Source organism: Chelon labrosus, assembly GCF_963514085.1.
Source record: "Chelon labrosus genome assembly, chromosome: 22".
In the NCBI taxonomy this organism is placed as follows: Eukaryota; Metazoa; Chordata; class Actinopteri; order Mugiliformes; family Mugilidae; genus Chelon; species Chelon labrosus.
In genome coordinates, this window is record NC_140355.1 from 12,693,515 (window position 1) to 12,830,009 (window position 136,495).

At 42.1% G+C, this 136,495-nt stretch overlaps 11 protein-coding genes and 1 long non-coding RNA gene across 15 annotated transcripts; 7 read left to right on the forward strand and 5 right to left on the reverse strand.

Moving 5' to 3' along the window:
• Nucleotides 1-1,164: 1,164 nt before the first annotated feature.
• LOC311507304 lies at nucleotides 1,165-2,103 on the reverse strand. The gene is made up of 3 exons (XR_014699722.1): nucleotides 1,877-2,103; nucleotides 1,538-1,633; nucleotides 1,165-1,442 (listed from the first exon to the last, which is right to left on the reverse strand). It is a non-coding gene; the product is annotated as an uncharacterized lncRNA (long non-coding RNA).
• A 1,669-nt stretch (nucleotides 2,104-3,772) lies between these two features.
• On the forward strand, nucleotides 3,773-14,320 carry fbxw5 (F-box and WD repeat domain containing 5). Its single transcript, XM_084572039.1, has 10 exons — nucleotides 3,773-3,833; nucleotides 5,682-5,877; nucleotides 5,970-6,127; nucleotides 7,846-8,029; nucleotides 8,330-8,478; nucleotides 8,602-8,940; nucleotides 9,020-9,203; nucleotides 9,317-9,464; nucleotides 9,812-10,024; nucleotides 11,711-14,320. Exons 2-10 carry the CDS (start codon nucleotides 5,691-5,693, stop codon nucleotides 11,994-11,996), a joined length of 1,848 nt encoding a protein of 615 aa, XP_084428165.1. The 5' UTR covers nucleotides 3,773-3,833; nucleotides 5,682-5,690; the 3' UTR covers nucleotides 11,997-14,320.
• Nucleotides 14,321-20,376: 6,056 nt separating this feature from the next.
• On the reverse strand, nucleotides 20,377-31,966 carry traf2b (Tnf receptor-associated factor 2b). 2 transcript variants are annotated; one of them, XM_084572308.1, is made up of 11 exons: nucleotides 31,850-31,966; nucleotides 27,015-27,217; nucleotides 26,079-26,157; nucleotides 25,820-25,918; nucleotides 23,852-24,013; nucleotides 23,685-23,759; nucleotides 23,419-23,493; nucleotides 22,337-22,561; nucleotides 21,934-22,237; nucleotides 21,530-21,678; nucleotides 20,377-21,416 (listed from the first exon to the last, which is right to left on the reverse strand). In XM_084572308.1, the coding sequence occupies exons 2-11, from the start codon at nucleotides 27,188-27,190 to the stop codon at nucleotides 21,198-21,200; spliced, it is 1,563 nt and encodes a 520-aa protein (XP_084428434.1). In that variant the 5' UTR covers nucleotides 27,191-27,217; nucleotides 31,850-31,966; the 3' UTR covers nucleotides 20,377-21,197. The 2 variants fall into 2 exon arrangements, with proteins under 2 accessions (XP_084428434.1, XP_084428433.1); XM_084572307.1 differs by lacking the exon at nucleotides 31,850-31,966 and adding an exon at nucleotides 31,418-31,801.
• An 18-nt stretch (nucleotides 31,967-31,984) lies between these two features.
• On the forward strand, nucleotides 31,985-38,626 carry coq4 (coenzyme Q4 homolog). Its single transcript, XM_084572309.1, has 7 exons — nucleotides 31,985-32,168; nucleotides 32,992-33,144; nucleotides 34,045-34,141; nucleotides 34,253-34,355; nucleotides 34,438-34,567; nucleotides 34,988-35,081; nucleotides 36,134-38,626. The coding sequence occupies exons 1-7, from the start codon at nucleotides 32,108-32,110 to the stop codon at nucleotides 36,315-36,317; spliced, it is 822 nt and encodes a 273-aa protein (XP_084428435.1). The 5' UTR covers nucleotides 31,985-32,107; the 3' UTR covers nucleotides 36,318-38,626.
• Nucleotides 38,627-40,355: 1,729 nt separating this feature from the next.
• bspry (B-box and SPRY domain containing) lies at nucleotides 40,356-48,425 on the reverse strand. Its single transcript, XM_084572500.1, has 6 exons — nucleotides 47,814-48,425; nucleotides 47,189-47,287; nucleotides 43,937-44,167; nucleotides 43,817-43,842; nucleotides 43,604-43,728; nucleotides 40,356-41,343 (listed from the first exon to the last, which is right to left on the reverse strand). Exons 1-6 carry the CDS (start codon nucleotides 48,324-48,326, stop codon nucleotides 40,808-40,810), a joined length of 1,530 nt encoding a protein of 509 aa, XP_084428626.1. The 5' UTR covers nucleotides 48,327-48,425; the 3' UTR covers nucleotides 40,356-40,807.
• A 5,886-nt stretch (nucleotides 48,426-54,311) lies between these two features.
• On the forward strand, nucleotides 54,312-58,060 carry zmynd19 (zinc finger, MYND-type containing 19). Its single transcript, XM_084572891.1, has 6 exons — nucleotides 54,312-54,535; nucleotides 56,071-56,130; nucleotides 56,247-56,353; nucleotides 56,862-57,002; nucleotides 57,556-57,736; nucleotides 57,853-58,060. The coding sequence occupies exons 1-6, from the start codon at nucleotides 54,485-54,487 to the stop codon at nucleotides 57,994-57,996; spliced, it is 684 nt and encodes a 227-aa protein (XP_084429017.1). The 5' UTR covers nucleotides 54,312-54,484; the 3' UTR covers nucleotides 57,997-58,060.
• A 5,763-nt stretch (nucleotides 58,061-63,823) lies between these two features.
• Nucleotides 63,824-66,619, forward strand: tmem141 (transmembrane protein 141). Its single transcript, XM_084572818.1, has 5 exons — nucleotides 63,824-64,165; nucleotides 64,351-64,417; nucleotides 65,662-65,745; nucleotides 65,842-65,949; nucleotides 66,108-66,619. The coding sequence occupies exons 1-5, from the start codon at nucleotides 64,112-64,114 to the stop codon at nucleotides 66,167-66,169; spliced, it is 375 nt and encodes a 124-aa protein (XP_084428944.1). The 5' UTR covers nucleotides 63,824-64,111; the 3' UTR covers nucleotides 66,170-66,619.
• Nucleotides 66,620-69,698: 3,079 nt separating this feature from the next.
• sapcd2 (suppressor APC domain containing 2) lies at nucleotides 69,699-81,328 on the forward strand. 2 transcript variants are annotated; one of them, XM_084572918.1, is made up of 6 exons: nucleotides 69,699-70,977; nucleotides 73,636-73,769; nucleotides 77,590-77,736; nucleotides 78,790-78,891; nucleotides 79,443-79,553; nucleotides 79,634-81,328. In XM_084572918.1, exons 1-6 carry the CDS (start codon nucleotides 70,191-70,193, stop codon nucleotides 79,760-79,762), a joined length of 1,410 nt encoding a protein of 469 aa, XP_084429044.1. In that variant the 5' UTR covers nucleotides 69,699-70,190; the 3' UTR covers nucleotides 79,763-81,328. The 2 variants fall into 2 exon arrangements, with proteins under 2 accessions (XP_084429044.1, XP_084429045.1); XM_084572919.1 differs by having other exon boundaries at nucleotides 79,446-79,553.
• A 5,092-nt stretch (nucleotides 81,329-86,420) lies between these two features.
• On the forward strand, nucleotides 86,421-88,049 carry hcar2 (hydroxycarboxylic acid receptor 2). Its single transcript, XM_084571698.1, has one exon. It carries the CDS (start codon nucleotides 87,081-87,083, stop codon nucleotides 87,972-87,974), a length of 894 nt encoding a protein of 297 aa, XP_084427824.1. The 5' UTR covers nucleotides 86,421-87,080; the 3' UTR covers nucleotides 87,975-88,049.
• Nucleotides 88,050-89,298: 1,249 nt separating this feature from the next.
• On the reverse strand, nucleotides 89,299-93,563 carry LOC311507461 (uncharacterized protein). The gene is made up of 2 exons (XM_084571800.1): nucleotides 93,302-93,563; nucleotides 89,299-92,452 (listed from the first exon to the last, which is right to left on the reverse strand). Exons 1-2 carry the CDS (start codon nucleotides 93,498-93,500, stop codon nucleotides 90,843-90,845), a joined length of 1,809 nt encoding a protein of 602 aa, XP_084427926.1. The 5' UTR covers nucleotides 93,501-93,563; the 3' UTR covers nucleotides 89,299-90,842.
• A 172-nt stretch (nucleotides 93,564-93,735) lies between these two features.
• Nucleotides 93,736-106,101, forward strand: LOC311507626 (uncharacterized protein). 2 transcript variants are annotated; one of them, XM_084572040.1, is made up of 17 exons: nucleotides 93,736-94,705; nucleotides 94,907-94,969; nucleotides 96,603-97,240; nucleotides 97,571-97,652; nucleotides 97,802-98,300; nucleotides 99,508-100,515; nucleotides 101,740-101,820; nucleotides 101,915-102,027; nucleotides 102,166-102,224; nucleotides 102,337-102,426; nucleotides 102,504-102,547; nucleotides 102,632-102,801; nucleotides 103,341-103,411; nucleotides 103,496-103,641; nucleotides 103,735-103,879; nucleotides 104,868-105,014; nucleotides 105,103-106,101. In XM_084572040.1, the coding sequence occupies exons 3-17, from the start codon at nucleotides 96,731-96,733 to the stop codon at nucleotides 105,388-105,390; spliced, it is 3,453 nt and encodes a 1,150-aa protein (XP_084428166.1). In that variant the 5' UTR covers nucleotides 93,736-94,705; nucleotides 94,907-94,969; nucleotides 96,603-96,730; the 3' UTR covers nucleotides 105,391-106,101. The 2 variants fall into 2 exon arrangements, with proteins under 2 accessions (XP_084428166.1, XP_084428167.1); XM_084572041.1 differs by lacking the exons at nucleotides 93,736-94,705; nucleotides 94,907-94,969 and adding an exon at nucleotides 96,096-96,271.
• A 7,377-nt stretch (nucleotides 106,102-113,478) lies between these two features.
• pax8 (paired box 8) lies at nucleotides 113,479-121,606 on the reverse strand (the record flags this gene model as incomplete). The annotated part of the gene is given in 12 exon segments (XM_084571919.1): nucleotides 113,479-113,549; nucleotides 114,303-114,395; nucleotides 115,605-115,706; nucleotides 116,075-116,314; nucleotides 116,538-116,658; nucleotides 116,783-116,826; nucleotides 116,829-116,957; nucleotides 117,763-117,888; nucleotides 118,077-118,153; nucleotides 118,430-118,627; nucleotides 118,785-118,950; nucleotides 121,388-121,606. Coding segments are annotated over 12 exon segments (1,389 nt in total). The 5' UTR covers nucleotides 121,410-121,606.
• Between the last annotated feature and the right edge of the window lie 14,889 nt (nucleotides 121,607-136,495).

Below are 136,495 nucleotides of genomic sequence, written 5' to 3' on the forward strand. Positions count from 1 at the left end.
AAGTTGCTGCTTCTTTTGTCACAAATTGACAAATCCAGTTGTCCTTGTTTCAGCTTGTTTTTGAGCCAACCACGTCTAGAGACTGTACAAGCCATAACACTCATAAACACTACTTTGACTGAGAAAAACACAGATCAGGCATAATGTTATGACCACCTTCCTAATATTGTGTATGTCTCCCTTGTGCCTCCAAAACAGTTGTGACTCATCAGAGAATGGACATGGGCCTTCTGAGGGTGTCCTGTGGTGTCTGGCAACAGGATGTTGTTAGTGGGGGGCCTTTGAGGGGAGGGGCCTCTGTGGATCATCCCACAGATACTTGATCAGTTTGGGATATAGAGAATTTGGAGGCAAGGTCAACACCTTGTGTTCTTCATGTTTTTTTGAGTTGTTCCTAAACTGTTTGTGTGTGTGTGTGTCTGTGTCAGGCTGCATCCTACTGGGGATGGCTGCTGCCATCAAGGAGTGTCATTGCTATGTGGTGGGGGGTACATGTCTAAGTAACATCCCCATGAATGAATACCAGGTCCAAAGTTTTCCCAGCAGAACATTGTATTGTCACAAGATGTTATTTACTTCTCCTGAAAGTGGTTTTAATGTTGTGGCTGCCTTGTTGAAAGCCCGTTGGTTAAGTGGTCACAGCCTGGAGGTTTGAACCACCTGACTGGCCTGGGTGAAGTCTGAACAGCTGGTGTGCTCGTTCTCTTAGTGTCTGGTATGTAAGTCTTTCTAGTGGTAGTTACACATTATGACCTGGTTACACTGATTTTCTCTGGTTGCTTTTCAAGTTTCATGTTGTTGTTGTTTTAGTCTATATGTGGCTATAACTGGTTGACTATTTCTTCCCCAACGGTTGCTGTTTTTTCTTTATAAATTAAACTGCCTCAATTTAAACACACACACACATAAAACAATGAATCAGATGCCAACCAGCACTTTGAAAGTGTGGATCCTATGCGCATGCTGCAGGTGCTCTAGAATCTGTAATGTGTGTTTTCATTTGATTATTAAAAAGTTATCACAGTACAAAAAAACTAAACCTCTAATCTGATGTTTTAAGGCAATTATTTTCTGCAGTTGCATTTTTGTTCCACATGATGGCGCCAAGCACTAAAAAAAAAAAGAAACAAGAAGCACTCCCCAGAGACAGCCACACTTGTATGACACTCATTTAATGATTTTATTCAATTCAGTATGAAGTGCTGGACACTTTACATTTTTTTTTACCATATGAGTGAATGCAGTTGAGCCACTGCTATACTTGTCAGCTTGTCAGACATTGTCCAACTTCCCAGCGAGGAGTTTTCAGACAGGTCGTCATTAAAACAAGCACAGAGCAGCTCAGAGGCGAGGCGAAGGGTTGGGGTTTTCTACTGGGAGCAGTTATCAAGGATTCTTACTGGGTGCCGCTGCATCATTACAGACCGTCCACACAGGCACACCTGCACAATTAGAAAAACAAAACCAGTCATTCTTAAGAACTCTGAGAAAATTATCAAAAATTCAAAATGGTGTCATTTAACCCAACGAGAAGCACCTTTACACTTTGAAGCTCATGATGATGATGATGACTCCTTGGCCTTCCCCGAGGAGCAACAGCACGATGCTACCCAGTTGGCAAGGTTGCGCACTCCTAACAGAACACAGGGACATCTCTGTTATTTGTTTGTAGCATCAGCAACTCTGCTGCCAAACCTTTTCTGCTGAGACAATGTTGTTGTTGCGGGAAACCTGACTCCAAGTAAAAACAAAGCACTTTCATGTTTCACATCATAAAAATATCAACAGATGCTGCCTGCGAGGTAAACAAGTACAAAGTGTTCCCTTCAAAATGATCAGTTAGAAATGATTTGTCTCATAAATAGTTTAGGCTTACCAGAGATTAACAGTCACAGCATAGCTCCACTTTAACTTCTTCTGTGCCAGTGAGTCCTGACGTTCAGCTCTGTCGTACCTGGATAGTCTGTGTTATATGTGCACTGACACCACAAGGCAATGACACAGCAGTTTCCCACCCGCAGAGGCTCCAGTTATCAAATGACAGATGCTCATTGGGGCATCAGGGAAATGAAAGCCAACGCACACCTATATGGGGAGTGTACTATAACCAATGTCATGTGTTTTTCCATCTATTAAGTGCTCACTTTACAGGTGTTAAAACAGAATGACATTAATGACCACTTAGACAATTTAAGGTCAGCGCAGTCTATGAATTAAGGTAATAACAAACAAAAAAAATGATGGTAAAGATATTTTCATAAGATGTACATAGATAAAAAAAAAAAGCTGCGTGCATACGATTTTGAGAAGAAATGCTTATTTAGAGAAAGAGATATTTTCAAAAATTATTGTGTTTTTTTATGTACACTTTAAGCTGAGAAATGAGGTTGTAACACATGAAGGGAACAATAATGTTATGAATATCATTTAATAAATGAGTATAAGCTATGCTGTTTTTATTTGTTTGTTTTTGTATGTTTGTTTCGACATTACTTTTGCAGTCGTCATTGTTATGTTGTGTGTGTGCTGTTATGTCCACATTTAAACATTACATTGATTTAGAGGTTTAAACTAACCCAAACTACCCGTCGTTCTTAAGTTACCTAACTTGTACCCTAACATTAAACTAAGCTTTACTTTAAACCTAATCTATTTTCTACAATTTATCATTTACACTGTGAAGACTTACTTTTTGTCGCCCAAACAGAATGTGGCTGAACACATTTGGGCTCTCACCTCATGAGCAATACAAATAAATGACTGTGTGTGTTTTCATTAACCAGTAAACGTACTTCTCTTCAGGTCATATAGTGCAGCTTAAACGTTTTTGCAAACTTCCAACCCAACAAATGAAAGAGATATATTATGCTTTGGTATTTGATTATTCAGGAAAATGAGCCAATATTACATATCTGTCAGCTGCAAAAGTAAATAAACCTCTATGATTACAAATTAATGTCAACTCAGAGTCCATCTGTTCAGAAGTGCTTTCAGTCAGCGTAATGAGACACAGGCGTCCTTCTGTGGGAAAATTTTATGTAGGCGGATGAGTGAGTTTGAGTGAGAGGCTCGTGTCTGAAGACAAAAGGACATTGTATTCCTGCATCATGAGTTTCTGATGCTGCGACACATGGGCCAGGACGGTTTGTCACCACTGGAGCACGGATTCTAAAAGAAAATCCTCACCTCTCTGTGAGCTGGATCTTAAGAGAAACTGGGCCATGCAGCAAGACGACTCCAAGTCATTCTACAAAAGAGCGGTTAAAGAAGAACAAAATTAATGTTTTTGGATGGCTTAGTCATAGTCCTGACCTTAATCCTTAAAGAAAACAGTCCATGTGAGGAAACCAACCACCATCTCAGAAATTTCGTGCTTCTGTACAGAGGAATGGACTAAAATTTCTCCAAGCTGCTGTTGACGACTGGCCAGAAGATAGATTCTGTAATTGTTGCACACCAGCTCACCAGAAAACAAGGGTTCACATAATTTTGCAACTCAGATATGTACTAAGCATACGTTTTCTTCAATGAATAAATGCACTAGTATTCCATGTTCCACTTTTGTTCCATGTGTATGCATGTATGCATGTATAAAAATACCTACTAACCTTGCTATTATGTGCATGAATAATAAATAGCCCGAAATATATCCTGAATAGATTAGTTTGGGCTTGATGCGGCTTGCATAGGCTCTGTCATCTGTTGGTTGAGTCTTGCCGTCACCGCTGTTGGAGGATTGTTGTCCTTTTTTTTTTTTTTTCTGCAGTTAGCCTTTAGCGCTGGCTAGCCGCTTGGTGTTTTTTTTTTCTCTCCCACATACTGTGACAAAGCAGGTAAGCCACAGTTTGAGTCAGCGACTTTGTTAGGAAGCCCTGGTGATTAACTCCTGACACGAAAGCAGTGATTCATAAAAGTGTCGGCAAGCTGTCAAAACTTAAATCTCGCCAGACGCGTCTGAAAGTTGAAAACAAACACCAGCTAGCTGCTAGCTGTTTTTAACTAGTTAGCTAGCTTAACGCTAGCTTGATAGACAGTTTAGCATAGCGATGAGCTCGTCATTGATTTTTATTAATAAAAACATACAGACGTGTCATTATTATTACATATTTAGCTAGTTAATAGCTTGTATGCCTTTAGCTACGAGGTTATAGTGTATTGCTTTCAGTGTAAACACAGTAAGTTGTTATGATTTACACGGACACAGACAAAACCGTCCATGTTAGGTCATCTTCAGACGACGACATGCTTCATGAAATAAGAGTAAATGTATTCATGAATTAGATAAAATAAAAGGTGATTGTTTTAAAATAAAATTTCAGTTCATAACAACTCGTACACCCTTTTAGCTGCATAGTAAACACCACGCTAGCATGGCTCTGCCCTGGCAGCACTGCGGCTATTATTCATTCCTCTTTCACATTTTCTTTCACACCTCCACAAGTAATGCAGGTTTTTTTTTTTTATGTCGAGGATTAGTGGAGGATTCACCGACATGCCTGACAAAATGATGATGTATTTAAAGTGCTGCACCGTGCTGTCTGTGCATTTAACAGCTGTCAGGCTCAAGTTAGTGCCAGGAGAGGAAGAGGAGGAGGAGGAGGAGGAGGAGCCTCGAGTTATTTAGGGGCTCACAGGGTGAAGGAAATATTACACACAGGACAGGTTTCAGGAGCTTTAACTTTGAATATGTACACTCGTGTATTAGTGAAAACGATTACACTATAATAAAACATTTGTGCACAAAAATAAACAGTTTAAGAAAGGTGGTAATTCAATTGTGTGAATTAAACAGAAAAGTGTTATTTAGCCTAGAAAACTGACTGTGTCTGTACAACACAACGTGATCCAACCCTTCAAAATGAAAACACACTTGAATCAAGAGCTTTCTTAGTCATTTTGCAGAAATGCTTAAACCGTAACCTTCATGAAGCTAAGATTTAGTGCAGCACTGTTATATTATTATTATATTGTTGGGGATTTTTATTTTTCAGAATTAGTAAACCCTTAGTTAATAGTGAAATGTGAGGATTTGTGTTCTTTGCCATCTACTGTATGATCTGTCGTTGGACAAAACAGAAAATTTAAAGACGTAATGTCGGACTTTAGTTGAAGCCTGTGTGACTGAAACCGTTTCTCGTGTGATCAAAGTCAGATTAGGAAGTAAGGGCACGCAGCAAACAACTTCCACGTTTAACATGTTTTCTCTTTGCCTCAATGAACCCTGAAGTTTGAACCCAAAAACCTAAAGCTTTCCAAGATACAAAATATTTAAGACAGAATTTTGTGGAAGTGTGTTTTAAACGACGCACAAGATTTTCTGGACATTTTACTTTAAAGGAACCATATAAACATGAAGTGTTGGGTTGAAACGTTATTGTTTAAATTAAGTATTTAGCTTATTTATTTAGTTTTTTAGTTTTGTTTTGACAGTTTGTGCTTTTATTAGATAGTTATTGGGCAGGAAGTAATGGGGTGAGAGAGGGAGAGGTGCCACAAAGGGTAGAGGGTTAGATAAGGGTTAGGGCTGGTATCTAACTTACTTCACCACAGTGATATTGATTGTTGTTTAGTTTTAGCGCTGTACCATGAGTGAAGCGTCTGTTTGGATCCTCTTTTGTTCAGTATTATGAGGCAATAACCCCAAACATTTACTTAAATTATGGTCTGTATGTGTTGCTCAGGATGTTAGGATGACGTATGGTCTAGATCTGCCGGACAGCCTGGTGTTGGAGATCTTCCTGCACCTGCCCCATGATGCCGTGCTGAGAGCCGGTCTGACCTGCAGACAGTGGCTGGCTGTGTCCAGAGATGAGTTCCTGTGGAGGGAGCTGTTCTACAGCTACTACCGCATACCACGCTCCGTACCCCGACACCCTGGTAATAATTTCCAGTCATTTCATAGGTCGATTCAGAGTTTGCGTCAGTGAGCTGCTTACAGAAACACTCTTTGTCGGTTTTCTCGTGTGCAGCGGCGGTGTCGTGGTACAGGGAGTTCAAGCGTCTCTTTGACTGTATCCCCTGTGTGGAGGTTCAGACGCTGAGAGAACACAGTGACCAAGTCCTGCACTTGGCTTTCTCCCACAGAGGTCACCGTTTCTCCTCCTGCTCCAAGGACTGCACTGTTAAGGTGAGGATTAAGAGATTATAGAGGTTACTGTCATCCCGTGTCTTATTTTCTTATATTCTGCCGGCGTGGCAAGTGACGGTGTTCGCTATTTAACTACTCACATGATACTAGAGCTGTTATTTTCTCTGCTTTACTCATAAACCCACTTTAAACCACGTATTTCAGGACTAAACCATTAAATGTCCTTTTTACAATTTTTTGTAAATTTTATTTGTAAGAATGGGAGATGTATTTTCGTCTCTCGATTTGGCAGGAACATTTAACCAGTGTTGGGCACGTTACTTTTAAAAAGTAATTAATTATAGTTATTAGTTACTTCTCCCAAAAAGTAACTGAGTTAGTAACTGAATTACTACACTATAAAAGTAACTAGTTACCTGGGAAAGTAATTATTGCGTTAGTAGTTTAAATATGTCTAAGAATTAGATTTCTGAGCGTAATGTACACTTCACGTGTACGTTCTTGCCTTCTACCTCGGCTACCCCCCCGCACACCCCCCAGCCCACTCAGAGGGGAAAAAAAACACCTTCGCAGGTCTTGTGGCTGGCTGACAGCGCAAGTAACGCACCACACTTCAGTGTCGGGAACGGCGTTGTAACAGAGAAAATTGTAATTAATTAGATTACTCATTACTGGAAAAAACAACACCGTCAGTAACGCCGTTTATTTTAACGCCGTTATTCCCATCACTGCATTTAACTGACCTCAAGATTGAGGTGTTGATGATCACATGTGAACATGATCTCACAAAATATTGTTTTTGGCCATTACTCATGAACTCATCCGCTACCAACAACAAACTTTCACACAAATGTCCCATAGGACTCCACCTACCTCACTTCCTGTCCGTGGTTGACAACCAGGACCACAAGGTTATTGTTTTGCTCGCACTGAGCTTCAGATAACTATCGTTTTATCTTGTGACAAAGTCATCTATACTCTTCTGTAAAAAAAAAAATTAAAATATGTCAATAAAGTACACATGCTTTGTGACAGTCTTTGCCAGCAAATGACAATATATTACAACCCTTATTAGTTCAAATAGGGGACTGTGTATAAAATGGTTGTTGTTACTAAGCCATTCCTAAAATCTGAGTGGGCATATCTTCAAATTAAAACTGCATATCAGACTCAGATTCAGGTTTATTTTTCATGTCCAGGATTATCGCAGGTTTATATTATTTTATAGGCGTTAACATGTAACAAGACAAGATAAGATAATCCTTTGTTCATCCCACAATGTAAAAAAACATGTGACCAAACGTTCCCTGTGAGGAATTCCCCCTCCTGTGTAGCTCAACAGGAATAGTCCGCTATATATGCTCCATGGAAAAGTTGACGTACGAAAGGGGAAAAATACAGGAGGAAGTAGAAAATGGACACTGATTGATCGAAGTTTTCCTCTTTCACTCTTTCCCCCTCTCTCTCATGCTTCAGTCGAAGGTGTGAAATCCCTGTGTAATGAACTGTATTCTTTATTTGTCACTGATGTTTTTCTGATACCGGCAAGACCTCATCTTCTCAGCTCCATACGTTTAGATTTTAATATAATAAATAAATCCTGGAGAGTTTTTACCTCCTTTATACAGTTTATATATTATATTTTTCTTTGCTTTTACTGCCACTGATAGTTAACCATTTGGTCATGATCCTGTCTGCCGATGTCATCCTCCTTATCGTTATTTTCCAACTTGTTTTCTCGCTCCTCATGTCGTCAGCTGTGGGACACGGAGCGGCCAGATGGGAATATCTCGTTGGTACACAGCTCCAGCATGCGGGAGCTTAAGTGGGGCTACACCCAGTTCTCCCAGTTCAACGCCGACGACAGCCTGCTGCTCGTGTCTGGCGTCTACCTGGGCCCGCACCACTCGTCGTCTGGGGAAATTGTAGTCATCAGTATGGGTAGGAACTACAATAATGTGTCATTTCCTGTTGATGTCCTTTTAAGTTGAGTTATTTTTAGGCTTCACATTAAGTCTTTTTTCCCCCGATGGAGTCTCTTTACGGTTGATGATACAGATGATGAATAAACTGATGTATGGATTATTTTCTAGAATAATCACCTGCGCTAAATGACTATTTTTGTCTCTTTTAATGAGGAAAGTTTTATGGATTATGCTGTATTTATTCACTGCAAACACAACTGACACGTCAAAGTCTTTTTATTACTCTTTATTGACCCCATTTGATGCATCCCTGCAGAAAATTACACGTTGCTGTCGCGGGTTAGGAATAAGCCGTATGATGTGTTTGGCTGCTGGCTGAACGAGACCCACCTGATCTCTGGGAACCTACACTGGATTGGCAACATGACGTCCTGCTCTGTGCTTTGGCTCAATAAAGCCTTCCAGGTGGGACATCGCTGCAGCTACACATATTGTTATTATTATTAGTAGTAGTATTATTATTGAGTCTTTGTATTTCTCTGGTTTTCTCTCGTCTGCATCTTTTTTTTTTTCCTTTTCCTGCAACAGGACATTGAGTCGGAGAACGTCAATGTGGTCAAGCGCCTTTTCAAGATCCAGAACATCAACGCCAGCACCATTCGCACAGTGATGGTGGCCCACTGCCGCCGCCACGACAACCCGGACCTGCTGCTGGACTACGAGGCTCAGTCTCAGGCCCAAAGGCTGAAAGGGCAGCAGCAGCAGTACCAGCCTTTCCTCTTTGACCTGGGAACTTCCAGCAGTGAGGAAGAAGACGAGGAAGGGGAGGATGAGGAGGAGGAGAGTCAGAGGGAAGCAAGAGGTTGTGGCCTCCCCACTCACCGCATCCCTCAACCCACCATTTCAGGCCTGGACCATGTTAAACATGTACGCTAGATGGCATTTATGATTCATTTTTAAAGCACTCCTATTCTTCACTTAACCATTTTTTTTTCTTTTCTCTTAGAGTCGTAAAAATGTGGGGCCAAGGGAGCGAGCGATTGAGACCCATGTGGCTCAGGTGATGGGCAGAGCCCACACGAAAGCCCCTGACTCCAGCCTCATCGAGAACTCTGAGTCCGGAGAGGGAGAGGATAAAACGTATTTACTCTTTACTACTGGCAGCCTTACATACTCTCCTCATCAGATCGGTAAGGCTGTTTCCAAACTGCTGCAAGAAAAGAAAAAGCTTGAAACAGCGATTCAGATACACTAAAAATTGTTTCTAGACTTCTCTCATGCGGCGGCTGCTCTTCTTTTCTAGGCATTAAGCTAATCAAGCCCGATCAGATGACCACTTTAGGACCTGTGCTTGGGAAAGAGCGGAGCTCGGAGGAATTTTTTGACTCTCTGGACCATGTTATTGATATCCATGGCCACATCATTGGTATGGGCCTGTCTCCCGACCACAGGTAGACAATGTTTTTTTTGATTACGTTTGATACAGCATAAACCACAGATTTTTAGACAGAATGTTTAGTATTTCCAGGTATGTGGTTGAACTTTTTTGGGAGGTCACCTGCCTGTCTACAGTTTCTTAATGAGAGCAAATTGTTTCAGACTGGCTGCAAAGTCATGTCCGATACACTTCCTTGAAACTTTTATCTTTACATAAACCTTTGGCAGTGTAGTATTGCATCAGACCATGACACTGCTAAATAAAAAAAACATTTCTGTGCCTTTGTGCCTCTGCAGGGTCATGTATTTGCATGCTATTTCTGTTTCGTAGTTGAAATCTTCCTCTGTTGCCACCGTTCAGATACCTGTACGTAAACAGCCGGGCTTGGCCGGCCGGCTGCGTGATCTCTGACCCCACGTCTCCGCCTCCCATCGCCGAGGAGATAGACCTGCACGTCATCGACTTGAAGAGTTTGAGGGAGGAGAGGAGAAGTCTGCGCGCCCATCGAGCCTTCACGCCCAACGACGAGTGCTTCTTCATCTTCCTCGACGTCAGCAGAGACTTTGTCGCCAGGTTTGTGGAAAACTTTTTCTGAAATATTCCATCTCTCACATGCGGCCTTCATCTGTAATTTTCCTGCTTTTATTTATAGACGCGTGGTACTTTTCATGTTGTAATAACATGTCTGCTTCCATACTAGCACATATCACATTAAAATCGAGCTTGAAGTTTAATTTAGAGATTGTGAGTGTTTACTTTGTCAGTCATCAGTGGGAGCAAAACAAACAAATAGAAGTGAGGACTGATTAGTACGTTAAGAATAGCAGACATCATCATGAAGCGTCACAGGATACATTCCAGACGTTTTCCCACCACAATCGGTTTCAGTTTAAAATAGATGATGACGTTTATTTATTTATTTACTGAGGTTTGAATCTTAAGGGACTTTCTGCTGCACAAGTAAAGAGATCAAAATGTCCAAATGACTGAAAACAGGCGAGAGATAAGACATGTTTATTAACGTATGGGAAACTACCTTGTCACAGTAGCACGGAACTTGGCAAAAAAGAAATACAAAAACAAAAACGACTTCGACAGGGGAATTTAGCAAAAAACACAATAAAAATTTGAAAAATATGTACAAAAAAATAACAACACTCTGAAAAACATCGAGAGAAGAATAGAAATATAAAGACATTCTGTGTATACAGCATGGCGGTGGAAAAAACTTTGCTTAAACTTTAAAAACTATAAGATGGTGATAGTAGTGGTTCGTGCAAAATAAGGCAGTGCAAAAAAAGCAGGTTTATTCGTGCAAAATGACAGTTATTGTTGACTCGGGCTGGTGTTGTACAGCCTGATGGCAGCTGGAATGAAGGACCTGCGGTAGCGTTTCTTTCTTGCGGCGTGGGTGCAGCAGTCTGCTGCTGAAGGAGCTGCTCAGGTCCCCTACAGTCTGATGCAGTGGGTAAGAGGGGTTGTCCATGATTGATGTCAGCTTGGCTAACATCCTCCTTGCTGGAGTCCAGAGAGCAGTCCAGGACAGAGCCAGCTTGTTGAGTCTCTTCCTGTCCCTCTCTGAGCTCCCACTGCTCCAGCAGACCACTGCATACAAGACGGCGGAAGCCACCACAGAGACATAGAAAGGTCCTGAGCAGTGTCCTGCACACCCCAAAGGACCTCAGTCGTCTCAGCGGGTGGAGACGACTTTGGCCCTTCTTGTACAGGGCGTTTGTGTTGTGTGTCCAGTCCAGTTTATTGTTGAGGTGATCTAACTGATCTTGTTTGTGGGCGTATACTTAATAAACACTGCTTCTTGGGACGGTTTACATGTTTAAGTTTTACACAAGGCGTTTGTTCTCACTGTCAACATGTTGGACGTTGATAAAAATGGATGTAAGTGTAAAGATCTGAGTGACATTTATTATGGCCAGATATCCAGATAGCATTATTATTTTGCTATCATTCATGTGCTAATTTAGAACATTACGCACTCGTGGAGTTAATAAAATATAGTTAATTCTACATTTTCTAGAGATTTTCTTGCGCCGTCTTTAGAAATGTTTACTGCCTATTTAATAGCAAAGGAAATATGTTGAGATTTGGGACTGTCAATCGCAAACTAGCGATTTTAAGACATCAGTTTAAGCTCTGGGAACCTCAACAAACAAACCACGGTCAAACAGGTATTCGTTCATGTAAAAATAATTTTCTTGTGATGACTTCACTAACCTATGTCACCAAATCTCCAACCTCTAGTGGGGCAGAGGACAAGCATGGCTACATCTGGGACCGCCACTACAACATCTGCCTGGCGCGCCTGGCGCACGACGACGTGGTGAACTCTGTGGCGTTCAGCACCGCCGACCAGGAGCTGCTGCTGTCCGCCAGCGACGACTCCACCATTAAGGTGTGGCGCTCGCCGCGCATGGTCCGCCTTGCGCAAACGCCCCCCCGTCCCCCGAAGCCCCGCAGCCTCCTTCCGTCCTGGCTGAGCCGCAACAGGAACTCCACGTCCGCCGGCACCGTCAATGGAAAACCGTGAGTCAGGTTGGACAGCACTACAAATGGGAGGGCAACGGTGTGAGAAGAGTTTGACCTTTCACTAATGGTGTGAATATATATACACTCCGTGTGTATGTAGTGTGGTTACAGTCACTGGTTTTGCCTGACTCTCGTTGTTGTGACCTGAAACATTCGCTAGGAGGTGTCATCAGCTGGCAGGAGGGGGGTCACAAGGGGGCGCTGTTGCTCCAACCTAAGGACGGAAATCACTGTGTTGCTGTTGGCTGGAATGATATGCAATGTTATCACAGATATAGTGTTTAGCTGTCACCTAAATGCACAAGACAGATGTCCAAAACTGATCCCCAAGAGAGGCTCGTTGTGGTTTTTTTTTTTTATCTGTAAACGTTGCGTCCGAACAGGTCCGAGCCAGGGCCTGCACCTGAGATGTAAATGTATGTAAATGTGCTGCAGAGATGGCACCTTGTGATCGCCGCCGTCATGTCCTCCTCATCGGAGCGAACCTGAAGTGCAAGTTTATTATTTCAAACCTATTTGTTTGTTTTTTTTGTTTATTTCTATACTTGTTAATGGATACGTCCAGTTGATGTCTTGACACTGTTTCCTGAGAGTAATTGTAAAGCGGTTTAAAAACCAAAAGGGAAAAAAAAAAAATAGAAAACGACTGAGCTGCGTTTGTCATCCCAGTGTTTTTCTGCCCCAGAACCGATCAATCACTATGACGTGTAGAGTTATTGAGCCATTTATGATAGAAGATTTGTGGAGAAACAGTTGGCGTGAAGCATGACTGTGAACATAAGAAAAAAGAAAAAAAAAGTTGTCTGTGTAGCTAATTGTTATTGGACCTTTATAATGTAGAAATGTATTTAAACCCTGTTTGTTGATTAGGAGCATATGGTTTTATTTCATCAACTCATTCTCTCTTTTCTCATTAAACACATTAGTTGAAGAACGTAACTTCCCCAATTAAAATATATAATTCAGAATTCACCCAATCACCAACCTGCCATCGCCATATAATATTTGTTATAATGTGCATATTGAACACGTCGCATTACTGATTGTTAAACTTTATAATCCGTAATCATTATTGTAACGCGGCACAAACGCAGGGCTCAGACTAGAGGAGTTTTGAGCTGATGTGTCCTCAAACTGATCCCACGTGACAATCGGAAGACAACTCTAGTCCAGACCTCGGCTCGATACTGAGGTTCTTCCCAGATCCTACAAAGACGTCCAGATTAACATCACAAGAAACATTTCCACCCACACTCGTTTGGCCTTTTTGATTTTCTCACTGCAGTACAAAGTTTGATTGAAGTTTGATTGGTGGTTGACAAAATCAGATCACCGCCACCCAGTGGACCGGAGTGTAGATCGCTAGACGTACGCCACAGACTGTATGAATACACCAAATTGATGCACCACTGTTTAGTTTACGTCCGCTTTTCCCCATCAGACCACATGAGGTGACGTATTCAGTGCTTGCTGCTCCGGCACAGTAATCTAAAATCCTGCTACAGATCTTGTAGTGTGTGCACACTTGAGACTAGAGGGGAGAATATCTGTGAAGTGTCTGATGTTTAAAACTCCTGTAGTCTGAGCTCATACTGGTGACTCATTTAAAAGAATATATTAAAACGTTCTTGTTGACCTTTATAGGACGTCCTCTAAAGCTCCTGTGACCTCTATTTACCTTGAAATCCGAGCCGACTTATCTGCGTTGTAATGTGCGCGTACATTTACATCATACTTGTAGTTCCACTCAAGGTTGTCATACTAATAACGTTCAAAGGTCTCTAAGAAAAAAACCAAAACAAAAAGTAACGCATAACAAGTGAACCATGACTTTGTTTCTGTTTTCATGCACAAGGTCCAGGTACTTTTCTAACATTTACATACAGACAGTACCGTACAGTTTCCCTTCTGCAGGGGGGAAGGTGGTGACTGATCATAAAACCCATTAATTATTATTGTGTGATGTTCAGTTTTCAGGTTTTAAGACAAACTTGCATCAGCAGACCTTTCACCAGCTGAACAGTATTTTCCACGTTTTGCAGTGTGTGTAGTAATAAGTCATTTGTCCGTGGCACCCTTTGACATCTTTCACAATGGTACTTCATCCTCTAAGCTCCATCGCTATGATCATGTTTTCCCTGTTCTCTGCTGTTTTCATTTTCATACTCCCTTTGAATAAAAAGCATGCCCGTCAAGGCCCAGAAGTCTGAAAGAGTGTCCGATTGGTGTCCTTTTCTACTAATTTTTTTTAATACACAGTGCTGCTGTTTCAATTCAAAATTTCAGCTGTCCTGACAGTAGATAAAGATAACTCAATTAAACAAATGAAACAGAAATATTATGATTTTGCGTTTGTTTTCTTCCAGAAAATGAATCATTTGTACAGCTCTGTGAGATGTAAGTGAAAGTTTGTTTTCAGTATCTGGGGGGGAGGGGGGGTGACCCTTGTGTGCGACAAGTAACTTGTCACTTACTCATCTAGAGCGTCATCTTAGCTTAATCCTTAATTACAGAATTGACTCAGTTCTTGAGATGTTGGTGGTTTTCTTCATGTGAACTGACGGACTTTGACTTGTCCGTTCCAAAACATTAATTTTGTCCTTCTCTAATCATTCTTTCGCGGGAATGACCATGTGTCCTTGTAGTCGTCGTCTTCCCGCACGTCCCGTTTTCCTCTTAAATTCTTTCTCTAAAATTTTATTTCTGGCATGAAATACGATCGTTTACTCACCCATATAACTTTTGTGTAATTTGTAGTCTTTCGGGAGATAATTAGATCTGTGTATACCCGTATAGTGGGAGTGACTGGGGCACCGACACGTAGCCTCTAAATAATGCATTATCTGCCACGAAACTCGTTCATTTCACCAATATTTCGTTATTGTACGCTAGTGCTATTCCCTGTTGAGTCCGGAGTTACCTGTTATCATCATCCGGGGTCTGAATGAGTTTCGCGGCAGATAATGCGTTATTTAGAGGCTGCGTTTCGGTGCCCCAGTCACTCCCACTATATGGATATACGCTGGTCTAATTATCTCCCGAATGACTACAAATTACACAAAAGTTATATGGGTGAGTAAACGATCGTATTTTATGCCAGAAATAGGGTCCAGGTTGTAATAAAACAGTAGTTCCGCTTCAAGATTCAGCTCAATGTCTTGACATGTACTTTTAGAAGTCGCTGGTATAATTCAGAATTCATTGGTCCAACCATGATGAGAAGCCATCCTAGAACAGATGCAGCGAAACAGGCCCAAACAAGGACATTTCCTCCCCCATGTCTCACAGGCAGGATGAGGTTCTGATGCTGGAATGCAGCCTTGTTTCATCTCCAGACATGACGCAGAGACTTCAGGCTTGTTCACATGATGCTTAGAAAACCACAGACTGGTAGAGACATTTGTCTTGTAGAGCAGCCTCTTTGTCCTTGCCACTGCCATGGTTGTTCAGTGTTCTCCTGATGGTGGATTCATTAACATTAGCCAATGTGAGAGAGGCCTTTAGCTGCTTAGACGTTACCCCGAGTTACCGTTTGTGTCCTCTATGACTATTATGGGTCTTACTTTTGGAGTGATCTTTGTGGGTCAACTTTGTGGTGGGTACCTAAATCAGACAACCTAGTCTCATTACATTAATTGGAAACACTTCTGAGCATATGGACTATTAGCCTTGAAATGACCAGTGCACCATGCAGATATATAATATTGTGTCATTTTTTTTAATAAACAAATACCAAAGCATAATATTTCTGTTTCATTTGTTCGACTGGGATCTTGTCTTCTACTGCCAGGACTTGTGTGAATATCTGCTCATGGTTGGAGCCATTTTTATGCAGGAATGTCAACAATTCTGGGACGTGCACATCCTTTTAAGCGGAACTGTATAGTCATCATGAGCTGTTGTTTGTTTGCCACGTTAAGTTTTCATTCTGTTGACTCTGGAAGTAAAATGCGCGCCAAGAACCCCTCACGACAACGGAAGCCTTTCAACCAATAAACAGGAAACTGCAACAGCTTCTTGCTGTTAACGCAGAGTTAAGAGATGTTAGCGGTCTCGGACTGAGAAGTCTTCTTTGATCTTCTCAGGTCTGGAAATACATTTAACACGTATTACATTTTTAAATTTAGACCAGACAAGAAGACTTGTCAAGAAGCTATAATTATCCCTGATGTCCGTCAGACACGACTCTAGTGCATGACATGAATTGCTGCCTTTTTCTGCACATATATGGACATGGAAACATTTGATTGGCTTTGACATAGCCTCCGCAGACAAAGATGGTACACCTCAGCAAAAACCACATGGAAAATTTTCATTTATTTGTTCAGCAAAAATACAAATAAGTGGTATAAACTGATCAGTGGGTGGGATATGTGGTGCATTTTAGACAACCCACATTTTTCAGTGGGAGTCAAATATAGGCGTCTTTTGAGCCTTTCCTTGGACTTGCTTGTGCGGTTAGATTCACATTTGGTTCACATTTTCTTTAAGCACGCTTTGATTTGTTTGAGACCCTTAGCAAAAAGTAGTGTACTTGAAGTTAATTTTATTAAGTATGCTTGAGTATAAGTATAGCAAGTATACTACAGAGCATGTAGTTGTAGTGTACTAGAAAGTATACTAATTTAATACTTCTTAATACTACTAAATTGGAACATTTTTAAGTTCATACAAATATACTTTAAGTATACTTAAATAAATGAAAAGGTGGACTAGAAGTACATGACTAGTACAATGGCAGTATATAGAAGAGTGTACTTGTGGTAAACTTTAAGTATACGTCAATAAACTAAAATGTGGACTAGAAGTATATACCTAGTACATTAGTAGTATATAGATGAGTGTACTTGTTGTATACTTGAAAGTGTACTTTTGTAAACTTAAAATCACCTTTATATAAACTATACTTAAACTATACTTTTATAAACTTAAAAATGTTCCAATTTAGGCCGAAGAAGTATTAAATTAGTATACTTTCTAGTACACTACACGTACATGGTCTGTAGTATACATGCTATACTTATACTCAAGCATACTTAATGAAATGAACTTCAAGTATACTAGTTTTTGCTAAGGGAAGATATACTAAGTATTAGTACTTTGTGGCAGAAAGAAGTAAAAAAGTATACCAAAGTACAAGTATAAGCTTTAGTCTTAAAGTATAAGTGTGAGTCTTAGTAGTAATGTACTTAGTCTTAGACTTTATACTTTTCAGTATAAGCCAAGTATACTTCACTATACTATTCTTAAAGGAACAGTATGTAAGATTCTGGCCAAAACTGGTACTGCAATCACTTTCAAAATACTGTAGAACGGTGTATCCCCTCCAACCTCCCCCCTGACTCGAGGTTGCCAGGTTACCGAGGTAACGTTAGGCTACTCAATACGTCTCAATTACGTTTCACATCGCCATAATCGACGTGCTAATGTTGTTTTCCTCGGCGTTTCAGCATAATGACAGAGAAACGGGCTCATAATGCATCGCTAACGTTAGCAATGACGACTCGCCGTTTTTATTTCCCAAACAATTCCTTACCTTTTCAATTCGATGACCCACCTCCTCTGTATGCGCTAACGTAACGTTACTTTGCACGAACATGCATAACTTTGTTCGACTGTCGTGAATATTTGAAATGTCCATTTACATTATGTACAAGTAAGTTAGCCAGGAGAAAATTAGCAACGTGTGTCTTCAAATTCTTCTCCGTTTTCAGCCGTCTCCATCTTTCAAAGGCATCTCCTATACAAATCCTTGTTTTATTTCGGACGTAGTTCGGATTCATAACGAGGTCTTAGGTTTAGTAACGTTATACATGTTTTATCCAAACCAAAACACAACATGACAACATCAACATCAGTTCAGGGCTGCAACTCTCACTGGAGGACCACTGTTGTTGTCAGTGATATAAGTATTTGAAATGAACATGATTTCTTCATGTCATAGTGACATATCAGGGCCATTTTATGATTAATTGAAATACATTTCTTACATACTGTTCCTTTAAGTATATAAAATATAGTATGTAAAAAATAAACTTCAAGTACTGCCTCAGTTTTAGTATAAGTATACTTGCTAAGGGCGAATTCAGATTTGAATCAATGACTGGTCGGTCTTTGATGCAGCAATGCAGCCCTAAATTATTTCGACCGACATGTTTCACAGATGAGGTTCTTCTTCTCTTCTCGTGTGTCATTGATTTGTTTGTCCAGAGCACATGAAGGGATTTTTCTTTCCACCCAATCTCACTTTGACACCAGCAGTCACAATAAATATGTAGATCTTGGCCCACATTCATGAACGTTTATGAAAACGTGTGATTAATGTAGGTGTTGTCAGCTTTTTATGTGACTCATCTCTTTCCTTTTCATTTCAATTATACAGGGTTTAGGAAATGAACACAGAATGTCTCATGTTCCCCGTTTCAAGTAGGATCAAGTGTTTGCTTATTCAGATATACTGGAAAACGTAATAGATCCTTTGACTTCTTCCCCTATGACTGTAAATGACTTCTATAACTCAAGAACTTTCCAAAGAGCTGTCACTTATTTAATGTTTCCCTCGGCTCCAAGTAAACAAGTGATGGTTTGGGAAAATTACAAACAGTTACTCCTACCCTCAAACAAATATAGGCTGGAAAAAAAGAAGAGTTTGCAGCTATTAGTCTTTTTTTCTTGATACCCTGTTTGCAATTCATCAGAAAACGAACCGAACAGAGAATAGCAACATATTTCTCATTTATTTACCTATCATTTTATCATTGAATTGGTTTATTTTTGTCCAAATTTTGTCCTGGGTCTGGTTTTATCATTTTTTTCAAACAATGTCATCTTATCATCCTTTGTTTGAATACGTGCCAGCTGTCTACCGGGTTTTTCCACTGGCCCACATCAATCTGACCTCAGTGTGTTCTCAGATAACATACACTGCTGATGGGGTGGTGATGATCTACTGCATCAGCACGAGGCCATGAGTGTTGTGGAGTGAATACAGCGCGGTTTCGCGCTGACTCTTCAGTGAATAGTTGTATGATATCACATTGCTGCAGCTGCTCCATAGATGACTATGTTCAAGAAGGTGAGGTTTCCTTTTTCTTGAAACGCACCCCGCATGATGATAACCCTGTTGTGCTGACTCATATTTAATTTGAACCTGAAACTTCATACAGTCAAAATTGGAACGCAGTGGTTTGTTATGGGCATTCACTTTTAACAAGGCTCATGCTGAGCAGCTAATGAAATTGACTGTGATCAGAAACCTGGTTTAGTGTGTTAGCATGCTAGCATTAATCCACTGACATGAGACAAAAAGTGTCTGTCATCCCAGCTGTCATCGGGCGAGAGGCGGGGGTACAACCTGGTCAGTCTATCACAGGGCTAACACAGAGAGACAGACAACCACTCACACTCACATTCACACTTATGGCCAATTTATAATCACCAATGAACCTAATGAGCATGTCTTTGGACAGTGGGAGGAAGCCGGAGTACCCGGAGAGAACCCACGCAGACACAGGGAGAACATGTAAACTGCACACAGAAAGGCCCAGTCAGCCTGGATTCAAACCCAGAACCTTCTTGGTGTGAGGCATCAAACTAAGCTCATTCTGAATGGGACATGAATATCAGACGCAAATTTCATGTCAATCCATTTCTATTTTCATTTATTGTTTTTGCCAGGACAGCTCATTCGCAACCAGAAATGCATTCCATCAACACGACATGCTGGGTATCGGAAGCTAAGTTCTCGTACTGAATGCAGCTCGCAAGGTCTGAGCGGTAAGAGTTCACGTAAGAGCAACAGTCGTGCACCTGCAAACGAAACAGAACGCTCCAGAAAGGCTGCACCTTAGCAAGACCACATAGAAGACGCTGTTTACAACCACTACTTTAAGCGATCTCCACAGAGCTGTGAAAAAAAGGCAGGGCTGTCAGTTTAGCTGTGAGTCAGGCCCGAGTTGCAATAGTCAAAATTGAATTACCACAGAGGCTGTGATACTTAGCTTTCTGTCTAAATGGACTAGTTCCTACATAGTGCTCATAGTGCAACCAAGAACATCTTTGACCTAGTCCATGTTAGGATGTAAATTCATTTAGCGTTTGAAATGACTCGGGGTTCCCCAACAAGATAAGTAATCAGATTAACAAGTATAACCGTCTTTCCTACCCACTATCACGGTGATGTGGTTAGTACTTTGTATTTCTCACGATACTGTGCAATCCTTCTTAGTTGTTAAACGCACCGACTACTGGTTCAGCAAAAATCCCCTGGAAGTATCACCAGAAACTGATCCACGTCAATCACTCCAGGGGGGGAAGTTGCCACATTCGTATTTGATCGTTTGGGGAAGATTAAACACAGATTCAAGAATAGTGAACTGTAATTAGAGTAGCATGTGTTATTTAATGGCATGTGTTGCTATGCAACAGCTGTTTCACAATAGGTTCACGTGTCTGGATGTCACATACTAGTGAGGTGAAGTGACCTGTAGGATCAAGAAAAACTTAAAAAAAAAATATCACAACATACAGAAGCATACTGTATGAGCTGCTATACAAGTCCAAGTAACTTTACTGCAGTTAAAAGTTATAAAGAATGGTCATCTGATCAGATTTACAAGGTTAATAGGTTTACATGTAGAGGACCACAATGACAATAAATGGGATTATGGAACATTTTCTACATATTTAGAAAGATTATACAATAAACAGATAAGTTTTTTTTTATGATTACATGTAAATGATAATAAGGGTAACTCATAAAGTTTAAGGTGAACTAGAAGATTTATATAGATGACTGGGTTAATAGTAATTCATTATTGTGTGCGAACATGGGTGCTTTGTTGAACTACAAAGATAAAATAATTGATTCCTAGGTTCCCTGTACCGGTGCATATCAGAGATGTAAATGCGCATTATAATGCTGATTATAATTATTAATATTCCATACTAGTATATATGTATATAGATATATGTGTATTTATATAATAAATATATGTTGCATAAGTTTTTCCACTGATGACCTGATTCTCAGAGGGTGGCACTTATAATCATTACAAACCACCACCATGATTATCATTATCAAATGTTATAGTCACATATGCGACAGTATGTATACATTTATTTTTTTACTATATATATAATAATATTAACATTATCTAAACTCAGACTATTCAGCATTGTGTGTACTTCCACAGTACACCCTCTATAAGCCTGTGAGGTCTACAATGGCTTTAATGAAAATGGTATCATCTCTCAGATAAGGGCTCTTGCCGGCCAGTTTAGCCAGCGGACAGAAGAGCGGGCATCCGCTGGCGATGTTCATCTCACTGATCGGCCGCTGGAAGGAGGTGGAGGTGACGTCGGGGCGGAAAGCGTCGATAATGTGCTCCCTGTTGTTCTGATCCAGGAGCATCAGAGTCACCTGAGGAATGAGAGCAAGAGGAGAACGTCAGCTTTTTTATTTTATCTTTTGTGGAACGTATTGTGTTTGTGGATTAATATCAATTTATCTTTTTTTTTTTTTTTCCCCCCTACCTTCTGACTGAATGGCCATTTGAGCAGGGCATCGCACTTGCCCCTCATGACGACGAAAAACAGCGAGAGGTGGGTTCCTCGACCCGTCCCGTCGCCGTTCAGATACAGCCTCAGGCACATTTTGTATCCATATTTGCTGGAATAAAATGCTGCACAAGGGAGAAGTGACAGAAAAATAGAGGATGTAAACAGAGCCTTAAAACTGTGTCGTGGAGGAACTGGAATGACGCGAACAACAGGGGCACAATGACATGGAATTTCCCCCGTCTGCAGGCCAAGAGTTAAGTTTAAACAAACCACATGATCGCTGAGCTCACGTTCAAAAATAACCTTTCATCTGGGCCTAAAGATACACCACAAGTACAGAAGACACCTTTGAAGATGAGTGGCGTCTTTCATCTTACCTGGTGAGAACATTGCAGGTGCTCGACCGGCTACGGCATCCTGTCTGCGGCGGGAGAAGTCGGAGATTTTCCAGACAAATATTCCATCGTAAGTGCAGAACTGGAGTTCTCGCACCAGCTGTTCGGTCTCAGACAGCTGCAAGTCTCTCATAGTCAACGTCCTCTCTAGCTGCCGTACTTTGTTAGACAGATTATCAATCTTTTCTTGGTCTAAACGATGCTGATGTGAGAAAGCCTCCAGGGTAAGCGAACTGCGCTCCACTTCCCGGTTCAGCACGCACACAATATTTTCCAAAGCGCTGACCTGTTGGAAAACAGTAACAAACACATTAAGAGGGTGTTCTCGTTTAAAATCGGTGAACAACGATGATTAAAACAGAGCAATATGTCTGGTGAGACTCACTTTTTTTTCCAAGTCCACCGACTGAGAGGGCGCTGCTGCAGCTCTGGGTCTGGAGTCCTCCTCAGGAGCCCTGTACAGGCCGACACCAGAGTCCTCCTGCCACTCCCCAGAACCAGCAGCAGCATCTGTACGTGTCCGAGTCAAAGACAGCACCATGGACAGGAGCAGACGCAGGTGGTCCATCGTGCTGGCGTGCTCATGGTCGCTCAGCTTCCCGTTGTCTATCTGAGGGGGCGCAGAAGGAGCACAACGAAGATTAATCAGCGACATCTGCGATCAAAACCGAAGTGAACCAGCTGCAGTCGGGTTTAATCAGTGGTGAGTTTGATATTCAAGTACCCAACAGAAACAGAGCCGCAGCTCAGGAAACCACCTAAAACTCTTGTTTATCGTTTATGTTTTTTTTTTTAATCCAGAAAGTCAGAGGACTTTTTGGACATACTGTAAACAGTAAAGGGGCGTACACACAGGAAGAGACCAGCAGCGATATAATAAGAGCAGACCGTGGAAATGAATGAAATTGAGAGGTAATATTCTTTAGAAAAGAATCATCTTAAATACAGGTTTCAAAGCTAAAACAATTCTCTGAGTGACATTAAATTTTCAGGGCTTGAATCTGCTCCAACAGGATGGTGTGGGTGTAGTTTGGCAACATCCTGTTAACAGGGCCTCAAGTGGCTTCAAAGTTTGATTTAAAAGCTCTGCTAAACTCTGATTGGTGCTTGGGTGCATCTTTCAAACTGAGCTCCGCCCACTTCCCACTAGGAAGAAAGCCAAAGAAAATAAAGGTGGCTCTCTCAACTGAAACGAAAACGCTATGAAAGGGTTTTATGTGCACGTCAGCACAGAGGCGAAAATATATGTTCAATGCTTTTAAGTTTGTTTTAGTTTGATACAGTATGTGTAAACACTATCCTAATACTGACATCTGTGATAATACTGACATACTTCTAATTTAAACAACATGCTTGGAAACATACTCCATTATAAAACCATAAAAGGTCATTTAAATCAATGCATATCATTTTTAATAAACAGCATCACAGTTGAAGTCATATATTTGATTATTATGTTGTACATACCACAGATTTACAGCCCACTTCAATGAATGGACATGCGCTCTTTGACTTGGCGCAGGACTTGATGTGGTCACTGAACTGAAGGCAGAATAAAAAAAAAAAAAAAAGGACAGAGTTAGTGAAGAATCACAAACAACTCAAAAATAAAAGTGGAAGTGAATCAGAAAGAAACCAAGTGGTCTTCAGGAAACATTTTCTGAAAGGTCCTCAGACAGACAACTTCTCAATATTACTTTCACTTTTAAAAGCAACAGCGCAATTTCAGTAACCTTTTCTCTTGGGATCTTCTTCTTTCCGCAGTCCTTGCATTGTAAGGGAAATTTTAGACAGATCTCATCGTGGGCCTAAAACACAAAAAAAAAAGTATTATTTTTTTTGCGCATTTCCTCAGACACAACCAGACAGTGCTTCACTGCACATAATCCGTCTTTCTCACCTTTATGTCTTTATAGTTGAATGTCATTTTGCAGTATTTGCAGTTCAGGCTTCTCGCCTCACATTCTCTCTCATTATGTCTTTCTTTCTCCGACTGCAGGATGAAGTTTTGGCAGGCTTCGCATTGTGTACGCTCAAATTCACAGCGGCCTTCGTGCTGAGCCTAAGCGAAAGGACAAAAATGCATTTCGGTTATAAAACTGTCTGCTGCTCTCACGCACAGCAGGTGTGGCTGGTACTGCACCATCTATTAAACATAATACAGACTGACAAGGTGTGTTTTACAGCTCTTTGAGGGAAAGTGTCATTTAGCATCAAATAGCACTTAGAGCAGTAAACGCTTTGTCTGGTCTTATATAAAGATGCTGCACCCAGCTCAATAAAAACAAAGGCTGTTCACAAAAGCTATTAAAATGACATTAACTGACAACAAGCTGTTCCAACAGCAACTGCAGTGTGGGTTTTTATTTTTTTTTCTGCACAACCAGTTCTTCCTTTATCAGATAAAAAGTAGATGGGAGGTAAAACCATGACTGATTATGAAAGATATGTTAAGCTATCATGATTCAGTGGTTGTGTAATTTTTTTTTTTCCGTTGTGTAACCCAAGTGTGGTTCGTATATAATATACAAACAGAGTAGAATAAAAAGAGTGAGCTTAAAGCAAAACTGAATCCTAAAGCAATAATAGGAAGTCGCTGGAACATGTTGAAATAATATTGCAGAAAAACCTAAATAATAAAAAAATAAAAAGTAATTACAACACTGAATTACTGAAACGTGACTTTTTTTTTTTATTTTATTTTAAGTTGTTACGTGTTTGACGGTCCTACAAAAAAAAAAAACGAAAATCAAAACTCGCGGGTTACGCAAAGGCGGATGTTGTGGGGAGGAGCTTAATAACCAGGAAGTCGGTGTCTTTCAGAATGACTGCAAGCAACATGGTGGAACCCGCCGACCGAGATCGGACCGAGGTAGGTTAGCATGTTTTTTGATCGGACTGCTCGCTTTTCAGATGTCGTCTTAACGTCTGCAAATAACCGAACTGCGAAATTAAATGTGAATCATCGTCAGGAGGTTTTTATTCAGCTCCCCGTCTTGACCGCACTACTCAGACGACACATTTTACATAGTTTTGCAGTTTTGCACAGCCTCATTTTGGGTGTGTGCGGTCTGTTTTGCAAGCAACAGTGACGAAGACAGAGTCCCACAGATGCACACCCAAACATGTGGGTGTTGTCACTCGAAGCAGTAATCATTTCTTAAGCACTGCAATTACGCTTCTTCATTTGCAAGTCAACCAGGCAGAACCTGCTTTGCAAAGCAAGCCAAATCGTCTCGAGCATCAGCCTCTTTCAAACTGATTTCCTGCACATTTTACACATGTCTAGAGCCTGATCTAGATACAATACCACAACAGAGAAAAAGCCCAGTAAACATCCTCCACAAAGAATTAGCAGCGGGAAGCCACCTCTTTACAAAACAAACTCGCTTCCGTCCCCTAAACAGAGATATTTACAGTAGAAACAAACCGACGGCAAACCTTTCTGTGAATTTACAAACTCCTATCTGTCTGAAAGACATAGCTCACTGTCTAAACCAGTTCCTGTTTTGAGTCCACAAATTAGTGCTAAGTCGCTAGTTTCCCTAGCAGCTTAATAGGTTTAATGGTCAACTCATACGCCCTGCAATCTCAACTGTCTATTTTATGTCGGTACTTTCCACTGGGTTGTTGTTGATAACTGAGCTGGATAGGAGGGGACTTTCCAGCATGTTAAGTTTCACTTCCTCTCTCGTAGTGCAGCGTGTGTAAATGAAACACATTGTTCAGCCATTATGTGAGCCATGTGCTTTAGGAGAACAGCTTGAACAGCTCGTGTCGGGTTACCTTACCGCATGTGACTCTGTACAGGACAAACCATGAGATACAAAGCAGGTATACCCACATCACAAGAGAAATGAAACCCCACCTCATACTCCTTTATAGATCCAGTCCAGCTGCAGCCCTGGTTCAAACATCTGGCAGGCAGACTTGCTATTTCTCGTCCTGCCGCATTGTCTGGAAATGCCTGGTGGGCAAGAGCATGAACAAAGAAGATGGTGATCGCATAAAGCTGCTAATTATAATACAAAACAAAAATAGGAGTTTGCATTGTGCGGTGCAGGAAACCCCCGCCTGACTATAGTCATGTTTTGTTTGTTTAAATGGGAATGAGGGCTATAACTTACCTCATTACTATTTAGAATGGAGATAGGTTCTTCATAAATTTCCTCTTGTCGGCAGGCTTCACAAGGCTTGGGGCCAGCACTGACAAACAAAACAGGTTTGTGACTTTATGGTGGGGGAAAAAAAAAAACAGCTGCTTGGCACCCACGGTCAGCAACAATTTTCCTGCTGGACTGGAACGCGTGCTGACCAGTAATGGATTACGGCCCAAGTAGATGAATCATTGATGCAACAGAAGTGAAAGAAGCTAGTAGCATAATATCGCAAAAATGAATGACGTGCGCAAAAACAAAAGCATGTGTGTGCAGTTGTCGCATGATGAATTCAAAAGCACAAGCACTACAGGTTTTTGTAGCAGGTCACACGAAATGAATATGAATACCACAAGACACAAGCACTAAGACAATTCACATGCGAAAACTGACATTTCACAACTGCGTTTTGCGCAATGGTATTTACGTATAAGATACAGTTTAATGACTGTGGTTATTTGTATTATTTAAAATAATACATTTTTTCAGTAAAGTTCAAGAATTTCTGTCACATCATGTGTAATGATACTGTCAAAGTATCATGATACTGTCAAAGTATCACGATACTGTCAAAGTATCATTACACATGTATATTCATATTCATGCAATAATGAACATCTGGTGAGTCAGTTTAAAAGGAGTGGGAAAGAAAACAATGGACACCTTTAGAATGAGTCAGCATGGCCACATCCTTGTGATTCACTGACATCAGAATTAGAGATCAGAGTCCAGTCATGTGAGAGATGAGTCTGCATTAATTAACTGATCCTGAGGCCCCAGAGGCGAGCAGAGATAAGAACACAGGATGTGCTGAAGCATGTCCAGTAAGAGTGGGAAGCATTAGGGAGGGGAAGGGGTTTTTGCATTTCACACGCTTGTGGGTGGTCTGAGGACCCTCCAGTGTACCTGGTGAGCTGCTTGAAGCAGTGTACACAGAAGCGGTGTCCGCACTGAGCCTGGACAGGCTTCCTCAGGACCTGGAGACACTGCTGACATTTGTACTTATTCTCCATGGGCACTGACAGCACACTGAGGGGTATCCCTGGTAAAGAGTTCGGAGAGTCCATTGAGATACGGGCCATTCTTCTCCATCAATCTGGTGCAGTATCCTGGAAATAAAATAAAAAAACAGCTGTTAACGGCAACACTTCACAGCATACATGCAACAGAAAGAGAGTTTGTGATTTCCCATGAGCAAACTACCAGTATGTCAGCCAACGTCTAAAAACCCTTGAGCAAATAATTCCACAGTGACATTGCTGGAATGATTCAACGCCGCGAAACTGCATGACACCATCTCTGAGGTAAACCACGTCTGAGCAAGACATTTGATATTTGAACTCGACAACAAAACAAATATGCCCCCTTACAGTACATCCTTAAAAGCTGTGCCCGCAAATGTATGGATACACACTCCAATGGCAATCACACTAACAACTTCCTGCTACTACATTATATCTTCATCTTCTATGAAACACAAAACCAATCAACCCTACCTCTGCAGCGCTGTTGAATTGTCTGGCTAAACTCATTTTTTTGCATTTCCCGATCCGCTTTGGCGGCACTAAAAACAAGATCCATCAACGGAGCCGTCGACACAAAGCAGTGTTGTTAGGGAGGGACTTTTTTTGGGGTGGAACACTTGCACATTGGGAGTGGTTGAGGGGTGAGCTTCGTCATTAAAAAATGAAATGCCCCGTATGCAAGATGGACGCACTGTACTTCCACCAAAAGAACCAAGCGCCATGGCCAACTGCGAGATCCAGATTTTCTTCAAAGCTTGGTAATTCCATTGGGTAGTTCGCCAGCTCAGACGCTGTTCTCGTTGCTTCCCGTTGTAAACTGGATTTCGAGAACAGAGGAGAATTCCCATCCCTAATGGCAGGCTGAGTCTGACTAATCAAGACAACCTCCACATCAGCCTTGTGACTCTCAGAGGTCTCTCGAACATTGGAAAGTCTTGCCAATGTTGACCTTCTCCTCTCATCCATGTCTCCTTTTCGCCAGGTATGTGTGCAAATACCAGTTATGAAGAGATATTTGCTAAGTTTGAAAACAACAAAAAAAAAAGAGTATGGGCATACGCCTTCTAACAGCTAGAGTATCACATACACCATTACTAGTTTACACCACAGGGTGGCGCCTCCTAGTACATCAAGTGTCACTCTTGCATCTGTCTCTCTTTTTTTTTTTTTTTGACTTCCTCACCTGCTGTGTGTTGAATAAATGTATTGTGTGGAAATCCCTACACTTCCTCTCCTGCCTTGCAACATCACCTATGCCGAAGCTATGCTACTAGGCAATCGCGGCTAAGCTTCCCCCTCCAACTCCACGACGCTACAGCCTTCCGTGTTCGGACTCGCTGCTGTAGCACAAAGGATTTGTATTTCCCAACCAAATGATGTAGGCGCGCGTTAAAATTATCCAAATATCACAAATGCAAATGGCATTCAAAGACATGTAAATCTACTGAGGCTACAGTGAAACTTGTGTGCGACGAAAAAGTGAAATATATTTGTTTTGTGATCTGAACACAATTTTTTTTTCTGATGTAGTTTTAGAATACTGGGGGGGGGTATTTCTGTACTGGTCAAACACTTGTCTGATTGGTTTCCTTAGAATATAACTATAGTAGACGGACTGGAGACACAGATAAGTCATAGACAAAATACCCATGCTATTTTACAGAAAGGTAAGACTCATTTCCCACTCTTATCTGGTTTTTGTCGTATGCATGTCTGAAATGGAAACGGGACGGAAAGTTAAAAGCCTAAAAATAGACAACTGAGTGAGAAATACAACATCAAGCAAACCACAAGAGGACACTGTGCCCACCTGTTTTTTTTAGACCTCAGGTATCAAAACATAAAACCTCTGTTTTCAGCACCACCACGTGTTCAAGCTGAATGCTTTTATTTCCTGAGGGGATTTTAAAAACGTCAGTCTTCTAACCACAGATGGACCGGGGCATCGGTGATAAGTCATGAAAGGCTAATGGTTCCAACCATTCATTTGCACAAAACTGCCCCCCGGGGACAAATAAAGTTTTCCGAATCTGAATCTGAATCTGAATTTGCTCACAGCTGGGTTTGAAATAAGTCTGAATTTGTTAATAAGTCACTCAGCTGATATTTGTGCTTGTGCTTCCATCAATGTATCTGTATGATATCTGGGCGTTAGGAACATAGGTTTTAAAGCAACAATTTAAAGTCACTAAGTAAAATATCTGGGTATTAATTTAGTGCCATCTATTGGAAGTATTATGAAGGTTGTCAGCAGGTGCATGCCTGTACACTGGTTAAATGAGGTCCCAGGACTGAACGGGGTTTTCCCCCCAAGATAACTAACGTTTATGGCACAAAAGGAAGTCACATAAAGTTTGACGGAGATTGACGGCAGCTGTAACGATCTGTTCTGTTTTCACAGCAGCCAGTGTGACGAGAACACCGCTAGGTCAAAAGCGACAGCATGACGGGGACTTTCTGTTTTGTTAAGATAAAGAATTCTTAGCAGTGCGTTACAAGGAAAGCCAAAGCTGGAACTGACGAAACCTGAATGTTACACAAGGCTCTAAACTGCAAAATAGTCATTTCTATAGTTGTCCCAAGTCTCATTAAAGAGCATGTCAATAACCAAGCACAAATGAACAGCACATTTTTATTTGTCTTTGCAAAAACAATAAAACAAAATCCCCTTGCTATATGTATGTTATTGCTGTTAGTACATAGTACATCATTTATGATCAAAAAAATCCCTTGTGGGAAATGAGTGGGGTGTGTTTTTTTTTTTTTTTTATAACAACAAATGTCATCATATACTGACATACTCCAACACAACCACAATCTACTGTCTGTCATGAAACCTAAGTGGGCTGCAGATTAGTCGCTGTATTAGTTTCTCCAATTTCCGTGTGCATCCATGTTGTTGTCATTAATTAATTCTGGTTTAAACTCTGCCGAGTCCAAAAGCTAAACAACTCCGAGCAGTGCTGACTTCATCCATTAGCTTTTGTTTGAGTACAAGCATGTCTTAAGTGAACATACAAAGACACCCACAAATTAAATATTGGAGCAAGTTCAAGTTATCAAACACTAACTGAAATGAGAGAAAGGGGAAAAAATGCTGCTTTTGCACAAAAAAAACACACTGTTCCTGTGTGTTCTTGCAGTTAGAGGTCTCCTTAGACATTTTTGCAGACGTGGCCTAAAAGAATATATCCAAATCCTCTTTTATGGTTAACCCCATGTAGGGAAACGAAATTATAAGTAGTTCCCAAATGTAAAAACTAAAAACATAAATGAAAGGGATGCAAATTCAAAGGTCACTGTGGCCCACACAGTCATTTCAGTGGGAGACTAAATAACTCACAAAACACAAGATCAAATGACTAAATGCACTCAACAAATGTCTCATGGCTATCATGAGACTTGTCAGCCTTTAGTAATAACGCTATACAGCACAGTCACCCAAGTATCATAACACTTTCTGCAATACTTAACAAGATGTTAATTGTCTAAAACTTTTAAGTATTTGAACAGTTTTAATTGAGTTTCAAGCATAATCCATTGATTTTGAAGATAACTGGCAACAATACTACATTTTAATTTTGAAGGAACTAAATTCAGACCTGTCATATTAAGACTGAACTATAAATATTGGTTAAGTTACAGTGAATTTTCTAAGAAATATGATAAGCAAGTACTCAGTTCACTAGAATGACAATGTTTCTCAGTAAAATGACACCGTGGCAAGCTGTACAAACCTGTCTAACCTCATTAACTTATACAACACTTTGACAGCTGTTAAGGAGGACTGATACGAGAACGCACGCAAGCTGTTGTTTGGTTAGCAAAGAGTATCCATAGAAACTATGAGAGGGTGCCAATCACAAATGTTCTGAAAACAGCAGACAGCAAGAACCACATTTATCTTGATGAAATACTAAGTCACACACTCTGTGACTGGATGCCAGAAACAAGAAGTGACTGAAAATAAAAACTGCCATTGCACTGCAGTGCACACACACATGAAAAAAAAATACTTCTTTTTCCAGCCCTCAACACCAATAGCTGTCTCCACACTCAAAAACAATAAAAACTCTTCCTTCAGTCTTCACATCACTTGTGTCCCGGACAAAATTAGTCCCAGCTGCTCTTAAACATTTACCCTTAGCCCATAATAGTATGAAAACCTCCCTCTGCTCTGACTTGCTCGTCCTTAGTTTTTGCCATGTTCACTGCTCACTGCTTCTACCTCACTACTGACAGACCCTCTCCTGTCACGAACTGAAACTAAACTGGACTACTCACCGAGTACGTACGGAGTTCAGGTCCTGATGCACTTATACGTCTCTACCCTTAGTATTTCAGTGTGTTGGTAGCTACACCCTCTCCATGACGTGTACGTAACATTTAGTTTCAGTGCTCAGGTCAGCAACTATATAAACTGCCTTTGCATTATTCTGAGAGCTATTATGCCTTTATACAACCAAATTAGTTCAGCAGTTATATTTTTGAGTATGTTTGTATTTGGGCTATTGGATGTAAAACCGTGGTCTAGCTATTCAACACTTAGCTTTTTAATCGTATAACTAGCTACCCAACTTTAAGCAGCTAACGCCAAGTTGGACGGTGTTTGACTATTACTGTTTATATTGTGGATTTGGTGGATTAACTACTCAGTTAGCTAACCAGCTAACTTACTCGTCTGGCAAGGAGAAACGGCCACTACGGCAAACTAACCTTATCGTCTCGGTCGAATCTCTGTCTGAGGACAAACGAAATTATTTCATAGAGAATTGTTGCAACGGCTCGCCCTTCTGTGCCGTTGCAATGTTTACAACGTTGCTTGTTGCGTTTGCTTTCTATGGTGATAAGACTTTTGGGGGACGGAGTTTATCTTTATCTACAGACTAGACCATTTCCTCCGTAGATGAGGGGTACGCCTGTGTCAAAAGCGAGTGTACCTACCTACTCCACGCAGGCGCATAAGTGTTCGCAATGTGGCAGTTACGTTTAACCTTCCGACGGTTAAACCACCGATACTGCGTAATATCTAAAGGTATGAGTTTATACGGATGTGCGTTGATAAGCTGACATTTTAAATATTAAATGTTGGGGTAAATTAGTTGTTTTAATACCGAAAGAAAGTAATGTCAAAGCCTAGTTTTCAGCATGGACCAGATAAGGTACACAAATAGCAGACGATACACTCCGCAGCAGTATAGTAGTTAGCTAGAATCATATCATTTATGACCGCTAGTTTTAAGTTGGATATTCGACAGATATTCGCTCTGGGTAAACCTCTTTTTCGCTACGGGTACAGTGCGACTCCGAGCAAGCCACTCCAACATTTCAAGTGCACCCGTACTGCAGACTATACATTAAACACATGGACATAGAATGCAGCTACAGCGTGTATCGACTTCCGGTTTTCAAAATAAAAGTGTGGGATATTTAAAGCAGAGATACTGTGTGCTAGTTTTGCTAGCTTAATCAGATTGTGTTAAATTCTCCTTTTGATGAACATGCTATAGATAAATTAGATAATTTGAATGAACTTTGATGCGATAGGTGGGCTAAAATACATGCATGAAGCTTACACACTGTAATAATACTTTAAAATACTAACAAGAATTGAGATGTCAGTGAATTACTGTGGTGTGTAATGGTACGTGCAGCTAATATTGGAGTCTAAGCAGTAAAAAAATAAAATGGCAAGAAGCAAATTAGATGCATCCTATGCATAACATCTCAGATACCCTGTTTTATTCTGCAGAGAATTAATTTTTTTGCAAGAAGCTGTTTTTTTTTTTTTTAGGGCAAGAGAATAAATATCTAGTTTTGGTTCAGTTTCTAACGGTGCCCCACCTTTTTCTTTGCAGCATGTGTCCACCAGCTGCACACTAGTAGCACTCAGTTTACATACAGCGGCTATGATGGGCTGTATCCTGGACACATCCCCACCACGCCCATCCAGAAAGCCTTGTTGGCCGTTGGGTCAGGTGTGGCTGCTCTACAGAACCCATACAGACATGGTGAGAGTCTCACATCATCAGTAAAAGGCTCAGTCTCTGTTAAAACTAATCTTTCTGACTTTTTTTTTTTTTTTTTTATCAAGAACATCCTCCCATGAGTGACAAGGACACATCTACACTTTTAAAATAACCGATAACAGCTTTTTGACATCTTCTAGCTTTACAACATTGATCTATCCTGTACCTGTACAGGAAGTATGTTGTTTAAACCTCTTAGTCAGCCAATCTGCAACTGACACGTGCTGTGCTGTCAGATAATCTGTGTTCTTGGAAGCCCCTTGGGTTACTGGAATGTGTCGTCCTCAGTCCAAAAATGATACTAGTCACTGGGTGCTGTCCATGATGATCTTGTTCTCATTATTTGAGAGCAGTTACTCATTGTCTGGCTTTTCTCTTGAGACCATTGTTACATGCTCGAGAAATGAGAGTAAATTCAAAGTAAGGCCATCTGTCGGTTGGCGTGAAACTCTCAAAGAGGAAGAATGTATTGGTGGGCATGACACCTGTCAAATGATATTTGGTCACACGTGTAGGTGTTTTTAAAGGGCTACTTCTAGCGCTTGGTATCGGTCGATCTCCAAAGAAGACAGATTGTACAATTTCAAAAAATTTCTCCTGGTCTTTTCAACTCCATGACCTAATTCTGTAATCCAGACAGATTTGCAGTGTGAAAGCACAAACCAAGATAACTTTTAGACATTTTTTTTAATCTGAAATATTTTGTTTGAGGCAATCAGGTTATTTATTGTATATTTATTGTACAAAAGAAACAACAGGTCCTTTGATTTCATCCGGGAGATGTATAAAGCAAAGTCATCCAAGTTGCTTCTTCAGAGCAGAATTGGCGTCTTGGTTCAGTCGCCTTGTTTTAGAGATTTCATGAAACTCTGGACTTTACAGATATGGTTGCGGTGCTCGGGGAGGCGACAGGACACTTCGCTCTCATAAATCTCAGGGACAGGATGAGAAATGACCCTGAGGGCTACGTCATCTTGACGTAAGTTCCTGTTGAACTATTATATAGCTTTCTGATCTAGGCACTTTTAAAACCCCCTTTGTCTTCTGTGGATGAATTTGGATTTTGCTTTGTTATTAACTGTCGCTGCAGAGAAAGGCCGAGGATCCGTCTGTCTACGCTCGACCTGGCAAAGATGGCCTCACTGCCGGACAACTCTTTTGGAAGAGAGTACCTCCGTTTCTTGGAGGACAATGTGAGTATCCGCTGATTTCACCACTCTTATTTCGTCATCCTTTTCACTTACCTGTCTAATGTTTCTCAATTTCTTTCCACAGAATGTGACTCCTGATTCGAGGGCAGACGTGAAGTTTGTAGACAACGAGGAGTTGGCTTACGTTATGCAAAGATACAGAGAGGTCCATGATTTGCTGCACACCTTACTGGGCATGCCCACCAACATGCTGGGTATGTCAGGCTTTACGTAGAGTAGAATATTGTTCAGACCAGTGCAGTCCTGTAGAAATTGGCCACCTACAAAGTGAAACTGTCTTATTCATATGAGGTATGAATGCTTTTTTTGATCTTATATGATGCCTTATTGACTGGTGACAGAACATTGTGTCTGTGTTCCAGTTGTCTTCAGAAACGTCCTGTATTTCAAAGCCCTTTCTACTGAAATGTTGATGACGTTTTTCTGTTTTGCTCATGACATACTAGTGGATTGATACTGTATCAAAAGGAATTGGCCAAAACCGCTGAGCTGCAAATTACAAAGTAAAGAGAAAATTTTTTTTTGTGACTGTTGGCTGAGTGAAAATGACTCTAGTTTTCTTACCATCTTTAATTTACATGTCTCTTCTACATGTGTCTTCCTGTCGATTTCAGGTGAAGTGGCAGTGAAGTGGTTCGAAGCGGCTCAGACGGGGCTTCCCATGTGCTCTCTTGGGGCTGTATTGGGGCCACTTCGGCTTAATGCAAGGTACAATACCAGTGTCTTTAGCACAGTGTATATTATTGTTGACTTAGCATTGTAGTATTATTTTATATATAACAAGTTTAGTATAAAGGTGGGCAGCAATAAGACTGGAAGTTAAGTAATCTGACTTTTGAGTGACTTTAAGAAAAATATGTAAACTGCTGTGGGTTATAACCAAGTAGAGCTGGTTAGGAGTAGTTCCACGCTTGAGGATAAACTGAATACCTAAAGAATATCTTTACAGTAGCTAAAGCACAACGTGCATATTTTCAGACGAGCTATACCAGAAAGATGTTATAGTCTTGGTTGTTCACATGAAACATGACACAAAGGAGGTGTGTAAAGAACAAAAACGAGATCTAGAGAGAGATTTAAAGTCATGGCCCTTTTTCCACGTAACGTGGGTGTGAATACCAGATTGTCAACGTTTTAACTACCAACGATATCGTCTAACTTTCCTCGAACCGAAACGGCCAAATTCCAGTGTCTGGATTTGTCTGAACAACTGTCAGAAATGCAAAAACCTTTAGTAGCACGCCAAGAGCAACTAAGAAAATCAGCAGATATTGTTGGTAAAGATGTTGTATCCAGTGAAGAAGTTGCATTTTTTGCTCAAAACTGATGAAATCCTTAATGTTTGATTCTCTGGCACCAGGTTACTTACCGTTTAAACTTTACTTACACATCACTGCCTTTGTGTCTCTGATAAATTACATTGTTGTGGACATATAACATAAAATTACTTCAGTACAGCTCTAATGTGGTACCTAACAGGGTAATCCATTGTCATTCAATGTAAAAACCCTAGATATTAATGAATGACTTGAAATGTCAAACTTAACCCTTTAAGGTGACTTATGAGTAAATGCCACAAACTGTATGATGAAATGCCAGACTGCCGTTCTCTTCTAGTAAACCGTTAAACCTTCCTCATAGTTTGACGTTATAAACTTCCTGCATTTTGTGGGGAACTGGGTTCTGGCTCATTTATTTGAAGTAAATGATGCTGACAGGTTTCGTCTTTATTACTGTTCCTGATTCCATTATTCCCACAGCCGTTTACAGTCACTGTTCACATCTTTGGGCCCCTGGGCTCTGAAGAACGGCAGGCGGGCCCGCTGTGTCCTCAGCATCTACTATGAGAGACGGTGGGAGCAGAGCCTCGAGGACCTGCGACGAGAGCTGAACATCGAGCCTCCTCCCGTCATACTCAACAAGAAAAAGAGCCACGGTTCATGAATGTTACTAGACTGAAGACTGAATTGCGGTCAAACCAGAAATATCTGAGTTGTCATTCTGTGGAAATTTTTACGAGAAGGATGTTATTAACTACTGAGGAAATGGGGAAATTTTCCTCTTGGCAAAGATTTAAATAACAGCTGAAATTTACCTCCCTGCATGTTTAGTCATGTTTGAGTCAACTTCTTCCTGGTGTAGCTAGACTACAGGGCTCCTTCAACTGATTGGTTGCCACAACTGAATAATGTACAGTATATTATTAAAGCTTTACACTTATCAGCTGTAACATTATGGTCATAAACTCTGGCAAAGTGAATTCTGCTGCTGATTTTATTATCATGGCAACTGTCAGTGGGTGGAATATATCAGATAGCAGGTAAACACTTTGCCCTCAGTGTGTTAGTAGCAGGAAGAATTGGTCAACGGGCAGGATTTGAACTTTTAAAAGACTCTTGTTGTAATGGCTAGCAGCTAGGTGAGAGCATCCCCTCAACTGAAACTGTTGTGTCTGCACTGTTTAATAGCTGTTAAAAGTGGTCCAACGAAGGACCGCTGGTTCGGATATAGATGCGTCAGAACCACAGCACGTCACAGTTTGTTTCGTATGCCCACAGACACATCTGAGTGGCCGCGCTGACCCACATTCACTGCTTAAAGTATCTACAATGAACATGTGAGCAACAGAAGGATGTCCTGTCCTGGCCTGATGAATAATGTTTACTTTTGCATTGGATGGATGGATGGCTGGCTGCTTGTGCGTCACTCATCTGTGGGAGTGCTCGTTCTGCGTCATTGTTCGGGTGGTAGTCTCATCGTGACCCATGTCTTCCCAGATGAACATCGTATCGTAATGAGATGATCAGTGTATCAACGTCGCTGGTGGGTGGTTTTAATTTTGTGGCTGTAATCAGCTAGTGCCAGTAATCGACTTTGAAACGCAGTACTGTATCAGGTGTAACCTTTGTATCGGTTATGACCATTTAACTTTATTACAGCTGTTAATAGCTGTTGGTATATTGAGATATGTTCCACTAACACTGATCTGTGGCAAAGGAACATCTGATGACTTTTGACCGTCATATCCCCCCGCTTTACAGTAAGACTGACGTTAACAGGAAGCACAGTTAATTCTGTACACAGGTGTATAATCCCCTCGTCTGATTAAAAGCACACATCCTGGTGAGAAACAATGTCAACGTTAGCCCAACTTCCTTTTATAAACATGTCTCGATAATTTCACAACTCAGCTCAGACTCAAAGACTCAGTCTGGGAGTCTCAGACTCAAAGACTATTTCTTTGTAATTATGACTGTTACATGTTTAACATTAACCACTATGATGATTTGCTTCCTTCCACACGAAGGACTGAAAACTCAGGACTTTATTGTTGGCCACACGCCACACAACCTAAAAATATGATTGGATTTTAAAGGAGGAAGGTTTTATGGACGGTTTCATGACGTCACACCAACTGCGACATGGTGGGATATCCGTTCTCTCTGCCTTCTTATGCAACTTGCATTTCCCAAAGTTTCACATCCCGTTACTCATCTCACGATGTTCCTGTATGAAGGAGACCAGCATAATAATGAATGAAGTCCGAAGCAGCACTTGATGGCTCCAAACCTTTTTTGGATATAAATTATTATTGTCACTTCTCACTGTTGGTTGTTTGGTTCCCCTATTTTAACTCATGCCTAAAATTAAATATGTGCTGTCGTTTATTTTAAAAACACAAGAGGAAGTTATTGACATACACAAGAATTTCTATATGTGGTCAGTGTAAAGGTTTGCCGACCTTTATCTGATAGCTCACATCTCCGGTCCTTAAAGACGGAGGTCTTTTAGGTGTTTGAGTAAATTATAGTCCTTTAAAATGTTATGTAGTTTTTTTCCCCCCACATATTCTGTTATAGTGCCATGATGTCTGAGTTCCATCTATTTTTGCTCATCCTGTAGGGGGTGGGGGAAGGATGGAGCCTGTCCCAGCTATAATGGGACAAGAGGCGGGGTACGCCCTGTCCATGTCGCCAGTCCATCGCACCAAAAGATGATACCATACACAACCTATTTACAACTACATGAACTGAATTATAGCATACAGCTAACATATTTTATAGTGCACTAGACATAAAATATCACATCAAATATCTGTCCATTCATTCGTTTTCTATTTCCGTGTCCACAATTAGTTTGAACAATCACACCTCGTCCAAGCTGCAAAAGAGATAAGCATCATCTATGTTTAGTGTAAGTCTTTACAACACTCCTTCCACAGAAGCTAACATTTTGAAGAATAGTTCTTTTACTTATTGTTAGTATTTATTTAGAGTACTAGAGTTTTTTTCCCCCCACTGCAAGTCACAAATGATGAAAGGCTAAAAGAATTTAGCCGTAGGATGTATAACACAGTTCACTGCATTCCTAAGGTGCATACTGCTGCACAGTCATATTCTAAATCTCAGTATTTCCAATATAAATGTCCTTAGAACGTGTAAAGTTGGTACATTTCTGTGAGATTTCAGTTCTAAAAAAGTGGAAGAGATCCATCAAAGCACCAAAGATCCTAGCATATTTACTAAGTGTCACGTCTATGACAGTAACAGTGCATTTTTGCTTGACAATTGACAAATTAGAAAAATGTCATTGTTAACCAATGAGCGATTATTTGTTGGTGCATAAAGTTGCCGCGTGGATTTAACTAAGCAAATAGGTACGAGCCTCCTATTGGATAATTACTGCATGGGTGATTATCTTTCAGATGGCGACAAGTTATTTAACCCCAACTGATGCAATGAGTAGTTTCTCATTTCTTAAACCATGTCAAAACACACATCCTGTGGTCGTGGAAAAGGATGTTAGTTTGTTTGAGAAGGGTCAAATCATCGGCATGCATCAAGCAGAGAAAACATCTAAGGAGACTGAAGAAACTACTAAAACTGGGTTAAGAACTGTCCAACGCATTATTAAAAACTGGAAGGACAGTGGGGAACCATCGTCTTTGAGGAAGAAATGTGGTCGGAAAAAATTCCTGATTGATTGTGATCATCGCAGATTCATCGCATTTCCACACGTGAAGGGAACTCAAGGGATTGGGACTGAACAGCTGTGTAGCCTTTAGAAAACCACTAAGCGCTGATGCCAACAAGAAAAAAAAGCACCCATCATGCCTAGTGCCTACTGTACAAGCCTGTGGGGGGCGGTGCTATGATCTGGGGTTGCTGCAGTTGCTCAGGTCTAGGTTCAGCATCATTACGTGTCCAAAGAATGAGGTCAGCTGACTGTGTGAATATACTGAATCACCAGATTATTCCATCAATGGATTTTTTCTTCCCTGATGTTCACGGGCATATTCCAAGATGACAGTGCCAGGATTCATCGGGCTCAGATTGTGAAAGAGTGGTTCAGGGAGCATGAGACATCATTTTCACACATGGATTAACCACCACAGAGTCAGACTCTCCCATCATCAGTACAAGATCTTGGTGAAAAATGAATGCACTGGATGGAAATAAATCTGGTGACATTGCAGAAGCTTATCGATACAATGCCACGGCGAATGCGTGCTGTAATCAAAGCTAAAGGCGGTCCAATTAAATATTTGAGTGAGTGTCTTTTTTTTTGGTGAGGCAGTGTAAATATGAAAGATATTTTTTACTCAGTATGAAGTAGATCAGCAACACAAAGATCAGGTTTTCAAGGCTGGCTTGACTCTGCTGCCCTCTAGTGTCTGTGGGATATTACGCCAAAACTTCCAGGAAGCAGCAGAGGAGCTTAATCACGTCTCCTTTAAAGTTCATATTTTGACCTACATAAAATGTCTCATTAATTAAGAGGTCATTTTCTTGCTCAATTCATTGAGATTTACATCAGTAATTCCAGTTCCAGTTTGTTTTTTCGGACTAATTTAGTCAAATCGAAACACCCCAAAATCTGACCTCTATGCTTTTTAGAAAAATAGAAACAGCAGACAGTAGCTTTGTTAGAAAGTTTAACCCGCTCTGTTGAGAGATCCTCTTTAAATAGTAAAGTACTACTTACTGTATGACAGTAACCTGCCACATGCACACAAAAGAAAACCACGTCAGCTCTAAATAAAACAGTCGGCGTATAATAATTGGTTTACTCAACAAATAACGTGCAGAATGACATTAATACAAAATTATTTTTGTATGGCAGTCCTGGATCAACCAGGGTAACTCATATTTTCTATCTTGCAGTTTATGAAATCATTATCAAAAACAACCTTTATAAAAAAACAATCAGTCTGTCATAGCTACTGGGTAATATAATCAAAAATGTAAACTATTTAATGATTAAAAACTGTGAAATCAGCAGCTACCACAGCAAACTGAATAAATAGAGAGTGATGCTGTGTGTGGTGTTCTCATTATTGCACAGTCTGATCATATAACTTGAGAGAAAGTCGTCTCTCCCTCTTGTTTCTTCACATTATTTTTTACTTTCTTTGCCAGCGTGGGCGCGTTCTGTCAGTGCAGTATGGTGATACTGCGGTCAGTAACGGCACACGCCGTCAGCAGCGGGGCACTGAAGTGCTGTGTGACTGAGTAAAGTATAGCATTGGAGTCTGGCTCATAAAACAGCAGTGTCTGACTCGGCCAGTCCAGCAGGAGGCCGATCTTCTGGGGCCTCGTCACCACCTGCAGTGGCACCTTCTTGGCTGCGTGGCAGAAGGAGTAGTCTCCGTCGTAGTGAGACAGCACCCAGGACTGAGTGTTGTAGCCCAGCCGGGCCTCGTTCCCGGAGCCTTTGCGCCCCATGGAGGCGTAGCAGACCCCGACCTTGAAGGCGGCGCTCTGGCCGACATCCACCACCCAGCTGTGGGTGCCGGAGGACATGGACAGAGAACCGAGGGCGTTGGGCCAACAGTCGAACCGTGCTGGGTCGTAGAGTAGAGGCTGGCGGACTTTTTTGTTTTGGAAGGTCAGAGTGCAGAAGTCATCAGAGAGGGACAGGAGATGGCTCACTGTGCGCTCATCAAACTTTAAATTGGGTGATCCATAAGCTGCAAGAAAAAGAGAAAATAGTTTGCCTTTATGTACAGCACACAAAAACAAAAATGGTCTGCCACCGCACTCTTCACTTGGAGCTGCTCCGGTTAAGACCATTTAAAGGTGAGCAGACTTTACTAATACAGCCTTATACCACAAAAACTAGCCTCAGGTTCTTAATAAACCCACTAATCCCGGACTTTAAAACACTTCCACAGAACACTTTGAACGGGGAAAAGATCAACGGAGAAGGGATGAATTTTCCAGGATGGGCAGCTTTGCGACAAAGACTACACCAAAATATATGGAAAAAATGAATCACAATATTATAGATGGATTATGATCCTTATAGTTTCTCCCTGCAGCTCTCCAATAGTGAACATTTCTCACAGCTTTCCAGATTTCAATTTAACTTCATCTCCTTAATTTGTCAAAATGTCCCTCGATGTCTGCGCTACAAACAATTATGACTCATTTTTACTTTACCATTATTTAGAGGCATATACTGCGTTGTGGAGAACCTTATGTCATGTAGCATTCAGGTACATGTGATGGAACAACACAGTACACTTTTCAAACAAAAACAAATCATGCACCATGAGCAGATGCTGTGCATATATATTAGATTATATAATATAAAGTGTTGTCATTAATTGAACACGCTCAAACTGGGATTATCTCCTTCAGCTAAAACATTAACATATTACTTGTAGTAATGACTTTTCTTGTAATATTCATATTTATGTTAATATCTTTTCTAAATTTAAAACGAATCTCACATTTTTACGTCGTACTTTTGCTTATTTCACTGCAGCAGATGACTTGAATGCCTCTTCCAAAACTCAGTGGCTGTTTAGAAGAGGGGTTTGCTCATCTGAGGCTAATTTGTGGTGTGACACCGGCCGAAACTACACGATCAGATCAGGGCCAGTGCAAGTGTGAGCTTTCAAAAAGACATTCGCAAATATTTCCTACATTCGCAATGGTACAGCAAATGCAGCCTTTCTGAAACCTGCACAACTACATCGGCATGAGGAATTCCAGTTTGTGTGCGTGTAGAAAATCTTTGAGCACGTAAACAATGATTTGCGCATGTGTAGATAAATGTGAACAGTCGTGTACAGGCACCATGCAAATACTGCAAAAATCAAAGTTCCCTCTCTGTGTGTGATGCTGACATTTAAAGTACAAACGTCACCTGAATCTGACTGGATAAAATTCACTGACTTAACCGCCACCGTATGCTGAAACTTGAGCCGATGAGCCTTAACCCTTTATGGGTCTCTCATTGAAATACATCATAGAGTGTTGAGTGTTATTGTAGAGCATAAGAAGACTTTTTTACTTATTTTATTTCCAATTTTTTTAATTTTTCATGTAGGAAATCAACATTAATGAATTTACCATATATGGTTTCTTGCCCTTAAGTGGTAAACAAGTGTAAACATGAACATAAGTGCTGATTCAGGCACTTGTCAACGTACACATTGTCGCATTAGACAACATTAGGCCACTTCTTCGTGATACCTAATAAAGCAGTCATGCTCAGCGTTCATGCAGAGGCAGACCTTGCCGACCGCATTTGACCCTGATTTGACCTGAGAAAGTTTCCTTGATCTCCTCTGATTGGCTGGGTGAAAACCACATGCTTCTCAATTTGAGAGGCACAGGGACGCAGATTAACGTCTGCCGAAGTTACCAAATATGGCTCCTCGCCCGATAAGGGGTTAACGACAAATATGGCGGATGAGCGGCGTTACATGAACAGCGGCTCGAACTGTCAGCGGCGCTGTCGCTGTGAAAGCTGTGGTGATTCATTTTAGGAACAAAAAAGCAAAACAGCTGAGAGCCTTTTGTGCATGCGAGTGTTTCGAGTGGTGGCAGCAGTAGTGAAAACGTCAACGACAGAAACTTGCTTAACCTCTCGCAGTGGCATTATTAACGGTTTAGTTGTTTAAGAAAATGAAAATGGGATTGGTATCGGTACTGACACATACACAAGGTTGCACGATAAATTGTCATATCTGTCATGAGAAAACAAGAACTGACTCATCCCTACTTCCCTAACCTTGAATGGGGAGTTTCACCTTTCTCTTTCAAACTTTCTCTTGTATATTTTCTCATGATGAGTGTGGCATCTGCTCTGATACAGACTATACATAAGAAGCACACTTCCAGCTTTATACATTTCCCATTTTCTGGATTTTCTATTATATTTATATCTCACATGTCCACAGAGCCCCAGCTGAATGAAAAAAAAAAAAGACCACTGACCGTTTGGGCCCAGCAGCACTGCAGTAGCCCACAGAGCTCGGAGCAGCTTGCTGTCACCGCAGCCTGGGTTCAGATTGAGCTGGTCTGTGTCACAGGGCTCCCCGACCCCCTCGGCTTCCTCCATCCTGACACAAACATAAAGAGAGGGCGTCAAACTCCACCTCTAGCGTGTCCCGACAAAAAAATCACCACATGTCATATGTGACTAATTACCTATCAGCTATCTCCTGGACACTGGTCTGAAAGAAAAGAAAACAGGTGGATTAAAATTATTTATGGTAACCAGGATACTGTTTCTCTATATATGAAATCTTCCCGTCCCCCGTCTCTCACCACTAGCTGTGCGTCCGGAGTGTGCGTCAGCGTGTGCACCAAACTGGAGCGCGTTTGCGACAGGCTCGCCAAAGCCTGGCTCCAGTGGGCTCTCTGGGTGAGGAGACACTGCTCCACCCGCTCCTCCTCTCTCTGCACCTGCTCCAAGAGGCGCTGCTCCTCCTCCTCCAGGGCTTCACGGGCAGCGCTGACCTGGGCCAGGACCTGCTCCCTCGCCCCGCTCGCCGCTGTCTGAAACAGGAGAGAAGAAGAAAGTGTTTTTTCTAAGAGGAGAAATCTTTCTTTCTTCTTTCTTTTTTTTCATCATGTTATTGTGTACATTTTTAAGTTATATTCCCTCTCATTGATTTTCTTTTATCACGAAAGCTTTTCTTTACAGCAGATTTTATTCATTATTTATTATGTTTTATTATTAATTCATAAGCTATTTTATTCAAATAGCCCACATCTGAACTGACTGATTACAAGTTGTAAGACTGAAATGGATTCAATTAATACTCCTGGATGTGGGAAACGTTTCAAATCAGTATAACCTTTTCAGGACTAAAAGTCTGAGACTAACTGTAGAGAAAATTAACTCAAACATCAAAATTCAGTGTATATAGATAAAGTTATAACACTGCATACACATCAGCAATCTGAAACTTAAGGATAAGTATGTAACGTTATACAAAAGAGATGAAGAACAGCAGATTTCTAACTTTTGAGAGACCTGAGCCAGTGGCTGGTTGCCTTTTTATTAGTTGCTGATTAAATAAACAAAATTATAGTTAATTTATTTCTGTCATAAGGATAAATGTTCCTCTTCCTTAGGAAGATTTTCCATTTTTCTACTGTGACAAGTCAACATTTCTTCTGTAAAAAGGTCACAAACGAAAAGAGATAAAAATGCCTGATGAATAGGGAAGTCACAGAACGGCCGCTGCCTGCACATGCATCAGCTCCTGCTCTTCGTTGTCGTTAAAAATGACTCCTTTGTTATAGGGCATAAAACACTCTGTAAGTATGACTTCCTATTTGCAGGTGTATTTTCATGCTGACAAGCAAAAAAATACAGAGTTAACAACAATTCTGACTTCCCACGTCTCACCAAAAACAATTTTAAAGTCGCTTAACGTTTTTCACTAACCAGACTCTTGATCTGAGTCAATTAATTATTATTATTATTATTATTCAGATGTTCGAGAAACACATCTTAGGTTTACAATAGTTAAATAAGGTGAAACAGTGTTTATATTATATTATGTATAACTTCTCTACTGCTTGAACGGGGAACTCAGGCCACCGTAGACACCCAATAAACCTGGATGCAGTTTTTGTTTTTTATCATTGTATTATTACATCTTACTATATTTTACCTTTATTTTAATTGTTCGATAGTTTCTCACACTTTATGTTTGTATTTTCTTAATTAAATGAGGATATTTCCTTCACTGCAGATCTGAAATATTTTAAACCTGGATGAATTATGTAAGACACTGACTCTATAAATAAGTTCTGCATAAAAAAGCTTGTATTATAAGAAATCTTTCACTTATTAAAATGATAAGTTGGCAATTACATCTACTACCAACCTGAAGAATTTAGACTTATACCTGCACAATGCACTGATATTACACAAGTACTGACAGTAAATGTAAGAATTTGGAATTGTAAAACCCATTATTAGAGTGTTTTGTTGACATTTTTGCATAGGTTTAGTTTCTTTATAGTTAGAAAATAATTGTTTCAGATACAACAAATGTGTTGAGAACAATGTTCCCTCTAATTTTTCATGTGTCTGGGCATACACAAAAACTCTGTGAGTACACTGTGGACCACTGTGAGCAACATCACACGTGCACGCTGGGGCCACACACCAGTATCACACCTGTCCAAAACCTGAGATCATAGCAAGTTACATAGTTTATCAAAAGAATCCCATTATAGCAGTAATTTTTTACCTATATATTATATTCATCTATTTATTGCGCATAGTGCTGTCTGTGATGTGTGTGTGTTGCTTGTATGTCTTTATGCCACTGTCAAAGACAATTTTCCATTTTATGTAAGTTTTATGGACATTAAAGAAGTCTAAGTCTAACTGTATAAATGAATATAAAACAATAGAAAGCAGAACATTCCTCTTGTAATAGCGCAATAAGAAAAGTTCAAACAGAAAGTTTGAGGAAAAGTTGTAGCTTTGTTGTCTTCTGGTATCTTCTTCACAAGCAACAGTACCTCGACCAATGAGATGAGCAGGATTCCCGCTGTCAGCTTATTGGTCACAGTTTACCGTAAATGTTCCTATAAAGCGCCTTGTTACTCATTAATTACATTGACATTTTACACGCTACTTTTGATTCTCACGGTAATACGGGACAAAGTGCGTCCTGTTTCAGCTCAATACGGGACGCGTACTTTTGTTTCTAAATACGGAACGATTCTGTTTTTCAAGGGACTGTTGGCAACCCCAAGTTTTGCAGAGCAGACCTTTCTCTCTCGAAAAAGAAAAATCTTACCCAGTGTCACCGCTGGTTCTTTGTTTGCACACACTCCGACAGCCATTCCATCTTAAAAGAACCACATTTAATGTTTACTTTGTCTTGGTGAGTGGATGCGCCACTGCCTTAACTCCGCCGCACTGTTAGCTAACCTGCAAAACACCGGCGCCGCGGTGGATATGGGGGGGCACGTACTGTCATGATTGGCAGCGTAAGTGAACCGCATCATACCATTGGCTGGACAGCTGTCACTCACTGAGTTACATTGCAAAATGGTACATAAACAAATAATTTACTTGTTTAATTTATTTACAGTTCATGTTGGATTTTTTTATGCGCTGCATAGATTTTCTTGTGCGCGGAGAACGTGCGAGCAGTGCGCGATTGCGCAAGCGCGCAGCTTAGAGGGAACATTGGTTGAGAATATTATTCCAATGATCAGTGAAGTGTTTGGACTGGATTTGGTTCTCTTCTTTACATGTTTGTGATTTGTGTGTGTTTTTTAGGTCTGTTTAATACACTAAACAATAAACTCTTTAATCAATACAAACACTTTGCAGGTTGACTGGCAGTTATCTTCATTTGCTGTCCTGATGCAAGGAGACTTATTATATGTGTCTTCATACACATCTACTCAAAGCCCATGTGACTAAAACGAAAGCCAAGACACTTGTGAAACAGGCTCCACTTAAACAATGCACATCGCTGAGTTTTGCACGGCCTGCGTGCTCACTAGGGTGACACTGAGTGATCGCACAGCCTTTCCCACCTGAACAGCTTGCTCTTTGGCCGTCAGCGTCTGCTCGATAAACCTTTCAATTCTGAGCGCCTGCAGCTGTATTTTCTCACAGGCATCCACCAGCTTGTTCTAGTGAGAAGGAAAAAAAAAAAACTTAACATCACTTGAGCTACACACACACACATACACACACACTGGTGTTCTTGAGCAAGCTCACATAGCACAAAACCTGAACATCATCAGACGCAACAAGAAAATCCTGTTTCCTCATATACCATACAGAGGAATCAGCGAGGAAAGCCGCATGGCACGCCCAAGAATGTGTTATTAAGTGCAGAAAATATTCACCTGCTAGACATGTGAAGCCAGTCATCACTCACCCATCCTTAATACAGCGTAAAATATACAGGAAAAATCTATATTTTCTTATCTTAAAGGTGCAAAAGTTTCCATGAAGTACAATGAAAATAAAAGTAGGATGACTTATTTGATATACAAATATTTATAGGAAAACAAAGACAGCTTGAAGAGTAAAAAGTATATTTAGACATGCCTTTTACATATCCAAAGTTTAAAATGTCCAATTATATGTCACAGCTCAGACAATACAATATAAAAGCAAACAGCTGTTGAACATGAATCCCAGCACACTCACCCTGACTGCGGTAACTCTGGTGGCCACAGGGGTCACAATGTGTCCCTGGCAGGAGCCCACGATGGCGCAGTGGCAGCAGATGAGTTTCTGCTCGGTGCCACAGAACCACTGCAGCTCAGTCTCATGCTCCACGCAGAGCTCGCATTCCACAGAAAAGATCCCGGACTCGGTGTCGGAGGGGGTCGCGGTCGGTGAGGTGGCTCCACCGTCGCCGACGCCGCCACCGCCGCTGTCCTCGTCGCAGGTGCTCGACAGCTCGGTGCCCCCCGCCTCCTGCTGCTTCACACCGCAGCCCAACGCGGAGAAAATAGGCTGCTCGCAGTCCATGTTCCTGCTCTTCCCCTTCAGATCAGCCGAGGGAGACGAGCATGTTAAGTCGCAAGTCGTGAACTCCTCGGTCATGGCACGACGACGCAGCAGGTGCACCGGCGGAGCTGGAGACTCACCTATACGCGGTACAGCGCAGTAACACAGGTGTAACAGGTGAGCGGAACACGGAAGTAACACGGACATCAGAGGTCAGAGCTGAAAGGAAAGATTGACCTACAGTTTATTGATGTGGGCGTCAGCTGATAACCGACTTTTAAGTTTTAAACCGTGATGTAATCTACTATAAGCACACTCATTGGCCAGATACTTCATACACCTTGTGGACATTGATATTTACACTTCCATTTCCCTCTCTCTCTCCATGTTTTCCAGATTTTTACCACTTAAAACCCATCTATTCTATTTATCATCTACATATATAAGTAGTTTGAGTTAACTCTATATCGAATAATGTCTGGTTTTAACTGCCTCAATAATGGTCTTTATTGTGTTTGTTCAGTGGAAATTAAAGTGCTCCTTGGGCATGAAGATGAACACATTAGAATATACCCACAATAAAAACCCAACAGACAGGATTTACTCCGGTATATACGGCTTATTTGGTTATGAACAGTTCACATATTATTTTATCTAGGCTACATCTCCCAAATATCTCCTTAGTTCCAAATGTACCTGTGGTTTTTTTTATGGTCAGACTAGTTTAAATCACACTCTGAACGCGAATGATTTTCCAGTTTAGACGTGCGCAAAACAAGATCAACAAGAACTTCCTTTCCGTTTCGTTTTATTATGTGTGTAACGTCTTTATTTAGCAGCCATGTGCTACTTTAGGCAGCAGAATGATTGAAAGACGGTAACATAAAATGATCACTTCTAGTATGAAGGGAATGCCACAAGCCACAAGCCATCAGTCTGTACAACTCCTCATCTGTGTGTGTCAGATGACAATGGATTTATTGTTACTGGCTCATTTTGCATGTGGTTGTTTCATTGTTGTTGTTGGTTGACGTAATGTCATTTAATTTAATGATATTTCATTCTGATATTCAATCATTTTATTATTCTCGTAAATATTGTGTTTATTATAGATTCTTTCTATCGTTATAGATTATGTATGGTATGCTGAATGCCTGTAAATTGCTGCTGCAACAGTGAATTTTCCCAGTTTGGGATTAATAAAGTATCTATCTATCTATCTATCTATCTATCTATCAGTGCTGCTAACCCAGACTTGAGGAAGATTAAAAGTTGTTTTTTGTTTGCCAGGATGCCTAAAACTCACTGTGGGCATCCTAACTTCAGCAGATCCTGTTTTGAGTAGACCATAATTACATTTTTTCCGGGAGGGTGTGATAGTTTCATCGTGTGAGTAGGATCGGTGGTGCAGCCACACCTCAGTTTCAGCACCGTTTAGCAATAGGGAGCAACACCCAGTGTCTGGAAAAGCCTGCGGAATAGGCTCAGGTGAAACCCAATGAAGGCGGGACATCATTCACAGATGTTATGTTTTAATTCCTAACAATGCCAAGCATAAAATATATCCTTACAGTGTCATATGTCATAATGTCAAATCAGAAATATCCCATGTCCCCAGTGTTACTGGTGAGAAAAGGATAATGCTGACATGTTTTAACTTCATCTTCTAACAGTTTCCTGTTAAGGCCATCAAGCTCCCTGATGACGGGTGTATATTCTCTGTTTATCCCTTCTTCTGGATTAAACAAAAGGCTTTTTGTCAGACGTACAGGTAAATACAGGTGATCAGATCTCAGGAAGCTCAAACTGGCACAAAGAACAACACATCTCCTACTCCACCTGCTCCTCTCAAGCCCACGGCTGTAACTGGATATAGGTGTAACTGGAAGGTGGGCTTCCACACATCTCACTTTGCGAGAGAAACAGCCGAGGCACAGGGCAGCCACTGTTACCCCAGCAAAAAAAAGATGTTTTGTGGTGAGTACACACAAGACAAAGATGTTTGCATCCTGAAACGAACAAGGGTCTCTGTGCTCCAAATTTGTTGAGGAAGAAAATAACTGAATACGTGACTAAAGAAGTCTTAAATGATGCAAAAAATGATGATATTCCTTGTTCTTTATTTGTGCATATGAGTGAATTTTACACAAAATTGACCAAAACCACAACAATATAATCTCCCAAATTAAATGTCTTTGAAACCAAAGAGTTCACGCCCATCTCGAAGAATACCTATGAGATGCCAAGTTTCCACCTGACAACAATGCAATTAATTAATGAGGTCAAATCTTAAATTATACATTTGAAGTTCTGAAAGAGAGACAATCTCTATCACATACCTTCTTCTTCTTCTTTCATTAAGGCCTTTTTTGACAGTACTTCAACATTTACAGTTCATAAAAGGCTCTAACTCTATAGCTCCCAGTCAAAATATGTCAGGTTTTGAAGTTTCTGTAATACAGCTCCTAATCTCCAAAGGCTGCTCACTCACTTTACAAACTATACATGAAGTCATCATGCAGGGGACAGATTATGTGCCAAGATAGGGTCTGAAGATGCAAGTGAACACATGACAGGATACATCTGAGGTGGTTCTAGATGAAACTATGGAATTAAAGATTATTTAGAGTAATTACACACTTACTTAATGGTGATCTACTGATACTGATTTATTTTCATCAACATAGATTCTACAATGCCTCCAGATGATGACGGCACAGGCCTCCTAGTAAAACATAAACACAACAAGAGCCCGTCACAGAGTCTCAGAACTTTGGATGCGTCCTCCTGTGTACTGCTTTAGAGCTTGTATGAATATTAAACACACTTAAAAGCCTCCAACACATAACACTTCAAAAGATTTCCATTATGCATATCAGTTCACTTCAGTGTCGTTAAGGTACAGGGTCCTTAGGCTTGGATTTCTTCAGCATCATCATAATCATCCATCCCCATCTGCTGGTACATGGTTCGGGTCATGATGGTCTGAATCCAGCGCTGTATGAGTCCTCTGATGCAAGGGACGCAGCATCGTCCGCAGATTGCCATCGGAGCTTCGGCCACTGCAACATAAACTAGGAGGGAAGATATTATTCCGCTCCACCTACCGAACCTTGACTCTTAAGAGATTCTAAAATGGATCATCCATCCCTGCGTTCTCAGCCACTTCTTCAGACATAGCCGTCAGTCCCTCCGAGGCTCTGGTGATGCTTCCATCCAGAGCTGTGTTGTTAGGAATGAAAGTACAACAGAACGTTCCAAGCATTCGACATACACCTCCTCTTTCAGCAAGCAACATGTCCAAAGCCACTCTATTTTGCCATGCCATAAGAGAAGTTAGCTAATTGTTCAGCTATGCCTCTCATGTCATCTCGTGTGTGATTTATAAATCTCTGTTGGTTATAGTACAAGTAGTTAATCCAGCCTTTTAGTGACTTTTCCAGCCCTCTCAGTGACTTCATGTCTACAACAAAGTGAGGAACTGCTCTCAAACTATCTCTGTTTAACTAACCGACACTAACCTTAAGCATAAAGTTAGTGTCCCTTTTTCCATTTCAGCAACCATTAACATCTGGTACACACTTCCAGAAACCTTCTTCATCTTCCTTCCCCTACATACTTTTTCCATTGATTAACACTTGTTACAAGCCACCATCCAGGTATGAGCAAGGCATCACATCAACCTGAGCAGCTGATGGAGTTACACATCTAGCACATACAGTCTGTTTCTGTTCCAAAACACTCTGTTCTCCTGTCTTCTCCTTCCTTCCTCTTCTGTGTCTCACCTAGCCAGTTTCTAGCCTGTGGGTGACCAACTTCCTGTCTTTTCTTTTTAGACTTTCCATGTTCTTTCTTTATTGCCCCTACTAGTTTAGTATATTCTGGTACACTTAACCTTCCTGCAAATCCATACATCTTTTTCCATTTCTTCAACTGTTTAACATTCTTGTCATCTATAGGTCTCATGTATTGTGCATCTCCATCTAATTCCTCTGTTTTAGCTTTACAACATGAGTTCTCCATCTTCTTATTTTTATCTGCTTTGATCTTATTTTATTTCATCTCGGTTGTAGCCAGACAGTTTGTGTGGAGTTCACCCGAGCAACTGGTCCAACTTTGGTGAGCACCACTTGTTATCACTGTAGGTTTCCATGGTTGGAGAGTTTGTTGTCACCGTTAGGTTGCTCCTCTCCGTGTCCTTCACCAAAAGACACTATAACCAAGCCAACTAATCTCCTCGTTGTATCTATTTCTATTTATTTTATTGTTTTATTTTATTGTTTTTCTATTTTTATTTTATTTTTATTTCTTTTGGAGTTCCGGACAGAGTTCTTTATTCCTGTAGTCTTCTCACACAGACTATGGACTATTCCTAGTTCTCGTTTTACTCAGTTAAATGTGTGCTGGGTTTCTCTGATTATTCTTGTATCAAGTCTGTAATATAGTGACCCACATACTGACGGGTGTTAATTTAAACTAGGACATCATCACCGTTTTGTCTTACACTTAACCTTTTAGACAGAACTAGTTATCTGTCTTTTTCAACAGGATTATCTTTCTCTCGTTTCTCAGTATTTTACATAAATTTACCTACCCAAGAGTCCAGTAAGTCTTCCGTGTTCTCTTTAGGATCCCGTCATCCTTTCTCCTCCCAGTAACCTCTTTACACAACAATTCAGGTGGAGGTCTTTAAGTAGGAGTCCCAGACTCCACCGTGCACGGTGTCAGTCCCTTAAACCTGGACAGAGCAAAGGCTGTTGGGATCTCGATGGACCAAGTTGTTACAGAAATTCTTTTATCAAGAATGACAGAGTCACTGGAGTCTCGTTCAAAAGTTTTACTTGCAGCAAGGACTCGATACATGCAGTATAGCAAGTACAGAATCGACTGCTTATAGTAAGGTTACATTCATGTTTGTACAATAGGTCCTGCCCTAGACACGGTTACAGAGAGACAGCCTTGTTAGAGAGACAGCCTTGTTGGAAATCAAGTCATAACAAAGTAGACTGGGTGTATCAGTGCCTTATCTGTGGGACCTTTCCAATATTATTTAATGCAAGATGAGAGATATTTTTCCCTCCTGTTAAAACTGTTAACACTGAATTCCAGGGAGAAATGCAAAATATTTGAAAATCATAAAACATCAACTTCACTGTGTGCAACTTACCGAGCCATAAGAGAAGTTGGAGCTAACTGTTCAGCTATGCATCTCTGGATCAACTACTTGTACTATAACCAACAGAGATTTATAAATCACACAAGAAATGGCTTCTTGTGTGATTTATAAATCTCTGTTGGTTATAGTACAAGTAATCCAATCAACATTTTTCATGCATTCATTGTAGACCACCTGAAAAGGAATGACTCAAACCCAGCTGTCAATTGATTATGTGCCTTAAACTCATCAGGAACACATCTTGGTACCCCAATAGCATCAACGTACACTCTTTTATCAAACATACCTCCTGGCTGATTCCTCTTTGAACGGTGGTATGCCCCATGTGGTTGCCTGTCATGGAGTATAGCTGAGAGATTCTTAAAATCTCCTACTGCAAAGAGTTGGAGTGGTACGAGTAACTACATTTGTATCACAGAGTGGTGGGGGATGACATTAAACAAGAGGTGTCACAATCACCAAAGGTAAATTTGGAGAAGAAATGCAACATCTTGCTTTGTTTTTGTGTGACACACCTTACACAAATAGAAAGAAGTGTGTTCCACTAACTGCCATGCAGTCAAAGCAATAAACTGACTTAAACACATTATTTTTTTAAGTTTATAATATATTAAGTAGTTACATTTGGGATTCTGTATAATTCTGAGCTGTTTAAATGATAAAGACTCAATTTATCTTCATTTTTTTTAAATCATATTTTTCTTTGTATACTCAGTGAATCCTACGTCAGCACTTAATGACACAATGACGTCGAACACGGCTGACATAATCCCACCCAGCCGTCAAACATTTCGCGCGAAAATGGCTGGACGCGGTCACGAGAGTGTGATGACGTGACAACTGAAACAGACGGCCTTTACAAATCGTCGGCTTCTATTGGTGTGCGTCGGCCAACGTATCGCACTAAAAAGCTTAACGTGCCGTTTGATTGGACGGTCTGATTTGTGGCTCGTTCCGTCCGTCCGCCCCGCCCCCCCATCAGTTCGCTCCGCTTTCCTGCGCCAGCGGCGGTGTGTGTCACCGAGGCTGGGCTGCTGCCGGAGAGATCCGGAGTCAGGGTAAATCCTCAATCAGTTACCCCAAACTGGCATCGCAGCGGGGCTGACGGGCCGCCCCGGCGAGTTTCAGTCCTGAATACGGTTTAGGTTGGACCCTGCTCCTCTCTGTGTCACCACCACCCGTCCTCCTGATGTCGGATTTCAAGCTCGGGATCGTACGGCTCGGCCGTGTGGCCGGGAAGGTGAGCTGGATCCCAGGGCTGCCATGTGCGGCCGGGGGAGGGCCTGCGGGGAATCACAAAAAGCACCGGAAAAAACTCGGTTGGCGGCGATTAGTCGGTGTTAGTCAACCGTTTTGACTACAAAGAAGCCGCCGCCGACGCCGTTGTTGTTTAGCTTCGCTGTTTTAGCCGCGTTTGAGCGGATTAGAGAAACCGGCCGTGTCGAGCCGGACTAACTCCGCCGCTACCTCAGTCTCGCTATGAGCTAACGCTAGCTAGCTTGTAGCAGGTGACACTAGCTAACATTTAACGGTAAAATACTGTCGGAAAAGGCAAACACACGAGACATTTTGACACCACCGTGCTCTATAGTCTAGAAACGACGTGTAATTACAGAGCCACGCAAATGTAACAGTGTTCCGCCGCGTAGTTAGCATTGCCACGCTAGCCGTGTTATTTGGATTACACTGTGAAGTGTCTGCTAATGAGGAAGCCATTGCCACGCTCCATCAACTGATTCTTTTGTGCAACGTGACAAAGCACCGGGAGGACTTCACTCTGCTCTGGAGAAAAAAAAAAAAAAAACAAGTGGCCAAAAAGTAGTTTTTGACTAAAGCAACGTGATTGCCACGCACGTTAAACCGCGACTGTGTGTTTAAACGGTCCCAGGCTGCTCCCGGGTTAAACGGAGCGGACGGTTTGTTTTGTTTTTTTGACCTGGGTCGGACCGGCTGCCCACCTGCTGAGTGACAGAGCTCGTGGGGTCCGGTCAGCAGTCACTCAAACTGCTACACACGATGCCACTCGTGTCGGATCCACTCACAACAAACTGACAGCGCAGACAAAGTGTCACGTTGCATGTTTTGACTTTTAGGTATGTGGACACCGCCGCTCGTGCCGTGCACTGCTCATTGCTCTCTGTAGCGCGAGGCTGTATGTTTGTATCTTGTCACGTGCATGTGTAAGTCTTACCTACAGGCTCAGGTGGCTCTTATACGGTTAAAACTCGAGAGTCAACACAATCTGTATGAAGTTTATCTTTGAGATCGATTGACTGGAAATGAGTTGTCAGTGTTATTTTCCTTGACAAACACATTGTGTTTGTCGTTTATGTTGTTGCTCCCTCAGTTTGGGTTGCGGGGCAAATTCCCAACTGCAGGTTTGAATGCATGCTCTCGGATGCATATCATTTGACTCTGCAAACATGCAACTTCTAGCGAATATCCACACAAACCATTTAAATTGTGCACAAATATAAGCTGGAGGCACTGGGTAAATAATTTACCTTGATGCTCATTGACTAAACTCAAAGTTCTTGATAACTGCTGCTAAATAACAGGATGTGGTTCTACGACAGACGAGGGTTGTATGCTAGAACTGAATTTGTCAAATAATTAAAAAATCATTATTGTTTTTGTTTTTTTTTGTTTTGTTTTGAATCAAAGTAATAATTTCAGTAGATATTCACGCCTCTGTAACAGCTGTTTCTGGATGCATGTAAGAGCATTCAGTTTGACATAAAAATAAACAATCATCTCTCCATTTTCTCGTTTCAGACAAAATATACGCTAATCGATGAACAGGACATACCACTTGTGGAAAACTATGCCTTTGAGGTAACCTATGTGGATTCACTTTATTATTATTATTATTATTTCCACTTTGCTCTTCCGACTTTTCTCACATTCTGTACAATGAGCCGGTGTAAGAAGGCTGCGTTATCCGTTTCCAGGCACGTATGGAGGTAGATGCTGACGGCAACGGGGCTAAGATCTTTGCGTACGCTTTCGACATTGGCAAGGGCCGCTGGGCGGGAAGGCCGCTGCATGAGCTGCTCTGGTAAGTTTGTTTATTGCCTTAAGTGTGGAAATAAAACTGATGACTCTGACGGCAAGACTCTGTTGTCCTTGTTATTAGAGGTTGGTGAAGACGCCTGTGGTTACAGGTGAGCTTCAGCTCAAAGTGGCAAGATGAACGCTGTATCGTTAAAAACATGCGATCCAACATTTGCACCTCTGTAGTCTTTGAGGAACAAGATGTTGTACCTAGTGAAGACTTTTGGTCTGTAGCTGACCCTGCCCTCACCAGAAATATTTGTTATTGATATTTTATTAATGTGCTTTGAACGTCATGTTAACTGAACCTCGCTCCACACATAATTGTTTGCAGAATAATTACCATTTGCCTAAGCTTCAGACAGTGTAAAAGCCTTCTTTTGAAGCCCTTAGAACATGTGTACTTCTTTCATGTCTAACGACGACGTGGCCAACTACCAAGAATGTTCTGTTCTCTGCACCGTAACGTGTTAATTATAACAAGCCGACTTATCTGTCATATATCCGCCCAGGGAGAAGCACAGAGGAGGCATCGCCCCCAGTTTTCAAGTCATCCACATCAATTCTGTGACAGTGGACAACCGGCTAGACAACCTGCGACTGGTGCCAGTGGGCTGGAGCCCTAAGCCCGAGGAGATTTCCAGCAAGCAGAGGTAAGAGCACATCCGGACCATTGCAGGGGTATGACTTTGTAGCTGTAACTTAGTGCTGTGCTCGCCTAAAGGTTTGTCTGCAGACAAAGCTGGTCTGATTCATCCAGTTTGTCCTGGGCCTGAGGACTAAGATTTTTGTTTTCAAGAAGAAAGCAAAACATATGAAAACGTGTTCAAATATGTCCCTCTCTTATACTTAATTATTTTTGTACGGTGGTCACATACTTATATTAATTTTTACTGCATTTGTCCTACATTGTGAAATGATTTTCCTTCATTTGACCCATCCATCCATCCATCCATTCACACAGTAGTGTGTACAGCCAGAGCAGTAAGGCTGCTACTTGTGTCATGCCCTCGGAACAAATTGGGGTTAAGGTGCTTGCTTGAGGCACCAAAGACATGGACATTCTTCTCTAACCACTACACCAAGACTCCCCTGTTAAACCCCACATAAAACCGACACCTTCTCATGTAAAGTCTTTCTCTACAAAGTGTTTTACACTTGGGACACATCCTTAATGTTTCTCCTTGTGTTATCTCACTGGTCCAGAGAGCAGTCTCTGTACTGGCTGGCCATCCAGCAGGTACCAGCCGACCCTGTGGAGGAGCAGTATCTGGAGCTGAGCCGCACACGCTACTATAACGCTAACGGGGAGCTGGTGGAGGAAGAGGAGTGCTCCTGTACCTACTACGAGTGTCATTATCCTCCTTGTTCACTCATTGAGAGGAGGGTACGTACCGTAGCTGGCAATAAGTTAAAATCAATCAACTGTCTTGAAGAATTGTCACCAAAGAAAACTGAAAAAGCACCTGACCCCCTTTTTTTTTTTTTCTCGTCTTTCCACAGCTGCGGGAGTTCAACATCTGTGGTCGCTGCCAGGTGGCGCGCTACTGTGGCTCCCAGTGCCAGCAGAGGGACTGGCCCGCCCACAAGAAGCAGTGCCGCGAGCGCAAACGGGTACTGGCTCTGGAGTCGGAGCCCGAGCGATGATCTGTCCTCATCCTTGACCGGGGGAGGAGGAGGGCAAACGGGGGGACAGGATTAGACTCGTGGGGAGGGGAGCGGGGATGAAGTGCAAAAAAAAAAAAAAAAAAATATGAGGAGGGGTGGGGGATTGCTGACGAGAGACTAACGACAGAGGACGATGTTGAAGGAAGGGAAGGAGAATAAAGCAAAAAGACATCTGCCACTTCCCAGAACTTGTAATTCTCCATAGCTTGCTTTTCATGTGGATGACGGGGAAAGAGTTTTTTTTTTTTGTTTTTTTTTGTCTTTATTTTTCTCGAGGAGAGAGAACCTCGAGCTCTACCTGCTGCTATGGTTTTGTATGTGAGAGTCAGGGTCGGGGGGTGGGTGGGGGGAGGGGAGAGAAGTTGCGCTTGTTGATGAACTGGACAAGCTTCTTCGGACCACAGTCGGATCCAGACTGTTGTCGTCATCCACTTTTGTTCCTCCACCCAGCCGCCGGGTGCGTCGCAATGTCTGTGCAAATGGGGGACCCAGGGGCTGCAGCGGCAGCGCCCGCCGTTCAGCTGGTACAACGGGACACGGACCTTTTCACTGTATCGCTCCCTTTCTGACCTCTCTCACGCATCGCGGCTGCTGAGTTCACGGTCACCGACACCTTAGCCGCCGCCGCCGCCTCCGCCTCCCTGTCTGTCGTATTCCTCATGCAGCCAACACACATCAGATAGATTTCACTGATGGAATCACACTACCAGTATTGAGTGTGTGTATGCTTGCGTACGTATGTTGATGAATGTGCTGCCAATGTGTACTGAAGGACAATGAAATGGTCAATGTGGCTTCTGGGTCTGGTTAATGTATTTCTTCTTAAAGGGGCCATATTACACAATTTTAAATGTCCTATTTAATCATAAATCGGTGGTTTAAAATATTTTCACTGTTCTATAATAAAGTAGCTGCCAAATAAAGGCTTTTTTTTTTTTTTTTTTTTTTTTTTTTTTAATTTAGATGTTCTAGTTTTCTGATCAGGCTTATTTTGGTGTATATCATTCTCCACAAAGTTTTAATCCCCCCCCCCTTAAGAACATTTTTAAGCATTTTTCTCTCTATTTAAAAAGCTGATCCTGCCTCTTTCCATTTCCTCACTGACACAGAAGCACTGACAAAACGTAAGATTTATCTGTACCAAAGTCTGCTCTCATCTTCTGTAGCTTGGGCACTTCTCCCCGCCGGTTCAAATCCCTCCAGTCAGTCTTCACTTTGCTGGTTCTTAACACACCTGTCTTTTATGAATGGTATTTTTACATCTGCAAGCGTTTAAATGTGTGCGTTGGTCGGGGAGTTTTGGGGTTATTTTTCGAAGAGATTCTATCAATGGAGCTATATTTATTTAAAACATTTGATTGTGAAACATGTTTTTCTTTTTTCTTTTTTTTTTGTCCTGGTGATATTTGAAGGCAAACATAAAAAGCGGTCGTTTTGTGGGACCTTTATGTCGTTATCTTTGCAGGGTGGAGGAGGACTGAACATTTCATCCCTGTTATATACATATAGATTTTTTTTTTTCCTGATCCTGAGTGGTTGAGTGTGTCCTTCTCGCTGCTGCCTTTCCAGTTTTTTCCATGAAAACACTGCACACCGTCACTAAAATCTTACACGTGAGAGACGTCTCGGAGCGTAAAACTTGAATCCCCCCCAACCTTTTGGTGAAATCTTATTTTGTTTTTTTCCGTGAACGGAACCATTTCCTGCTTCTGTTCCCTAAGACACGGCACGTCCAAGTAAAACCGTTCTCCTCAATCGCCTGCCTTCCTCGTATCACCCACAGTGCACACCCCCCCGCTCGATGTGTCCTCCTGTGTCTTAGGTGGGGGAGACGTCTGATGGGCATGTACGCCACATGCAACTTGTTGATTGTCTTCTTTAGCGTGTGAACAGGTTTTCAACAGTGCACTAAAAATCTGGCTCCCCGTGTTTGCGTACTTGTCACATATGGGCTGAAGGACGGGCGGGGGGTGTGTGTGATTTCAACAGAGTGTACAGATTGTGTCTGAAATCTTTGTTTTTGTAAGAGTATACGCATTAATCACCTAGAAATAAAGAGCTACAATATGTGAACGGAAGTACAGCTGGGGTTAACGGACAGTTGCTTTTCCAATGTAAAATGATAATAAATAAAATGAACCTCATTTGTTGGAGTTGACTCCGTGTGAATGCAACTGTTACATATAGGAGTGGAGCCTTGTTTAATGCCTTTTTTAATAATTTTAACATATAAGGCCAAAGAAAAGCGACAAACCTGTGCCTTATTTATGAAATTGTAGTTTGCTGGTAGATAATATTACAGTCTAAATCACGACGAAGGAGCCTGAGTTGAACATTATTAAGTATATATTAATTTTTACATCCTGCAACCTTGGACATCACAGCACAAAGGTTCAATAAAAGTGTGAGAATGTCGTTCAAACATCTAGATCAGATAGTTAATTGACAAGCTGGTGTTTAAGGAATTAATTCTAAGTAAAAATAATATTCGGTTCAAGATTCACGTGCGTTAAGGTTCAGTTTATTTGAACGAATCTGTTGGTTTATAAAGTTAAATGAGGTGAGGCCTGGCTACCGTCGCAGAGATCAATGACCTGATCAGTGAATCGAGGCATACACTGATCAGCCACAACATTAAAACCACTGACAGGAGAAGTAAATAACATTGATCATCTTGTGACAATACAATGTTCTGCTGGGAAACTTTTGGACCTGGCATTCATTTATGTGGATATTACTTAGACATGCAGCACCCACCTAGACCAGACCAGACACCCCCACCCCATAGCAATGACCCCCCCTTAATGGCAGCAGCCATCCCCAGCAGGATGCAGGCTGACACAGACACACACACAAAAATGGTTTAGGAACAACTCAAAAAAACATGAAAAACAGCACAAGGTGTTGACCTGGCCTCCAAATTCACTAGATCCCAAACTGATCAAGTATCAGTGGGATGATCCACAGAGGCCGCTCCTTTCAACCCATAAGACCCAAAAGCCCCCACTAACATTTCCGTTGCCAGACACCACAGGTCACAAGAACTACACAATATTAGGAATGTGGTCATAATGTTATGCCTGATCAGTGTCACGTGCACATCCACCAATCCAATCTACTAGTAGTATTGTGGGGCCTTCATAGGTTTAAGGAGGGTTATGGTTGTCATTGCTTCCTTTCTCATTTTTTCCCACAGTGGCTTGATTGTCTGCCCTGACAGCGCATCTCTGATCTGAATACACAGACATTAAAGAAAACATTTACCTCATTCACCCATTGTCTGTGAAGATTCTCTGTCTGAGAACAGGGCGTGTCAAAAAACAAAGCTAAAACAACTGGACTTGTTTTCCACTCACCCAAGCGGCATCTTAAATTCTAAATGGCTTGAGGGGAGTTAAGGTTTTTATTAGGAACATCTGCAGGTGGCGTACATCTGAAACTCACGTGACTTGAGGTCTGTTTACAGCCAGATACTCACCTACAATTACAGGATGTTGTTCAGCTTAAGCTGTTTTTTTTTTCCATTGTTCGTGAAAACTCTCCAGACTCAAGGTGTGAACGGCGGTGAAGTCACTATTACTGTGCTGTTGAGGTGCTTAAGTCCACCTCCCCTGTTAAGAGAAAAGCTCTCTAGTTTTACATAGATGACAGCCTCATGTCTTCCAGTAGTGGATACGGTCTGTGTATTCAGGTCATTCATATCTTTGACACCTCATCTCCTATCAGAGCACCATTTAGGTTTTGTTTTCCGTTAAATGAACACATATCTAAATGATTTCCTCATGATCAGTTTTATGACAGGCAATATAACACTTACAAAAGGCTCAGTATCAGCCTGTGAGTCAAACATGATAAACAGCACAAGGTGTTGACCTGGCCTCCAAATTCCCTCGATCCCTCCTGTTTTTTGTTTTTTTTATTCTTGTCCGTAATTAATACTCACATTTATGTTCCATGCTTGCTTATCCTGATGAGAATATGCAGGATTAAATGATAAAGAACATTATAAGTATTCTGCATTTAATACAGCTTTAAGTTAAAGTACAGAAGTGTTTATCCTGACATAAATAATTATATTTAATAATTAATACTCACGTAGCAGGGTCTGAGCAGCATTTTACAGATGTGTCTTTAATTATTTTATTTAAAGCTACACAGTTTAGCTTAGTGGTTCCCAACATAGGGGTTGGGGACCCAAACTGGGTTGCTTGATGCATTAGAGGATATATACACCAGTCAGGCATAAGATTAAAACCACTGACAGGAGAAGTAAATAACATTGACCATCTTGTGACAATTCAGTGTTCTGCTGGGAAACTTTTGGTCCTGGTATTCATCTGTGTGGATGTTACTTAGACGTGAACCACCCACCTAGACCAGACCAGATGCAGCCTGACACAGACACACACACAAAAACAGTTTAGGAACAACTGAAAAAAAACATGAAAAAGGTGTTGACCTGGCCTCCAAATTCACTAGATCCTAAACTGATCAAGTATCTGTGGGATGATCCGCAGAGGCCCCTCCTCTCAACCCATAGGATCCATAGGCCCCCACAAACAACATTCTGTTGCCAGACACCACAGGACACCCTCAGAAGGCCCATGTCCATTCTCTGATGAGTCACAACTGTTTTGGAGGCACAAGGGAGACCTACACAATATTAGGGATATGATAGAACTGCTTGAGTGAATTATGAGTTCTGCATCACTGCCCTCAATTAAATTTGAATTAATGTATTTAGTCACTTTCCACATTCATCGCACCACATGGATCTGCAGAAAATGTGATTTCAGACTGTAAATGTGTCATCGCTGTCATTCTTAAACTCTGCGGTTTCATTTCTTGAATCGTTGTTCATTCTTTCTGCTTTCTCCTGCGTAACAAGTAACAGATGTCAGCTGCTCCGCTGTAGTAACTCTATCCTCTGTGTTGTTACTTGTGTCTCAGCAGTAGTTGAACTCTCTCCATCTGTCTTTTATTTTTTTTTTCTCTCCTTCCCGCCTATTTCTAGTCTTCAGCAGAACCCCTCGCCACTTTTCAGGTCCCTGTGGGGTCAGAGTTCAACAGAGGGGTCGCAGAGGTCGGCATGTTGTGCTGTCGTAGAAGGCCCTGACAGATGATATCTGTGTTTTGGCTATTAAAGTTTAAGTGAGGACAGCAATGGACAGAATGAGACAGAAGTTTCATTTCTGATGGGTTGTTTTCAATATATCAACAATATCTTTACTAGTGGAGGCCAGTGGTTCCAAACATGTGGTCAGGACTCTCATAGAATAAATATCTGACATGATTTACTATGTATTTTTATATAGTTTAAGTGCAGGGCGGCACAGTGACATGGTGGTTGGCACTGATGCCTGTTCTGGGTTCGAATCCATGGGCCGACTGGGCCTTTCTGCGTGGAGTTTGCATGTTCTCTCCGGGTACTCCGGCTTCCTCCCACCATCCAAAGACATGCTTGTTAGGTTAATTGGTGATTCTAAATTGGCCGTAGGTGTGCATGTGAGTGTGAATGGTTGTCTGTCTCTCTGTGTTAGCCCTGCCATGGACTGACAACCTGTCCAGGGTGTACGCCGCCTCTCGCCTACTATGCAAAACGCTCCAAAAACTTGGATCAGCACAAGGTAAACAAATAGTTTTTTAGATATTGGATATACAGGATTTCTTTGCATCTCTCATTTTATATAGAATTTGAATGTTTTGAATGTTTTTCAGATTTTAGCCTGTATTTTCTTGTTGCTAATGTTTTTTATGATCATTTCCATATTTTTGGCTTAATTTTATTTTTTTTAAAACTATACATATATTACCTAGATAAACTAGCAAAATCTATTTATTTATTCATGCTCAAATAATGTCTAAACCCCCTTCTCCCCTGTACTTTTACAGGCGTGTTGCTGCAGCTTTCTACCACTAGGTGTCGCCAGTGTCCATGCAAACCGTTCTTCTTCTTCTCTTCTTCGTTGGTCTTCAACGCGGAAGTTTCATAACAGCACAGCTGCAGCAGCAGACCTGTGGAAACAGGGTCAGCATGAGCTAATGTTATTTTTCTCACAAGACAGTAACTTCCAGCTTCATAACAGCTGACAACATGGTCAACCTCGGTCTCACCAAAGTGGACGACGCGCTGGTGGCTAAACACCCGGTGGGCTTTTATTTTGTTTTACCTCTTTTCTCTCCTCATCCCTGCAGGGCTTTGACTTTGACATAAACAGCTAATAATTCACATAAAGACTTCTGTTGTGCGCTGAAAGATTGCGTAGAGACGTTTAACAGGCTCAGACGTTTAGTTAAATGTGTTTTTGTTGTTTGTTTTTCATTTTTTTTCAGGGGTTGGAGAGTTACGCAGCCTGTCAGTCTCATGCCTTCATGAAGGGGACTGGAACATTTATACTGGGTGATGTCTCTTTGTCATTTATTATTGAAGCAAAAATACTGTTTTGACATTTGGCCTTTTCGTGTTTCTAAACCAGTCATTGAACAAACTGAAAATAGATTTTTTTTTTTTATCTTAATAAGAAACTACAAACTATTTTAATCCAATGTTTACCACTTGAGGGAGCTGTAATCTAGGAGTGTTTATGTTGTAAACAAACAGGATCACACTTGACACATAGTCTTGATAACTGTAATATCAAAATAGTTTATAATTATTAGATTATTAGATATTATTTCCCTTTGTCTTCTGTTGCAATAAAATTTAATGTGATGGATATCGGACATTGATCTGTGAGTCTACATATCCAGAAAGGTTTTGGTAAAAAAAAAGGTATGGCAGGAGCTATGTCCTTTCTGCAGGAAAATATACTGTATGACTATATTGATTGATTCAATGTTTTGGAAATAGTTTTTATCCGCACGAACTGCTTCTGATTAACTGTTTTTTCCACAAATACAGACCCTCTTCAGATAGAGTATTTACATATATGTCCTACGGCCTAAAGTACAGGTGTGAAGACACCCAAAACATATCCCCGTGTCCAGAGGCACACACAGCAAACAAAACTTTTTGAGGTTCTGATACAACAGTAGCAATCCATTAGAAAAAGACGCTGTTGCAATATTCATATTTATTTGCCAACAGATCAGATCTCAAGTGGCTCCTTGTGACGCATGTGTCGACGCATTTTAATACAGGATCCAAACCGGGTCTCCTTGTCCGGGTAAACAAAAAAGAAAATGCGTCATGAGAAGGTTGATCTAGAAATCATTCATTCCTCTTCTGTAACCGAGGGGCTGGAGCCTATCCCAGCTGTCATCGGGTGAGATGCGGGGTACACCCTGGACAGGTCGCCAGTCTATCACAGGGCTAACACAGAGAGACAGACAACCATTCACACTGACATGCACACCTACGGCCAATTTAGAATCACCAATGAACCTATTGAAGCCGGAGTACCCGGAGAGAGAACCCATGCAGGCACAGGGAGAACATGCAAACTCCACACAGAAAGGCCCAGTCGGCCTGGATTCAAACCCAGAACCTTCTTGCTGTGAGGCATCAGTGCTAACCACCACGCCACTGTGTTGCCCAATCTAGAAATCAGTTTCAAGAGAAATAAAACAGAAGTGTTAGGACAAAGAATGTTTCCTCCTCCTCTTGGATGTCAAACTGAGATGTCTTCTTTGTTGCCTCTTCAGGTACTGCAGGTTTTTTTGCCATTCAGAAGGCTCTACAGAGAAAGCTCCCGTATCCCCTCCAATGGAACCTACTCATTTCAATAGGTGAAAAGTGACACACTGGCTTTGAAATGCTCTTAAAACAAAAGTTTCATCCCTGCCATCTCTTCACTGTTTCCAGTCTCTTTTGTCCTCTCACAGTGGCGTCATCAGTGGGCAGTTATGCAGTGACTCGCTGGGAATCGCAGAAATGCTCAGAGCTTTGGATGCTGCTAGAAGGCAAAGTCCCATACACACCGCCTCCACCAGGTGAGTACGGTGTTAGACCGTGAGCCTGCTCGCTGTTCCTCTCATAGCTCACGCTGAGAAAGGATAAAATGTGAATATCGTGTGGTTTTAGCACACATAGATCAGATGAAGACAATTTATAGAGCTGTTTTTTTACTTTTCTTGTTTTTGTCTTTCAGTACTTCCAGTAGAAGAATCAAAAGGACCCGATAAGACAAAATATGGTGATGTGATGGAATGAACATATACACATGGAGTGGATTCTTTATTTATCTTTTTTTACTTTGATTTCTCCGCATTTGCATCTAAATTTTTGTGGCGCTTTTAAATTTCATAACAGGCTCAGTGTGTGGATAAAAATATGGGTTTTCCTAAATCAGAGGTCAGGAATTATTTGGGGGTTTTAGTAGGAATAATCAGATGTTAAGCTTGTGATCCGATATTATCATTATGTGGACGTGTTGGTTTGTCATGCAACAGAATTAACGCTGCAGTGCTAAAGCCAGCCACTAGCTGTTACTGAACACCTCAGGGGGTATAAAAAGCTTCATACTGAAGTTTCTGATGGGTCAAACCAATACGCAACCAGATTCTGTTTTCAGTTACAATTTTTAAATTACAAACTGACATTAAAACGTGTGTGTCCTGGAACCTTGACCTGAATAAATTGAACTGAGGAGAGTGCAGAGGAGGACATGGCTTATGTCTGATGATTTTTAAAGTGTTTTCCACTGGGGGTTTTAGCTCAGTCTCCATTAACAGCCTCGTAACAATTTTTCTAAGACGTATACAGCTAAATAAAAACTAAAATAACACTATCACTCTGTATAGTTATGTATACTGGATACAAAACAGTTTGCCAGATCAATTTATTGTAAAAGATTTTGTCAATACTGATGCCAAATATACAGTACGATGAAATAACACACTGGTCCGTTCTCCCCTCGTCTCATCCACAGACACAAAGACACCCACATGTTTAGACAAGACAAAGAGGGAAAATAGGGCAACGTACTATTAAAAAGAATGAGTAATGAGGATCAGGTGCTCCAACATAAATGCACAGAATCGGTGTCACCCTGTGTCAGAAATGTGCTGGAGCTGCCCGAGGATTTAGACGAGATTAAATTCGTGAGCGGAAATTTTTACATGCATATGGATAGATTCTGCAGAGCATACTTCCACACGTTATTTATATATTCTTAAAAAATAAGGTTAGTTAAAAAAAAAACATGTCAGAATATGTCAAATAGAGCTGCAACACAATGACATACATCCAGCATTTCCTTTACATTTGTTTCTCAGAAGGCGATAATGAACGATTGAAATTCTGGCGTTAGCCAGATTCAACTGAACAACCACAAAGAATACCAGAGACTGCATGAACACAATTATTGTAATAATCAGATATTCACTCATCTGGGTGTTGACACACATTAGTCATGTTGAGTTTCAGTCAGACACCACCCAAAGATGCTCCAAATAAAAACCTACACTCCCATCAGTCATTTAGAACTGAAGAAGCTACCTCGATGAGTGATCAAACAAGTCTTCAAGAAACCTCAAACAAGCGCAGTTTCCTTTGGTTTAGCTTTGATTTTTGGATACTAAGGACAGATACTATCAATTTAGGGGTTTCCAACCTCTTTAATATTAACATTTTATATTCTGCAGGATTAAGTATTAGTATATTTTATTTAGATTTTATTTTATAGTGTTAAAAATGTCCAACAGAAAATGCAATTGCCAAAATTCAGCTTTTTTTAAACTGCGGTCAAGTTTACTTGCATTGCTGGACTTGTTTGTACAATAAGGTGTGAGTGGCATATATTCTGCACTGTGCAGTGCAGTCTGTACAAACAATAGAACCTTTCAAACATACTTTAACACCTCAAGTGAATGAAACGACCAAAGTCCAAGCCTTTGGTCGATGGAGGGCAACTCGTTGAGCTGAAAACACAAACTCACAGGGTGGAAATCATGTTTGAGGGAGAAAAGAATGAAAAAACGTAAGGATGGGAGCAAAGGAAATGAGACTAAGAAAAGATTTTGGCTTTGGTTGAATATTCCTTTTTCCTCCGTTTCAGCCTGGATCCACCCCCGCTCTTAATTCCTCTCGCTCGTCCTCCCACTGTAACTCAAATCTGATTTAACACTTCCAAGATTCAGAGGTTTTGAAGTCTCTTACTCCGTCTCCCCCTCTCTCTCCCTCTCTCTCTATCTCTGTCATGAACTGAATAAGCTCTCAAATCCTTTGTCACATGCACACTGACGCTGTTGAAGTAGACGACTTGGAGTAACAGAGAGCAAACAGGAGATAATGAGGGAAGAGTGTGCGGGTTACACGAGAGAGAGGGATGACTGGCCAGCGGAGCGGGGGATCAGTACATGTCCAAAACAAACGGTGGCATGGACGAGGCCCCCTTGGCACGCTCTGCAACCGCTGGCATCGTTTACAAAGCCCACAGAGAGCGTGTCTGTTTTGAGCAGCAGATACAGTCGATACAGCAGTGCATGTGCGTGACAACATGGGGTATAGAGACGGGGGAGAGCAGGAGTCAGTGCTCAGCTGTCTCACCCGATGAGCTGAGTGATTACACTGAGCCGAGCTGCAACTGGACACTGTGTGCGTGTCTCTGTATTGTCATTCTTTTGGTTTTATAAGAGTTGAACATGTAGTTCAAAACTATTTCCAAAACAAGTGTAATTTCCAACATTTTCTTTTTTTTTATCCCAGTCCATCAGTGGAAAAATCAAAACCCTTTCATCTATTTGACCCTTCTCTGTAGCCTGCAGCCATAATCAATGCCCAGAAATTAGTATGGTAACAACAACAACTGGTGTGTGATTGTCAGAGGGAGAGTAGCTCATATGTTGAACTGATTATGTGTCCTGTCCTTAAGGCTTTTTTTTTTTTCTCATGAAATGAAGTCTACTGGATATTTGGCAAGCATAACAGAAAAAATGCGTGAATCAATATCTGCTATGAAAGAAATAATAACAGAAGGATATGCGTCAGGAGCAAATTACAAGGAGCCCTTTGTGGCGAAGTGACAGCATCTTCCAAGTTAATCGCTGGTACGTCCTGTGCAGATGACGATGGGACGCTAGTTCAAGTCTGGGCAGGCCGGAGAAGGAACTGTGCAAAGGGTTTTTATGTGTGACTCACAGCGGAAGAAAAGAAAAACAGAAGTAGTGTCCCTGAAGTGTCAGAAGTGATTGTGTTTTGATTCTGTGAAAACTGGATGCAGGTTGTGGTGCAGGGATGTAGCAAAGACTGCCAGCTTTTCAACATGACTAAGGGGAAAATCTTAATTAATATAGTTTTATATAATGTATAAAGTGTGATTAAATGCAAAATTAGCTGGAATTACATGCTTTCTGGACCTCTTTATTCCACGTTTGGTTGTTGTCTCCCATTATATCATTGAATACAGTTATTATCTTCAGAATAATATAGTTTTAAGTGCACCATTGCTTACTACAGTGTCTAATACAACAAATTTGTTTTAGTATATTATCTTAATGGTAAGTTCATTGGGTACACTGCATCTTATCTTCAGGAAGATTATGGTATTTGTTTAAAATAACTAAGACAGATGTTGATTCAACTGTTTGAAGGCTTTTGTTTCCAGAACGATTGAATTGTTGTGCATTGTATTGACACATGTTTTGTGTAAAATAAAAATGATTTATTCCATTTATGTTGCAGCTTTAGAGTTTTAAGTTATTTTATTTTTTATATGTTAAACAAAAGGGGCTCTGTCCTCCCGTGCTGGCTGTTTTCTGGACTGTAAGGTGACACTTTATCCAGCTCTTCCTGATTAACTTGGGGCTCCATAATAATATCCAGGCTTTATATGAATAACGTCTCGGTAATAACAAAAGCACAACTCAAACTGGAGCCTACCTCAGCTCGCAGCCAATCAGCGCCGAGCTCGCGCACGCCGCGGCCAATGGCTGTGTTCCGGGGCGCTCGAGCACAGCCGTTTGAAGGGCGGTCCTGGGACAGAAAAAGGAAAGTATCGATCACAGAGCGGAGAGTGTCGGCGAGGAGGGTACACGGTAAAAAAATAGAGGAAAACAAAGCAGCATTTTAGGCTAAAAATATAGATAAATGAGTGTTTTTGTTATCTAGCGAGTAAAATATAGGCTACCTCATTTTTTTTTGTTTACGCGCTCGACTGTTCATTTGAAGTTAGCCGACTTGTGTTGGTGTGTTTTTGAATGATTAGTTTGTGGAGTTCATCAATACCCCCACTATGGCTTTAATAGCGACTGACCAGGGCTGCAAGATGAACGGGACTTCAGTGATTTACGGCGGAGTTGGGCCACGGAAAGAAGTTTTTCAAACCCCCGCGGACGGCTTTAAAACAACCAAAATGCAGCCCATAGAGACTGAGTATTCAACAGATGGCCTCCCCAAAGCCTTCCTGCACAGCCTGAGGACCCTGTTTGACATTTTGGATGACAACGGACGGGGCTATGTGCACATCTCTGAGATCGAGAGCCGCTGGCAGGGGGCAGACACTCGAGACCTGCCCGGTGGGGTGCTGCCCTGCCTCAGGAGGGTCACCCCGCCTCATGGCTGCCTCACCTTTGAGCGGTTCGTTGCGGGTCTGCGCTACTCCATGCTCAACCCGGAGAACAGCGCTCGCTTCAAGGCCCAGGCCGCCGTGCACCCACAGCAACCCCCAAACCAGAAACCTGCCCCGCTGTCCGCATGCAGCGGCGCCGGAGCCCGGGTCGAGAACAAGGTGCGTCCGCTGGGGCCGAGCAACGTGACGAACACCCAGCAGCACCGGGCGGCCTCCCTCCAGAGCCGGGCCCGGCAGGAGGAGGGGTCCGGGTATCCCGCGTGTGGACCAGCGAGGTACAACGCGGGCTTCGAGAGGTCCGGACGGAGTTTGGAGCTGATTCAAGTCGCTCCGGAGGGCGGGTGTTACCGTCCCGACCCGGTCCATGTTGCCAAACCGACGCAGCCTCAGCAGAGCAGGGTCAGGTCCATTGAGTCGCTTGCGCTGGAGTCACCGCAGCTCCAAGGAGCGAGTAAGTAGGACCAGATTTGGTGGGAAAGTTCATGAAGGAGTCCTTATCTTATCATCATCCCAAGAGATAAACCCCGAGAGTCCAGATATTGCAATATATTACTAATACAAAATGCATATTTGCTCTGGTTATGCAAGATGCTGCTGTCATTCAGTTATGCACTTAAATATATTGACTCTAACAGATTTCTAATTCAGATAGAGATGCTATGAGGTGTTAATGGACTTTGATTAATCCTGTGTAGCCTATAAATGTGGCTTATCACATCTGAACATTAGTCAGGGATTTGCAATGAAAATCAGCCCTCAAGAAGTTGTGGATATGCATCATTTTAATATTTTTTTTTCACGTAAATAATTTATTCTAGCTTGAAAAACAGTTTTTTCTGAGGTTTATTCAATTCGCTACTGTTGTTTAGTTGCTCCCATCCAACCTGAGGTGTATCTGTACACAGATATACTTCAACTACGCATCAAAACACAGAACAAAACTAAAGAAACTAAACTTTCATGAGCCGTCCATTTGACTTGTCCACTCCAGTCTTCTCCGGATTCACTATATACCACTATAGTTTAATTAGATGCACTGAACCAGGATGTGGACACGAGTACATGACATGTGCCGACCTTTTGCATGTAACTATTTGTCATTCAGCTCATGATGTAAACGGTTAAAAATGACAAAGTTGAAGGCAATCTCGGTCAAACTTCTCTAGTATCTTCTTAAACAGGGCCTGTTTAAAGGCCTCCGCTTCAGTCCTGAGTGCCCAGCTGAATAATTGCCGTTGTTAACCCCAGGCCAGGTCAGAGATCTGTGTCATAAACCACAGAGATTTATCCTTCTCGAGGGGTCGCTTTTAAGGAGAGAGCGCAGTCTTCCCTGCCACGACTGAAGGAACGGGTGATGGTCAGTCGCATGCGTCGTCATTTGTTCAGTTAATGCGGTGGATGGAGGATGGAGGATGGAGGAGGTGCCGCCGCCGGAGAAATTCCCAGTTTGCCTACTCATTATCTTGTTCAGACACATAGACTGACTGGTCCTTTTTGTTCTCGTAGTTCTTTCACATTCTTTCTTCATCTCTCTTACGTGCACTCAACTGGAGTCGCTCCGAGTTTGCGTCACCTCTCTCCTGTTAGGCTTGTCTGGAGATATAATAACAGTGACACTCACACTGTCTATGTCGAGCCCTCGAGGCTTTTTAGTGCTTGTATCACTTTCACTAAAGACATTGTTGGTTTTCATGTAGATAGATGGATAGATACATACACTAAATGGTCATATATATACGTACTGTTTGCGTTTTGAGATAGGCCTCTCAAATGAACAGTTTGCAACTATTTATCAGCATCTTGGGAATGAATTGCATCAGTACCGAGTAAAATTCACATTCAAGCAGAAAGTCTTAACAGGAGATTGCGTGTTATGTGGGCGTATCAATCACCAAAGCATCCGAATGAAACGTTCAGTGATCACGTAAGTGTGTAAAGTTTAGGTGTCCGCATATTTTTGGGCACGTTACAGGCAGTCCAGCAGCATCCGTGCTGTAATCGCTCACATGCAGCCAAGCCCCGCTGGATTAGTCCAGATTACAGCAGACAGGCCGGGCCTCACTAAATCACTGCGGCAGTGAAATCCTCCCCAACACCCTGTAGTCCACCACAAATTCCCGACTCTCTCTTTCGCTGTGTTTTGTTTTAGAAAAAGCAGCTGTGGCGTGTACTTAAATCTAAATAGCTGATGATGATGATGATGATAAAATACCACAGAAGAGGTAAGCAGGGCGTTACGTCACATTTTCCACATGGACAGCTTGGAGATGACTTCCACGTTATCATATCAGCATGTCGTTCAGATGAGATAGGATAAAAAACACTCCAAAATAAACAAACTGGAAAAACAGCAGAGATTTAAACAAGATTATCAAAGTTAAAAGATAAAAACACTGCTATCTGGTGTTTTCCCTTGATCAAAACAGACCAAACCTGAAATTTGCATTTACCGTCTATCCTGTTTCAATTTCAAAATGCCACGCTTTATTTACTGTTCATTCATCTCACTTTAAAATGTCGATTATTGTGTGTTGTTCATTTGTCAGAAATATTATCAGAAGCTTGTTTCAGAGCCTTCAGCTCAGATGTTTTATATATTTCTTTCTGCTCCTCTGAACTCATCCTCAGTCAGATAATCTAATGACTGAGTCTTCAAATACGTATTTTTGTTTTCCTGTGTATTTTAAAATCAATATGTTTTTCTACATTAGTATAGTAACCATGTAATGAAAACCACCCAGCTGAGTACAGCTCCCTCCTGTGGTGTAAACCGGCAGCTCCAAATGTGTTCAAAGACCAACTCAGCACATGAAAACATAGCAGGACTTGCATGCGTTACTTTATTTGCACCAAATGCAGTTTGTCTAATTCTACTACTATTGTAGACAGATGTGTGTGTGATTATAATTGCTGTGTTTTGCATCCATGCCTCATTGCAGTCTTATTGTAAAACACAATTTCATACTTTCTTTGCCACTGTGTTGTGTTTTATATTATCTTGAGCTGTACTACAAATATCTGAGAATTTTTTGTTTTTGAAAACGTTCAGATTGAATGACAGAGTGCATTCCAGACTGCGGCTGAAAATGTCTGTGTTACATTTGTCTAGGTGTTGTGAAATCAGGTTTACCAAGATCTCAGAGCGAATCAGCGACAGGATTTACGGGTGGTTCCAGGCGGCACGGGCGGAGTCGGGAAGAGCAGAGGCGGCACACCATTTCCAATGGAGTGGATTATGGAATGGTTAGTTTGAAAAACACTTTCACAGTGTCCCAGGTATACCATGCAACAGTCTCCATCAACTTAATAAATGGACTTGTAAAGCGCAGTAAAGAAAAGCTTAAAGTGTGATATTAAGAAACTATACTTGGACAAACAAGACAAACTTCTTTACAAGCAGTGGCCTGTAAGTGGGTTTGTCATTTCATAAGTATGTTGTGTACCCAAACCTTGTACAAACCCACATAACAAACATGAAATAACAGTTTAAAATATTAGAAGGGAGGTCACATTTTCTAAAGTTAGCTGATAAGTCAGAAAATGAATGCAATGTGTATAAGATCATAATGAAAACTTTATGTTCATTTCTTTACAGAAAAACATCACTGCAGTTTAGAAATGTGCACGCACAAATAACTGTATCAGACTCTTCCAGAAAGATGATCTACAAATGCTATCCATCACCAAAAGAAAGAAATTTTGTAGCACAGACCTCTAATAGGACATAAGTTTTGCCTTTCTTTGTTTTCCAAGATGGTAAATTGGATATAGTTTGCTTTTGAACTCTTGGTTGGATGAAATATGCAATTTAAATAAGCCACTGTTGGCTTATTTAAATTGATCTTTTACCATTTTCTCACATTTGTACACTGGCAGATAGCTTTGAAATGTTAACCGCAGCCTTAAAGAGCTGTGCCATAAACAGCAAGCTGACGGTCGGTCGGTCTATTTTAGGTGTCAGGCCTTTGGTGAGCGTCTGTTCCTAATTTTGACGGTGTGTCTGGGACCTTTCACCTCAGCAGTCGGACCGGCCACCATCTTTTATGCTGATTCGGTGTATTTAATCAGTGGTGAAACTGGCCGGTTAAATTCGAAACTTCGATTGGCTGTTCATATTTATTCTATTTTCCTATCTAATAGTAGCTTTTTTTTTTAATGAAAGAGTTATTTCCTTTCGCACAGGAGAAAATGTATGTCTCAGCCGGCTGAAGTCTGTGTGATGTGTTCAAGTGCAACGCTTTGGCCCTGATACAGGTGACGTGAGGTGACGTTCACAGGTGACGTCATTGCCGGCAGTTATTTTATGTCGGTTTGGTGTGTCCATACCTTAGGATGTGTTGGCACTAGCAGAAAAGAAACGGCCGGCAGAGGATTAGTGACATTGCATAATCGAGCCAGAAAGCTTGTTGAGGCAAGTATTTCTGTTTAAAGCTGAATAGTGGTCTTAATACATTTCAGTTGAGCTGTGATGTGTCATCTTTTTTTATTTTTTTGTGTGTTGCATAAAGAGAGCAGAGGCTCAGTGGTGAAGGATTTTGACAGAGACAGATCATGACTTTTATTTTGAAAATCTAATAGTAAAAACATTAAAATAGAGGCTTTCCTCTGTTTTACTTCCTATTGGCCCACGGATTCCCCTCCCACCCCACTGCCTCCCCTTCACTCTGCCCCTCCCACTCTCTAGTCAGGGGCTCAAGCCTCCTCTCACTCTTCGACTCTCCCCCTGCCTCACCATTTCTCTCTCTTCCCAGCTCACCTCCTCTCCCTCTTTCTTTCCGTGTTTGTGTCGCGTCTCCGTCTCTTTTTCTTTTGGCCTCTGTGTCTGGAGAGGCTGACTGACCGACTCCCCTCCTTCTCCCTCCGTCCCTGCCCCTCTCCTCCTCCCCCTTCCCCCTGTCCCTCCCACCCAGGCCGACTTGGCCCACCGTTGCCCTGATGGTAGTGAGCCGGGTCGGGCCCAGGGGCCTGGTAGAAGTAGAGGATTCGCTCGGCAGGCCCGGCCCAGCCTGGACGGCCGTGTGGGCTGCCTACACTACCGTCTTCATCCCCCTCAGCAGTAGCCTCTACAGCAGCAAGGCCCTGCACTTTTTCCTGTGGGTGAGTAGGAGAGTGAGAGAAGGAGGCAGAAGAAAAGGCAGAGATGACTGTAGATGATAGAGGACTTTAAAGGTTGTTGGTTAAAGGGTTTTGAAGATGTGCATCAGGTTGTTTTGGCATTTAATCATGACAGTTGAGACAATACAGGAGGTACAAAGTTGTCATCACTCTCGTGTGTTTGAAAGTCAGTGTGTGCTAGAACAGGACAGTAGAAACTATTTATGTGAATTTGTTAAAGGGACTTTGGGACATGTTTATTGTAGAGGCTCACAGTTCGTACTTCCTCAGAAATGAGTCATTGTTGATAAATTAGTTGACTGACAGAGCTTAATAAACAACAGTGTTTCAAGTCGTTTATCAAATGGAGTTGCCAAGTGTTGGGTGGTAACAGTTGCGCAAATGTGAAGATGTAATGGATTTATTTTTATATATAGAATTGTTAGTTGAATATCTTTGGGCTAAACAAAAAAAAAAGAGTTGTGAATTGTCATAAACTTAATGTTTAATATATTGATGAAAGTGTCACTGAAAGAATAGTTACTGTAACCTTGTGGCATTAAAGTTAATTAGCAGAACTTAGTTGACAGCAACAACGACAGTGTTATTATTCACCAAACATACATTTTTAAGATGTGTGGATTTGCTGCTTGTGTCTTTGATGTTTGGGTGAATTTAATATCTTTAGGATTTGCTTGTCAAAAAAAAACAGCTGTGTGAAGGCAACATTTTATTGACTTAACACAGAATCAGCTAAACCCCTAAACAGCCTGTGCTTCAGGGACGTTTCAGCTCCAGTATTGCGCCTGTCGTGCTGTTACATTGTAGAGTGTCGGTTCATACTGTTCTTTGTCGACGAAGTTTAAAAGGTTGTTGTGTTGTTCTTTGTGTTTTTAGCTACACGGCGCGTGCACCGGGCGTCATGTTATTGTATGTGCGTTGTCGCGCGTATTCACGGCTGCTCACTCAGCCAGAAGAGAGCACAGAAACACACACACATGTACAGAGTTTTTCATAACCTTTCAGCCGTTTGCTGCTCTGGTTCCTCTCTGTGTATTTTCCCCTTTCTTTTTTTTTTTTTTTCCCCAGTGTGTTTTCCTGCCTGTGGCCCATCACACATTCATGCAGCCTGACACCGGGTCATGCCTCATTCTACACAGAGAGCCCCCCCCCGACCCCCTTCTTCCTCCCAGAAACCCCCCTCTTCCTCTGTGTACACTCTCTCTTCAGGCTCTTTTTGGACGGAGCACAAAAATGTTAAACAGGGCTTGATTTTGGTCTCTCGACACTCTTTGTGCTCTGCCAGTCTACGTTTGCTGCATGTCTCCTGGCGTATTAGCGATGATCAGTGGAATGTAGTGAGCTGCTATGGGTGGACAGAAAGATGACACACCAGGTGGCTGAATGCCAGCGGTGAGGCCTGGATTGTGGCAGTGTGCCGCATGGACAGCCTGGTCAGCACAACTTAATGCAGCCTTGCTGGGCTGCAAACACGCACACACACATGCTTTCTCTTTCACAAAAACACACGCACACTGGGGTGGCCACAGCTGAAGTGGGTCCGCTGTTTACCCCATTCTTAGGTTGCTGCGTGGTTGCCATGACGCCGGACTGATTGCTCCTCTAAACATTGTTCAGGATGGGAGAGAGTCCGGCACAATTGGTGCGGCGCCATTGTCTCGTCAGGCACAAAAGACTGTGCTGCAGATGCCCCTGTGAAAAGATGGGAGCCTGTCCGCCATGCAGACTGCTGGCAGCCCACGATCAATGATTAGATTTAGTCTTGGCAGCGATTTGAAACCTCCCTCAGGGATGGCATGGGAAATATTCTCTGTGGGAAATCTCCACAGAAAGTGACTTCAGGCAAGGCTGTCTCATGTCCCTGACTAAGCTTTTCTCTTTCCTTTCTTTCACCATTTCACCCTTATCCTGTCCCCACATTCCCTTCTTTTCACTTGACCTCACGCAGCTGAAGCAAATGAAAGAGCTGGAGCAAGAGAAGGACTCCCTGCTGGCCGGTCTGGAAGTGGTGGAGCGGGCCCGAGACTGGTACCAAGGCCAAATCCACAATGTCACAGAGAGACAGCGGCAGATCGGCCAGAGCTCGCAATGCACGGTTAGTTAAAACACCGACCTAAAAACAAAGACTTTTGCCACTGGTGGGTGTTGCCAACCTGATACTCGCATAATCACAGTCTGTTAGCAGCTCTTTCGAATCCCTCCAGTTATAGGTGATTATCTGGTGGTTAACAGAACCTAGTCAGATGGGTTTCACACAGATGTTCCTAAAAAAAAAAACAGAACTCCCTACCAGCTATTAAGAACTGAAGAAAATCCAGCCTGTCCAGTTTCCCTACTATTAGCCTCATTTTTTGGACATACCATGACCTGGATGACTGACCTGGGATCAGCTGTGAGTCATGAGAACGCTGCTGTTAGGCAACTTTCGTCAAGTAGAAGACACCAGTTTAACAAACTAAAGAGTAACTTAACTCTCCAGGGAAACAGAAGGGCTCCCTGCTGACGCTATAAGATTAAACTATAATATATAAACCTACCATCCACCTCCTTCTGGAAATATCAACCAACGCATCGCAACTCTTGAACTGGGACCATATTGAAACGCTTCCACTTACTATCACAAGAGGAGATCATTGATGATTTCTCACAGGAGAGATTTTGACACAGTAAGAAAAGCACAGGCGTAAATAAAAGCAGAAATTACTTGGACAAATGATGACCTGTGCATTTTCCCAACACATGTACAGCTGCCAAAAGTTAAATTTAGTCGCGTCACAGCAGCTCGTCAGTGCAGCGGGGTTTCATCCTGTCATGGAAATATTATTCTATCCAAAGCAGGGGATTATTCTGACTGCACCCTTTTTTCCAGTGACTGTACATGTTTCCCGTGCAGGTTCTTTTTCCTAGTAACATATCCTGCTAACTTCGATCAGGCGACGCAGATTATAGGGAAATCACATACACTTGATTAAGTAAAATAGCTGCATGCTTTAAATTATATCCTGGTGTCTTTATCTGTGCAACTTTTTCTGAAACGTTCACCTCTTTTTAACCTCGTCCTTAGTTTATGAAGTAGCTGGATTTTTTTTCTTTCACAACTTTCTTAAAATTTCATTCCACCTGTCGTTTTTTGTTTTTCTCCTCTCAGGATTTCTTCACAGAAGCCAGTCAGAGTCGCATGAACGTTCTCATTCCCAAGCTACAAGAAGTCAACCGCTGCCTTAATGACCTCATTTCCTGTACAGGAATGGTAAGTGTTTGTGTCCGTGGGTGTTTTATTTGATGTTGCAGGATAAATAGATGTCATCTACATATAAACCGTGCTTATGGATTTATGCTTTGCATAATTGCAGAACAACTTTGCTTAGTTATTCAAAGATTTTTTCACAAAACCAATGTTCATTGATTATTTCCACAATATTTTACCACTAATTGACACATCGTACATATGACTTTACTGTTGCCCAGCTCTTCTTTTATTCCAAATTCCAAAATCCGACCTCTCATCAGCTTTCAGGCCTGACAGTTCCCTCAGAGTAGTAGCTTCTGTCATGTTTTGGACTAATCTCGTTGCACGGTCTCATGAGGGTAATCATGTGAAACCAGTCTCTCAAAGCTGCAGCGAGATTTCTAATGAGAGTTGATGAAAATCCCAGTTGAAATCCAAGATAGGCAAAGCAGGTAATAGGATGCTGGGTGGCCATCATTACAATTATAAATTATCATATTTCATAACTTGTGGTAAAGCTGAATATCCAGTGTGTGTTTTACCTTCACCAATGGTTCCTCTTTATTTCCCAGCAGTCATTTCCTTCCAGCGGCGTTCAGACCACAGCTAACTCCCAGCCTCCTGCCCCAGCTCCACCACAAGCCATCCAGAGACTGAAGGGCCAGAACCGACTTCTCACTCAGGTTCAACACAGCCTCCAGTATGTGTCACCCGTACGAAGCGACGTTCGTTTTCTCACATCTTTTCCTTCTGTTCTTAAAAGGAGGTGACGGAGAAGAGCGAGCGGATCGCCCAGCTGGAGCAGGAGAAGTCGGCCTTGATAAAGCAGCTTTTTGAGGCTCGGGCCCGCAGCGCACAAGACACGAGCACCATGGACTCCACCTTCATCTGAAAACGCTACAGCCGACACCATCACCAACACCAAATGTCAGCCAGGAATCACCATGATGTCCTGTCGACGTATCCGCGGAAGATTGAAGCTGACTCTTGTTTACCTTACTGGCCGTTTGTGGCAGTGTCGCACCTTCAGCCATAACACTCTCAATTACAGTGAGCACCCCAAATCCAACCATGCACTACCTAGATGTGAGCACTCCTGGCCTGACCCGAGTGACACGACCCAAGAGTTTACTCGCTGCCTTTCCTAAAACACTCCCACGAAGAAGCAGAAAAGACTGGAAGAAATTAGTCGGGTCCCATGATCTCATCACTCCATTTCTTTGCAGCATCTGCCAGATCTCCACTCCCACTCCCAAAAGACTGTTATTTGTACTTCTGCTGCTCCACTGCACAAGGAACAGAAAAACACAAACCTTCACTGGGAGTCTGCCGATTATATAACGCTCCAAACGGAGCGTTATAACGGAAAAAATCGGACGGTGGGGGGTTTTGTTTCTGTTGGAATAAAATGCCATACACTCACACATGAAAACAAATTAAAATTCTCAGCTGCACCGGCTTGCTGTGACCTATCAGTAACTTTTTTTTTTTTTAAAGTTTGGTACTTTGATTTAATCAGTATTTTCTTCCTTTTAATGTAATTCAATGATCAATAACATGTTTACCTGATATATCTTCTTGGTTTTTATAGTGTTCAATTAACAGAGAAAGAGAGAGGGAGGGATTACGGAAAGAGCAGTTAAATGTTATAGTAGCAAGTTAAATGTTAAGACTGAAATGTTTTTGTTTTTTTAAAGATTGAAAAAATATGGGAGGGCAGTCTACAAGCTAACGATACACAAAAACGGTGAAATTTGGAAGTTTGCACGTAGGAGAAAGCTGTGGAGGACGAACGTGGTAGATGATGAATGTGTTAAGGTTGGGAGATCTTCTGACGTTACGTCAGAAACTAGAAAAACCAGAACAGATATGACCTTGGCCGACTAGCGCTACAGATCCTCCGCTCGTATTTACAGCGGATTCCTGTCATGGGTCGTATTTTCCGATCAAAATATTTATTCTCTAAAGAGATTTCAGTTTGAAACCCGGAGATTAAACGTTAGCACGGATGTGATTTTGTTTTTGTACATCTTCTCTTTTGAGAGGACGATTTTAGACTAAAGTGTAAAAACATTTAGCCACCCGCAAGTTTACAGAAATAAGTAGTTGGTGGGTGGCGGTAGAAAGAAAAAAAAAAGCATCGTAGTTTTATAATAGATGTGTACGGTACTGCTGGGATGTCTGCACATAGCACAGTTGTATGCCGCCTGTTTCCCACTTTGTTTGATCGTATGTTTCTTGCTGCTCAAACTACACTACGTGTGAAACACTTTTCCTTCTGCTTTCTATTGAAATCACTCAAACTTGGGGTGAAATGTCAGAAATAAAAATGACCAAACTCTTTTGACTGTGTTTTTTTTTTTTTTTTTTGCAACTCCATATCTAATATATTGTAATAACAGCATAACAGAAATTGTTAAGAAAATAAGAGATAAGAAAATTAATCTTTGGCAGATCACACTTCAGTTTTGACTCACATTTCTCCGTTTTCTAAAATAAACCTGTCAGTGGTCACTCTTCTCCTATTTTTATTTCCGCATTTTGACATGAGTGGCGGCAGCATGCTACTTTACATTTAGTAAAAGTATAAACTCAACTTTACATGACATGTTATGTTCAGCCCTGTTACCGTTCACCATCATAAATTAGGAAACTGTCCCTTGATGGTGAGCATAATCTGATGTAATTATTGCAGCACGTTTGCACTTCACCCTTCTTTGTTTTAATGAGGTTTATATTTTGGAAACTGGATACCACAAATTTTATTTTTTTTAAATTAATTTTTAATTATTTTGTTTGTTTTTTAAGTCAGTCTGTTGCAGTATCCCAGCGTCACTGTATGCGTTTGTAGGAGTCCCATTACATTAATTAATATACACCGATCAGCCACAACATTAAAACCACTGACAGGAGAAGTAAATAACATTGACCATCTTGTGATAATTCAATGTTCTGCTGGGAAACTTCTGGACCTGACATTCATGTGGATGTAACTTAGACATGTACCACCCACCTAGACCAGACCAGACACCCCCACCCCATAGCAATGACACTCCTTGATGGCAGCAGCCATCCCCAGCAGGATGCAGCCTGACACAGGCACACACACAAAAACGGTTTAGGAGCAACTGAAAAAAACACATGAAAAACAGCACAAGGTGTTGACCTGGCCTCCAAATTCACTAGATCCCAAACTGATCAAGTATCTGTGGGATGATCCACAGAGGCCCCTCCCCTCAACCCATAGGAAAGGTCCTACTCCGTATCTACATAGACGGATCTAGTACGTACATCTTCGTCACCACCGCTTGTTAGATTTGTGACAATTAGCCTCAGCTTTACTCTGTAAGCATGTGCTTGCATGTCAGCATCATTGTCGTGAGAGTGTTAGCAGGCTGGTATTTGCATTCAGCCCAAACAACCACTTTGAAATACAAAACAGCTTGAATACAAAACTTATCAGTTGAAAAACTTATCAGTGTTAACACGGTTGATTTAATACCACAGCTAACAGTTTTTCCTTTTCTTGTGTTTTCATGTGGTTGCAAAGGATGATACTGTGACAAAACGTGCTTACAATATGATATGCATGCTGTGTATTTATTTGTTTAGCACATTTAAAAATCCACAGTTGCAGACAGGTCTGTGATCAGAATGCAGATTCATTATATTCATGTTTATTTATTAATACATCAATTGATGTTAAGTCAAAAGTCAAGATTCTTGTTCAGAGTCTCCTCAGCTGTGCCGGCGTGGGCCCCTGCAGCGTGTGCGTTTCTGCTCCGATGCAGAATTTAGCGAACCTGTGGAAACCTTCTCCCCTGTAAGAAAAGAGAAACGCGTCTCCAGTAAACCTGACACCAGCACAAACAAGTTCATGCACGGTAGGGTAAACAAATCGGGGGTCGAGTTTCAGTAGACGGCCTGTAACGCTGTTCAAACAGCCTGAAACACCCGACTGTACTGTCACATATAAAACACAGCCAAGAGGACGCTAAAGAAGAAGTGGTTAAATAATTAACAGGGCCCTACTTTAACGTGTTCTTAGAAGTGTTAACAGTGTTAAATGGTGTTACACTCACTGTATTTTACACACTATAAAAGACAGCAGTCTATTAAATGTTTGAGGATTAGGAGCAAAGAGGTGAAAGGTCACCCGAGAGGTCAGTCTTTGACCCTCTGAGTCAACACTACATGTGGACACCGCATCAGTTAAACTGTCGCTGTGAACGTGGCGTGACACAAGTCTCCGTTTGGCGCGCCGGGGAATCGACCGACAGACGTCGCACCTTGAAACGTGTCAGCCTCACGTAACATATTACACATCGTTACAGTGAATTAAATCAGAAGTCTCTTGCATCAGTTGTTTACTGATGATTTTCCGTCAGGCACCATTGGTTTGTTGCATCATCGCCAATCGGCGTGAATGGATAACTGCTTGCCCCGACACGTCCTCCACACTGACGTGTTCTACTGGCTCTTTCCGATCAACCGTTGTTCCGTTTCATATTTCAAATTAACTTCCACACAATTCACACAAGTCATTTATTTAACATGTTAGTTTTAAAGGAGTGATGTTTGCACAGGGGCCAAACAAGACATCATGGCATCCAGGGGGACATCCTCAGCTCCCACACCCTCATCCTCCTCTCTGTGATTGGATGATCAGAGTCAGCAGGATCCCTGAAGTGTTAGCTCATGTTCCAAAAGATGTTTTCTATTCATTTTGAGGTGTGGGGTTGGGTGGGGGGGGGGGGCTCAGTATTTGCTCACACTGGAACAGAGGAACACAGGAGTCAACCACAACTGAGATTGGAGATTTGGGACATCCACTCACCTTAGGAAGGTGCTGCAGTGTCTCAGTGAACAGGTGAGTGTCATTTTACATAAACTGGCTGCGGTTTTATCTGAATTTTGTTTTATTCTTCGGTCTTGTGTCAATATTCTGGCGTTGCGGACTTTATTAGTACATGTTCTGTAGGAGGCTCAAAAGACTCTATTCGTAGTCAGGTTGCACATTTACATGTCACCCTAGATACAGAGATAAGACAGATATAGGCCAACTGCTTACAGTGGTATGCAAAAGTTTTGGGCACCCCTCTAAGATTTCATGATAATTTGCTCTAACTTTATAAAAGAAGATCACAGCAACAAGATTTGATTTCCTACAGAGATGTAGACATTTGAGTGTTTTCCAGACCAAAATTCTCAGAGTACCATTACGTAGTTTTATTATGATAAATTAAAATGTAAAATATGGTATGTGCAAAAGTTTGGGCACCCTTTTAATCACATTGATTTCAAGACCTGTAGGGATTTATAGCTGACAGGTTGCAGCACAAAATTGCTTTGACTAGCTTGTGAGACCTTCAATTACAAAGACAGGTGGAACCAATCATGAAAAAGGCTATTTAACAGAGGCAATTGCTGGCTGTGCTTGTCCTAGGTTATTTTTTAGAGTGTGGCAACATGGGGGCATCGAAACAACTCTCCACTGACCAAAAAACTAAGATAATTCATTATCATGAATTAGGAAAAGGGTATAAAAAATTATCAAGAAGGTTCGGACTTGTCTGCCTCCACAGTCAGAAATGTGGTGCAGAAATGGAAGGCCACAAGAACAGTCCTTGTGAAGGAAAGATGTGGTTGGCCAAAAAAAATACTGGAAAGGCGCAGGCGAAGGATGGTTAGAATGGTCACAGACAAGCCACAGACCACCTCCAGAGAACTACAAGAACATCTGGCTACTGATGGTGTAGTTGTTCATCGTTCCACAATCCGGCGTACTTTGCACCAGGAAAAGCTCTTTGGAAGGCTGATGCGCAAAAAGCCTTTCCTGAGTGTTCGTCACAAGAAGAGTCACATGAGGTATGCAAAAGCACACCTGGACAAGCCGGAAGCATTTGGAAAAAAATATTGTGGTCAGATGAGACTAAGAGTTATTTGGTCAGAACAAGAGGAGGTATGCATGGTGAAAAAAACACACTGAATTCCATGAGAAGAACTTAGTGCCTACTGTGAAATTTGGTGGAGGGTCCATCATGTTATGGGGCTGTGTGGCCAGCACAGAGACTGGAAACCTTGTTAAAGTTGAGGGCCACATGAATTCCTCTCAGTATCAGCAGATTCTTGACAAGAATGTTCAAGAATCTGTCACAAAGTTGAAGCTACGCTGGGGTTGGATTTTTCAGCAGGACAATGATCCAAAGCACTGTTCAAAATCCACAAAGGAATTAATGCAGAAGCACAAGTACAATCTCCTGGAATGGCCATCCCAGTCCCCAGACCTTAACATCATTGAAAATGTATGGATTGATTTGAAGCAGGCTGTTTACGCATGGAAGCCATGAAATCTGACTGAACTGGAGGCATTTTGTATGGCGGAATGGGCCAAACTACCACCTGCCAGACTTCAGGGACTTGTCTGTGGCAATAGGCGGCGTCTACAGGCTGTTCGAGCGTGCAAAAGGAGGCTCTACTAAATATTAATGGAATTATTTCTTTTGGGGTACCCAAATTTATGCACATGACTATTTTTGTTTAAATACACATAAAAATGTTTCTGTTGGACCAATGAAAATGACTGTTTCCATAAGGTATAACATATGTTAAAATAAAGTTGCTGCTTCAAAAGCTCAGCAAGTGATTTTGCAGTGATTTTCCTAATGAGTGTCCAAACTTTTGCATACCGCTGTATTTAAATGGTGGAAACAAGGATGCCAACAGCAGACATCACGTGTCATAGTGGGTGTCTGAGGAGGAAATGGGCTGAGGTGTCTGTGAGACAGTGTGACAGTGACACTTGAACAGTTAAGGAGGGGGAAGGTGATCGGTTCATTGGAGGATCAAGAGTCAGTTGAAGGTAAGGGCATCTGTTTACCATTCAAAGCTATATAGAATAAAAAAAAAAATAAATAATTAAATTGAAGGTGAGGTGCGTAGGATAAATTCAGTTTGCTGTTCTCAAATGAATTGACTGAATAGTTTTTGTTCCACTGATAAAAATTTTGTACTGCAAATAAAGCAGCCGATGCACCTTCTGAAATATCCCACTATCACATGTTAGTCTTTTCTATTTCAAAACCACTGTTGTGTATATATGATATGTTTTATATGCCATTACTTTCTGTATTTGTTATATTTAGAGTGTGGGTTCACACCTCGTCATGTCTTGCATAGACATTGAAGATATTTTGTGGGGGAGGATTTTCAGAGGAAGTACATTTATAAAAAATTTGAAGCTTCTAGAGCCCATACTCAAGGCTAAGTGAGTAAAAAAAAAATCAATATTATAGAGTTAATATGACCCTTCTGACTTTTTCATTGGAATTCACCAAGTTATAGGAAATATTACGATGCGATGCATTGCAGCATAAATTGGAAATCGCGCTATTATTAGGAGCTGAATTTCCCAACATTGTTGGCCAACCAGACAGTTCAATGAAAGCACACCAACTTGACGCACCTCCGTTGCAGTATTTTGGATGAAAAAAGAAACAGAAACAGGGGTTGTCAATCATCTTGGCATCCCTTAGATTTATCTTGAGAGCCCCCTTTTGAGGTCACGACCTCCAGGTTGGTCTTTTGATATTAAAACAGACTGATTTACAATGATTTGTATGATGTTTCTTTACCAGTAATAAGGAAAAAGGGCACACTTGTCAATCAGCTAGTTAGATTTCAGGGCACCAGTCCTCATGCAGGAATAAAATTAAAACACAAACTGTCTCTAATAAAAGCAACAAATATCAAGAAGGACTCATGTCCTATTAATAATTTTCTTTTTTTTTTTTTTTAAACCGAAACCTATAAATGTATATTAACCTTTCATGCTTCTTGGAAACATGTAAAATACACTGCTGCCCATAAGGCTGGAATAATTTTGTTTTTAGACACCTCCCTCTTTTTTCCTATTTATAAAAATCACATTGTCGTAATCATTTCATGAGAAGAGGTAAAAATATATCTTGTTCCAACGTCATAGGCAACAGTGTATATTAAAATAAAAGTGCATGCCTGCGCTCTTCACATCATGATATCTTCATGAGCTGTTCTCTATTGACCATGTGAGGGCACATGGGTATGCTCTTTTACTGTTATATCTTGTCTCTAACAACTGATCCTGACATGTATTCGTCTGACTTGTTCTCTGACAGATCTTTCTTCCTCTGGCCTCTTCTGAACACATCTTTCCGATCTAGCCGGCCGTCATGGATGTCTTACACATCAACTCCTCTCTGCTCCTGGTCTCTCACAGACCTCTTAACTCCACTGGTGCTGAGAAGACAGTGTATGAGCAGTGCATAAACATGCCTGCTGCCCTGATCTGGTATCTCGCCCTGCAGTTCACAAACATGCTCCTGGGCATCCCGGCTAACCTCACGGTGCTGTGGCTCATCCACAAAAACAACGGTGACTCCTCCACCTCAGATATCTTCATCTTTCATCTGGCGATTTTAGACGTGCTCTTCTGCCTCATCCCTCCCCTGGAGCTGGCCAACATCGTCTTCCTCACCACCACCACCAGCACCTGGTACGTCCTTCGCTTCTTCTACGGCATGAAAGACTGTTCGCCGCTCTTCCTTTCCTGCATCTGTCTGGACCGCTACATGGCCGTGGTCCACCCCATCACCTTCACGGAGCTCAAGGACCGTAAGCACAGGACAGTCCTGGTCATCATAGTCTGGCTGATCACACTGGCCTATGCCTCTGCTAAATGTGTAGGCAATATTGAGAACTTTGAGAAGGTCTTCACGGCAATGATCCTCGCGGCGTTTGTCTTCATGGTGTTCTGCAACATAACAATCCTGTGGGCGCTTCGACAGTCCGGGCCCGGCAGAGACGAGATGCATCCCGTGAAGAAGAGAGCCTTCAAGATGGTCCTCATAATTCTGGCCATCATAGTGTTCAACTACTTCCCACCTGTTGCACTCTTCCCCTTTCAAGAATACTTTGATCCTGACGTGTTTACCTGCTATATTCATTATTTGGTCTTTGGCTTGATGGACTTCAGCAGCAGCATTCAGCCTATGCTTTATCTGTCCAAGGAAAAGCTGCCATGGAGTCTCAACTGCTGCCAGACTGGCACGACACAAAAGCCGTAGGATTGTACTGCATATGTGGTTAAGGAAACCTTTATTTGTCCCATTATCAAATGGATTAATAACCATCAAATGAATGTACTGTTGCTGTAAACTATATGAGACTAAGTGATGCTGAAAATGCTGGTTCATAAAACATGGGTTTCTTTGGGCTATAAGAAACTTTGGTATGCACATTTTATATGATTATTATAACAATTATATAAATATATATTATTATAACAATTATAGAATGAGAATTTGAATTAATATTTTAAAGGATTGAATAATTATATTTATATACACTGTACATATAGTATGAACACCTTCAAGCATTATGCTACATATTTAAAGGGGAACTATTTTTTTTTTACAACCTGAACCTTTTTTCTGGCATAAAATATGATCGTTTACTCACCCATATAACTTATTTGGTGTCGTTTTTCAGATATTTAGATCCGCGTATATCCATATAGTGGGAGTGACTGGGGCACCGAAACGCAGCCTCTAAACAACGCATTATCTGCCGCGAAACTCGTTCATTTCACCAATATTTTGTGATGATACGCCAGTGCTATTCCCAGTTGAGTCCGGAGTTACCTGTTATCTATGCAGCGGTTTGTTGTTCTTTGGCCAGATGTTCCTCTTCAGAGATGACATCATCCAGGTCAGAGGTTAGTAGGTCACTCTACAGACCCCGGATGATGATAACAGGTAACTCTGGACTCAACAGGGAATAGCACTAGCGCATCATAACAAAATATTGATGAAATGAACGAGTTTCGCAGCAGATAATGTGTTATTTAGAGGCTGTGTTGCGGTGCCCCAGTTACTCCCACTATATGGATATACACGGCGCTCCACTGGAGCTAAATATCTTCCGAAGGACTAAAAATGACACTAAAGTTATATGAGTAAACAACCGTATTTTATGCCAGAAATAAGGTCCAGGTTGTAAAAATCAGTAGTTCCCCTTTAACTGATCATAAGTTCTCACTGATCATAAGTCATTTTCATAATGCCATAAAGACGTGGCTCTTCAACGCATTAAAAGCTTGGCCGATTTTGTTTGGATTCCCGGAACTTAAATCATTATGATGTCATTTTAATGGACAAATTGCAAATTTCAAATCAAACCGCACTCAATAATCCATAAGAACAAAGTGCCTTGGAATCATTTCCCTTGGGCTACCGCACTCTGGAGGCTGTTTTCTTAACTGCTCTCAAAGGACCTCATCAATCCCTCAACTTTGACCAGAGTCCCTGCATCTGCTGCTGAAAATCACCCCCGTTGCATGATGCTACCACCGCTGTGCTTCTCAGTAGGGATGGTATCAGTCGGGTGACGAGCTGTAGATCAGCTGTATGGATATAGAACCCATAAAGCGTCGTTTAGCAGACTCCGAGCAGGCTGATAGATTCCATTCCACCTCTAGACGCGTCTCAAGGACTTTTAAAACAAAGCACCTTTTCATTCCACTGTATATAACGTTATTACTGAATTGCACTGAATAAAAACACATAATGTAAGCATGTATGTGAATGTTCATGTGTTCATATACACCCCTCTGTTGATATACATATAAAGAGTAAATACGACATCAAGACATCGCCTGTTAATTTATTCTCTTTAATTTACTCACAAATCACACAAAAGTCACGATAACATCCTCGTAGCAAAGGCTCAGTACATTGCTACATTTCGAGCCGTCGCTACAGCAAGAAGTTTTACTCTCTTTTGTGTCAGTGATAATCGTTTCCTGGTATTACAGTGAATAAACTAACAACTCTCTAGACACTCCACAGCCGTTGAGATCAGCATGGCTTAAAAAAAACAAAAACAGTCGTTAAATTCACACGTGAAAGCTGGTCGATAATACTGAATATTTGTAGCAACACTACTTTCACTATTCCACAAACTTATTTTCTTTTTTTTGAGTTTGCTAGCTGTATAGTTAAAGCTATTTACAGCAATATATTAATCATTCGTTAATTTACGTCTTTCAAAGATCTTAATCTTTCGAACTATTAAAATGTTCGTTTTTTTTTTTTTTTTTTAATTGACCCTTGTTTTTCAAAAGGGAGGTCCCCCGTCGGGACCGGCTACAGAATATAAGGCTTAACCTGGGATTCAGTGTCCGCAACAAAAACACTTTAGATAATTCATATACATCGGCAGAACTCGCATTCAGTCGTTGGTAATTTCTAAAACACATCACTGGCATTTTGGTAATATACAGCTTTTTTTTTTTCTTACTGTATTGATAAATGTATGGACCTAACAAATCACAGCAAAGACTAGACGACAGTGTATTCAACTGTACCACAAATGTCACAAACAGCTTTGAAAACAAAACTTCTTGTCTTCAGTAACAGTCATTGGCTTTTTAACCAGCAAACTGCGTCAGCTTTCTTTGAGTTGCACTGACAAGTCTTCCCACCGTCTTGTCCTTTCGAGTCATTTTGTTCTTGAGGCTGTGTGCGTCAGCAAATTTAATTCAAAATTAAATAATAGATACTTTGTTAAAGTGACAATTTTCAGCTCGATCAAAAAATCTATGCAAGATAAAGCCTTGCAATTTGAGCACTCTATTTTGTTTTAGGTGCTTGTAAGTGAAAGAGTAAGTGTAAATGAAAATCTATCAAAGAGATATCTGAGATATTCTTTCTTGTCTAGCGTCCTTGCTGTAAAACAAGATGTTGAAAATAACACGGTGACAACTGAACCACCACCTTCTTGACAATGTAATCAAACTTTATCTGCCGATGTTGGTCATGAAATAAATTTAAAAGCGCTGGGAAAAAAAAAAAAACTGAAAGTGGACCTTGCTTTAAGACTATTTAGCACAATCGCAAGCAGCACTCATTCTCGGCTGACTCCCCTCCTGTCGTCTAATTTGTCTCACTGTCTGAAAGTGTCTCCGAGGCTGAGGGTTGGACCGGGTTTGTTTCGGCCTCGCTCGTGCTTCCTTCACCCTGAGCCTTCTGCTCTTTTGCCGCATGCATCTTCAGGTGCTTCTTAAGGGAGGACTGGTCTGTGTACGTCTTCCCGCAGTGGCTGCAGAGGAAGACCTTCTCTTTGGTGTGGACCAGCTCGTGCCTCTTCAGGTGACCGGATCTGCTGAAGCTCTTGCTGCAGTACGAGCAGCTGTACTCCTTCTCTCCCGTGTGAGTCCTCTGGTGCAGTTTAAGGCTGCTGGCCACTGTAAACTTCTTGCCGCACTCGCTGCAGCTGTACGGTCTTTCTCCCGTGTGCATCCGCATGTGTATGGTGAGGTGGCCGGCCTGGCTGAAGGTCTTCTTACACAGCTCGCACATGTATGGCCTCTCTCCGGTGTGAATCCTATAATGTGTTTTGAGGTCACCCAAGCCGTTGAACCTTTTCCCGCACTGAGCGCAACAATATGGCTTCTCGCCGGTGTGGATCCTTTCATGTATACGCAGGTTTCCTGCATTGCTGAATGTTTTGCCACACTCCTTGCAGCTGTAAGGCCTCTCCCCCGTGTGAGTCCGCAAGTGGACTTTGAGCTGGTTGTGCTCATTGAAGCGCTTCCCACAGTGTGTGCAGGGATACGGCTTCTCTCCAGTGTGGACGCGTTTATGTATCCTGAGCTGGCTGGGATGGGCGTACGTTTTGCTGCAGATGTTGCAGCTGTATGGTCTTTCTCCCGTGTGGGTACGCTTGTGGGATTTGAGGAGATCGGCCCGACCAAAGGATTTACCACAGTAGCTGCAGTTGTGAGCCTTCTCCCCACTGTGAGTCTTCATGTGGACGTTGAGCGAGGTGGCTCGACTGAATGTTTTAGGGCAGGAGGGACAACGAAGAAAGTCGTCACGAACTTCTAAAACCTCCTCAGCAGGAACAGCTGGCAAATCATTTTTCTTAGGCGTCGCTACATCTGGCTCCACGACCTGTCCGCTTGCTTCTTCTGCCTCAATCTCTGGTTCTGGGGAATAACTCAATGCATACTTCAGTTCTTGCTCAAAGAAACTGTCACCGTTACCATAATGCATCACCCCATTCTGCTCTTCTTCCCCAGGCTCAATAAACTCTCCATCGTCTCCATCGTGCATGTAGCCGTCAGAAACAATGGTGACTTTAACATCACTATCGCTGCCTGCGGAGTCTTGTTCATGGCCTGAAGATGGCATGTATGCATCACGACTGGTACAGATGCTCTCGTTTTTTTTTGGTTTCATTGTCAGATTGAGAAGCGCTGAAGACTGAGAGAGGTCAATAGCACTACTTTCATCCAGGTCCGGCTCCGGTTTTACAGATGTCGGCACAAAACCCCCTGATGGTTGCTCTACTACTTGATTAATCTGCATAAAAAGGGAGGTAGAGGATAGGCTCTCCTTTGTCTTGCCTTTATGCTTCCTCCTGAAGCTCTTCTTGTCACTGCTGCATATGGACATCTTGAACGTACGCTGCGTGGAGCTGATGGGACGGTTGTTCCATTCTGTTGGTGAAAACTGTTCAGGGGCATCGTCTTCACGTGCATCTGTGAAGATTCAAGGATATTATTAATTAACAAAACGGTGCATGCCATAGTGCAGATGATAAAGTGTTTGATTAGCCGACAGCAGCAATAGAAACTTGACTGACTTCATAATTTAAAGGTGCATTCACTGATTGTTTTTCCCACATGGGGGCAGCAGTAATCACAAGATGAACCTATTACAGTCTCATGAAGTGCACAGCATCTCCGGTATGTTTGAAAGCCTAAGCTGTAAATTAGACATAATACAATAAATTTTGGGGCTACAGTTACATATTATGATTTGCTGTGTAGCGCGGAATTATGTATAGCTTTTAACACCAGTCTTATTTATGTCTGCCGCAATTATCACATGGGTTCCTGATCACAGTTCTCTGCGATTTCTATTAACGTGTATAAAAACAACTAGGGGAAACCAACAGGAACGACATATTTCCATCACAGTTTCAACCGTTTATTTTGACTGGCGGTCTATTGACGACGCCATCTCACTGTTTCATCCTCTTTGAGTGAGGTTTAATGGATAAAGAGACTAAGTGCAACCAGCTGTTTATCTCTAATACGGTCTATTTCCTATTCAACCTATTTCCAACCTAATTTGTCACACTTTAGGGCTGCAACTTACTATTATTTTAATTATTTTTTATAGCTGCTGGCTATTTTCTCAACTGCCCAATTGTGTGTTTTGTCTGTGAAGTGTCAGGCAATTGTGAAAACTAAAATTAGAACTGGTGATGGAGTCAAATCGCTCATTATACTTGACTAGCATCCCTAATCACTACAGACATTCAGTTTAATGCTGTGTACTACTGGATGATGCTTCACCAGACCCATTAAACCATCACATCATACCACTTGGAGCAGACTCTGCGCTCTTCTGCGCTAACAGCAGCCGCTTCAGGCCCTCGTTCTCAGACTCGATCCTCTGTATGGTACCCTTGTACTCGGACAGGGTCCGGTCCACTGAGTCCAAGATGTCGCTCACTGTCGCTTTAAAAATCTCATTCAGAGAAGACTCCAGGAAGGTTTTCAGATCACTCGACTTGGCCATATTAGACCGAGCGGTTGCCACTGTGGACAACTCACCAGACGGTCTGTATACGATTAAAAGTCCCTGCTAAAAAAAAAAAAAAAAAAGGTGGGTGTGTGCGGTTCTGCTGCCGTGTACGGAACAAACAAAGCAGAGACGGTCGTCGCATGAGAGTGACGTCAACGAAAAAAAAAAAAAAGCTGCGGTTGCTTATTTACATCCGGGTACGTAGCGCCCCTGCCGGTGTGGAGTGCAAACCGTTTTCGCCGAGGCCTTTTAGCAAATTGTGACACAGTTGACACAAATAACCGCGATAAATTGTGTTTAAAATACCAACAAGAAAACTGCAAGCTAACGCTACACCACCACCAAGTTGCTAATTAATAATGCAGTTACTAACAATACAACTAAATCAGCTGCTACAACCACTAGCAACTAATTTACCACAACTGCAAGGATGCCCACATAAATGCTAGGTAATGCTAATATTTTGATACCAATTCTAATCTTAGCGCTAATTATGTTAGTGTTAACAGTGCTACTGCTAATGATGCCAAGTCTATAAGATAATAGTATAAAAACGTCAAAACGGCGTATTACGTAATATTACTAATTAGCAACGGGCGCTTATGCCAGGTTTTTAACACTAGCTTGTGTGCTAGTCTGCTAACAATGATGCTCCCTTTAATGCTTGCTCATACTACTGATGATACACGTTAAATGCTATTAAATACTAATTAGAGTCAATGACGAAGAAGAATGTTGCCTTGAACTTATGAATAACAATTTAAAAATGTCTTGTATGCACGAAACAGGCTCTTCTGCCTTTAAACCAGAACAAACACAACTAATGACTTGAGCGCAGACAATCTGGTCACCTTCTGGTTTTACCACATGGTGTCATGTGCAGGAATGAAGCTAGTTGAGCCACTCCTCTCCTCTGTACTGTATGTGTGTGCTTGCATGCCTCCGGGGCCAGTGGGCGTGGGCTGAGGCCTCTCAGGTGTCTTTGAGCTCCTGACTCATTTGCCAATCACAATATACCTTTTCTTCCTCTTTGTTGCCTGTCAGCAGCTTTCCCCTTTTATCCCTCCTCCAATTTGCTGCTAGGAGGAAAACAGGACAGAGGGGAGACGTAAGCCGACGCGTAGAAGTATCCAACATGGACAGACTGCATGAAGACGAAGGAAGAGGACCCAGTCCAGACTAGGGCTTGCATTGTGTATGTAAGTCGCACGGGAGGCAAAAAGACTGCCTGGCTGAAAGAGAGCGGATATTTGTTGTTCGCTGCAGGCTGAAACAACTGAGGGTAGTTTGTATGCTTCTGTGCGTGTGTACGTGGAGTGAATGTGTCTGTGAATGCACAGCTCTTTGACAGCGGTGCGAACCCGGTGTAACACAGTGGTGTGCTTTTTCCCTCCCACCAGACTTGACTTAAAACCTCACACGCTGGCTGATCATATGATGCTGCTTTAAAGAGCCTGGAGGGGGTAAGTCATGCTGCATAGTAAAAAAAAAAAAACACTTCTCCTGATAGGACTCTTGTTTTTAGTTCCTGGCTCAAATTGACGTCTGTGCTGCACTCACTTTGTAGCTTTTATGACGATACATGCTCATATTTATGTTCTTTCACAACTCTCGCTTTACCTATTACAGCTGTGTTCCTCATTCTTACTTTTTCCTCTCTTATTTTTGTACTTCTCCTTTAACGCTGTGTTAACCATCCTCCATAGCATGTTATGGTCTGTGTAAACTTCCCATGCACTGTAAGCAACTTCTCTCTGTATTCTCCATTTAGGCAGACTGCAATTGTGTCTAAGGACAATGATGTCTTGCTGAAAATATCCAGTTTTGTTCTTGTTTTCTCTGTTGGAGACATCATCGCAGTCGCCAAAGATAACATCGCACTCAGGGGATTAATTGTGTTGTTAGGTGAAACACTCAATATTTATCAAGGACTGCAGAGAGATTGAAACTGGAACAGTGATATCTTCCAGTGCTCCGAATAATTATGAAATGATGTCTTGTAATTCCCAGCACCTCACTGGGAAAACAGCAGAGAGACATTAATCGCATTGTTTTTTTTATTTCAGGTTTAGCATTTTATTTACAGAAGGCCTTTGTGTGAGTCTTTGTTAATTTTTGTTACTTTAGCAGTTGCTGCTGCACCCTGACAGGAACTGAGAAGTTAGCACCCACACAGGAAATGTGGTCGAAGTCTGTCCCGGATGTTGGTTGCGTGACGTGAACAGAATAGAAAAGATAGACAGAGAGTTAGAGAAAGATGTGCACTTGAGAGAGGAAGAGACAGATGAAGGTGATATTTTAGCTTTATTTATGTCCTGCAAAACCACAAACTCTTTGTTGCAGATTGTTTGTTGCCTGGCCTTGGCCATTGCTGGGAGACATGTCCTTTTTTTTTTGTTTGTGTTCATAACACACAAGTCCAGGCTCTAGTTCAGCGTGGTTTCATCCATCAGCCAGGGTCACAGTGGTGATATAATGACAAACACACGACATAGACGGTTAAACTGCTCACCAGAGGCAAAGGCTTCAACCCCACCCTCTGCCTCGATTCTCAATCCACGACATACACCTCTACCTCGCTCTCTTTCCTTCTGTCTCTCTTGCTCACTTGCTTGGCTGATTTTTGTGGTCAGGAAGTACAAATGTGCTTTTGTGACATTTCACTTGTATGTTGCTCTGCACATCTGCAACACCAAGAAGTTAGAGAATTGAACAGGATGGGCTAAAAAACAGACAATAACTGGATTATTTTTGCCATGCGGATGGTGAGTTAAATTTAAAATGTAATGAACTCTTGTACAAAGTAATCGACAACGATGGTGTAGAAAGTCCATAACCTTTAATTCTCAGAATTTCATCAATGGCTTTTTTGTCTGTCAGCAAATCGGACGTTCTCCCCGGAGGTTCCCTAAAAGTATTTTTGTAACGTATCAGCATCTAACAGCTGACAAAGATGACTTTCAAGTCTGTTTAGGCTATTGTACAATTCTGACCCAAAACTTGAGGAAGTGATCTCTCATGTTGCTTCAGATGGGGGTGTGGTTGATTTAATTTTTTAACATTAATGGTTTTTTGTCGTTGTTTTTTAATCTTTAGTTGCAGATAAGTGTATGTCAGGAGGTCGTGACAAAATGAAAACCCCTCATCCTGCTGCAGAGAACGTTTTGTAACTACACGACGCTTCACCAAAACGTACAGACAACTGAACTGACTGAGAGACGCTAATGGAGGAGGAAAACTTCTCTTTGCCAGATAATGTGGATTCAGTTCTTCAGGGGCCTCAGCAGGACACCCCTATAGACCTCCTGTACATCAATGGAGAACAGGAGGCCGAAGTGTGGGATAAGACGGAGGTGAAGATAAACAAAGCACACGGGACAGATCAGATCAGTCTGGTCCCAGAGGCTGAATACCCAACTTCTGACGCAGAGCAGTGTGAGCAAATAATATGGCCGGTGCGGCCCATGAGCTTCACCTGTCCTCCGTTGTCGTGTGCTACGGTGCAATGGGACATGCCCGACCCTTCTGCAGAAACGCCCCTACCAGAGACTGACAGCGGCTGGGCCAATGAGCTGGACCCCGGCAGTGTGACGACGCTAGACGCCATTTCCCCGTCTCTGTGCCAGCCTCAAGACGCTCACGCTGAGCATTTCACACAGGAGGCCGAAGAGGAACAAGGATTTGATTCACAGCTTCTGAGTTCAGAACTTGAGCGGACAGGAAATGACTTAGAGGTATGTGAGGACATGATGAGCTCGCTGGTCTTATTTGGAATTTTCTCATTTTCTGTGTGTGTTCATCGATATAAATATAGTCACCTTTAGATTGTTCTTAAGATAAGACAGTTTCCTGTGTCATTAACTCCTCCTTCACCGAGCGTTGGCTTCACCACCTTAGTCATTATGCCTTTCAGAAACACTTGTTTGGGTTTCTGCAGTAGGTTGGGCGAAGGTTGGAGGATTTGAACAGATGACATGTTGGTCAGATGAGACTTCCTACTCTTGAACCCACTGGCAATCACAAGTTTTTCTCTCATGTTCAATGGCCTGTGTTGCAATTTCTAGACATGTGATGCTGCTGATGATCAAGAGCCGGAGACAGAGGAAAAGGAAGATTCAGCACATGAGCTGTTAGACGGTAATAGCGGTACGTATTGCTCAGAGCTCAGACCATTTACCACCTTTAAATAGGTGGTAAATGGATTGTTTCGCCAGCATTCATTATTCTTGGTTTGTTGCAGCAATAATATTGAGTTTATGCTCTGTTCAACCATTTGTAAACAATTTTCCTTCCAGAAATCCCACTGAGGACAGTCTCACAGGAGGAGGAGGAGAACGAGGAAAAGGAGGAGGAGGAGAACGAGGAAAAGGAGGAGGAAGAGAACGAGGAAAAGGAGGAGGAAGAGGAGAAGGAGGAAAAGGAGGAGGAAGAGGAGAAGGAGGAGGAAGAGGAGAACAAGGAGAAGGAGGAGGAGGAGAAAGAGGAGGAGGAGGAGGAGGGACACTTCGTTCCTTCAGATCCTTTTGAAACTGAGGGCGTAATCGATACTGTTGAGGAGATCCAAGGCTCGGAGGATGAGCTGGACAGCTTCGTAGAGTCGAAACCAGAAGAGGAACGGGAGGAGCCCGACGTTTTGCTGACTGGACAGGGAAACTCGGAGGAAGAAGGCACTGTTGAGGCTGAAGAGGAGAACAGCGAACAAGGGGACGAGGTAGAAGACGAGCAAAACGTGACAAATGAGTCCTGCAGCGAAGAAGGCGAAGAGGCAAAAAGTGACGGCTGTCTGATAGACGTGTGAGTATTATGGACTCAAGGAAGGGGAACAGGAAATGTGTATAAACTGTAAACCCAGAGAGAAACTAAGGGATTAATTAATGGTAAAATACTGGAAAAAATATTAAACCCGTGCTGACACTGAATCAATACTGATTCACTTGGTTTTCTAAAAAAAAGTGCCTGTGTGCTTCGTTTTCAACATGTAAATAAGGTTGTCACAGGCGCATGTTTTATTTATTTAGCTGTCTATCAAAACCTAGTCAGGATGTAGTTATGTAATGAACATGTTTTTCAAGTTTGTGCTCTCAGTTTTGTTTTTAGGGCATTCACATACAAATTGGAGAAAACATATACAGGAATTGCAACCATATCTGACCCAACCCTAACCCTCGATTCAGTTCCCACATTCTTTAAACAAGTATTATTATCATTAGTAAAAAGGTTACTGAGCATGGGGCTTAGTCATTCCCATGGTGTACCATTTCCTGCATGTTGTGGTTGGAGACGATAAATTGTGAAAGTATCCTGAGGTGGATTTCAGCACCATATGAAAACGAAAAACTAATTAACTTCTTTAAAGCACGTTAACTCAAATCCTTTTTTTATTGTATATAACTTTACTTTCCTGGTGGCTGCTAATATCAATCAGTTTTGTAGCACCATACCACTACAATAGTTAACTATTTACAATGTTATTAGCTATAAAACAAACTGTAAAGAAAGGCAAGATAAATTTATTTAAAAGGACATATCTATATATATATATATATGTCTAACGTCAGCTAGTAGCATTGCTAAGCTAACATTAGTCTAGTGGATCAATTTGCAAATGCAGGTTTAGGTTAGCCAAGTAGACAGTTGGAAGATATTTCTTCCCTCCACAAAATACTTTCAGCTGTTTCCTTGTTCGGTTGAAAAGTTTTTTCTCAAAAAAAATGAGCTTAATGCATACAGGAAGAGCTTTGACTAAAATAACCACGTCTGTCCTGCCTTAAAATAGTCGTTGAGATAAGAACAATTTCTTGTGCCAGATGAGAAAAGAGCAGAGCAGAAAAAAATAAGACTAAAGCACTAAATCCTAGTAGAATAGTAGTAACAATACGATAAATTTAGTAAGTATTCGCTCGTAACCTACAATAAAAGAGTACAAAGTAATACTGCACAATATTGAAAGTGTTATGTGCTGTTTTAACTTCAACCACCCTGCTTTATCCATACTTTCCAGGGAGGTGCCTGCAGAGCCGCTGCTAACTGATGACGCCGGACCAACTATAAACCCAGATAAGCTAACTGATCTGCAACAGCCGGAGGATTTGGAGGAAGCTCTGCCCTCCGAGTCTGAAGAGGACGAAGGTGTACCGGAGCCGTTGCATGAAGAACTCACAGACCAGACTGAACAGCTGGAGATGTGTGAAGATGTGGATCAGAACGTGGACCCTGATCAGTTAGAGGCCGTGGACAGCAGTGAAGAAGCGTCGGTACAGGAGGCGGAACATGAGGCGAGGATAGAAAATGGACAAGAGATCCCAGAGGTGATTGAAAAACCAGACGAGACAATTTGTTTAGAGCAACAAGACTGCGACGAAGCGGCTTCACCGGCCAGAGAGGCTTCGCCGCTGCCTGAGACGTCAGAGCAACTTGAGACGACAGAAGAGCCAGAGGAGATTCCTGCAGAAGTGTCACATCAGCCGGAGGACCAGTTAGGAGAGCCGCAACATCTGGAACAGTCGCCAGAGATGGAGCTGACAGATCAGTCAAACCAACCAGCAGAGCAGTCAGAGGAGTCTACTCAGACGGAGCAGGCAGTTTGCGTTGAGGCCGGAGCAGCAGAGCAGCAAGAACAGACGGAGCCGTCGGAGCAGAATGAGCAGTCGCTGAAAATGACCGACTCGTCTCAGCCAACGCTCTCGGAGCAGCTTGTGCAATCAGAGGAGACAAATGAGTCAGACGTAACAGAGCAGCCGTCTCCCGAGACTGAGGTCCCGCAGCAGACAGAGGAGGCCGAGTTAGTCCAGGCGGACGACCAAGTTGACACGTCAGAGCGGCCTGACGAGGTGGACGGAGGTGTGCTGACGGTCGTGGCAAACGGAGCGCAGCCCAAACCCCTGGAGACGGCAGTGCCTCACATGAACGGAGGCGGCGTGGACAGAGAGAAGGCTCACCGACTCGCCGAGCAGCTCTTTAATTTGGACGGGATTCAGCGTGCGGACGTGGTGAAGCACTTAGACAAAGAGTAAGCTCATATGTGTATATAAATATATTTTAATCTTCCTTCTTTGTAACTGAAAGCTAGTGGAGTTCTGGACACTGCGGCTTCAGAAGTGGTTTCTGCTGCTTTCAGGAGCTCACACACTAAAAAAACAACAATAGAGCTCAATGTCAGTAATTATAACTGACAGTAAAGTAGCCCAGACCAGAGTAAAAGCTCATTTAAGGTGGAAATAGCCCACCATGCCTTCAGTTCATGGCCCTTTCGAATTTCAGTCACGTAGCCACCAGAATAAATCACGGTTTTATCAGTTTTACTTTACTGAAATTGAACGATCAGTCACCAGAATTTGACAAATCAATAGAAATACTTTCAAAGACCGGGTGAAGCTCTTTTGCCCACGACTTCTCGCACCGCAGGGTGGGCGGCTCAGCCTGTGAAAACGACTGCTCAGAGTCAACTGGTGATGCGAGCGGTGTGATCTCGGCTAGAAACGCGTCGCAAAGTAACAGAAAGTCAGTGTCACTCGCTGCCTTCATATGGAACTGGTGAGCTTGCAGCTATGGGAAGTCTGGTGTATGAGAAGATACGCTCACGCCTTAACATGAACTCGGTAGGCGCGACGACACCATTTGAAGGCGGCGATTAACAGGCGCCGAGATCCAAATGAAAGAGGCTGTTGAGTCGCGTCGTGGGACAAAAGATGGTCATTGTTATTTACTTCTACTGCCGGTGGTTATAATGTTGTGGCTGATCGGCGTGTATGGAGTATTAAATGGGTTGTCTGAGTCACACAACACAAACACTGGCCATGATTCATACTTAAATATCATCACAAATTGACTGATACTAATGGGCAACTAATAAGCTGGCATTGGGATTACTGTTGTTACTTTAATACGTACTTAAAGTAAGAAATATAGTTATTTCTAGTTAAATGTTACAGTTTTCTGGACTTTTTTTGGCAGCTTGAGTTGCATAAATTAGTTCCTCTAAATTGTTAAGTCATTCATTGAGTGACGTTTCCTTTTTGTTCTTCATTTCCTTGTGCCTACAGATTAAACAATTAATCCCGATCACTGGCACTAAACTTGTGTTGTATAATGTAAAAGTTAAATACAAAGATGCTGATTCAATAACAACATCAATCCCAAAATATTGGCTCAATATTGATGTCAAAATATTGGCCTCTAGATGATTGTACAATCTGTTACGCTGACACCGAATGTGTTTTCTCTTCCTGTTCAGTAATGACTTTAGCCATGCTGTTGGAGAGGAATACTTGAAATTCTTTGACTTCACCGGCCAAACTCTGGATCACGCCCTGAGGTGAGAATTACAGAGGAGGAGCTTGGCACCGACGCCTCTTACGAGAAAAAACATTGTGTAATATTTTTATTTCCTTTCTGTTTCCGTTCCTCAGGTCTTTTCTGAAAGTGGTGATACTGATTGGAGAGACCCAGGAGAGGGAGCGCGTGCTGCAGCATTTCTCCTGCCGCTTCCATCAGTGCAACCCGGAGTCCTTTTCCTCTTCAGGTGTTTATTGTTGTGTCGTCCTCTTAAGATGCATCAGCAAGGCCTCACATGTAACATTTGTCATTATCTGTTTCCTTTCTTTTTTTATATATATATATATATATATATATATATATATATATATATATATATCCTTAGGGTCCGTGTTGGCTCTGACATGTGCTGTGATGCTTCTCAACACTGACTTGCATGGGCAGGTAAGAGGCATTCGTGAGAAATGACTGATGACGTCGTAAATTTTGTTTTGGCATAGCACTGCACCGCTACAGTCAGTGCGCCGTTCACCAGGTGTTTTGTGTCTGTTAACAGCATGTAGGAAAATCCATGTCGTCTTCGAAGTTTGTGTCCAACCTGGATGGGATGAATGAAGGAGGAAACTTCAGCAAGGACCTGTTGAAAGTAATCCGATCACAGACTTTAATTTGATGTAGAAGAAAATCCAAAAACTAACCTTTTTCTCTTTATGTGCATTGCAGAGTCTTTACAACTCCATAAAGAGTGAAGCTTTGGAGTGGGCTGTGTAAGTGAAATCAGCTCTTCATTGATCCTCAGTTCACATATGCTGTACCTCATTACCTCACTCTTCTTCCATTTTGTGTTGAAGTGATGACAAGGAGCTGAACACTGTGTTGGGGGATGACGATACAGGCGCAGACGCGCCGCTGCGTTCAAAAGCCAACCCCTTCCAGGATGTTCCTCATGACAAGAAGGCCTCCGTGTTCAAACAGGGTTTTCTCCAGAGAAAGCTTCTCGCTGACATCGACGGCAAACGCAGTGAGTGTGACACAAGTACATAGGAAATACACCGATCAGGCATAACGTGACAGCCATCCCCAGCAGGATGCAGCCTGACACAGGCACACACACACAAATGGTTTAGGAACAACTCAACAAAACGTGAAAAACAGCACAAGGTGTTGACCTGGCCTCCAAATTCACTAGATCCCAAACTGATCAAGTATCTGTGGGATGATCCACAGAGGCCCCTCCCCTCAACCCATAGCACCCAAAGGCCCCCACTAACTGTTACCAGACACCACAGGACACCCTCAGAAGGTCCATGTCCATTCTCTGATGAGACACAACTGTTTTGGAGGCACAAGAGAGACCTATACCAATACAGGAAGGTGGCAAAAGAACATTTATCTATAAAAAAGATCAGCGAGTTGTAGATGTGATAGGCTAAAAAAGCTACTCCAGTAAACCGCCGTACACAACATGTTATAATATAGCTAACTTACAATAAGGATCTTGATTGTCAGTGCTGTAACTAACTGATCTTTGTGCGTCTGTTGAATGTTTCTGTGTGGCAGCACCGTGGGGTAAGAGAGGCTGGAAGACTTTCTATGGCGTGCTGAAAGGAATGGTCCTTTACCTACAGAAGGTCAGCAACACCTGGTTTGAGTATCAGAATATAATGTAGTATCTTCTGTGATTATAACTTCTCATCATTAATTTTGTGTGTCAGGATAATTATCGGCGGGATCAGCAGACCAGCGAGGAGGTGGTGAGCGTGCATCACTCTCTGGCCGAGCCGGCAGCTGATTACACCAAGAAGCCGCACGTCTTCCGATTGCAGACGGCCGATTGGAGGGTTTTCCTCTTTCAAGCCTCGTGAGTCGCAGCTTGATCGAGCAAGTTAACGTGAGTGTGTGTGCATTTAAGAGTCTCAGTGTCAGTGAGAACCTGTTGGTGTTCCTCTCCAAGGTCCAAAGCGGAGATGAACTCGTGGATCAGCCGCATCAACTTGGTTTCGGCTCTTCAGTCGTCTCCTCCGTTCCCCGCCGCTGTCGGTTCTCAGAGGAGGTTCTGCAGGCCGATCCTTCCCGTCTCACAGACGGCTCACAATCTGGTACGCACTCATTTATGTACTACTGAAAGTTATTTTTATTTATACCTTGATCAGATAGGTTTATTTGAATGTTTTTACTTTTGTCATACTTTCTTTTTAGTCATGCTGACTAAAATTAGGCACCACTTACTTTATGGATTTACCATCAGCATCAAAACACGACAGGAAAGATACTAGCTACCGTTAATCACATTCATCTGAGACAATCCAGTTTATCTCTTTAAAGTGAAAATATAACTTCCATCTGAACAGTAGCAGCAGTGCTACCTATGGCAATTGCAGTTAAAGCGCACGTTATTGTTTGCTAATGGAAGCTAACAGAAGCCTCCATTAGCTACAGGTCTGACTGTATATCAAGACAGGCGTCACCCACAGTGATTCAGAAACTTATTGCTCCGGCCATCGCCATCTTGGCAGTGCTTGAATCTATAATGGCTAATTCAAAAACAGGCAAAGAGGTGGCGTGCGAGCGGAGCCGAGGTGGGCGGGTGATTAAAAACAGACACTGAGGCACTCTTAATCATCCGTAACTTTAACCCTTGATATAATTTAAAACCAATGACCTATAAAAACAATTCACCCCTCATACAGTTGTCATGAATGTGGAAATCTATAGAGGCCAACACTGTATTTGTAATAGCCTGTGAATATATTTATTTCTGCTATTAATTTGACCACGTTAACATGGAGGTCTATGAGGATTGAGTTGTTGTTGAAGCCCGCCTCAAGTGGCCATTTGAGGAACTGCAATATTTAATAAGTTTGACCAGTTTAATGTTTTTGTAGATTGTCTAATTTTTATTAAAGTGGAATTAGGTCAAATGTTCCTTTACTTGTGTGTGACCTCTTGTTTATTACAAGGACGATACAGGTATGCATTGTTTCATACAGATAAGCATTGCAAAAGATGTAATATTGTGCCTATGTGAAGCTAAGTTGCGGCTCCTCTTACTATTCTTACTTTTTTTCTGTTTGCATCTGTTTGCAGGAACGTCAGCTCCAGTCTCACACAAGAATGCTGGAGTCCTTCAAGGAAGACCTGACTTACCTGCAGGAAAACCCACCAGAGGGCAAGAAAGCCAAAGCCAAGGATCTGGAGGAGCATCGTGTCAGAGCAGAGTACCTGCACCATGAGGTAATGACAGCGTTGTGACTCAAAGTGTTCGCGAAGCTGTAAAAAGGACCCGTGGTTGACTCTTGTCTGTTGTTCAAAACTCCCGCAGTTGTGTCGATATGAGAGCTACATCCAGGTGCTGGAGGCCTGGATGAGCGTGACGAAGGCGGACAGCAGTGAGCTGGGCACCGCGGACTTGAACCAGTTCGACAAAGCTGTGTGTGGGGACTCTGTCGGGGATGAGGAAGAGGAGGAGGGCGCCCTGAAAAAGTCCCACTCCAGCCCATCTCTGGAGCTGGAGATAGCTCCTCCGACTGTGATCAAAGTCAGGCGCAATATCTCTGAGAGACGGACTTACCGCAAAGCCATCATTCCTCGATTCAATAAAGAGGCCTGAGGTACGGTAGGATGACCGGTTAATGGCCGTTTGAAAATGGAGATTTACTTCATGTATTTCCTGCTGGGAGCTGACGGGACTTTTCAGTTTGTTGAAACACCAAAGTCACAAACTGCCTCTGCAAGTTTCTTTCATTTTAGAGTTTTTTTTTTTTTTATCCTGTGCACTTTTACAAAAATAAACCTCAGGGAATCCATGACGCTTAACCGCTCTCTGGACAGAGTGGAAACCCTGATTCATTCACGGAATGATCTAAAATGTTTGGACCTAATTTATTTAGTTTTGTTAGTATTTTGGTCTTTTTTTTAGCATAAACATTTAAGTATAAGGTTGGGCATAGACAAAAGCCTGTCTTTAACATTTGTACCACAAGAGGGTGCTGTAGTACAGGGCATCTCAGAATGAAACAAGGGGACAGGCGTGCCATGCTGTTAGTTTTTAAAATGTTTTTTTAAGAATCCGAATTGCACTTTTTTTTAATTGAGTTATTGTCTTTATACATTCCTGACATTAATTTCTCTGTTACATATTTTGTCAAAATGAAGGAGTCAAAATAAATGTATCATTCAGTATTGCGGAGACCTTTACCTCTTATTGATCGCCACAATTAAAGAGACACAAACAACCTCATCCCACAGCAATACATGTCCGGCTTTTCTGACCTTTGATATCTCACACAAACATGTGTACAAGAATTACTTGGCTTATTAGTGCGGCAAATCTAATAAATAAGTTGTTTTTGGGACTTTTGGGACTTTATTTTTGTGCCTTTATTTTAGTGGAGAGAGACGGGAAGTAATGTAGCTTATAAAACATCCACTGGACTCTGAAACGGAGATCCTCACGCAAAGAAATTCGGGCTAAATTTCCATTGACCTTTAAAGTCGCTCATTCAGTTTAGTGTGGAAACTATTAATCTGATCAGCGGCGGTATGTGCGATCGCTCTCAGCGGCACGGGGTCCTAGTTTGTGGTCTTTCAGCCTGACATGTCGAGCAGCAGTCGACCTGGGGTGATCAACAATAATAGCAGGATGTCTGGAATTAACCCACCACCCCCTACCCCTGCCCCATCCACCCTCAGCCTCTAAACCCACACCTAACAAACACACACAGACATGCGCACATTCCTCCTCACAGGAATGTGATGTGACAATAGGAAACGCAATGAAGAGCACAGACAATACAGACAGGGACACACCGTCCTGTCTGGGAGTCCGAACTGGATCAAGGCGCGAGGCAAGCAGCCGTTTAGTTCAACCTGTAGCTCCTTGGTGTGGATTTAGATATTTCCCTCTTGGTGAACATGAGGAGAAACTCTGATGGATCATCTGTGGCGCTTACTTAACGTGATAATGCTCATCTTGTTGTCCTCTGAATGGAAGCGGCCTCCATTCATTCAGTGGAATAACAACAGCTCATTAAGATAAAGTCAGATTCTGCAGATGAGGGAGACTGATTGGCCTGCGTGACTGACAGGGGCCCGGGGCCGTCACAGCACCTTGAGAGGGCCCAGCGCGCTGAAAGGCGACGCCGTCTCCGCTAACCTACATGCTCTCGGGCCTGTGACGAAAACGCTACAGGAGCAGGCGGCCGTTAGCGCCGCTTTCTTGTCGGATCAAACCGTAATCTTAACTAATACGTTACAGTCTGGGCCACATTCGGCTCTGAAGGTGCTCGTTTGGCGCCGGCGTCACGGAAGGAGCTCTCCAACCGAAAGCTCTCCTCACTTGGCCTGCGGAGCATGACTTCAGCGGCGGTGGTGGTGGCCTTGTTTTCGGAGTGCCGTCTCTCTCCTCCTCTCCAGCAACAACAATGAGCGGCTGGAGCAGCAGGGGCTGCGTTAGCTGCTGGGTTCAGAGGGCATCCTTCCAGAGGAACTGCCCTGTTTTTGTTCCATCTGCGCCACTCCATTCTCGAGCTTTGTGCGACTCAGTCAGGCCTGGCTGGGTAATTAAAAAGGCAAGAGCTCAAGTAGTGATCATTAGGGCCTTGTCCAGCTCGGCCTCCAAAAAAGATCCCCCCGACTCGTAAGGTCACTTTTTCTCCTTCCTTTTTATTTTAGTGCTTCTCTCCTCCCCCTCACACACTTTGCCGCTTTGAACATTGCTCAACATCCACACTGGCGCTGAAAGGCTCATTGTATATGAGCCACAAACACCTGAAAACAGCGCCAGCAGACATAAACTCTACTGTAAACGGCCGCATTCATCCCCTGGCTTATCTCCGGCCTTCAACGCTCCTCCTGATGCTCGTTCTCCATCTGCTGCTGACGCCTCGCACGCTCTACTTGTTACTTTTTTTTATCTCTAACACTTGATGTCTCCCACTTGGGCTATTGGAAAAAAAACTTTTATTTTTTTTGTTTGTCTCGCCCTCGGTGTCCTCCCTCCTCCTCCTCCTCAGATTCTCAGCCTTCATCCTCTGCTCTTGACTGCTGCTGCTACAGCTGTGATGGCGCGTTCACTGTCCAGGGCCCTTCAAGTCTCTTTGCGGCCCTTTCAGGAGTTTTGTTTTCCCACTCAGACTCCGGTCGCCTCTCTCGCCGAGACATTAACCCCGCTCTTGTCCTCCCCTGCTCTTACCCAGCGTCCACTCACACCAGACGTCCTGCAATCGCAAAGCGCTGAGCGCACTCGATATATTTCGCTAGTGGAATCTCGCACTCATTAGTGTGGCTCTTCTCTCGTGGCTAGACATTTTTCTTTTCATTTTATTTGCCAATCAGACCCAGACCAAACAAGAATGCCTCTCCGCAGCCCTTTTACAAATGCTCCCTTTTTATCCGGTAAAGGAGCCTCTCATTGAAAGAGTCAAAGCAAGTGCCTTGCTTAAGGGCATGTCAACGCATGACCTCTTTCTGCCCTCTTCCACACACACACACACTCCTGCCTCTGACAACACTCCTCGGGCGCAGACTCGGCAGCTTTTCAGATGCAGGACAAACACGCTGGAAGTCAGAAACTGCACGGGTTAATGTGACATTGAGAGCGCAGAGGGAGAGAGGGAATGCTTGTGAGCTTATCTCCTCCATCTTATCTCATTTCACCGTGCGGGAAAAACTATTTTAACTGCAGCGTTTTATTCCAAATCTGTGACTATTTACATCTGTTCTTTGTTTACCGAGGGATCTTTCATCTACCGCGTGCAATTCTGGGGTAAATCAGCACAATCGCTGAGTCTGTGTGATGTTGAATGAGGTGTTTGACTCCCCAGGCCTCCGCAGGTCAGCTCTCTCCCTCGGGGCAGTACCTGATACCTGAAGATTTTATCCACCTCGGTGTGTGTGTGTGTGTGTAGTGTTGGATGTGTGCTTTGAAAGGTGCGTTTTTCTTGATGTCTCCCAGTCAATAGCAGCTTCCTGCCTTCGGGCTCCGTGTGTTGTTTAATAGGCCGCTCCGACACAGGGCACCTGTGTTTCCTGCCGCTGCCTCTTCCCACACAGAAACACCCTCTGTTTGACCACCACGCTCCATTTGACTGGCACATTTGTTCCAGGTGCACCGCGGTTGGAGGCGGAGGGGGGAGATTGGGTTGCCTCGTGGAAATTTGAGGAAGGTTGCTGTTATTTGAAGTCCGCTCGGGTGTTCGGAGGCCTTAATTGCGAAGTGTCTTGTGTCGGCATCTGGATGCTGATGGCGGTTGGTCGGTCGGCCGGAGCCATGTTTTGGTTCAGACTGAAGTATTGCAATTACTATTGAAAAAACCTACAGAACGTTTTTATATATCCCTTAAAATATTTCTCAACTTAAAGATGTAAAGTTGAAATTTGGTGCCAATATTCACGCTCCCCATGGGAAGAACTGTATCAGAGTATCTTTTCTTCTACCTTTTTGTCACAGTTACATCATTGGATCCAATTTCAGATTATGGTTTATGGCTAAATACCTGCAAAATGACTGTGTTTTATTTGTGGTCAAATCAGGAAATGTTAGCATGCTAAGAAATTACAATGAGGCACCATGTCTCGGCCTAGAGTTGATCAGGCATAACATTATGACCACCTTCCTAATATTGGGTCTCTCTTGTGCCTCCAAAACAGTTGTGACTCATCAGAGAATGGACATGGGCCTTCTGAGGGTGTCCTGTGGTGTCTGGTCCTATGGGTTGAGGGGAGGGGCCTCTGTGGATCATCCCACAGATACTTGATCAGTTTGGGATCTAGTGAATTTGGAGGCCAGGTCAACACCTTGTGGTGTTTTTCATATTTTTTTGAGTTGTTCCTAAACCTTTTTTTTGTGTGTGTGCCTGTGTCAGGCTGCATCCTGCTGGGGATGGCTGCTGCCATCAAGGAGTGTCATTGCTATGGGGTGGGGGTGCCTGGTCTGGTCTAGGTGGGTGGTACACGTCTAAGTAACATCCACATTAATGAATGCCAGGTCCAAATGTTTCCCAGCAGAACACTGAGTTGTCACCAGATGTTATTTGCTTCTCCAGTCAGTTTCTGCCGTCGTGGACAGAGGTTAAAAATGAGGGCAATGTTCAGACAAATGTTTACTAGATGTATTTGTGGTTTTATAGGTTTTTCACTTCCTCACACCTGAACAATTACTGTGTAAGGTGAGCGTACTTGTCAGATTTTGTAATGTTACAAAGCTGTTCAGATGCAGAAGTCTCCAAATTTCATCTCTGATACGACGTCAGTGGAGGAGAAGGATTCCGATACTGATTAGGACTTCTTTAGCTGTCTTATAAATGTACAGATGAACTTGGTACTAGTGTAAAAAGAGATCAGCCGGGCCTGATACTAAAGAGTTCATAAACAAGGTGATGGGTTCACTCACACAATCTGGGTCTCCTCGAGGGCCACAAAATGCCTGAACAAGGGCGGGGCCCGAGACAGCAGCGCTGCCATTCACAGTTTAAAACAACAGCATGTCCTGCAGCTCATTTGGACAGACATATTCTGTCAGCCTACATAATACGTATTTGCCAGGCTGAATTGGTTGGCCAGTGTGTCGGGCTCAGAGATAAGTGGAGAACTTTCCAGATGACTGGCGCGGGACAACCCCGACCCGTCATCCCACTGATTGCCACACACTCCTCTGTTGCCTTTTTGGCAGCAATTTCTCCAGGGGCCCCCGTTCTGTCTTTCAGTTTGTCCCCATAATGGTAATGGGACACAAGCCTTCTCCGCAACACAAACACACACACAGTGGTTTATCACACAAACACACACGTATAACCATTCTTACCCTGTCTGTCCATCTCAGTGCTAGCATGGCTCTGTGTTAAATGTAAAGTCCCAGTCCTGCCAGCTTTGTCTGCCCTCAGCTGTTCCGGCCCGATGCCCGTATTGTGCTGCCGGGCTCATTACCAGAAGCACTGTGGCCCGAAACCTCCTCACTAATAGGCCCAGAGAGAGACAGAGAGGACTTCTTTCTGCTGTGGCTGGTGTGTAGCAGTGTAAATGTTTTGTTTTCCTCTCTTTTGGCAGCGGGGACTGTTAATGTTTAACGTTCGCTGCCGTTATTTCTCTGGCTGGGCGTCAGCTGAAAATGGGTTCAGTTAAAAGGTTTTCCGCGTTCCTGCGAGGCACATCGACTTAAAAGCTCCTCCGTACGTATGAATGTATATGGATGTGTGTGTTCTGCATGCCTGAGCAGGGACCTGGAAAGAATGAATGTCCAGTCAGTTGATGGGCTGTCTGGAGCGGTCCAGGCCACTTGGACGACAATGGGATGAAGTGCGGCTATTGTTTAAAGTTTACAGAGCAGTATGTGGAGAGTACAGTAGTGTGGCTGGAGGAGAGGGATACAAAGAGAGGGGTACATGTTGAAATGTGAGGAGACTGTAGGCTTGGAAAGACAGGGAGAAAGAAAAGTGCATACTGTAAACAGACAGACGTCAAAGTTGATTTCCGAAAACAGACGACGCTCAGACTGAACTGATATGAAGGACTTAAAAGTGACTGACAGACAAAAAAAAATCCCAAAGCATTCATTTGACTGATTGAAGAGCTATATAATTAGTTTTGAGGGCTTTCTTTAAACATGAATTAGGCCATGAACTGCACAGAGGAAGTGAAAATGGCTGCAGATGTCAGGGTGGTCTAATGAGGCTTAAGAGCAGACAAGAAATCAAGTTCAAGTTGTTTCTCCACAACCAGACCAGATGTCAGGTTTCTTCAAATAATAACAAAAAAGAAGAAGAAGAAGAAGAAAATAGTAATTAAAAGACCAACAAGAGACAAAACTGTAAGATTTTAACTGGAAAAAAAAATGGACACTTCATAAGGGAACACCAAAAAAAAATAAAAAATAAAAAATCATTATTGTAAACTAAATAAATACAGCAATTATTTGCTCAAAAGAAGAAAGAATAAATCACTGGCATATTTTATCTATATGTTATATTTTAACTATATTATTATTGCATATTTATTATTCATTCATGGTATTAATTTTAACAATTACACCTGCTGAGGAATATCGTGAACAACATGAAGCTCCTGAAGTTACTGAATGCATCATCAGTCACATGATGGAACCATGTTAATTAATATAAATTAATTTAAAAAAAAAAAAAAAAAAAAATTATAATATATGGAATTTGGAAATTGTTGCTAATAAAATAAAATAAAATAAAATATTAGTTTTCACTGTAACTTTTGTGAAATACTTTTTGATTTTGAAATAGCGCGAGCCCGCAAGACTGTGCCCAGCACGCCACGCTCCGAGCGCGCGAGAGCCACCCTCTCTCCGTCGTTCCTCGCGGGCGTCCTCGCGCCGCCGTGGCACCAGGTGGGCCGCGCCACCGTCGAACCGTGGCCTCGTTAACGCGCCGCTATAATGAGGCCGAGAAGAGGGACGAAATAATTGCGAATAAAACTACATGATGCAGAAAATAAAAAAAGAAATTAAACAGATGCGCGTGTTTTCAGGATCATTGATCTCGTCCTTTCAAAAAAAAATGCTGAGTTGCAATAAAAAAAAAATACGCAAAATGTTCCAAGTTATGCAGCAGACTGCACACCATAATAATAGTAATAATAATAATAATAATAATAATAATAAATTATATCGGAATTAATTCTACATTACCTTTTTATTTCGCTTTTTTTTTTTTTTTTTTTTTTTTTTTAATCAGAATGAACTTTTTTGAAAATTAGAGCAAAGAAAAAGACACCGGTGAAAGCAGCAATAAATTTGTCATGCTTTAATTAAAATAATTCTTTAGAAATTCCTTATTTACATCTGCAATAATATTAATAACAGTATAAGAAAAAATAGTCACAGTTTTTACCAAACATCAGGACATCAGCATGACAGCAAACTAAACATATCTGAAGCAAAAAACAAATAAACAAAAAAAAAGTTATTTTCAAGCCTTGTTGGTTTTAGTAGTCAAACCGCACGTCACCCTCCTCATCTCAACAGTCATCCTCTGAGTAAAATTGCATCACTTCCCCCTATAAGTAATTCATCATTTACAATATGTACATGCTGCTGGACAGATACACTGAATGTCTTCGAGGGGCGTACTTTGTTGTAACTGTGATTTAAAGGTGGCAACGTTTTAGTCTAAATGTTCTCTACAGGAAAGTTCTTCATCTCTGAATTTACAGTGGAAACATAATCATAATTTGCAAGCAGACATACAGCAGATCAAGAATAGGAATTAATTAGTTGTACGTGATAGGACAGGATTCACTTTTTCTTTCTTTCTTCTTATTTTTTTTTTTTTAAAAACGCATTGTAAACAAAGCAGGCATAGTTCAGTATAAAGAAGTTGCATATCCCTATTCACTGGATCAGTGGAGTCAAGTTGCAGATGTGCCAGAAAAAAAAAAAAAAAAAAAAGAGTCTTTGGCCAAAACAGCGTTAAAGAGATTTATACTGAAAGTATGCACCATGTGTGAGTCAAACAGGCCCTGGAGGAGGATGTGTAAACGTGCATGAGTCACAGTCACCCTTGGAGTTGGCATCGGTAATAATGACAAATAAATAACGCCAGAAGTTGTCGCTGACTGTGAGAGGATGTTAGAAAAATAAAAACGTGTTGCTGGTTCATCAGCAGAGTCTCAGGTTTTGACTTTCACGCCTTGGTCCGCGATCAGCTGATGTGGGGCTGTCCAGTTGCAGCGGGGACTAGAGGTGGTCGTAGGCGGCCGAGGACGGCGGACCTGTGCGGGAGGCCGTGCTGTAGTAGTAGGGCGAGCCTGCGGGTGGGAGGGAGACGCAGAGGGAGACGGTCACAACTGGAAGGTGTTTTGTGGATTAGACTTTCTTTATCCATCTTATCTGAGGTTTGACAGCAGATGGGAAGCTCAGACTGTTTGTTCTTGGAAACTCCTTCATGACTCTTAAGAATAAGAAAATTCTCTAACTTTCCATTTCTTTATTTTGTGGCTTTTTCTGTGGGGATGAGAAAAGTACTGCGAGTTCATTTTATCTCAGCCTACAAGACCCAAGTCGTCTGTTTGTCTCTAAACTAACAAAGTGTCGAATCTGTGAAAGTGATTTCAATTTTCTGTATAAAACCTCCTTTGTCTGCAAATTTAAAAGAAGTCTTCAGAGTTAATGACACTTTTCTGATTAAATTAAAGGTTAAACAAATATAATTAAATATATCAAAGCAATTCTGAGTATAGTACCTGAAGCAAATCCAATTTTTTAATGGGATATAATGGTTTCTAGGCAACTCAAAATGACCTTATAGGACATGTTACAAAAGCAGTATGCGCTCATTTCCTGGCAGCCGTTCATTTAAATTCAGGTCATGAGGAAATGTTTGTGAATCATAAGGTCAAAAGAAGTGAGTCCTTCTAAATGTTTTTGTTTTAGTTTCGTGAACAGAAAAAAAAACATCTAAATAATCAAAAATAATGTCTTTTATTGTGAAGGTCATATTTAAAACCTAATAAACCAATATTCAGAAGTGTCTGTGAGAGCGTCAGTGTGTTGCCACTCACCTAGTATGCTGGAGTTGGTGAACCTCCAGGCTTCGCTGTAGGAGGTGTAGGGCGAATGGCTGTAGGTCTGACCCGAGTAGTCTGCACCTGCCGCTGCAAGACAAAAAAAAAAAAAAAAAGACACATAAAATTATCGATAAAAACACGACAAAGAAGACATTTGTTATTTAATGGCAAATAGCTAAGAGCTCTGTGGAAGTGGGCTTGTTTGTCTGCGTGCCAGCCTCTGCTCAGCCTTAGCTCATAATTCACCAACAGTTAGTGCAGCCTGTAAACCATTAATCTGCGGTGCAGGTGGATGGCTGAGGGTAAAATCCCGCAGCCCAGTGGTGCGTGCATACTGCTAGCCTCTACGCCCTCTTTCTCCTTCGCTCGGCCCCCTTGCATCGCTCAGCCTCTGCCCTCTGAAATGTCCTCCTCCTCCTCCTCCTCCTCGTCTTCGTCCTGCACTTCCTGCTTCAGCCTCTCTGGCACTCCTCTTTTCTTTCTTTTCCCTTTTTTTAACATTCCAATATCTAATTGGTAATTATGGTGGCTGGAATGAATCCCTGAGCTCCCCACCTCCTCCTCCTTTCCTACAACCCCCCCCCCCCCCCCCCCCCCCCCCACCACCCACAACCCCCCCACCCCCCTCCCTTCGCTCAGTAATTGTGTATCAACGCTTCCTCACAGCGAGCCCACCAGAAAAATAATAAATCAGACCCTCTCATTTCGCGCTTCGGAGGGCAGACTTCAAATAAAAAAAGGCACATCACACACGCACACGCCCTCTCTCTCTCTCTCTCTCTCTGATCACATGCAGGCATCTTGACACAGACACACAAGTGCACGCACACATTTCAAGTGCACACACACCACACACACACACACACACACACACACACATATACACGGCTAAAAGACCTCCTCCTCTTCGTTCATACCCAGACTTTATACCCCCTCCGCCCACTCTTGCATCTCCCTCCTGGGCCCCCTGGTTCCCATGGCGATGTGTGGTCAGAGGTGTCTGGGTAGGGGGTGTGGGCAGCAGGGCGGAACCCCCACCCTGGTCCCTGTACCCCCCGGGCCCTGTGCACCCGCGCGCGCGCGCACACACACACAGTTCACCACCCTGGCAAGGCTACTCATTAACTCAGCCTGTCTCCCTGTTAATCTACAAGCCTCCATCCAATCCTCTCCTTCTCTTTATTCCTTCTCTTCCTGCTTTTCATCGCCCTCCCTTCTGTTTCTTTCCACCTGTCTGACTCATTCATTCGCCCTCCAATTTCTATTTTAATCCGTCGCTTCTGGTGAGTTCCTTACCTGCAACCATGCCCGTGATGGCGGAGGAGGTGTATCCTGACTGGGCCGGGGAGGGGATGTGAGGCGGGTAGCCTGGCAGGGTGGAGCTCACCATGTCACGCCCTGAAAACACACAACAAACACACACCTTTAACACCCGTCAGATCATAAGTGACACTGTAGGTGGTCCTCAGATCACCTGACATGTGGTGCCCCTCAAGGCTCTATTGTGGGCCCAATTCTCTTTCAATTCTATTATGTTTGCTGCGGCCTTAAAAAAAAAAAGGCAGGTAATTTCAACATTTAAAAAACAAACATTCAGTTAAAAATGAATTTCAGCATCTTGGGTGTGAACCATTTCTGTTTCTCCTGATTTTCTACAGTAGTCTTTGCTGATAATTTCAAACATTGACAAAGAAGATTCCCAACACAAATGTCTTTATTTTCACGCTAATGAGTGCGGACATGAATGAGATGGATGGCTGCGTTACCTGAGATGATAGGTTGGCTGCTGAACTGCCCGTACACTGGTGCATGATGGGAGAATGAGTTGAAGGAGTTGGGGAAATGGTTGGAGCTGCTGCAGCTGCTGCTGACAGAAATGGGTTTCTGCAGCGCCTGCAGCTCCACAAAGGCCAGGTTGGACGCTGCCATGTTTGGGGACGGGCTTGTACTGGTCACTTCTGGGGACATTTCCTGTTTCAGACAGAGCGGCAGGGTCTGTAGGGGTTCTGTGGCGGTGAGAGGCCAGAGTGTCCAGAGGGTGGGTGGGGAAATGAAAACAAATGGTGAGAAAACAAATGGTGAAAATGACAAACTTAAAACAAAGAAAAATGTCCAAAATAAAAAGCGGATATGTGGTGAGCGGTGTATTGATTCATCTAAAACATGTTGATGGTAAGAGTCAGCATGTGGAGGACTTCAAAGGGCAAAACCTAACGTTAAGAGTCTCACCGGTCACCATGGTGTAGCTCTGGTGCGCCGACAGATTCCGTCCAATAGCAGAGCTGGATGTCGAGAGGCTGGTCTTGGCCTCGTCTAGGCTGCCATTGATGAGGGAAAGCGGGTACAAAGTCTGGGGATGATGAACAGGGATTAGCTATTGGTGTTGACGCTGCTTACTTTTGTCAGATGCTCAGCAAAGTGCACTTGTGCCAAAACAAAAAAGGTGAAGTTCACCAGTTTTTTTTTACAGCTACCTGTTCTGTCTTGCTGCTGGAGGCGGAGTTGAATGAGTCCGAAGAAAATGGTGACGGTCAAACCCACAGTCCAGATGTTGCGTGGCTGCAGAGAAGTGATCCACTCTCATTTGTTTCCTCGGGACGCCTCCGCTGCCCTGAGAGTCCACACTGTGCCGACAACTCTCCTGATCACCTAAGAGGCACCAAGGCAAATGTAAGAACAAATCACTTTCATGTCGGAAAATCTTTAAATGTCGCCTGATAGGATCCTGCCCTCTAAATGAACAGAAAGTAACTAAAGATAGATAACTAAAGGTTGTCAAAGGTGATCATCGTCACATGTGGTGTCCCTCAGGGCTCTGTTGTAGGCCCACTTCTCATATATCCTATATATGTAACCAATTGATAATGCTTTAAGAAATCATACAATTTTCTACAAAGAAAAAATGATTATATCCAACTATGTAAGTCCAAATAATTACAGTTCCATTGACAACTTGATTGTACTCATTGTAGTGGTTGAAAGAAAAGCTAAGCGAGGATCACCTGAAATCATTAACCCGAAACACCAAACGACAGTTTCATGTTATCCCAGAACTTCGCATTTCCACTTTTTGTAAATGTGTAAGCAAGTCTCTTAAATAAAACTGGGACATTTTTGTTTAGTATTGCACGTGGACTTTCACGAATAAATTAAACGTAAATTGCCCTTTAACAAACCAGTAAGGTATTTTGTTATGACTCTGGATCTGTTCTTAAGATAAATAGAAAAATAATTTGCTTTTAATGGAAACAATAAAGGTCAAGTAAGTAATTAAATAAAGCAGTTTTAAGCTGTTTTTCATCTTTCAAGTGATGATGTTTGGTTTTGAGCCACATTCGCCTCTTTTTCCTCTGTTTTGGTGTGACTAGTATCACTTTTCCTTCTTTCACGCTAACTCACATCTAATGAATTTGCCTTCACATTGCGGCATTCGGTTATTTGACCTAATTCTTACTGTCATCGTGGCTCCTCTTGCCCTCGGCGCTGGGTTGGGGGATACCCAACAAGCCGCTGATGGAGTAGGTGGACCCCAAAGAGTCGGACTGTGGAGACTCTGGAGGGGTGACCGCTGAACTGGGAACTGAGAGAGAAGAAACAGAATGAAATGTTGGTGTTCACCTCAGCGGTCCTGTTGCCTCAAGAGCTTAATCCTAGTAGAGAACAATGAGCAGACTCTTTAACCTTAATCTTTAAGAATCCTACGATAATGCCTGGTGATATGAAAGACAACCTTCATCATGTATGTGTTAGGAATGGATAGAGACTTACTTAATGTTTGTCCTGGACTCAGGCCTTTTCCATCCAGGGGGAGATTAAACGGCTGCTGAACCTTTGTCCGAATTATTCTGAAATGAAAACAATCATTTAAAATGTATTGTTACTTTTGAATATCCTGGAGTTGAATTGAAGCACTGGCATTGATCAAGAAATGTGGGCTTTATTGAATGAGACATCTCAGAGGAATGATAAAATGTTCTAATCCAAACAACACACTCAATCTAACTCATCCATCGTCCTCCTGACATGCAACAAGGCCGGTCCCTACATGCTGCTTAGCTACTGGAGCCAGGTTGGCATATTTGTGCCGCTAACATAATTTCATTCATAATGCAGCTTGTCACCTGTTAATGGAGCTCACGCTGGGCACCGTGTCACCGTCACACACTCCCTCTGCCAACAGCCGGTCTCTGATTTCCCAGGCAAACATGGTGGGATTCTGCCTCTTGTACTCTGCGATCTTATCCACAACTTTTGGGGTGGCCACCTTGGGCTTGGAGCCGCCGATCACGCCCGGCTTGATGCTGCCCGTCTCGTAGTAGCTGAAGGAAAGGATCATTGTCAAAAAAAATAAATTAGGATAAGGTTTCCACAGTGTCCCTGATACTGTGACTAAACTTCAGACAGAGGTCAAAGAACGCAAAGAGCCTGGTTAACAGTAACAGGAAGTTGAGCAAGGTGCTTATGAGGTGAGCTCACCGTCCCAGGATCTTGCTGACGCAGCCGTGGCTGACTCTGAGCTGCCGGGAGATGTCACAGGGCCGAACCCCCTGGTGGGCCATGTCCACGATGCGTTGCCGGATCACCTCCGGAAGTGGGCGACCATTGACAAACATTCCACCTAGTTGGTTAAGACCCCCATGACCTGGGGGAGGAGGGGGGATGAACACTCATAAATGTCATGGAACCTGAGACATGACAAAAAAACTCATCTGGGCACACACACACACACACACACACACACATTGCATGCTGGTATGAGGACACCACAATGTACAGCTTATGTTCTTCAGATTTACAGCCAGAGATTATGCAGGTGCTCCCAGATATGTGGTCATTCATGCAAACACAGCATTAAAGTCTATAAGGGAAGTTTAATTCTAGTGATTAAGGTTGCAAGGGAACAAAGTTTAGTTAGTTTCATACTTCATCTGTCTCACATTAATATAGACTGAGCAAATGTGTTGATAAAATGATCTAAAACATACATAACTAATTGTTTAACAGGCCAGAAGAACAACGGCAGTGTCGGAGTCACGGTCAAGGTTGTGGTAAAGTCTTACATTCAAAACTTAAAGGAAACAGCAGACAATGAAAGCTGTGCATAAACAAGACGCTCGTGAGTAACTGAGATTATTGTGAAACTTCTAAAAACGGATCCACATATGTTGTCTGACAGATATTTGTATCTGGGTAAAAACATGTAAAGGCGGCAAAAGTTTGGTGTTAAATCACAGGGACAATTCAAGTTTTTTTTTCTATTTAGGTCCTTTATTTGTGAGCTTGAGTAAAAATTTGATTATTCCTACAGTCTAATCACCTCATTATAACTAACACCTGCAGGCTTATTCTCCCAGTTCTCATTTATACGCCGCTCATTTGTTTAAGGCCATGACACTCAGCGGGCTTCAGTGGAAGTGACTGATGTTGTTTGACATTTTAAAGATTGTGTTAAAGTGCCATTTAGTGAAGAAGAAACTATACTGATTCTTCTATCATTATAACATACATTTTTAAAGTGTCAAATAACTTTAAATGATTAAAAAAACATGAAATTGCTCCACAAATACTTTATATTATCTGCCCTAATTCCACATTTGTGTATATTTTTCTTGTCTTTTCTTTTCTTTTTTGCACAGTGCATGCTATTTTCTTATTTTAAAATATAAAACGTCTTTATTATTTAATTTCCTCTGGCATATATCCTGTTTAATTTAAATTTTTTATTTTTTTTGTATATTTTAGCCTAAGAATAACGAAAAACAAATGGTTTCCCGCTATGATCTGTAAGTTTGAATTTTTAACGTGTACGAAACTGATAATAATGTTATGAGATCACTGAATAATTGAAAATAAGTAATTAATTAAAAACTGACGTATTTTTTTTATTTTTTTTGATCATCTAAATGTACATGGTTTTGTAAAAAGGAAGCTCGGCTGCACCAACTCGTCCTCGGACCTGTCAAAGCCGCTTCTTCAAAGCGAACAACAGCCAACCAATGCGTTGGACGAGCAGCCTCCACTGTGTCCTCCGCGGGCTGCACGGTGGTGACTCTGCCAGAACGCCGTTGCTTTTTAATTTAACCCATTGAGTCGCTCGTTTCTCTCAGCCCTTTTTTCCCGGCTTTCATTTCCACATCAAACAGCGGACGGACGAGGCCGAGGGAGAGAGAGAGGGAGGGAGAGAGAGAGAGAGAGAGAGAGAGAGAGGGAGGGAAAGGGAGAGGGGGAGGGCAGGGAAGTGAAGGAGGGCAGCCTCTATTAACGCTGCCAGCGGAGTGTGGAAAAAAATCTCCCCGCCAAGCTTCATCAACCTGCAGGATATTAAAGGGGAGCAGCCCCGGGGGGGATGAGCGCGCACGGACGCGCACGGCGCACAGAAAAACGCCAAAAAAACAACGAAGAATTCATTACGCAAAAACTTTTCTACGTAGATAGATAGATAGATAGATAGATAGATAGATAGATAGATAGATAGAAAGAAAGCTTTTGCAGGCGGCCCAAATTTTAGTCATTAGGCCAGATTGTGGATAAATACGCATGAAATAAACATGGAGCCCAACATGGCAACCCTTTACCTAACTCCTAACTGCACTTTGGCACTAAATGGATTAAATAAACATTTTAAAAAGGGCTGTCCAACCAAAAATAAGGGTTTATTAATGTAAGTGTTAGTTCAGTGCAGTTAGCTGTCAACAACAGACACATTTTGTACAATTACATCTAGGTTTTACCATGTTGTCTTTAGTCATCCTGTTATCCAACAGCCTCTGCTTATTAATGATTACTGGAGGAGTTACACTACTTCTGTGTATCTGTGTGCAACTAGATCATAAATATGAAATGTAATAAATGCACCAAGAGTATTTGTTTCCAGACTTCAAGCTACATAAAATCAAAGGGGTAAAGCTGATCTAAATGGACTGGAGACAGGTCTCACGACAAAGCCTTGCAGACGTTTAAGAGCGTCTGTCTTAATAGAGGTGTTTGTTGGTGCCAGGAAATGTGAAATGCATGTCCTTGATAAACGGACCAGGCGGCAGCAGAAGCAGGAGAGGAACCAGCTTGCGTTGTGTATTTACCTCTTCCAGTGTTATTGGACATATCCCTGAGTTTTTGGTCTTTGCTCCGCCAGCTGAACGTGACGCTCTCCTCCGCGCTTGTCCCAGTTAAAGTGTTTTTACTCCACGTCCTGCTTTGTCTGGCATGAGTGTGCTCCCGAGTGCACCGCCGATCACAAGCTGCAGGACGACAGGGGGTTCATGAAGCCGGCTGTTTGCCACATGTGATGCCTCACACAGAACAGATACTCTGCATGGTGTCTCTGTGTCTTGTAATGTCTTCAAATCACCTGTTTCTGTCTGCGTCTCTTTCTGAACACGAATGAGGACATCCGTTTGGCCACTTTAAGGCCTGTGCATGTGTAAAAACTTCCATGTCATGATCAGTTTTTGCAAAAGATCCTCTTCCCCTTTAGCCATCTCACATGGCTGCTCCCATTTAACACAAAATTTCCCTTCACTATGCACTTTGTAATTAAGATTGACTGGTGTCACATATGAACTATTACAACTGATAAATCTATTTTAGTTTGGGTCTTGAGCCAAATTATTATAAATATATAATGACGTAAAGTGTGAGTAGAAAAAGTTCAAGGGTTAGGAATGTGTCTATTGCTACAGACTATTTTAGTTTAATAACATGTGAGCTGGAATGAAAAGACTTTTCTTAAAGATCTTGTGGTCGTTGCTTCATCTTTGGTTTGTTAAACGGCAATTCAAATGTGAGGAGCAAAATAAGACTGATGTGGTAAAAAGATGAGGCAAACTGTTGGGAGCTCGACTCCCAAGTAGAGGACGCTAGGTCTGTTTTAAAATGTGGAGGCTGTCAGTTGATATTGGTCATAAGTAAGCCTTGTTTGCAGCCTCCATCTGCTCAGCCGCTGCTAAATGAACTTTAACTCCAAGAAGCTCAGAGGAAAAAACAACAAGACATCAAGGTGGCGTGTTTTGGTAAAATGAGACAGAGGCAGCACCTAAATGAAGACCTCACAGAAAGGACTGCTGTGAATTTTCATAATAATTGTGGAAAAGTACACGATCTCTGGCTTTAAATAGGAAAAAAGGAATAAAATAATCAAATGCATTATATTTATGAGTGGATCTGTCATGTTTAAAAATGTAACATGTCTGTTCTAAAGCATCATGTCACTCTTGTCATGTCCTGCCGGGTGGGCACCTTAAAATTAACCAAACAATTAGCAGGGCTGTCACACCGTTTAATGGATGCGGAAAGACACACTTTGACAGCACACAATGGGCTGCAGTGTCTGGTTTGATTCAGGCTTATTTTGACTGTTAGAAATTAAACCCACGGTGCACTGCCAGGGTTAATTCAGTTTTATCTTTTAATGCGTGTGTGTTAATTAACTCAGCTGGCACTACTGGAATTTAGTCAAATATTTGTGGAAAAACATCTTTTTTTAATGTCGTTTCTAAACGCCTCCTTAATGAATATCTATTTGCATTTTTTAATTGTAATTGCATTTTACAGCGTTTTGTTTGTGCCACATTGCAGATGTTTAATGCTGAAACAAAATTCAGAAATAAAAGTGACTGGTGAAAAGACCAAATAAAACATGAGGCTTGAAGCACGAGTTCATTTCTATGGTGCAATTATAGTAAAAACATTTGATTTAATTTAGATCCAGGACAAAAACAAAATAACTTCACAGATATTTTCTTTGAATCTATTTGTCTAATAAATCAGATTATTTAACAATTACCATGTTAATGTTGTTATTTCAGTCATTTTTATTCTACTGTTATTACTGGTGCATATTAATTAAGATTATTAAAGGTTAACGGAACAACTGGAACAATACATGCCAGCAGGATTCTGTGGTAAAGTTTTGTATTTTACGCTTCTTGTTTCACATCTGCAATTTTCTCTATCTTCCATGTTTTGCAGTTTAAAATAAATGGGGATTGTAAACCGATAAAAGCTATGCAGCCTGAGAAATCGAGATTTATACTGAGCCCACGTACATCTACTTGATTTTTGGTGTATTTTTAAGAGCAGAGAAAAGCAAATTACCCTGTTTAGAGGCTTTATTTTATAATGGTTCGTGCGTAAATTCAATTATCTTTGCGCATCACTATCACTTTCCCCCCACAAAAACTTTCTGCTTTCCTGGTCACATATTTACGCCTTAATTGCTGCCATTAATCACGGCTATTTGTCTTTGATTGACCTAAACAGAACAGCATTAAGTCCACATCTATTTTCTTCCACATTCTCCGGATCAATTAAGTCTCCTCTGTGTTGTCAGGGCATATTTTCATTCGGGCGACACAGGCGAGAGCTTACCTTTCCTTTCCGCGATGGAGCTCAAGTCGAAAACGTCCCCCAGTTAATATTCTGATATTATCCAAATGACGGGACCCTTGTCGCGTAGCGCTGCGTGTGTCCGAGCTGTGTGTTGGAGGAGGCGAGACGTCTGCGGTTGTGTTGTGTTGTGTTGCGTGCAGCCAACGCTGAGCCAGGTTTTATCCAACCGGGGCTGCGCAGAGGACTGAGCCCTGCAGCCATTGGACGGAGAGGAATGGGAAGGTGTGGTTTGCTGGGAAAAAAGAACAAGAAGAAGTGTACCGCCTCTCGAACTAAAAAGAAAAAAAAGAAAAACAGGCTGACTGACCCCGTGTTTTGATGGCATTACACCCACTGAGAGACTGTACGGAAGCACTTGTCATGGAGACGGCTTGTTTCCATTCACCTCCAGCGACGGCCCCGCTTTGATTAGACTGTATGCGGGCATGTGACAAGGCTTCCCGACTTCCACACGCAGTTTAGTGCAAGATTTTCTGCGATGCCTCACAGTTTATCCACGACAGGTAAACTACACCTGAGCGTGGAGCAGGAAGCAGCGATTTGGTTCCAAAATAACCGAATCAAAATTTTACGCATGTAAACGAAATATGACAGCTAAAAAAGTCTCACTTTTTGGTGGTTTAAATCTGAACATTTCATTTGTTATTAATGTAAAGAAAGTGTAGATGACTAAATCTACTTTATCACAAAAAAACCCTCTCCTGCTTTATTCTCATATAAGTTTAAACATCATCACTAAATCAAGTCAGGTGACTTTTTCTGGCAAGCATCTGCAGCTTTGTGAGAGTTGGATTCTTTTGTCTCTGCATTTAGCCTAAAAGACAATATGAATTTGGTTTATTTCCATTTCTCAACTTTCTCAGTGACTTAAAATTATCTGTAAATATTAAATGAGAATAAATCAGGAAAGAATTTCAGCCTTTCTGTCTCTATTTGCAAGAAGAAAATGAATAAAATATAATCCAAAACACGCGTGCTACAAGAAACTTAAAATGTGTTTCTTCAAATTGTACAGCTCACTTTGAGCTTCTCTTTGCTCCTTGATGACCCTGTGGGTGATTTATTTCTATGTCAGCCTGGCAAGGATGCACATGTGCGTTTTAATGCGACTGTTTTCTGGTACCTTTCTCTATTCGTGGGTGAAATTAAAGCTTCTTGATTTTTACTTTCTGCAGCGTGCGGAAAGCAGGCCCCTGCATAAGCGTGATGTCACACCAGGGTGTCAGGAACCCGGTGAGTTTAAACGCTCCCAATGTTGTTCTCACAAGCCTGTAAAACAAACACGACACCTCTAATGACGCCCATCCATGGCACCGCGTCGTCTGTGCCAGGGTTTATTCAGCCATATGGACTTTTTTTTTAGAGAAAAGTTGATGTGGAGACGAGAGAAAGAAAACGAGAGAAATGCCTCTGTAACGTGGAGAAAGAAGAAACAAGATGTGTAGGTCTTTTCAGCGATTGAAGTCCTTCGTGGCTCGTCTTTGAACGGCTCTGCCACTATACATCAGTGCCGCTGCAAGACAATGGGGAGGCTGTTTTAAAATAAATAAAACCGTCAAGAGATTAAAGGGAATCACAACATTAGCTGGAAACAGAGACAGTCCCCTGTAAAGTGGCCACAGCGCACAGAAAATGACAAGTGCCCGGAGGGAGAAGTGGCAGTGGAGAGACAGGGAGGTTACCGAGAGTTTAACAAGGGATTAAAAACTCACAGATTGGTATCTATCGCGATGATACTGTGAATTAAAATAGATCCTAATTATATGGGTCCACTTGCCAAGGGGCAGAATTCATACACGCCCTAAATCCGGAGTCTCATAACGCAACGCAGGCACCAATATTAAGAAAATATCCCACTGGGAAGGAGGTGAATGGAGATCAGAAGATTCGTTTTGTAAAAGTTTTTAAACGAGATGTCAGAATAAGAGGCTGACAGGAATCAGGTAGGGGTATTTCGTGCGCACAAGATTCGGTTATTTTAGTTCATTGTGGATTATTTAAGATGCTACAGAAATAGAGAAGGAATAAAAACTCGATCATAATGTATAGATTCTCACTTTGGACTGTCGAAACACTTAAAGACTTGTAATATTGAAATAAACACTCTTTCGTTAGAGTTATGCATGTATAGAAATTGAAATCTTTATATTGACGCACAAAAAGTGTATAAATGATCATGGGACGTGCCTATATTTCCTGTATTTAAATTAGATTTGTAATTAAACAGAGTGATGTAACTGTGATGTTGTATTTGTTATCTTTTTATCTGTTATGTTTTTATTCTAACAGAGACGTGACAGAGCAACCTGCAGGAGTAACTGCTAAAATTCCCTTTGCATACAAGCTGAGACATAATATTTAATAAGTTCATTTTGATTCAGAATGGAGATTATAAATCCAAGACCACCCAACACTAATCCTCGTCAGACAAGATGTGCAGTTTTCTGAATTTCACAGCCCTTGTGTCACCCCTACACATCAAACCGTGTCTCATAAAGTCTCGTCAAAACGCATTTTTTGCAGACTTTTAGCAGCCTTGAACGCACCTTTACACCTTTTTTATGTGCATCCAAATGTGGGATCCAAATATATATATATATATATTTTTTATTTTTTTTTTCACGTGTATTGTTGTGCAGCTGATACATCCAGGAACTTTGAAAGCTGATTCTTATTATACATTTTAAACTCTTAGATGATAAAATAAAATAGAATAAAAAAAATAATATACTCCATGCGTATTCATTTTTTCTTTTCTTTTCCTACGGGTGTGTCGTGTTTATCTCCGGAATTACTTCCCCGAGCAAAGTTTTGTGTTGGCAAAAAAAAAAAAAAGGCATGTAACCTGCGGCGACAGGTGGCAACAAGAGCTGAGGGGAAAAGGTCACAGCAAACATTTCCGACTCCAGAGATAAGACATCATGCATAACTATTGTCCCGTTGCTTGGTTTGTGACTGAAAAGTGGAACTGGAAACGAGTTGGCGTTCCAGAGATCACAAATCATAATGCAGGTATTTTATCTGTACTTTAAACTCTAGGAACTGCACTGTCTTTATAAGGATGGAAAATTATGGAAATAAACTCAAGATATACAGTTAAAAATGAGGAAACCCAAATTGCAAGACAATCAAATCATAAGTACAAATTATGTATAAAACAACAGAATATTTCATACACTTGTCAGAACCATCTTCTTATTCTCACTCACGTTGAGCAGAGTTGGCCGGCCGTCCGTCCGTCTCGGTGCGCGCTCCCGCACCGCCTCCCCGCCTCCCCCCTGCACGCTCCCGCAAAGATAAATGCGTCCACTTAATGACAAGTTTTATAAATGTAGCCGAGCGGGCGCATGTCTCTTTGCGGTCAGTGAGTCGAGATGAGCCACATAATTAGGCCGTAATAGCTGGAGAAACACCTCAGTATTGATGATCCCATTAGAGGCAATGATTCTCGGTGCACAAGTGCTGAAACGTGTGTTTTCTGCGCTGATCTTGCTCGACGTGGGCCCCCCCACACTGGTGTTCACTCAAAGGATTAGTCGTTTACTAGCCTACAGTTGAAGTATTCTTTTTATAATGAATGGTTATGCACCATAATTCCCTTGTTTTGGATCTTAATTTGTGGGTTGTGTTAAGCTTTTTTTTGAAGGTCTTCAGGTGTTTCAGTAATCACTTCAGGCTGAAAAAGTCCACATTAGGTTTATAGGAGGAGTTTTGTTTAGAGTCTGCCCCGAAAGCTGAGAACATGTGAACCCTGTTGCTCTACATCGTCACCATATGGGACCCAGACATGTTTAGGTGTTCGGTCTTTCTTCCTCTCTGTTACCGTCATGATGCATGTGTTGCCAACAGCTTTTCAGCTCACACCCCCCCTCCTCTTCATCCTTTCAGTGCCGCCCCTTTCTCTCTCTCCCTTTCCCTCTCTCTCTCTCCAGACCAGCCTTTACCATCTGTTGTGGCTCCCCTCCATTCTGTCCCCCTCATCTTTTTCTCCTCATCTTCCTGTGTTTTGTGCACTGTCCACCCTCCCTCCAAGCTTTGTCTGTCTTAGTCCGGCCCAGTCCATTGTTCCCCCTGTGCCCCCCATTTCCGCTTTGGTGTTACCCTCTGACCTCACTCCCCGCCTCCCCCTCCCCAACTCCTTCCATCCTCCTGACCCGCTCCACCCCACCCCGACTGGGACCCCCAAATCTTCTTGTTCTTCTCTTGACTGCTTCCCCTTTAAGTTTCTTTTGGGAGGCTAATAACTGTTGCCAGCAAGCTCCACACAAAATCCCAGCATGATTGCTATTGTGAGGCCTACAATGGCATACAGGCAGTAATAGCCATTAGCAACAGAGGGGCCTGGTGCGCGCATAATGTTTAGTTGTGTTTAGCCCACATGGAACGTGGACCAGTGGTCGGATGTGAACTCTCACCTCAGAGTTTTTAATTTCCTGTCTGCTCTTTGGCTCTTCCCATCTTCATTTTGCATTTCAGTTTGTCCTAGAACGACATAAAAGCGGAACATATCAAAACGTGCAGTCATTACCTTAATGATTTACATGAATGAGTTCGGTGTGGGTGATACAGGCCGCGAACACGCACCCCCCTCCCAACCGCACACACTAGTAATTGCTGGAGACTTTGATCAGAGCGACTGGTGGACCTTGTCTTCATGCCTGTCAGTCAGAGGCGATCACCGTGGAGACCGGCATCACAAAGTTGGCAATTGGCTGTAGCGTTCTGGAGGGGTGTGGAGCCGAGTGTCCTCATGGGAACTCAGGTGCCCCTCTCACAAGTGGAGAGACAGACCACGGAGTCAAACAAACAGAGAGTAAAAGAGCCTCATTATCCACAGAGCGGCAATGCAGAAAATATCAAAGCAGACGGAGTGGATGTCGGCGAGAAAACCAAACCTCTTAGTGTCATCTTCTGGATTATTGTCTCATTACTCGCTGCGTCTAATGAACTTGCAGCACAGACTCGAAAACAGCATGTTACAGGGCCAGTTGCTACATGATATTTTGTTCTGAAGAACCACATTTGTAATTAAAACTTTAAAGTCAACATGTTTTCTTTCTTAACAGATTAGGCTCACCGTCGGCTGTACTTAGATAGTCTGCCTTCACGGTGAAGAGTGGCTCCAGTGGAATCAGTTCACAGCATAGTCTGTGGATTATCCTGACTAATGAGGACAAAAAGAAGTTCTTCTTCATATGTCAACTTTCATTGTCTGTGGTGTGACGGCATTAATTCACCTTAATGTCAGTCAGTTGGTTGGTTGGTTCATCACTTTGGTTCACACTGAGATATATCTCAACAGCAATTTTGCACGTTCAAGGTTCAATTTGTCAAACAAGTGCAGAGTTCATCGTCCTGCTTGGGAAGAATTGCAATTACTTTGTTGATCCCCTAACATTCACATAGTTGGTTCATTTTCTAATTCTCATACCAAATAACCTGCACAAATAAAGACCTTCTCATCAGTCCAGCTGTATTTTGTGTGTGCACTCAATTATCAAACGTTAGCATGCTACCAAGCTAAATTAATTAAGCCTCCACCACCATTATACTGCCTTGGTGCAACACAGAGCTTTGTATATACACGTCAACCGTTGCATCCACACTCCGGGAGAAACTTCACCGTCATTCTCCTCTCTAATCGCAAACCTGCTACAGGATAGTTGATTAGTATTAGATAGCATTGTACCAGATGAGGGGGCACTGAATGCACCACGTCATGTGATCTCAACAAAACGGAGCTTAATGGTGCTAAGCAAGTGTGGATGAAAAAAACAGGTTAGACAACATGGGTTGTCCACTGTTACCCAAGCACTGGAGATGAGATTTTAACTGCAAGTATTAGTTTCTGTCTAGGCTAAGCTAGGCAACGTTAGCTTCAAGGGCAAGAAGGTATGTTGTTGTTTGATACCGTCACTCGTCCTTGTAGACCAACTTTTATCATTGGCTTTGGTCACATTACCAGATAATCTTTGCTAAACATGAGCACAAAAGAAAGTCTTAATCGGACCATATGACTCCCTTGATAAATAAACCCAAAATTAACATTGTCTGAGCTCAGCATTAGCTTTCTCCCCACTAGCATGCTAGCGGCTTGTTGGAGGAATGAATTCAGCCTCCATGTTGGCTGAATTCCCATAATCCTTCACTTTGCGCATGGAGACATGGTACCATAAATCGCCCTTTGGATGGTAAACATGGTAACAATAATACCTGCTAACAACACTTTATGAGCAAGTTAGCATTCTGACTTAACCAGATCCCAGTCAGTTTTAATCTCTTGCTGTCCTGTGACATGTGCATCAGGAATTGTTCTTGCTTCAAACTCAAAGAGGACATCTATATCTGCAGCACAATGATACGAAGGACAGGGGACATTTTTTAACAGGAGACATTTTGACTTTCAGGTAAAGTGCAGATTAACATTAACAATGGCTCCGTTCCATTAAGTGAGCAGGAAGCTGGCTCACCTAAAGGGAACGCGGCCATTATTACTGTTAAGACGTCACAACCAAGACAGAAGAAACCCAAACACTGTAAAACCCACTAAGAGACAAAGTGAGACATTTCGCTGTGTTGTCACGGAGAGATGCCACGTGACGTGAAGGGTTAACGTATCAGTTATGGGGGAGGCAAATGGATTCGGTCACTTTTAGACAGTACACATGTATCATGCTCATCCTGCAGTATGTGGGTGGGACACATGGGAAGCTCTGCAAGGATTAAGCAGGGTAGATATAGGCAGCTCCCACTGTAACCCATTTATTTCCATTCAATCAAATTTCTGTGTAAGCGCTATACACTTTGGTGTATTCGTCCGCCTCTGTTGTCAGCAGATAATAAAGTGGAGAGAAATGTTAACACTCTAATGCTAACAGGCATTAAGAGAGACACAGAGAGTGCCTTCAGATTTACTGCTGTGATGTCCCACTGATGCGTCGTGTTTGACGATTATGGATAGCCCAGGGTAATAGCAATGTAATTAGGCCTTTACTGTCATGTAATTCTCCGTCAAGCACACTGTCGATATCTTGGTTGATGAGGTTGAAAGTGAGATTGGAATCCAGTGACCCGGGCCAGCCGCCGTAATAACGACACACACACACACAGGAACACACACACACACACACACACACACAGGCATAGTGCTTGTAATGCAGTGTCGATGCTGTGATATTTGCTTTTGTCCCAGTGTTGATCTAAGCTGACATTATGCTGTATGGCCCTGATCGCTGTTTGTCTGAGTGTTACATTTGTCATCTGCGGGAGGGCAAACGAGGGATCAGGAGGACTGGAGAGCGGAGTGAGAGAGGGAGAAAGGAGGGAGGGAAAGAGAGAGAGAGAGGGGAGAAACGGCCTGGCAGGTGACGGAGGGAGGAACAGAGAGAGTGAATGAGTGTGGTGGTGGTGGTGGAGGTGGTGGTGGTGGTGGGTGTGTGCGCTCATCTCTGGTGTGTCAGTTGCAGATCTGCTGGTGTGGAAGCAGATCTTTTCCCTCAGTGACTCTATTAATTTACCTCATTTATCTTAACCACCTCCCCCTCCCCCCAATAAATACTGGAGACCTCAGTGTGCGTGCGCGTGTGTGTGTGCACGCGAACAACCATACATCTGGATGTGTGGTTGTGTGTGTGTGTGTGTGTGTGTGTGTGTGTGATGGAATAAAAACACAGCAGCTCCCCTTTCTATTCCCAGAGGACAAATCCGTGGCGGAAAAACTCATTTTCCTGCAAATAGTTTGTCAGCCAAGCTAGGAGGAGTGATAAATTATCACAGACGTTAGGTGAAGGAGGACGACGGGAAGAAGAGGGAAGCCCTCTCTCTCTTTCTCTCTCTCTCTTTTTCACACACACACACACACACAAACACACGCGCACACACTTTCTCTCATCCTCATCTTCACTTTACCCAAACAACCCTTTTCCTTTTTACTTCTCATCCCGCATCTTAGATGGCAATTCTGATCACAACAGGACACATGCATTTCACGTGCATAGACACACAAATATGCAGTATGTGCACAAACACACAAACACACAAACCCACACACACACACACACTGTGCAAGTTGGAATTGGGAGAACGTGGTTGCCCCTACAACTCAAGTGTGACTCCCCATTCCAAATGATAAATTGATGGCCAGAAAAATGGATTTGTTTTCAACTAGTAACACATCAAAGAAATAATAATTCTGTGCGGGGGAGAGTGGCGGGATGATGAATGGGGTGGACAGCTGGATCACAGCGGAGCAATGGAGTGAGTGAGAGAGAGAGAGAAAGAGAGAGAGAGAGAGAGAGAGAGAGAGAAAGAGAGATGAAGCGGTAGGATGTGAGAGAGAAACTGTAAAATCAACACGCAAACAAAACACTGTCAGACTACTGAAAAGCTTTTGCGTGTTATGTGACAGGCTAACTTTGGACCCAGCTCAGTTGGATTTGACCCAGATATTAAACACGTACTGTCATTACCGGACATCTCAGTCAAAAACTCTGCCTTCTGGGAAGTCTGGCCATGACATTTTGTGTCAGCCACAAGAGTATTAGTGAGGTTGTTCACTGCCTGTCACTCAGTGGATGCTCTAATTCATCCCGGAGGTGTTGGATGTGGTTGTGTTCTTGGAGACCCTCTGTGCAAAAGCGGTTCAGATTTTCTACATCAAGACGGGAGAAAGATTTCTTTCTATTTTTGTCGTGCCACAAATCTGGAAGGACACTTTTCTAAAATACTGTCAGACTTTACACCACGATTTCCTTTCACATGTCCACATACGTTTTGGCCCTATTATGTTTGTTAATGAAATACATTAAATAATCTAAATCTAAAGGAAGTCTTTTAAAGTGACAGAATCTATTTTTGCATTATACAGACATGCTTTCCAATTGGAAACAAGTTTGAATCAGACAACACCTTATATAACCAACTAATTATGTGCAATAATTTGGAAATTGCTTTGTTTTTTGTTGTGCAGACCGCATTCCAGGCAGTAAAGGCCTGCATTTCTGTCACACTCCTTTACAAATTTAGTCCAGCTTTTTGGATGCTTATTTTAAAAACCTCCATTAGATTATTAATCATTTCACTTTACATCACAACCAAAAATCGGTTTACTGTAAATATTTGCTACAGCTGAGCGAGTACTGAGTAAAATTCATGCAGCAGCCGTTGTTTGAGTGAGTTGACAGTCATTTGTCACATGTGTGAGTGTAGCTATGGCATGCTTACTTTTTGCTATTTGAATGTGAAGACTGGACTAAATAAGGTCCTGCTGCAGGAGCTATTTCTCTAATCCTACATGTTTTCACTTAACCATTGTTGCTAGAGACCAAGAAAACAAGTTTTTATCTTATTTTATTATTCGGTTCTAGTTTTCCAAAAAAAAATAACGTCAACAAATTAAAAAAAAAAAATAGGAACTACTACTACAGCCCTCAGTGGACAGCGAGAGTGAATAAGTAAAGTTAACAATATACCTCTTTGAAACTAAAAGAACTTTTAATGACCTCATATATGTGTGTGTGTTTCATTTTGGGCTAATATTACCAAATTATTACTTCCCTCTAACTTTGTCCCTTTTACGTATATGTGTGAAAAGTGCTCATTATTGCACGGCAGATTAAACAACTTCTTAATTATCCTTTAGTATAAATGTAAATTGTGCTCCTTAAACAGAACAGAGAGCACTAAATTATACTTCACTTAGTTAGAAAGTTAGAAGGACAGTGTCCAGTGAATTTGCAGCTGAGGTGACTTCACTTTCCCTTTGATAGTTTTTCTAATTTCTTAGTATTTGCATTATTGGCTGGTAAAGGAGATGGATAATTGAGTTAAACAACTAATGACAGGTGAACTGTAAACCCACATAGTGTCATCACAAATCTTATCACTTTGAGCCATCAGAGAACACTTCTGTGCTTCAATTCTAATCTAATCTGTCACTGCGTGGTGCGTTTGCTGCCCGTCTATGCTATGTACACAACTCCAGTGCATAAGATTGTACTCATGCCACATTTCTTTGGAAAGCTAAGATTCTTGTGAATTAAGTGAACCATTTAATGATTCAATCATAACAGCAGATACAATCATCGCTTCTACTGGACAAACATTTGTACACTTTTTATTGTATGTATGTGACCATGGCTACCAAGTGCATTTTTTTGAAGTCTTTGAACGGCCTTTTTTTTTTTGGATATCTTTTTATTTTTATTTTTTAAAAGGTAAAATACACACTTTTAGCGATATTGCAGGAACTATTTAACTTCTTTTACCCAGCTACAGTCATCTGCAGACACAAAGAAATATTCAGGTGAAAATTAAACACGTAAATTTCAGTCTGTTCACATTTCTATAACTGAATGGCAGTGGCCGTGTCAGTGATTTAAACTGTTGGCTGACAAACTTCAGAGTTTTATCTTACCAAAGAGACCAAAATGACATCTGTACTCCAAATGGTTTGAGGATAGCTCTCAATTTACTCTGTGTATGTCCTTGTGATTGTTGCAAGAAGGGTAAACGGTTAAATGTCAAAGATGAAAGCAGGATCTACATGCGAGATTAAACATCTGTAGAGGTAATGCTAAATCAACTGAAGCTATATTAAACAAAGCAGCATATGTAATTATAAATATTAGACATAAATATCAGCAGGTTGAAAACGTTTTAGCTACCTAAAATAAATAAAATATTCATCTCCATTTCTGTTTCTCATCCACAATCCTCCCACTCAGGTAGCCATCATCTCGCTCAGGTAATAACCATTAACACATAAGCACTAAAATCACATCATCATAATCATCATCATTATCTTCATTGTCACTGGTCCCTTGCACAGCAGCGTGATGGCGAGAGCCAGAAACAACACAAACGTGTATTCACACAGTTTTCCCGGCAGTTATTTGGACTGGCACTGTGCACAGCGGATCATTAAATGTAAGAGGTGTTCTTCCCACTCGTTTGCTCACTTCCCTCCAGGTTTCTAAAAACTGATCCTGTGCAATGTCTACGCCCAATGTCTGTTTTCATCTCGCTCATTTTTCCCCCCCTACCATATCTTATTTTTATTCTTTTTATCGCCCGCCCCCCCTCCCCGCACACTCTCTTCTCTCCCTTCGCAGTGATTGATGGAGTTAGGCAACAGAACACAGAGCAACGTGTGGCCAACAGTCCAAGACAGCCTGCATGAGAGGGAAAGAGAGAGGCTGGTGTGGTGAGGAAGGAGGGAAGGAGGAGGAGGAGGGTGGGGATTAAACGAAAAAGAGAGGTGAAAGGGAGGGAAGGAAAGAGGAAGAGAACAGGGAGTGTGTATGGAGGAGAGAAAGGGAGGGAGTGTGTGTGGGTGTGTGTGTGTGTGTGTGTGTGTGAGAGAGAGAGAGGGGAGCTCAGCTGAAAGCCACAGACTTAATTCTATGCATCATTAAGCAGTCTCACTCAATGCAACATCCCCTATACATCATCCACGCTCAGTAAACACAACGATGACATTACATTAGCAACTGCAAATGAATTTTCTTTTTAGAAGGAAATTGAGAATACTCTCTTTCGCTCCCTCTTTTCTACCCTCTCTGGCGCTCGCAAAGCCTGGGTATAGGACATAAAAGACGGGGAGATATAAACAAAATAAAATCACAAACAATATTTCCCTTTCCCTCTCTGGCGCGCTCTCTCTCTCTCTCACTCTGTCACACTGAACAGTACGAGATATGAGCAGAAATACCCACATCTCTTTACGGATTTGGCTTAGATGTATTTATAATATGAAACCAGCAATATAAGAATGACCATTTCATTTATATGACTGCAGGAAAGATACGTTCTTTTTTATTTAAAGATATCTCTAAATAATAATGGATAAAGCCCTTTGTGTTTTTGAATTTGTTCTCAGACTAGCTGTTCTTAAGTTAAAAATGATCTGAGTTAAAGATAACGTTTGTATTTACCAAGAATGAATCGCTTAATTCAAGAGGATTATACCACACAAAGTAGTGTAGAGACTGGTTACTGCTAAATGTTCCGAATAACTACCTGGTGCAGCCGTTGTGTAGCTAGCTGCAGGCTACCAACTGAAAAGCTAATGCTAGCTTGCTAATATATATCTTATTTAAACCGCAGTTATAAAAAAGTTTTTGAGACTTCAAGAGGAACTGCTTGTGCCTGGATGTGGGAAGTCATGAACAAAAAAAAAAAAGGCGTTCAAGTGGTAACAACTGCTGCTGTTGCTAAAGCTAACGGTTAGCAAGCGAACGACCAATCCACTGTAGGAAATGCAAAGGTAGGCTATAGTGAAATTATGAAGCCATTAGGAATATTGACATTTTCCATAGGCACAAAATTAAACAAGAATAAATCGGGTTAATTTACCATATACGTCTGTGATTTCTGGAAAACGTCCCCTAACACGTCACACCTTGTGACCTCAAACCTTAATGAAACTTTACGATTAGGAGATTGTTAATACGACAAAAGGAGGCAACTTGTGTGGGCTAATCATGTAAAAATGGTAAACATGACATTTCAAGGCAGCATAAAATATTAGCCTAAAGCAGAACATCGCTTTTTAGATTAATCAGAAGACTACTATGGGATAACTAATGCCTAGAAGCCAACAAAGCTAATGGTTATCAAGCTTACAACCAGGTAATAAATGCAAGCGGGGGTATAATGAAATGATTAAGCCACTGAGAATATCAACATTATCCTCAGACACAAAATTAGAGAAAAAGAAACCTCTATTTGACTAAATTACAAAATCAGAATACTGCTTTTTAGGTTAACGTTAGCAGATGGCTACCAAACTAATGGGCAGG

Excerpts from the sequence above, each read along its gene's own strand:
- fbxw5 (XM_084572039.1), top strand. The coding sequence starts at position 5,691 with ATGACGTATGGTCTAGATCTGCCGGACAGCCTGGTGTTGGAGATCTTC. Across the intron at positions 5,878-5,969 it reads CTCCGTACCCCGACACCCTG|CGGCGGTGTCGTGGTACAGG; the intron begins GTAATAATTTCC and ends TCTCGTGTGCAG. Across the intron at positions 8,479-8,601 it reads GGCTCAATAAAGCCTTCCAG|GACATTGAGTCGGAGAACGT; the intron begins GTGGGACATCGC and ends TTCCTGCAACAG.
- traf2b (XM_084572308.1), bottom strand. The coding sequence starts at position 27,190 with ATGGCCCGTATCTCAATGGACTCTCCGAACTCTTTACCAGGGATACCC. Across the intron at positions 24,014-25,819 it reads GATCTATAAAGGAGTATGAG|GCTCAGCACGAAGGCCGCTG; the intron begins GTGGGGTTTCAT and ends CCTTTCGCTTAG. Across the intron at positions 23,760-23,851 it reads TCAACTATAAAGACATAAAG|GCCCACGATGAGATCTGTCT; the intron begins GTGAGAAAGACG and ends TTTGTGTTTTAG.
- coq4 (XM_084572309.1), top strand. The coding sequence starts at position 32,108 with ATGTGGCAGTTACGTTTAACCTTCCGACGGTTAAACCACCGATACTGC. Across the intron at positions 34,142-34,252 it reads GAGGGCTACGTCATCTTGAC|AGAAAGGCCGAGGATCCGTC; the intron begins GTAAGTTCCTGT and ends CTGTCGCTGCAG. Across the intron at positions 35,082-36,133 it reads CCACTTCGGCTTAATGCAAG|CCGTTTACAGTCACTGTTCA; the intron begins GTACAATACCAG and ends TTATTCCCACAG.
- bspry (XM_084572500.1), bottom strand. The coding sequence starts at position 48,326 with ATGTCCGTGTTACTTCCGTGTTCCGCTCACCTGTTACACCTGTGTTAC. Across the intron at positions 43,843-43,936 it reads CTCCGGACGCACAGCTAGTG|ACCAGTGTCCAGGAGATAGC; the intron begins GTGAGAGACGGG and ends CTTTTCTTTCAG. Across the intron at positions 41,344-43,603 it reads AGTGCTGCTGGGCCCAAACG|CTTATGGATCACCCAATTTA; the intron begins GTCAGTGGTCTT and ends TTTTTCTTGCAG.
- zmynd19 (XM_084572891.1), top strand. The coding sequence starts at position 54,485 with ATGTCGGATTTCAAGCTCGGGATCGTACGGCTCGGCCGTGTGGCCGGG. Across the intron at positions 56,354-56,861 it reads CCGCTGCATGAGCTGCTCTG|GGAGAAGCACAGAGGAGGCA; the intron begins GTAAGTTTGTTT and ends ATATCCGCCCAG. Across the intron at positions 57,003-57,555 it reads GAGATTTCCAGCAAGCAGAG|AGAGCAGTCTCTGTACTGGC; the intron begins GTAAGAGCACAT and ends TCACTGGTCCAG.
- tmem141 (XM_084572818.1), top strand. The coding sequence starts at position 64,112 with ATGGTCAACCTCGGTCTCACCAAAGTGGACGACGCGCTGGTGGCTAAA. Across the intron at positions 64,166-64,350 it reads CGCTGGTGGCTAAACACCCG|GGGTTGGAGAGTTACGCAGC; the intron begins GTGGGCTTTTAT and ends ATTTTTTTTCAG. Across the intron at positions 64,418-65,661 it reads GACTGGAACATTTATACTGG|GTACTGCAGGTTTTTTTGCC; the intron begins GTGATGTCTCTT and ends TTGCCTCTTCAG.
- sapcd2 (XM_084572918.1), top strand. The coding sequence starts at position 70,191 with ATGGCTTTAATAGCGACTGACCAGGGCTGCAAGATGAACGGGACTTCA. Across the intron at positions 78,892-79,442 it reads TCATTTCCTGTACAGGAATG|CAGTCATTTCCTTCCAGCGG; the intron begins GTAAGTGTTTGT and ends TTTATTTCCCAG. Across the intron at positions 79,554-79,633 it reads AGAACCGACTTCTCACTCAG|GAGGTGACGGAGAAGAGCGA; the intron begins GTTCAACACAGC and ends TGTTCTTAAAAG.
- hcar2 (XM_084571698.1), top strand. The coding sequence starts at position 87,081 with ATGGATGTCTTACACATCAACTCCTCTCTGCTCCTGGTCTCTCACAGA.
- LOC311507461 (XM_084571800.1), bottom strand. The coding sequence starts at position 93,500 with ATGGCCAAGTCGAGTGATCTGAAAACCTTCCTGGAGTCTTCTCTGAAT. Across the intron at positions 92,453-93,301 it reads CGCAGAGTCTGCTCCAAGTG|ATGCACGTGAAGACGATGCC; the intron begins GTATGATGTGAT and ends GAATCTTCACAG.
- LOC311507626 (XM_084572040.1), top strand. The coding sequence starts at position 96,731 with ATGGAGGAGGAAAACTTCTCTTTGCCAGATAATGTGGATTCAGTTCTT. Across the intron at positions 101,821-101,914 it reads ACTCTGGATCACGCCCTGAG|GTCTTTTCTGAAAGTGGTGA; the intron begins GTGAGAATTACA and ends TCCGTTCCTCAG. Across the intron at positions 102,028-102,165 it reads GGAGTCCTTTTCCTCTTCAG|GGTCCGTGTTGGCTCTGACA; the intron begins GTGTTTATTGTT and ends ATATATCCTTAG.